The sequence below is a fragment of the Dicentrarchus labrax genome, unplaced genomic scaffold (assembly GCF_905237075.1).
Source record: "Dicentrarchus labrax unplaced genomic scaffold, dlabrax2021, whole genome shotgun sequence".
Lineage (NCBI taxonomy): Eukaryota > Metazoa > Chordata > Actinopteri > Moronidae > Dicentrarchus > Dicentrarchus labrax.
The window spans coordinates 12,524,279-12,668,457 of record NW_026136723.1 but is presented as its reverse complement, the minus strand read 5'-3'; the positions used below and the strand labels follow the sequence as shown (position 1 = coordinate 12,668,457).

Below are 144,179 nucleotides of genomic sequence, written 5' to 3'. Positions count from 1 at the left end.
AGCCTGGTATTGACCTGCACTTATTGAATACCGCATCTCTTTCTTCTACATCCACTCGATCCATTTCTCTCAGTTTTCCCATTTTATTTTCTCAATTATTCCCCCCCCATCTCTTAGTCTTGTTAATGTTTTGCTGATGTGCTAAGGGAAGCCAGCACTAAATCAGCATAAGGATGTGTGGTAGTAGTCAACCTTTTGGGAATGTCCTGCGTCTGCTGGGATACGTGCTGTCTCTCAGGTGAGGTAAGGGCTGACTGAAGAGGCAGTCACCCAGGATTTCCAGAGGTTTCCGGAGTGTGTGTTTTGTGTCTGGTCAGTGGAAAGAGCGGAGGTGACAGCAGGATGGACAGCTCTCTTTGAGAAGAGAATGCAGTGAGTCAGCAAACAAGTGTGTTCATGCTAAAAAATGCCAGACAGACTGAATAATGTTCCCGGGCAGTGAAGCGGTGGGAAGAAGTGGTTGATTTAATGAGCGTGTCTCTGGTGCGCACCTGAAAGAGATGCTCACATGAACGTGAGAGTTTACATTATTCACAGGCTACACGAAAACACACCCTGTTGTTCTTGGTGAAAGTGTGATGTTAGCGGTTTGAGGGGATGTTCGTGGGATTTATGGGCATAAACACCTCAGTAAATAAATGTGGATGTGGTTATGAGAGGTAATTATGAGTTGATTTGTTATTCAGTCACAGTATGTACCCACTGAAATCTGCTGCAGCATCTGCAAGCCATTTGGAATATGAATCATCACCCACTTCCAGACAAACTGTTGAGCACTTCCTATAAATCTAATAACTCATGCTTCGCTCAGCCATTTAGCATGGACCGTACATCCATCTGAAAGTGAGAACGTTTTCAGGCCTTTCGAAAGGTATGTATGGGTCATCAAGAGTGTTGGCAGGAAGGGTGAAATGAGAACCAAAACTAGTGAAACACATCTCTTCTAGCTCAAAAATAAAAGCTTGGATCAGATCCAGCTAACACGCACAATAAAATCCTGGATCACCAGTGTCACCAGGGATTCGTGTTAACAAAGAAAACATCTTCTCAGCAGGAAGACATGTCAGGTTGAAATTGGTACAAAGCAGGGTCTCTTTTTTGTATCAGCAGTGACCTGGCTGGTTCCACGATGGTTTCAGCCCGAGCCCTGGACGCTGCCGAGCCATTTAATGCCTTGTTTTTAGTTTTTCCCCTTCCCTTTCTTCCAGGCTTTTTGGATGGGAGCTGCTAAGCTGCCTTCACTCTGCTTCCAATTTCCTCCTGCTCTTTTGTTCTTCCTCCTTTCTCCAGGATCTGATGAAGAGGAGTTTTTCGACGTTCCTGATGATACAGGTTTTACCCGTTCCAGATCCTCTTTATCTTTGTGCCTCATTTTCCCACAATACACTCAATTTTTGTCTTGTTTTTCTCCCTCCTTTCTTCCCTTTTTCCTGACCCCGCAGCCGTTCGAGCTGGGGTTTATGTAACAGCGGCAGAACTTTCCAGCTTGGAACGGCCTCATTTGAAGATGGAGCGAGGAGAACGAGCGGGAGAGAAAGAAAAAAAAAAGTGTCATGTAATATTACACTAGCCCTGAGGGCAAACGACACCTCACCTTAGACTTCATTATTCCAGGGCCTTTCCCTCCAAATGCACATATGTAAGAATATATTTATATCAGTCTCCCAGGCAGTAACAAATACGTTAATTCCAATTGAAAAGCAGGAATGTGAAAGTCCTGGTTTGCCCTGGACTAAAATCAAACCAGGCTTCCCTCCCAGAGCACAGGGCTGCCTAGAGGCTGCACACCAGCTGCACTGGACGGGATATCACCACTCACCACTGCCAAGCATGAACCGACAGTGTGTGTGTGTGTGTGTGTCACATCAAAATCTTGGAGTGACAAAACACACACCATATATTGATTAGAGTGAAGTACTTCTGATGACGCATGTCTCCCAAGCAGGCCATCTATCTAACCTTTAAAGCATGATATCCGAGCTAATATCACAACATAAATCTAGACACCAGCTCAAAAGGCTTTATGTCTTCAGCAAGTCATTTATTATCCGCCCACTGCAAGAACCTATAACACTAGTCAATGTGATTGTAAGGGGTCTGGATGTCCTATTATGCAGGCTAGACATTTCATGTCTGTGAGTATGACTTTCCATATAAAACACCTCAAGCTGTCACACTGGAAAATGAGACCAACTGGAATTTGATGGGTGGACTGGGGTTTATGAGAAATTTCCTATGCGGGAGATGCGTGATGGTGCATTATTAGCTATATTTCCATTCAACTGTAAATTTTATGCAATCTTTGAAGTGCTTCCAAATAAAATGCAAAGTGTTTCCATTAAAGCCAATACCTTAACTTATATTAATTTCAATTACGCACGTTCATAATAGCAAAAAGACTGTTGAAGAAATTATATCAGGCAATTTGTTAGTGTTCATTACTAATGGCAAACATTTCATGCATTTAAAGATTAGAAGAATGCACTTAGAAATTTCAGTGCACCAAAAATGATGGTACAGCTATGGGTTCATGAGCTTTAGGGCTGTCCCTTTTCACAAAATTAAAGTTTTAAAAGAATGAGAACAACACGTTAATATTTTGAATTACTTTGAATGCAACTCTTGTAGCCTAATTCAAAAAGTTGTAAAATGCATGTTGTTTCGTTCATTCATGGTGCCCCTGCTGCCTCACTGGCAAGCTAGCAAGCTAACATGTGACTTGATTTGTTGTTGTGGTCACTTTACTGTAAAAATAAAAACATTTTTAAAAGTCAGCAAACAGCCTTACCTCATCCAGTTTTTGTTATGATTATCTATTCAGCATTCCTTGCTAGTTTCCTCCATTTTATGTTAGCGAAGGGACCAACATGTGTAACATGAGCTGTTATGCTTGTAAATTGTGAGTTTGGACAGATCATTATAAAGTCTCAATACTGAATTTTCTGGGACATTGTGGTGGTCATGTACTTAACAAACAACAGTCAAGGAAACGTGAAGCTGTTGGAACCGAAACATTTAGCCAGACCAGACATATCAAACATGTCACTATAAATATTAAACCTGTCACTTAATTCACCAAATGCTTTGTCTTTGCTAGTCATCGTGCAATTTACATTTCTCCACTGCAAGTGGAAACAAGACTATGCAGTCTGTGAGGCTGTACTTTGGCACAGTGCTGCCTTGAGAAAAATGCTAACATTAGGATGCTAACATGTTCACAATGACCATGTTAATATGCCAGTGTTTAGCAGATTATATTTACCATGGTCACTATCTTAGTGTAGTGTGCTAACATTTAGTTTATGTCAAAAAATTGGACAAAGTTACATTTTGAGCCAGTGGTCCTAAATGAAAAGTTAGGGGATAACTAAAGTTACTAGAATTAATCCTGTGGGAATGTGTTTCTGTACAGAAATTCATGGCAGTCTGTCTAATAGTTGTTCACTCAAAACCACAAATGGTTGGGGGACGACCAAAGTCGTTAGGATACATCATCTACGAACCATGAATATATGTAAAATATTTTGGGCCAATCCATGACAGGACATTTACTGGATAAGTGTAAACTTTGATCTGCTGGTGGTGCTAGAGGAAAAGTGTGGAGGGGAGAGGAATGTCAAAAACATATGACAAACCATCCAATAGCCTACTTTTCTAGATATTTTGAACCAAAGTAGTAGAGTGACTGACATTGCCATATCTAAAGTTCCATTGCTAGTGTGTACAATAGAAATAGTGAATTTGTCCTTGTAACTCAGCTACTGGAGGCACAATTCTATAATTTCCACCCTTTAACCTTTTATCATCAATTACAAGGCCAGATAGTTGTTCACATTGTCACTCTAGGTATTATTTTCATCAGGTGTAGTGTTTCTCCATCCCAATATTGCTGGACTCTGTGGTGGTGTGTCTGCCCAACTGCCTTCAAAGTCTTTATATTGTTGCCAAGTTCAAGACCTCTTGTTCACCTGCTGGGCAGAGATACAAAGGCCTCGGGGTGATGAGAGATTTATGTAATGGGCCATATTCATCAGATGGGCCAATATGCACTGTGCATGCCTCTTCACCGATCCATAATGAAAATCAGAGGTCAAATGAGATACAGTACATTGCCTGCGAAAGATCACACGTCTAGTACAGCAGGGGTGAATTTCTCTGCCATTTTATTGCCTGCCATGGAAGTCCTATGCCTCCAGGTATAGGAAACATGCAGCGTTGACAAAATGTAACAACAGTGTGATTTATGCTTACAATGTGGGTTTTTGAGTAGCCCATTAACACAATTTGGGATGTTTTTAATGTATCTGAGTGACATGTATACATGCGTGTATTTGTTGTCCTTCAAATACAAGCCATATATATATTTGGGATGCATAATGGGAGTGTGCTCTCATATGGCAATATTCATGCCAAACATGTGTAGCTGAATGTTCAACTTTTGCCTCTCCTGTTTCCTTGTTCATGTCATTCAGTAATGTGAGCACTGTGCCAAAAGTTTTTTTTTAATTTTATGGCCTTGAAAATGATGTTTGTGTCTTTGTGCATACATATTGCAGAGGATTTCTCCCAACACACGTGTACATGTGTGCATCTGCTTCACCTATGTGCCTCCCTGTGTGATTTCGTTACTCATTCAATGTAGAGGTGCTGAAAGCGCTCTCTGCGGGCCTCATAATGCACAAACCTTTTTTCAATTAGCTGGCCAGATTGGGCTCAGTGGTGCTTAGATCTACTGTAAATCTGACCCAGACAAAACACCCACTGGGTCCTGCTCCAAAGGGACAGATATAGGGAGGAAGAGGGAGGAAGCTGTCAAAAGCCGTGTAGCATTTTGTTGGATGGTTTCCGGGCCTCTCATGCTGCAGGTCAGTGTCTGGCCCTCTGACTGTCAGCATCCACATCAGTTAGCCAGTTAAAGGACAGTCATATGGTTTCATGCAGGAAAACTGATCTCTGTGGCCATGTTACAACCACACATGCCGTATGCAACCACAAACACCCCCCATGTAAATATCCAGTATTTTCTATCTGGACTTACTGGACCAGAAGCATGCCTCATGTCAGCAGAAGGGGCAGCTGATTGTCACCAAGTGCGATTCTCTTTGTGTTTGTTAGTCTTTCCAGCCTCTCAGTCATCTGAGCTCACTGTGGTTTATGTTTCACAGTAACTATGAACCGATTTTGTTGTTAATATGTTTCGAGACCATGTAATTATTTCCCATTTCCCCTTCTTTAATTCTATGAAAGCGTTTCTTTGATTCAGAAATTTAACCATAATCAGTTAAACCAAAATTGTATATGTAAGAAACAAAGGGAAGTGAAACATAATCACTGAAAACAATCTGTTTTCAGAATACCACATTTGGTTTCTTTTGCACTCGGTATGCAGCACACACTATGGAGACATTTTCAGTGGACATAAAAGCCAGAGGAGCTGAGTGAATGAGATGTCCTCGGAGATGTGCTTTGGAAGACAAAAGCGTGACTCAAACTGCATGGGAGCATCCAACAATCACTTTTTTTCCCTTCACTTTTATCTTTCCTTTGTCCTTCTCTGTTTTATCTACTTCTTGGCAGGTGTGAATACGTGCAAATAGATGATGCTGTGAGAAAAATGAAAACATGCTGTAGCCAAGATGAAAGTCATGACACGTACGTTTATCTGGCATGAGTAAAAATCAGAGCATGAAACACATGATTACTCTGTTTAAAAGTATGTCTAAAAGGCGTTTTATTAATTACTCTATGATGCATGAAAAATTCCCAATGCACATGTATTTTTGTCGACAACTATTCTTTCCCACTTAGTGTATCAGGATGAAGTATCAACATGTATTTTTGTTTATGACCAAATACCTGCTGAACTAATGAACTAATCAGCGTCAGTTGTACCTTGTGTTCACTGCTACGTAGAAAATGTTTGCATACTTACCATTGACAGTATATATTATGGACAGAGCTTTGGTCTGTAAAGTGAAGCCAATGTGGAAGTGTCTTGAAACTTGCATTCCATGTAAAGGCCGGCAGGGGGAGCTCCATTTGCACTCTAATGGAGAAATGACGCGACTTCTCACTTGATTTATTTGCTCACCAAACAGTTTTCCAATGGGTTTATGGTCTCAATCGCTAGTTTCAAGTCTTCTTCCATACATTATGATGTTCATTTAGTAAATTATGGTCTAATTTAGAGTAAAATAGATGATAAAGCCATATATGCTTTTGGCTGTGGCTACCGTATGATTGTCAAGTCACAAAACTCAAACTAGGTGGTGCTGATCAAATATGAAGAAAGATTCTGTTACTGCGTTGCCTACGTCTCACCTAAAATTGTTTCAGAACCACATTTTAGTGTACCGTTGAGCTGTAATACGAGATTGTGTGTGACTGAATGTTGGCATTGTCATTGTAAGCATGTTAGCATGCTGGCATTACCTTTTAGCTCAAAACACTACTGTTCCTAAGTACACTAGCCTGAGTCTTACTCTCATATCAAGGGCATATGTGAACTTAACACTTTTTATGTGTTAAAATTGATCGCCACAGCCTTTTCCTAGTAGACCTAATAAGTAAGTAAGGAATGGGATGTGATGCAACCACAATTCAGTTGAAACACTAAATATACTCTAACACCTGAGGCCAGAGGCACCAACCATCCTGATGGCGACACCTCTACCATGAATGCTTGATCTGCTAGGGTGGACCTGGTTATGGAATCTCAAAGAGTGGACTGTTCAGAGACACAACCCCCCATTCACACCCAGCTCCGGTGCTGCATGGTCTGGTTCAACTTTACGACATGAAGGGGAGTCTTAAAAACATGCCCTGTCACAACTCAACCTTCAAAACATTTTCCTGATTTGCACATACACACGGACAGCTGCCCATGGCTCACCAATCTTTGACACGTGCCGGGAGGAAGGTGGAGCCGCAGCTTTAGCAGGGTATTTATGATATCATGACATCATCAGGCCAGGTGATGGAGTGCTGTGTCATGCTTTGTTTGGTTTTCCAGCACTAACTGTATTAGCAATAACACCAGCTCTGGGAAAACATGTCAGTGGAGGATATAACTGAGATTGGCACACAACGGTGAGGGGAGGAAAAGAACATAAAATAATAACCCAGGGGGTGAATGTGTTCGGAAGAAATCCAGGTTGGAACATAAGTGTGTAATTATAACAAGGTGCCGTCAATCACAGTTTCAGCTCCTTCGACCAGTAATCCCCTCTCTTCCTTCACACCTCAGTGACCCCTGAACCCCCCCAACGCACACACCACAACACTAACATTGTGCTCCTTGTGAACACCTTCATACTCAACATACTGTGTGATGGTCACATATACTGTAGAGCCAAATACACACATGCACACCTCAAGGTTAATTTGCTTTACAGGACTGTACAGGGGTTTGGGATATTTTAGCCCATTTTTAATATAAACACAAATCACATATACTGTGTTATTTTGGATTGGTTTTCTCCCATTAACGCAGCCACTGGTTTCGGTAAATTTGCATATGCTACAACCTGAAAGGGTAATCTGTCACTGTGAACATTTGTCTTCTTTATTTGTTCAATTTTTTTAATGCAAAAACAATACGCTTTTGGCCAACTTTGCTCATTGTTTGTCCTCTGGCAAAATAATATTGGGTAAAATGGGTAAAGCTTCCATAAAGATGCTACCATGCAAATGTGAATAGGCCCCAAAGGTTTAAAATAAGGTGCCTTTGAAAAAGTTTAATTTAGAAAAACTAATATATTTATTATACGAGTTTAGTATCAGCAAGTCATTTTTATAATGTTCAGCAATTACAAACCATTGGCCACCTAAAAGGTAGAAATGTACAGGTTCGTAATTAATAGACTAGTACATCCAAAGTCACCAGTATGAATCATAGAAAGAGTTCAACAGGAAGGGGAGAAAGGCTGTTGTATCATAAAGTGATGGGTGAATGGATGAGTGGGTTGTCGAAGCGTAACCCAATGATCTTTTTAAGCCATTATATGATCACTTCTCTGCACAATAAAGACAAGTTAGAAACTGAGAGAGTGTGCGCGACCATGAAAATAACAGACTGTAGTCTATGGTGCAAGGTGTGGACACTTGAATCAGCAAGGAAAGAATGACATGCGTAGTGCAGGGTTCCATGAAAAGTGAGTCATTCATTAGCACCTCTTTATAGAGTTGTGTACCTCCTTTTGAAAAAGGTGCGCTGTACCTAAAAATAGGAGCGTGCTTGGAAAACTGAATCTGATATTTCCATTTTCACATTTTGGGCACTTACGTGAAGTGTGTGACGAGGTTAAAAACCAAAATGATGTTGGAGGGATGTGTTCAAAGACACATCACACCACCCGTAGACCCTCCCTTGCTACTGATGTTCTGAAGGCCAAGCAGGCCTGTAACACCAACCAGCAGCTGCAAGGAAATGCATAGTTATTTCCATTTCCTGAAAGGGCTGGAAACCATATTGTGTTTATTCATCAGTAATATGGATTCATTCAAGATTCAAATCCCTACATCTGCATAATTTGATGTATTGTAGCAAGCAAAAAACAGTCAACATTCTGTAATACAACAGAGACATGTACATGCTGGTAGTACAGTGGGATGGTAACAGTGTTTCCTGTCTAATGTTTCAGGGCACCTGGTGACTGAGGTGGGAGGAGTGTTGATGTCTGCCACAGATGACAGATGAGGTCACAGTAGGAAAAGGAAGCGGGATGCACTTGTTTGACCTGTCAACTGGGCGTAGGAAATGTGAATCGTCATCTGGGGCCAAGTCCGGCCAGGTCAGTCTGTCTGTGTCTTACAGTAGCCCCTGAGCACTGTTACTTGGTGACATACTGAAATGATGCACAGGGCTTTGTGCCCAGAGGTTTGCATAAACGTTAGATTTTATCAAAAGTAACAAATTTAAATTGTAGCACTGAGCAGGGACAACTTGTTATCTGTGTGTAGTTAGCGATGAGAAGGTTGGCTCTGTCACAGATAAACTTAAGACTGGGGTGTGCTCAAAAGTTGTTAGTGCTTTACTATTTTGAACGGCCACACTCAAAGCTAGCATGAAAAGCCTACCATCATAGATAATGTGCAAGATATGATCATTTTTCAAGTGGGGGTAACCCTATAAATGCAATGCCTTAAAGGCATTCATAGTGTTGCATTCACAAAAAAGTCATAGATTTGGGTAAAGCATACCGATGCCTTTACTGTTTTGCCATCAGGACGTGTTGCAAACCTCATTCAGCCGTTTTGCAGAGATGAAAATGTGATTTTAATACAGTGTGCCTTGCCAGGTTTATCAATCAAACTAATTGAGGGTCCTGATTGGTTTCTCTTGATAAGCTTTGGTGGGAACGGATCTGTAATGGAGACCTTGAAAAGTAATTATGAACTCAGTGGCCCGAGATAATTGGCTTCTATTATCTGTGTCTGGATGAGTGAGGGCAAACAAAGCTGTCCAGCAGAGGAGGGGAACAACGGTCATCCCACTGCCCATATTACCTAAGCCACTTTTGAGGTGAAACTAGAGAGAGACATCCCATGCTGTGGAAGAGTTTTGGCTAGCTCTGGGGATCAGATATGGGAGAAGAGATTAGAAGAGAAATCATTTTGCAAAATTGTTAAATAGAGGTGTCACACATGCCAGATAGAGGGTGGATTAGAGAGTTAAATTGGATGAGGTCTGGCCTCTGCACATGTAGAAAAACCACAGCAAACCATATATCCATTAAGTCATTCCTGAGCAGTTTTTGGCATAAACCACTGATTAATTTTCCTCTTTTCAGTGTCCCGCTCTATCCTCATCTCCTACTCACTCAGCTTCTCCTCTGCATCATTTTCTCTTCATGGTATTATGGTTTCAAATTGATAATTCCAATTTACCTTCATGCTTTTGACACACAGCATAAATCTCTTTCACTGGTCTTCAACATGGACTTAACACCGCATAGCAGGCCCAGCCCAAACACACTTTCCTTCATAAACCTCTCGAATCCTATTTCCCAGACTATTATGCTTGCATATTTCAATCGGCATGGAGCGCAAGTGAGGGGTGGAGGAGGAAGGGGGTGAAAGGGAGGGGGAAGAGGGAGGAATGAAAAACACAAGGAGGTCAGCGAGAGAGACATTTCTTTCTTTCACACCATGTGTTACTGTAAGATATTCATTTCCTCTGCGATTCCTCTCCCTCCCTTCAGCCCTTTGTTTTTCTTCTCCATCACTGTCAGCGTGCACTGGCTGAGGTAGTCCAGGTCGCATCAAGTCCACTGGATACCATCTCTATCTTGGATCCATCCCTCCAAATCGGTTTCCCAAATTGTGAACCGTGCAGAGTGCAGCTGTGGTAACCCGAGAGCTTTCTGTTGTAGTTCTGAGCTGCCAAAGCTCATTAAAAATGAGCATGTTTGACATCTGAGCCTGGTTTTGTGATTGAACTAAAGGGACAATCTTATTTATCAAATCGAATCTAGATAGAGATCTGTGACTTCCTGTGAGATTTCTAGTGAGGCTTGGATTGACTGTAAGGTAACATGGCAGCAACACAATCTACTAACAGGGCTTTCATTTGCAAGCCAGTAAAATGTTATTAATTTATGTCATACAGTAATTAATAGATTATTTAACAATCAAGGCAAATGGAAAAAACTAGGATCCCCTCCCACATTTCTGTCCCATTCGTCTTTTTTCTCTCCCCTGGCCTGTACTGCCCCTCCAGTAAGCCTGAAGGTATTATTTAACAGTGCAGTATGGCTCTGAGTTAAGACGTTCTCATCATAAAATCATAAAAACACGACTGTGGTTGTACTTCAAAATGCAAAGCATTCTGGCAGTCAGACACTGAATGTAAGTCATTCCATGTGGAGGCGATGGTTGCCGAGGCTGAAAGTGTCACATGCTTCTGTTGCAGCTCTTTGGTTCCCATGCACAGTAGCCAAGGATCCTGATTAAACGGGGTGTTTTCATTTAAGTCTTAATGTGCTGTTGTTAACTTATTACATCATAACCCATCAAAACAGGATGTTTTTGATATCCAGCCTGATCCAAATGTGATCCATTTTTGTACCACATGTATTGTGATAAGTAGATCAGACGTTAGACACAGGTGTTCTCAAACACCCTCATAATGGTTTGGTATGCTGACAGGAAGCTGAACTGTTCCTCAGGGTAACCATTAGACACCATACCCTCCTGTCCCGCTTACAAACTTTCTTTGAGGTCATTTGTGGATGCAGTCTTTTTGTGTGGTTGATGAGATTCGTTCCTAACTCAAAAGAACCCACCAGAGTCTTGGAGCTGTCCAAATAACCTCCATTGTTCAGGCTCCAATCAGTTAAAGTATTCAATTTCTCAGTCTTCTTTTAGAAATAGTCCAAAAATTTAGTTTTGAGGCTCAGTATTCACCCCTTGATGTCTATGTTTTTCCCTGTCTGTCCAAAATGGACACTACAAACTCCCAGTTGACCGTCTGCTAAACCCTTCTCCCAAACACAGATTGTCCAATCATAGCTTAGCAACTATAACAAGGCTGTAGTATTTCCCCACTGCACTGAAGCCGGTCAGTTTAGGCTAACTTTAACCTCTCTGTCCTGCTTTTTATCAAAGAAAATTTTAATGTTTTCGCAGTACATTTGCCAAACACATTTGTTAATCCTCATTGTCAAATCTTTTCTCTTAAACTTCAAATTGAAAACATACTGTTGGAAAATACCAATAAATGAGCTAAGCTGTCAGAGTTATGTCAGATTGAATAAACATCTGATGTTTATATTTTTATGATCATACTTACAATACTAGGATAATAAAGCTCTACAAAGCAGTACAAGGACAATGCAGTCATTACCTTGTACTGACTTTTCGCCTGTGACCTGTTAGCTTTAGCCTCTGTCTTTTAGCATCATATTCTGCACGTAGTACATAGTTTAAAAGTGTGAACTTCTTTCTTTGACATTTCAAAATTACAACAGTCGGTGTGTCAGTAAAGCCTGCAGGATCATCAGATACCCTAACCACTCCAAACAGCGTTCAGCAGACTGTTCCAACTGCTGCCGTCTGGCAAGCGGTACCGCAGCCTGAAGGTCTGGACCAGCATGCTCCGGGACTGTTTTTTTCCATCAGGCAACCAGGCTTGTGAACAATGAACACTATAACAGCCTGTTGCCTATCTGACTATGACACATACACATGCAAACATACAAATAACTACATGTACATTTGCACACGCACCTTTCACTCACTGCACATTATATTTATTATTATTATTATTATTATTATTATTGTATTTATATAAGTTTTACAGTTTTTTTTCATTTTGTATTTATCTTTATTGATGTTGCTGCAACCTGGCAAAACTTAAGAATTATCTCTCTTATTGTATAATGAGATGTAACAATAAAGTAATCTTGAATCATAGCTAGCCAGCTGGAAACATTAAGAGAGTCAGCTGGCGACCAACTCATGGAGCTAACATTAGCTTCATTACGAGCTACAGCTGATAAGCTGAGCTAGAAGTAACTTTTGTCTATATCTGTGTAAAATCAAGGACCCATTGATATAGTATATCTGTCACATTATCATTGTAAACTGCAGATGTGCTGTTCGAAGAAGCACAGTGAGCACATTGTTAATCACAACAGAGAATTTGTCATCAGACAATACAGTCGTGTTTTCTAAGAACGTCACCAAAGCATTGCTGGGAAAATATTTAGCCAGGTGCTGAATATGGATTGGGAGAGGTTTATAGAGCTGAGTGCTTTATGGAATCCATATCCCTCCTCAGCGGGGCCCTGTTTGGGATCAGAGCAGTAACACAGAGGCCTAGCCTGCACAATGTCCCCCAGAGAGAGACAGAAAGACAGAATGGGGAAGATGGAGTGAAGAGGAAAGAGCAAGACACAATGATGGAGAGAGCGGAAAGAAAGTGAATACCAGATATAGACAAAGACAAATACCCCTGTGTCTGATGGTGACAGTTGAATCCAGTACCCTGCCATGCTGCAAATCAGGCCCTGTACTCTTGCTATTTTTGAACAATTTGTAAGGGAGATAATTTTGGATCGAAAGAGCTCCATGCCGCAGTGAAGTAGAACTAAAGAGCTCTGCTAAATTCCTGCCTTTGGAATTTGGATTCCTGCGTTTGGAGACATATGCTTTATACACGAGCCTGGACTGGGCCCACGCACTGCTTTATTTTCTTAACCAGACACCCACTGTCTCTAACGTAACTGTGGTCAAAAACAGGGTGGGGCTTTAGCAGTGTCCAAACCCCACCCCTCCCACCGATGTCCATACACGGTGCCTCGCCCCACGCATGTTTAGCTCGCTTGTATGTGTCCATGACAGTGAGAGAGGCTCAGAGACTCAAGAAGGAGAATAGTAGGATTTGGGCCCTACCAGAGGGCCACCTCGGTGGCTAGGGTTACCTCTGCTCATTCTTCCCTCCCCTCTTCGCTCCTTTTTTCCACATGAACAGGAAAACCCTGGCTCTCCCTCCCTCTGAGTAGTGGTGTGTCTATGTGAGAGAGGTGGGTCAAGCTGGATCTGCTTGGCCTTGGGAAAACCACATACTGGAGTGTACCCAGCCTCCAACATGCTTCCCACAGAGAAACGCACATCAGGGACGTCCTGACGCCCTCCTCATAAAGTTTGCACCCCACTTTCATCTCCACTATGTCTTCCTTTCTCTTCCTTCCATTCTTTCTTTCTTGCTTTTCTTAGGTTTCACCAAGTTAAGCATTCTTTCGTTCCTTCTGTCTTTTTCAAACGTGCAAACATGTCAGTGGTAATTCATGTTGATAGCGGCCTTTAGTCCAAATATTTCCACTGTAACTTTAACCAAGAAATCAATGGTAAATCCTTTTAATCGAGCTGTTTGCTGAGGTGGCCACAAAGTCCTGCTTTCCTTGGCTAGTTGGCAACGACCTGTTTAAACATACGCCCGTTTCTCTGTTTAGAGTGGAGTTTTGGATTTAACCCCTCAGTCCGCCAGTCATCACACCTGATGGGAACAGATAGGCTGAATCTGCTTAAGCTGTCAGTCAGAGTTGGTCTTGGCTGCAAGTGCTACATGTGTGGGTGGTGTGTATGTGCAATGGATCTACAGTGTGTCAGTGTGTGTTTGTATTGTGCATATGGTTTTTGGGTACAGAACATATGCTAGGATTGTGTCGGTCATGGATGTATGGTTATGTGTGGTTATGCAGAGTGTGATGTATAGTGTGTGTGCAGTTAAGGTATGCTGTGTGAGTGTGTGCAGTGTGTAGATTTGTCGGCTTATTGATGGCAAATGGAATGGACTGCACTTATACACACTTATACAATGGTCTGGGTGAATACTTGATTCTGACTGGCTGCCAGGTGTCCATTAATACCTGATGTAGTTCCAGTGAAACTGTTATATTTACCGTCTGTTGGTCGTACGCATTGTTATTGATTCTGAATCTTGCTAGCATAATGTTAGTTCTCTGTCTTATAGCTAGTTGAGCCAAGCACTCTGTGAGCGAGGGAACTAGAAACATCTTCCATTGCCAAGTCATATCTATGTTTCGTCCAATTTACTGGAGTAGTGAACAATGTTTCTATTGCATTAGAACTTTAGGGGATGGTAATGATTTTTCCAGGTATTAGGAAGGACCTCATGGTGTTACTAGGGAAACGGAGTTATGGCTTGTAAAAAACCTTTGATTGAAAAATGCTTAAAAATAATCAAGATAATAATGACCTCACTTTGGCAAGTGACTATGGTTTAAGCGGGATTATGCCCTCCGCTGTGTGTCAGATGGTTCTGGTTTCCACGTCGTCCATTTATTCCTGATAATGGACACCTTGTCTTGCATTATCCCTTACATCACACATTCACAAAGTTACATTCACCCATTCACACACACATTCATATACCGATGGCACAGCAATCCGGGTTTCAGGATCTTGCTCAAGGACATGTAGCAAGAGGAACCGCCAACCTTCTGATTAGTGGACAACCAGCTCTACCTCTTCATTGACGTGTGTGTGTGAACTGTACACACCGACAGCATTTGAGGGGTGTCAAGACACCCACACATACTGTTCTCTATGTAAGTCTGCCCACCGGCAGCTCCTTGACCTTTGTCATCTTGAGTTTACACTCAGCAAAGCGTCAGTATAGTTCACTGTCCTATTTCCTTGCATTGATGAGTGCCAACGTGCAGTTTTATTATATTCACTTCCCAGGACTGCATTACCAACTACTGTACCTTGACTAACTATTCTCATTTGTATGGCGCAACTGGTGTTTACTGAGTGTCAACTGATGGGCATCAAATAACAGTCATTATGCGACACTGTCAATTTGAGTTTTCCCATGAGGCCTCATACCTAAACAAGAAAATCGTTATTAGTGCGCTCCAAAACAACCTGTATGACTGTTCTAGAAGAAACTTATACTGATGTTTTCTCATCTGCCACCTCTGTGGTTAATGTTTGGTTAGGTTTAAGTAATAATTAGGTGAATAAAGTATTTTGTTAAGGTTAGAAAAGCATTGTGATCATGGTAAAAGTTTGAGAAAGATTGCCTCCATGTTTAAAATGAAACTAGCACTGACTGCTGGAATGAGACATGATGCAAACCATGGTCTAGATCCTATTTTTTGTGTCATTTTATGTTGCCTTGTGTTTCTTTTAAATATTGTTGTGATGCCTTTATGTCTTATGTTAAGCTGTTTGAGTTGTCTTGTTGTCGAAAGGTGCTTTACAAAAATACTTGCCTTGCCTTACTGATTATTTGGCTGGGGTGATGATGCTCCAGACATGTCAATAAAGGGCATCATGGACACACACTGGAATGCATATTACAGAATTATTTTGCCTGCAAACAGACCTATACTTTCACCAATAACTGATGACTTTGGGATTTTAGGGAGTCAGAACAATACCACTAGATGGCAAACACACACACATATACCCACACACTGACACACACTAATACATAGTAATACTAGTAATTATGTGTCCACAGAAGGGCCTATACATGTCACACTTCCATGAACTTAAACACTGTTTGACATAAATCATAACCTACCCACCTATTCATTCAACCACACACAACCACAATCTCTCTTTCAGTGCACAGCCTCACACACACACACACACACACACACACACACACACACACACACACACACACACACACACACACACACACACACACACACACACAGAGCGCAATCTGTTCTCATCTGCAGGCTGTCCCAGCCCACAGATGTTCCCTCTCAGGGTGATCTCCAGGATTTGGGGAGCGTTTTGAAGCGTCAGTCCAATGACGCGCTCCAAAGCCCAGGAGATTTCAGTGGCGGGCCTAAAAGAGTATTTGCCCTACCTGCTGAACTCCACAGAGATGCCGAGCTGCAACTGAGCATGTTATCTGAAGGGACAAAAATGAGTGTGAGATGAGATGAGAGGAGAGATGATGTGTGTGTGTGTGTGTGTGTGTGTGTGTGTGTGTGTGTGTGTGTGTGTGTGTATTATGTGGTAAGACACATGAATTGTTACTTAAATTCTTTGGAAATATGTGTAGCTCAGTAGTTCTGTGAGCTTTCATTCTAGTCTGTGGACCTTTTTTATGTACCGATATTGATGACATGCCCTTTGATACATATGTACTCTGTTCCCTAATTGGAGGGACTCAAATTATTCTATTTACATCTTTTTTCCCCAAAAAGCTGGTTCGGCCTTTCAAATATAAGGGCCATTGGGTAATGTTCCCAAAAAACCATGTGTATACAAATCTGTGCCTCAAACTTCTTTTTTTGGTCTGCTGCACACTTTGAACGATTTTTTTCATATTTAAATATTTTTATGATAGTTTCCTTACCAGTTAGCATGACATATGGCAGTTTGTCCTTTTATTAAAACACTGGAATAGTAACAGGCAGTTCAGTTCGGTCTTATTTGTCATGCTTGCCCAGAGGGTGGTGGATGAAAACATTTAGCCAGCATAAATTGGCACCATATTACCATTTTGTTTTTTCTGACATCATGTCTACACATCCAAATTGTTTCGCTTTGATAGATACCACACATAAAAAGAATAAAACGATAAGAAAAAACATACAACCAGTGTAGACTCAACACACTGTCATAAACATTTCACTCCAAATTATTTTCTGAAAGGAAGTCTGTGAATGTGTTTATGATTCATTGCAACACATTCTTATTCTAATCGTATTCACCTCAGTCTTTGCTCATTTTAAATTATTTCATAGTCATTGCACGATGAGAGACCTGCTATGGCAACACGACTAAGAGTTAACAGCCATGCATAAAAGCCCCGTGAGATTGTAGTTGGACACAGTGATGATTTGAGTTAAATGTTAACGTCAGCATGCTAACATATTCACAGTGACAGTGCTAACATGCAGATGTTTGGCAGGCATAATGTTTATCACGCTTGCCATTTAGGTTTAGCATGTTAACTAACTAACAGCTAATTAGCACTAAACACAAAGTACAGCTAAGGCCGATGGGAATTTTATAAGTTTTGCAGGTATTTGGTCATAAACCTAATTATTGGACAAATTTGAACTTTGAGAAGAGAAGTTAAGGGATCCCCTAAATTATAATAATTAATTCTCACTAGAACACAAATATCTGTACCAAATTTCATGGCAGTCCATCCAGTAGTTGTTTCACTACAAAGTGTGAACGTAGACCATGAATACAATACTGTACAAAAATTACAGACAATCCTTCCAGTTGTTGAGATATTTTAGTGTTGGACCAACCAACAGATCATTCCTAGAGCTATGCAAGGCTAAAAATAGACAACGAGATCAACAGTGGTAACAAGATTTTTCGATTTTTCGATTAAATCCTTTGACTTTCCATTGATCTCCTGTTGAATGCAATATGGACTCCCATGATGGATGATGGCTTAAAAATGAGACATGTTTAGTGTCACTATGATCCTGCTGTATGGTAAAATAATTACTGCTCTGACTGTAAGGTTTGATTTTAATCAGAGGGAAGCAGAATATGCTTGTGTGCAGGCCCAATTTGGGGTTGCACAGTCTGTGGTCAATTTGGCTTCCTTCCCTTTTGAATTGAATTGTAAATACAGAGGACATTAATGATTTGATCATTTCCACCATTACCATGGGAAGGCAATAAGAAGTGTTTGCTGTCCAACTGTGGCTGCGGGTCCACAGAGCCAAACTGGCAGTGCAGGGCCTATTCCAGACTTGATTATACACTTTAAACTCCCTAAAAGGAGCAGAATATTAAGGCAGAGAATGGTATTTTCTGAAATGGAGAGCTCCAGAAATATGTAAACATTTTCTAACAAATGTGAAAGTTATAGAATACCTGTGCATTTTCATTTGCACTCGAAGCGAGGCTGTAACACAAGTGAGACGACCAGGGGCATTTTGTTGCCCTGAGCCTCTTGGTTTCGCAACTTTTGTTATGCAACTCTTTCTGATTCAGCAGTGCTCACTGCTGATGAAGAATGTACACAACTAAAAGAGAGCTGGATCTGTACCATGCTTTCAATATGTTTCCATTTTCATCCTCAGAACCCACACTGGAAACACAAGGCTCCGGCCAAGACCATTTTTGAAACAAGCGCATATGAGTGAATGTTACAACTTACAAACACGTTTTCCTTTTTGTAACATACAGAATGGAAAAGGAAAGAGCAGAGCACTTTAGGACTTACTATTAATGACTGAATTTAAATAGATCAACTCATAGGAGGGTCAGGCTTTGATTTCATGAAAACAACACTACTGGCCGTCAGACTACAGCACCGCTTTCTCAGTTTTTGTGTATTTTTGTCTACGATGTGAACAAAAATCCCTTCTGGGGTTCATCCATATTACCATAAAAACATGAATGAGGCCATTTTGCTTTGCATCACTGAGACTGTTATAGTCTTAGAGATATATTTCCAACGCTTTGTATTCCAAAGGAAAAACAATGAGTTGTCTTCACCAGTTTTATATGAGATAGTCAGTCCAGGAGACATCAGTTTTTGCTCAAAGTGTGAAGCTGATTAAGCTTATCCACCTCAGGATCAGGAGACTGACACATTGGTCTATGATTTAGTACAATTTTAGTTTATGAAACCTCTACATCAATAATGATTGTTAAAGGACCAATCGCTTGATATATCTGAGTTGTATTCCCTGATTCTACCAAATGCCTTTGTTTCTGTGGTTCTGAAATTTTCCACTGAGTCGACATAGAGTGTAACCATCTCTCCAGGCCATGGTGTGTGTGTGTCTGTGCACTTTTAAAGGATGAGGATGGGATTCATTGAGGTTTGAAATGGGAAACAGACTAGCAGAGACTCTTCCAGGGGTGATTATATCTGTGGGATAGTGGGGTCCATCCAAATGTGTGTGGCGTCTTTGTCTCTGCCTGGCTCCCTAATGCCCCTCAGGGGTGCAGAGCAGCGTGAGGTTGAGGGTGTCTTGCTTCATACCTGTGTCCCTTGTTATTTAGTCATAACTGTCCTCCATGACACTGGCTTTTTTCTTGGTATGGAAGGTTTTGTTATTCTGGTATGAACAGACCTAATATTTACAAAAACTGATTATTTGTAATTTACTATGCCAAGGAAAACAGTTAAAATACCAAGAGGCACTCCAACAGAAACCATGAAATCATGACTTCAGGATAGAGGTTATCTTAGTAAAATAAATGGGAATGTGACACTAAACATTTACATAATTGTGTTACCACAGGTGTGAGTTCCTGGGCATGTCCTTTATTCTGACACACACCAATAGTAACTTCCTGTCTGTTTGTCCACATGATGCTGGTGGTCCTTTTCTGGATGCTGGTGCCTCATTTTTGCTTGGAGTTCTGCAGATTTTTTTGTGTTTTGTTTTCTTGCAGATCAGAAACAGGCCCTGTAATAGCCCACATACACCCTGGCCCCTATTAGGAACAAATTCAGAGACTACTTTGCTTTGATTACTTCAAGATGAGAATTTGTGCCTAATCTCTGTTACCTGTTTATCAGTGGTGCATTAAGACCGCAGAAACAAAAACATAGAGCATTTGCTTAGGAAGAGGTGCGCCTAAGCCTTTATTCTTTTTCAAGTTTCAAAAACCATGAAAGCAACCTTTCCGTTGCCTAATTGACATGACTTGATTACTCTTGATTAGACGTTGAAACAATGAATAATTTCATGTTGTTTGGCGTATACTGTTTGCAGATGACAGCTGGCTTTTCTAAACAGTTTATTTAAAGTCAGATGCATGCTGACGTTGTGCAACACAATGGGGGAAGGACTGGACAACAGGGGAGTAAACAGGTTTTGTTTGAACATGTAAATGTTATTTGTTTCGGGCTGGTTCCCCACAGGAAACGTCCCTTCTCTTTAGAGGGCCGGACTGAGGCAGTGTGATGACTTGCTTAATAACTGAACCTGTGCACTCTTGTACCACTCCACCAGTGGTGCAGAATGCTTATGCCCCTTCAAATACCTTCAACCACACATTGCCAGTTTTCTTGGATCAACACACGGCTTCTCCCATTATGATGTTCATGGCATCGAGTAGTAATCTGAACCGCATGTTGGAGTCTTGGTTCCATTTGCTACCATCCTCATTCCTTTTCTCTTTCATTCCAACTTCCTCTTACTCTCTCTTCCTGACCCTGCAGCTGTTTTTGGGGAATATTTCCTTTGTTTCTTTCATTCTCTATTTGATCAGAGTGTCTTAATATATTACCTGGTTAAAGAGGGTATGTGATGCTTATCTCTCACCTTCTGAACCTTTACATTGTAACCTCCCCCACACTGGCTAGCGAAGGTGTGTATATGAATAAATGCACATGTGTATGTTGTGCACTAGGCCCATCCACTCTATTCAGCACATCTGCGCTGCAGCTGAACACTCCTCCGGGCAACGTCTGCACTGTTTGGTTTTCAACATCTTGTACGTGTGTGTGTGTGTGTGTGTGTGTGTGTAGGGATGTGTGTGTTTATGTGTGCTCTATAAGATAAGACGACCCTGAACAGGATAAGCGGTTTAGAAAAAGGATGGATGGATGCCTTTTATGTCTCGGCATGTACAGTTGCTTTTTTTTTCCAACTTTGCACAATCATAATTACAGTGTGTCTGTGTGTGCATACATCTTGCATACATATCCGTAGAACACAGGTGAATGTGTCACTCCTTTATGAACCCAGTTACCCCTGCTTTGATACAGCTTCCATACGCTTGCTGGGCCTTGCAGAGCTAATATTTTATTAGGTAACCAAACACAGCCAATATGGGGGAACTGTACATTGCAGTCTCTTTTATTTTTAGCTCCAGGATCAGACAGGGTTGATGGCTTTTAGAGAACAACTCATACATGCCGCAGCCTTAAGACTCTCATGCAAGCTTTGAGTCTTTGGCAGGCGTCAAGGCCTGTGCGGGCCGGGCCAGGTGATTGTCTTTATGCATGTGTATTTTCTCTGTATTCAGGTATAAATATTTATTAAATGGAGAAACAGAACAGAAGAGGCTGTTTGTGTTCACTATCTCAGCCCCCAGATGATTTGCTTTGTTCATGTGTTATGGATTTTGCTCGATAATTCGGATTTGTTAACATAACTTTAAAATCATGGTAGCAGTACAGAACAGGAGGCTTTGCTTTGTGTTTTCCCCCCAATGAAAAATCTGAACAATATAGTAACTCTTGGGCTGATTTGAGATTCAGTTTTGAAAATTTGGCTCGCTCATACAATCACACAAGTGCCTTGTTTGCTATGGTCGTTGTGGGATGTTCAGACTTCCTGGCTTAACCAGTGAAATGTTTTGCACATCAACCACCAATGCGTGATTTTCTGTGATTTGTCTCAATTTTCACACTTTTCTGTGCCTTGTGAACAAATGTCTGACTTCTCTGGCTTTGTTTCATTGCTTATGGTACAAGTGGGCAAACAAAACAAAGCTTTAGCAAGTATCCACAATGTTTGCAAATGTGGGTATTGTGGAAAAGTTTTCCACCACTACCAACACTTTTTCAGTGTAATCCCATGTGGTTCACTGGCCTGGTGGTTTTGAGTCTAACTTTAATCACCCAGTATTAATCTGACTGCATTTAAAATTCATTTTGAATCTTATTTACTTAAAACTATAGGTCCTAATTACCAAAACCATTCAATTTAACCCCTTACATTAATGTTCTCTACGTGTCGTAAAATGTTGGTTCTGACTGAGACTGAGACTGGGGGCTTACACTGTTAGCTGTTACTTACTATTATCTGTAATTTGAGCGGTCCCCACTTTACTCTGATACTAAGTCTTGATTTGAATCACTTAGTAATGTAAAGAGTAGTGCTGTTGCTGTGAATTATCACCACAACTGGACCCACGAAAAAGAGATAGCGAACGCCAGCTAGACCCCCGCCTTTGTATAATGTGGGACGGACACAATGCTGAGTGCGTGGGAGCTGCCAGTGACTCAGCAAAACTGTAATTTCTAATTAGTTAACCTTACTTTAAAAACATTCTCTTGTATTTTCTCATTTAGTGTAGTACACTGAAAACGGAAAAAACTGTATATAGAATACTTTATAATTTATTTCAGATGTACTTTTTACTTAGTATAGATGTAAAAGTAATTTGGGGAATTAGTCTTAACATAGTAAGCTAGGCAACTTGCTTCCACTCTCAGAGCAGATGCTAGTTAGCCTAGCTTGCTAGCCTCCACTTTCTGAGTGGATTACAAACATAATATAGCATCCACATAACCAACACTATGTGGACTTGTTTAAAAAGAAAAATGAATGCCTTATATCAATGTGTGTTGTCTTTTAGTATAACTCTATGCTGTTTCTACAAATGTGCCCAAAAACAGATTCATCTTTTAAAATATGCACAATAGCTGCAGTATCATTACAGTTGAAACAAAGTGAAGAGAGGTCAAATTTAAATAAAAAAAAATAACCTTCACAGTTTAGTGTTAACTTCTGAAGACCATTAACGACTGCAGTACAAGGAATGATGGGAAGAGCGACAAGCCAAACTGAGATAATAAAGACATTTTAAAACTCAGTTATGGAGAGGGGGCTGCGTACATGGCAGTGCATTAATAACCGAGTACACACTGGGCACATGTTTTCAATTTACAGTGCTGTGCGACCTGTCTTGTTTCTTACCAAGTCATGTAGACTGTTATTCCACAATCTAGCATTTCTTGCTCCTGTGGCAAAACAAACTGTGGAGCGACGGATGTGAGTGGAACGTAGATAGAGGAACAAGAGACAGAGGGGGAAAAAAACGCTGTGAATTTCCTGAAATGATCCTGTACGCTTTCTGCACATGATTCCAGTGATTAATGGGCAGGGAGCACAGTGATTTGGTGTAATTGAGGTGGCAGGGAACGGTGCTATATACATCCAAATTGAGATTAATGGAGAGGACTGTATGTACGTTGCTGAAAAGGTGCCCTGCACTACCTCATAGAGTGGGCGCACCGCTTGCCAAGATTCTGTATGAAATTAAGTCATGTGAATATGTGTAAATGTTGTATTTCAAGATGTATTGTCGACGCCAGCACACAATTCATCAGCTCATGCTTTTCATAAGTGAAATATTTGAATTTTACTCTTTTATTTTCACATTTGTTAAAATATATTGTGGCCACTCTCATTTACGTGAGTAAGTTGAAGTACTTTGACTCCCACGTTTATTTTTTAAATTTATTCTCATCTATAACCTAAACAGTATTTCTAAATGGTCCATTTCACAGATAGATGTTTGTACATTTTTCTCTTATCAACCATGTATTTGCTTAATCTTTTAAAAACTATGGGAAGCTGAAGATGAATGAATTAAATTATTGACCTCTGACAGCAAGGGAAGCTGCTGTATGAGGGAATAAGGCAGACGCACAATTTTTCCTTATCACTGTCTGTGTTTGTGTTGATAGCACTCTGCTGAGGTCAAGAAATACATCACTAAATTCTAAATAACACTAAATAAATCAGACCAAAATTTACGACCCAGTGGGTTTACTTTTGTCATATCAGTCAGTCCCAGGTGTCAGGCATTCATCACAATGAATGTCACAGTATCACACACACACACACGCACACAAAACTTTCAACGCAGCAAGTGGTAATAACACAGGAATGCAAAACCAAACGAAAAAGAGGAATTCTGGGAACAAAAGGGAAAACAAGCCAACAAAGAAAAACTGTAAATCAAGAGTGTGTTCTGACCACTGGATGATGGATGCTGGCTGCAGTGTTTGTGTTTACTAGGGTATCGAATGTTGTTTATGAGCGAGATGAGATCAGAGCACGGGGGTTACCATGGGAGCAGACAGACCATCCGGGGGTCGTGTGACGGAGGCCTGGGGCACTCTGTCATCACCAAGTGGAGCTCTCTGCTTTGATTTCCTTTATTAGCTCCCTTATGTTTGCCTCTGTGTCTGTGTGCATGTGTGCGTGTGTTGGTCGAGGGCCGATTCACTTCACGGGTGCTTGCGTCCTCGCTGATTAATTCAACAGTGGAATGTTATCCATAAAAGTTGAGTGACATGTTAGAGCGTTGTTATGTTTTTTTAAGCCTAGTCGCAGCCCTTTTGGTTACTTTAATCACACATTAAGTGTGTGACGGAGTGCAGAGCAGGCCACTCATGACACACACTGCAGACACACATTACACTGTGCACTGTGGTTAGTACAAAAAAAGGGCCAAAGTCTTTAACAAGCTCAGTATTTGCTGTTTTTGAGTTTGTGCATTTGTGTTGCCTGGTGCTGAAGGCCGGATCACACCAGACTTTGGAACAATTAGCTGATATGAATTAATTTCAAGGAAATTTCCACAAAAAAAATCAAATTTCAAACCTTCTTGACAGTCCTGACCAAAATAGAGGAAGCTATTATATCAGTTGTGTTGCATCATCCAGTTTTACTGTATATAAACCTACACTGCAAAATGAGATGAACTTTCCTTTTTGTATCCATTTTCCATTAACAATACTAGAGACAACCAATGGTAGCTACTGCATGAGTTGCATTTAGAAAGAAAATGAGTTTGTTCCTGAAAAGCTCAACAGGTGAGGATTCTTGTGTGGACTGGGATGATAACATTTTTTATTTCTAATCAGACGAACATGGGGAGGGCGTCCAAGCCCCAGTAAGTAATTTTAATTCAGAAATGAACTGAATGTAACCATGTACTGTATCTGTCAGTCACAGTGCCAAAAGACTGTGGGAAAATGTGAGATTGAAGCTCAGTGAACAGGAGAGCTGGCAAAGGTCGTGTCAGCAAATATTAAGAAATCTGAACTTTTTCTGCTACAGTAACTGAAGAAATAAGTATCTGACAACATGATTATGTAGTTTACTTAATTAACTTAAAATAGGGTTGCAAGGCTATTTTCCAAGATTATGAATTATATGGTTTTGAATGAAAGCAGAACATCTTCTTTTTTCTATTCTCTTCCATGTATTAATATCTTTCGCCAGCTACAAAATTTGTATCAAAAAGCTTCGACACTATGACTCCACCTGTTGGGTTGCATCTCAACCGAAAGATCCCTTTTGCTTCCAGAACAGTTTTGCCTCTGAGATGTTTGTATAACTAAATGTCCAATCTGCTGTTTGCGCCTGAGTGCAGACAGGATATTATGATAGGCCCACTTTCACAAACAGGAAGCATTTTAACCCAAGCGACAGTGCAGTTTATTTTGATTATGATTTGTTTAGGTCTGCACAACATTCCCCCCCAACAGTATTGTATGCAAATGTGTGATTTATTTTGATACACTTGCTTGCTTCTCCAAGTGATGAAATATGAATGCTGGATCCATTTAATGTGATGAAAGCTCTTTTTTTACCCAGTTTCTTTATCAGATGATGTTTGGGTTTAGTTGATACTGAATATGGAAACGTCCATTGTTTTGCCTTGTCAGTCAAGCCAGAGTGGAAATTAACACTGTTGGTTGTCCTTTTATCCCATGAAAACATGTATTTAAAATGTGTTTTTACAATGAAATTTTGACATTAAAATGTTGATCGTGATACAGTGCAGTTCACTGCTGAAAAACAATCTTTGAAAAATATTTGTTCTTACAAAGTCCATAATTTCACACGCAAAAAAAGTGACTTTTTGTACTACACTATATTACTCCGTCTTTTTTTTAAGTCATATCAGTGCAGTTTTATACTCAGCTCCCTAATTACTTAATTTCATGCTATTACACCCATGCATTTTGTCCATGTGCACGTTTGTGTTTCTGCTCTGCTTTGCACCATTGCAGCAAAATTGATTTCCTCAAATTGTCTCATCACACAGTGAGAGCAGGAAGCAGGAAGTGCTTGTTGCCATGGTGCAGCGTGAATGGTATGTTCTGACAAACATTGCCCAGTGACACTTGGCAAAGAGAGTTGTTTCTGTCTGGGCCGCCCTGCAAATGTGCAGACGCGCGTGCATGTGTCCGCGTCTGTGCTACTTTTCCTGCCCCCTTAATGCGTCGCTTCCTCCATCTATTTGTCTTCTCACAGACAGGCGGCTGACTTTGCACTGGGGGCTCATGGGAGATAAGCTTCAGAGGCCCATAAACCACTCTCCTCATTGACCAGGTCATCTAGCTCATATGTTTTCAAAACCTCTCTAGACCTCTATACATCACCAAACATAATTCTAGCTAAAATTAAATGAATACGGGCCAAATTACAGGAATAAATTAAATTGAACTAATTTCTGTCTTGGGGAAGCATCATAATTGATGCCAAATCAGTAGTAAGGACTTTTAAGACTGTCAAGAGAGATCTGTAATCTACAGCATTACACATCTGACTGGAGCTGGGTGGTGGAGGAGGCTGCTGTGGGGGGTTACGGGCGCACCAGGGAAGATGGATGAAGTGTGGGGCTCCGACCTCTGCCTCCCACCCTCTCCTCCTTATCCCCGAAAGTCACCCATAACAGAGGCCCTATTTGTTCAATTCACATTAGCTGTTTGTCAAAAAGAAAAAGGAATAATGGGATGAAGGACAGGACAGAGGCTGTGTGTGTGTATGTGTGTGTGTGTGTGTGTGTGTGAGAGAGAGTTATGTAACAAAAGCACTTTGATATCTGCACCCATGAGCCTAACATAAAGTGGTAGGCATGCCCGAAAACACATGCAGCAGACTGTCAAAAAGTGCCTTTGATTGCTGTAAGGCTGGCTAGTGTCATGTACCCCTACGCGGGCATATGTAAGGTCGACAGTCTAACTACCCACTGGGGAACAGAGACTTTATAACCGACCTGTAATCACCTGTCACCCCACAATCCACTAACTACCTCTGAGGTCACGAAAGCATGTGTGTGGTTTTTAGTCGGAGGCAAAAGGCAGACAGACACATGGGAAAAAAGAAATACTAAAGCTCATTTATCATCTAAGTTACAAGACAAATGCATGGAGAGAATTAGTATTAGCTTGTAATTTCTTGCGAGACAGCAGAGTGCAAAGTAAGTGAGAGTCTCTAAAAGCACTTGGAATGTATAACAAATGTTTTGGGCGCTGTTTTTCAGTGTTTTTACATTCCAGACGTACAGTGATGAGGGTCATTTGTCTTATGTGGTCATTTGTGTGAGTGCCTGCATGCGTGTGTGTGTGTGCAAATGAATGTGGGCAGAGCACACAGGATGGGAAACAAAGCCATTTTGACCAAGGGATTAGGTATAAATGGGTGTAATGCGAAAGACAGGAAAAACAAAGTGAAGATAGATAAAGTGAGAGGGTGGAGTGAGGCGGAAAAAATTAAAGGAAAATAAATGGGAGGGTAGACAGAGGCAAGAAGAAGTAGGGGAGTGGAATAGGGTGGAAAATAGTGGAAAAAATAAGGAGGGCAGGAGGGAGGGCTGAGGGCCTGAGGGAGTGGCAGCGAGGGTCGTTTGAGTTGGAGCGAGAGGAGAAGGGGCTTTGGGAGGGGAAAAGGAGAGAGGGACACTGTGAAATGTTGAAAAACCTCACAATTGATGGTGTTTGATTTCCACAGTAATTACCATTCCTCTGGCTCCGTGCATTCCCAATCTGGGCCTATCTTATATCCACGCCACATTCCGCAAATGATTAGCTGGCCCACTGCTTCTCCCTGCTGCCCACGGATTGAGTCTGTGAGAAAGACAGTGAGAGTTTGATTTTATATGTTTCTTTTTGAAACAAAAACAAGGAAAAAGTTGCAAAAAAACATTAGAAACAGTCAAATCTGTAATATGCACAGAAGCCCCTCACTTATTTTATATTCCCACTGCAGCCGTCAAACATTTATAACATCTTTTAGAGAAAAATGCTTATGCTTAATGCAAAAGGTGCAGAGACTATCCCCAACAGCGTTGCCGCAGGGTACATAAGATCCTTGCCCTTGTGTTGCGAAAACGAAAGAAAGGTGAAGGGAAAAGAAAGACAGTTGGGGAACACAAGAGTTGTGCTGCCAAGCTTCTTCAAGCTCCAACAGCAACCATGCTTAGCTGTTTGAAAAGAACTGGCTCCAGTCATTTAGAAAATGTCTGCTTCACTTTTCTATGTTGATAATTCTTCACAAAAGTAGAGGTGATGTACAAGGCCAGAATACATGCAGCCCATCACAATGAACTGCGGCTGGATCACAGACTTGTGCCTCTCCTGGTGCTGCAGCCTGGTGTAAATTGGTGTACTGAATGCGTGTTTGTGTCCACAAGCTCTGTCTGCTTGTGGTGTTTGTGTGCTTGTGTTTGGCCGCGTAATTTACAGTTAGTGTGTGAGAGATTTAATGCTGCCACATGCAGAGGGGCAGACTGTATATCAGCCAGCCCCCATAGACTCCAGAGCACCTGGAGGTCTCGGTGGTCCAGCCGCTATCCCATCAGCCTCGCCATCAATCACTGTCCAGTTACACAGTGGGAGGCTTCGCTGCATGTCCCTGAAGCCTGCAGAGCAATAAAGTCGCCCTCATATTTTCCAATATTGCACAAAGAAGCATGTGAACGGCTACATACTGTAAGTGGTAAAGCTTATGTGCACTGAGCAGAGTGAGGCTATTAAACAGACATAAAGACATACATACATACTGTATATGCAGACAGTAATGAAAACTTGCATCTCACATCGATATATCAACCAGGTGCAAACAGGATGACCTTCTCAGATAACTATGTTCTACACCCAGGGGTGATTCTACCCCATTGCGGTGTTGAAGGGTGTTTACTTATTTATTTATCGTCTAAGACTAGTGGGTCTTGGATTACAGGTCCATTCTGAGTGTGTGGCGAACACGTGGGCTAACTTCTGTTTATCTTGATGAACCAACTCTTAATAATTGCATAACGATAGTGGACGGAAGGAAGTTATCTCACCCCACAGCATTAGCCATTCTTGTTTCTTACTAAAAAATAAGTAAACAAAATAGACCTTATGAGGTGAACAGGTACTGACCTGATCTGAAAGCTAGCTTAAAAAGGAAAGCAGCTGATTTAGAACCTGTTCATATAATCAGATCTGGTGTTAAGCAATATGTCATGCTCTAAAAACACCTTTAACCCTTAACAAGTTTTATCCTTAATCAAACATTGCAAAGCTTTTAGCGTTGTTTCTAAGCCCAAATTGCTGGATTGCTGCAGTGCCTCTTATTTCATTAGGACCCTGTTACACTTTATTTTTTTATATCTTGTGAAATAACATTGAAGGCTTAGCACAGTTGTTAGCATTGTCTCCTCACAGCAGGAGGGCCATCAATTCAAATGATGGATGGAAATGAAAGTAGATGGATGGGGTGTGTGGACCTCAACTTAAAGGTACCCTGTGGAGTTTCTGACCACCAGTAGAGCCATGGAGCAATGTTTTTTTTGCTTGTTTTGTTTGTAATGAGCACACACAAAGCGACTCAAGCATTTGTTTTCATCAAGAGTGATGAGAATATATATTTTCTTGTCCGAGATATTTGAGCATTATTTTGTAGTTTGGAACAAACACCAGGCAAGGAGTTTGACAGAATAGTTGCTACAGTCTCCATAGTATTTCAGCTTACAATTTGACAGTGCTATTCAGTATTTTCCTTTTGCCAAAACTAAAGAAATCATTGTGGTAGGAAAATATTTTGCTTTGTTTGTCCTTGAAAGAAAAGCCATGTGAATTTCTGCATTAAATAACAATGGAAACACATTTCATGAATAAGTAATGGCACACCATTTATAGCAAAGTGTTTCCTGATGCAGCTAAGTTCGTTTTATCCTTTCTATTTTCTTTGCCAGTCAAAGCACACCTAACTCACGTTACATTGTTTTGTTACATGTTTATGTAAGATTGTCTGTACAGCTGGATGGAAACATGATTATAGATTACTTCTACCAAGCACCTTTAAACATTTCTGCAGTGGCTTTTGTGTTGTTGATAATTTCTGACCGAAAAAATGGCCAAATATGTTTATTTTACTTAAACGAATTGCACAATAGAACTTTCTTCAATGTGTTTAAACAGGCCCAGTTAAACCCATAGCTGTGGATTCCTGTATAAATGGGAAATGACGGATGAAAGAGATGGGGTTGCTGCTGTTGGAGGACTCTTGGGCAGATTATCAACATTTCTTCTCCCTCAGACATTGAATATTTGGAGAAGTGACAGTTGTGTATTTGGGTAAGGATGAGAAAATTCGTTTAAGCCAAAATAGAGGAGGGAAAATGAAAGTGAGAAAACAAACACTGAATTCAGTTGCACACTGTAGTTGTGCAATGATTGCAAATATGAAATACATTTTCCCTCTGTCGTTCAAGGACAAACTCGCGTTTCCCCCTGCCTCTTTCTTTTATTCCTCTTTTATAATCTTTTCTTCAACCCCGCAAAGCAAGTGTTTTTTCCACCTCCTCTGTGGGGAGCTAGGATAAATATTTAGTATTTCCCTGTTCCAAGCTGGTGTCCCACTGTATCACATGCTTTTCCCCCCGCAAGTGGTCACAGGTGTGTAGCCACGCTTTGGAAACATTTTTTCTCTACGAGGTTTGATCGATATATACGGAAGAAGCTCGAAGCGATGCCACGGTCTGGGATTGCACAGGATTTGGGAATTATTCGCTGATGGGTTGCAAAGGGTCTGGTGAAACGCTTCTCAGCAACAGGCTTTGATCAGGCATGCTGGGAGAGGACAGGAGCAGCACTGTCCATATATGTTTTGACTGGTCCAAGTGAAAAAAGGTTGGCATGGAGTGTTAGAACTGGCACAGCAAAGGAGAAAGTGTAAAACTGAGTTTGTCTGAGGAAGGTATGACAGCCTTAAAGGGACATTTTAGTTTCATTCATGCTGGGTTTTATTTTCATAGTTTTGGCCACCATTTTTGTCAAAATTAATAACATTGTACCAAGTTACTTGCTAAGAAACAAAGAGACAAAGTTAAAAACAAACAGATGGGGCGAGAAACACAAGCGGTCAAATGAAAAAGGCAGGTTTACCCAGGTTAGCCAAACTTATTTAAAAAAGGAAACAAAACCAGACAGTAGAATTATTACACAAACTGTCCATTGTAAACATCAATTGCAGTTTACTGTTTAGTTCAAATTTGACTTACTGTACTTGCAGTAGTTGTGCGGCCATATTTTTTCTGTGCACTGATGGATTATTCGCAGCATTTAGGTTATGCTCGGTTTTGATTTAACCTCTACAAGAAGTGGTTTAGATAATCTGGCTAAAGTTACGGCGTTGTGTATGACGTGTCTGATTATCTGACCGCTCATGTTTCTTACCAGATCTCAGCGAAGTAGCTGCTGGGATCTGGTAAGAAACATAAATACCCAGAGTTAGTGATGTTTTATGCAGCACAAAAAAAGTTACATTTAGCTCTATCGTGTTGCGATCGCAGCAGAGTTTTAAGGCAGGCAGGTGTCTCAAAACCCTGGAATGTAAAACTGAAAATATCTGCATAGCTGGATACCACCAAAATATGTCTTTTAGTAATTCTGGTGACATGAGCCCTTTAACTAGTGTATAATAAGGAATCTTCATTACAAGGTTTGCAAACAAAATCTTGGTTGCGTTTTGTGGTATAGAAGGGGTTTCTATATATTCTCGATAAATAAGCTCTACTTGTAAAGCAGGTGTGCTCACTGAGATCCACTGTATGTCCTTACTCACAAACATGAAACAAATTGGCTAAAATTCTCTGTCTCACTGTCTCACTCCCAGCATGCAGTAGCGGTTCCCTTAAGGAAACTGAAATGTCATTACTGCAGTGATAAGCTGTGTATTGCTCTCTTAGGAAAGGTTCATCATGGAACTAGACAATGATGAAGCAAAAAACCCTCTCTTTTCTAGACAAATCAAGGCTGATGAATACGTTTATTTTATCAGGCAGACGCTGCATTCTTCTGTCTCTCTTTACACCTGTCTATTCACCTCATAATCCTATCTTTTACAAAAACTATCCATCATAGTCTTTCGGATTTCTTTCCTCCATTGTGAACTATGGCAAAAATGTGCCTGTGTGTTCCCTTTTTAGGAACTGGAAGGAATGCTCCCATCACTCGCTCCCTCCTCTTTCTTTCCACCTCCTTTCATTTACAAAAGAATCAGCAGTGACGAGTTGCATGTCTAGACTTCTGTGCAGAGATAGTAGTCAAAATAAATCCAAGGGAGATGCACTGGAATAGACCAAGTGGAAAGGTACGGTGCTGATTGACTATGAATTGCTCTGTTGTGAAGGAAATGGGCAGTGAGGTGGCTGGAATTGTTGGCATTGTTGACAGCATGGCCAGACCTCAGGGGATTCTGGGAAGATAAAATAATTCCCCAAGCCACCATTCATCTGTTTGCTTTTTCTCTGGCAAATAATGTCGTCATCTAAACTGGACCTGTCATCCCCCCAAGACTGGACTGGTTAAGCAATGATTTGCAACTGACTTCTTTGTTATTTTTCTGTTTCCCATCAGGCCAGGAAAACAATGGCCTGAACTGCTTAAAAGAGAGAATTAAAATAAAAAATGTAAAGAATGAGAAAACATAAGAGTCAGGGAGAGGACTTTAGATGAAAAGGATTCACATGCGTGCTATCTGTTCATTTATTTAGCTCAGGCAAGGAAACAGAGAGGGAAAGCTGTCCAGGGAGCAATGTGTGTATTTGTTTTAACTGCCAGGTCAAATACAGGCCAAGGGTCAGATGTATTTTAGTAGCTTCAGGCTGTTTTCAGTGAAGTGGGAGAGAGATTTGAGCGGGGTGTAACAGCACCTCCAGTGATCTTTTATTACTGGATCCTTCGCCAAAATGTTCAACCTGCAGCCTTCAATCAGGGACTCTCATAGGTAGTCCAGAGGACACACAGATGGAGAGAGGAGGGGGAGATTGAGAGGGTCAGTTGAAGTGAGCAACTTTCCACAGCTGTACCCTGTTCTAAAGTTATATAAATAAAGATGCAATGTTCACCCTCATGCTGATATACTGTATGTACAGTAACTGCCCTTCCTATCTGAGTTACATTAAGTATACTTCTCCACTGCGCTTCGAGCAAGATGCTATCAATGGCAACAAATTCCAGTCTCACCCCCTGCACTCTCTGATCCAATCTTAGCAATTCCTCCACATTTTCAGCATTCTTTGCCCACACTGGCATACCTCATGAAACTTGTCCCTTTGACACAGACAGTGAGCGGTCACCCAAAGTTGGGAAAGACAAGCACAATATTCAACAGAAGCAGACTGTCTGAACGTTACAACATAATGGCATGTTAAAATGCAGGTTATACTAGACCCCTGATGTGCAAGCTCAGACGTATAAGCCACAAACCTCAAATAAAAAGTATAAAAATATGGACATTGTTTCAAAATGATCTAATGCCTAACATGTAATTTTCTGCCTCTGAGCAGGTAGGTATTTGCCATAGAAAGGTTCACAGCTTTTATAAGCTATAAGGGCCTATAAAATGTGGCCTGAGTTGTATTATACCTCCTGAGTGGATACACCTGGCTAGGCATTTGCATGTGTGCATGCCAGTGTGTGAGATGTGCATAGTACAGTTAATATGTTTTTTGCATTTCTTCATTTTGGTTGTGTTTGAGCTGCTAGTTGTATGGCTAATTCAAAGACGCGGTGTCAGTTTAGTCTCAGTTTTGACATTGTGACATTAAAACTAATCACCTCTTACTGAGACCAGGCTCCTAGCCACACTTCATTAAAAGAGCATTAAAGCAATAGCTAGTCAAAACTCCACAGAAGTTCACAGGGCTCTCTACTTCCAACCCTTTTCAATGGTGCAATGTTAAAAGCTCCTAAAGGATAAAATGTCACATCTTTTTCTCAGAATCTCACTTAAAGGCACACAATTGCAGGTCACATGGCATGATTGGACCCAAAACAACTTCTTCCAGTCTCTCATTCCCACACAGTCATTATGAAAAAAAATCTTGAGCATCCCAAACACAAAATCTCACCTTCATAGAACTTGGAACTTTGTAGTCACAAGATAACAACAACAGTGGTTGTATATGGGAAGAGATTGTTAACCCTGTCTGTGTTAAAATGGTCTTTGGGGTTGGAAGCGAATGGCATTTATCTATTTTCACCAATAACTGACCCTGTGATCGATGACTTTGACCAAGATCAGAAAATAAACCTTTAAACACAACTCCAACATTAGTACTTGTTTTATGAAAAGTTATGCCATTCAGTCCACTGAACATTACAAAGGCCTAAAGACCTAAGGCATATGCTTGGATGTGCCCAGCAACTTTCCTTAGAATAACTCGGGCGCCATCTTGAAACTTAACTCTTAATAATATGAATCCAACCCTAAAAGTATGTTCTTGGTGTGAAATTGTCAAAATAACCCACTTACTAATGATTGTTGACTGTCAAACGCTGCTGAACCAATTCTAAGTATCTTCAAGGGAAACTTATATTTATATTTCCAAGAAGTCGATAAAACATAAAATTAAATTAACAAGGGTTTCCAGCGGTCTACTTTAACTAAACTAAACAGCCCTCTAAATGACCTAGCAATTTTTGACTCCCAAGACTATCAGGTCCACCCAAACTCTTTCCTATCTCCTACAGAGATTACCTGTTTCTGAGGTTGAGGTGGTGATATGTGTGTCAGTAAAATCTGACATGCTTGGAAATGTTTTCTCTCGCTCTCCCAAGAGCTGCAGTTTGATGAGCTTCCAGCTCCTTCTCATGTTCGGAGGCAGTGATACACTGCAATGGCGAATGTTTTCATTCAGGATTGGCCTTTTGCAGCGACCTGACAAGCATGAAAATAAGGATAGGATTGGGAGTTTTACTTTGGACTCTGATTTTTAAATGTAATTTGAAGATATATTGTTGTTCCACTTTTCTAATGAAAGACATGTACGGAAAGAGGAAGGAGGATGTATGATGAGAATCCCATTTTCCTTTATTGGGACTTGGCTTCCGAAGGATCAACAATGCTGCTTTTGGAGTCTTTTGCATTATGTTGAGTTCAAGTCGGTTTCTGGCTGATCCAGACAAGCTCCGCTGTCACACATATGACTTTTATTTTCTTCTGAGAAAGGGAACTCGCCCAACGTGCAGAATAACACCTAAACCAATGCGTCTTTGGCAATGAGACTGTTTCCTGTTATATTCAAATTCAATGTTGATAGCTTTTTCTCACCTTGCAGAGCCTGACAGTGGGAAGTGCTTTGCAGTGTGTCATGTGCAAATAGTGTTTTTTTTTTCCATCCCTGAAAAGACATGACGAGATGTAAGCAGAGGACCTACACCACAACAAAGAATCAAGCCCAAAACTGTGGGCTTCTAACTCAAATTATGTTGTCAAATGTCCTCTGTATGGCTTTTGATCAGGGCCATTAGGTTATACTTTCAGCTCCTCTTTTTGCAAATTCCAGTTGTGTGACTCTACCCACGGTGTCTCCTTTAATATTTCCATGCACATACTCTCTGAAACACACTTAGACTATTAAAGAAACGTTAGCAGACACGTTTGGTTTTAAATTTTCATCAGTTTAGTGTTGCTTTTATTCATTTTACTGCTAATCAGAACTGATCCATAAATCACACATAGAGGAAAATCTTGCCACTTTGGTGTGAAATGAAATGAAAATGAAAAAAAAAGGCCTGAAGCCTGTGTAGCTTTGGTGGCACACATCCAAATAAACAAGCCATGTTTTTCGACACATCTTCATCATGAACATTTGACGTCTTCTTTGTGATTTCACCTCATGGGAACCCATGAAACACCTGGAACATTCCTCAGAAACTATGCATACACAGAAGACATGAAGAAAATATGAAGGTAAATGTAAGTGCCTGCTGCAGCTGCAGGCTGTTTCTCCTGCTGAAATACTGCACAGTTCCTCGTGTTCCACCCACCGTGTCTTTCCTCATGTAACCATACACCAATCCTGCTAATGAGCTGGCTGAAGACGGCATGATGGGATGGAAGCTGTTCGAGAAAAATCAGTTTTGAAGCAGCATAAACTTGAGTGGGGCATTCCCTATTTTGATTCACATAATACATAATATAATGTATGTGCACTTTTGGCTCTATGTTTTAGTGGGATTCATTCATTTTAATTTTTAGGTTTGCAGTTGGGTTCTTTGAGTTATGGACTTTATGTGTTCTTCTGCATGTGGCTCTGCACAAATTTAGAAATGTCTCAGTGTTCGTGTGTGGTCCATCCAAAGCACAACATGTGGCCGTGGTTTCAAAAGTGGATTATTTCAGTTGTTCAAAAATCTGAAAATGTCTTCATCCCCCCCTCTCCTTGTCACCTCTGCAGAAAACAAATGGAGTCTAATGGCATTCTTTGAATTCTTGGTGCTCAGAGCCGCTGTTTCCGTATTTCACGGATCTGAATGGTGTGGCCCAGGCAGTCTGGAATTCCTGGCTGGGAGATCAGAGGCCTTGATTTATCAGGATGTACTCTCTGTAAGGTGTGTGCAAGGTAAGGGAAACTCAGATAACACTACACGCACACCTGCACTTACACAATTAAGTGAAGCTCCATTACACAAGTGTACAGAGCAAAGCCGCTGTCACTGATTCAGGAAGTGTCAGTCTTTTTTGGCATCAGTGTGGTCACTAACTGGAAAGCATTTGGCAAGATTTGTCACACCTCAAGTGTCTTGTATACTGGATGTTGTCATTAATTGACACCGGTTGTCTTTTCTCACCCATGCAGGTGTTGCCCCAACAATCTAGACCTTAAATACTTTGGGAAAATTATGTCAATCTTGACCCTACTGCTGAATTATAAGTGACACTCCTCATAGTGTTCTTCTCCTCCCAAGTCATCAAAATGGAACAGTTGCAGGTGAGGAAAAACGCCCATTGATCAAGAACATGCCATATCCACATGGCATTAGAGGCCTGCATCTTTGACTTTGTATACTGTATAGGGTGCAGTAGTCTGTACATGTCTCCCACTTGCTTACTGGCATCAAACCAAAGACCACTTTCAGAAAGAAAAATGCTGCCCTCTCATTCATTTGAGTGGGACCAACGCAGACACTGGATTTCTAGCAAAAAAGCTGAATCTACTTTCTAATGCCATAGTTCTACTTACCTGATAATATTGCAAAGATAGATCAAATAGATTGCTGCCTTGATAACTTAGCAGAGATGTAAACCTTTTAAGATTATAAACCAGTGTGCTGTATTTTTGGGGTCTAATGCAGGGGACACACAGGAGGTAGATGGGCCACACACAAAGTGCTGCGAAGCACCCCAAAGCACTGCCCGCCTTCTTTTTGCGCCCATGGTAACCAATTAGCTTAAGGTTTCACACTGCAGAGCTCCTCAGTGGCTTGTGTTCACTATCTGTTCTACACTATGTGTTCTATTTTTCCCATGAGCCGTGAACCTCATGGATCTATTACTCAAACAGGACTAGATTGTATTTCTCAGTGGTGCAACCCTGGTATTGTCTTAACTCAGAGCTGAAAAACCACATACGTGGTGATGGAGAGACATGAACCTGTCAGTAACAACTGTGTTTAGATGTGTCTGTGCATTAGGTATAAGTTGCTATTTGCCATGAGTTTCTACCATAACTGTCTTATTCTACTTTTTCTACTTACTCTATAACACTTAAGTGATGGTCTAACATATCCCTCTCTTCACATAGCTGGTTGCTTCATTTGCAACACTGTAGCCTTTGTGGATTTACAGTAGAATTTTGTTCAGGTGTAAGCATTGGTCCACCCAAAAATACAGCACATGAGCCAATCACTGTGGCTCATGTGCTTGAGGACAAATTACCTAACATGTTACAAAATACTGATAAAAATAATCATGCCTTCAGGCCTTTGACTGGCCATTTTACTCTCTACTATAGATCGATTCATAAACATACAGTATATGCAGGGTAACGACATGTGATTTTAGCTGATTATTTCTTTAGATTAGTTCTGCCAGATGAAGTTAATTTGAGGTAAGTGCTTCCAGAAGCATGCTCGCTTTGAGATGTATGTTCAAAGGCTTGATCCGGAATTAGGTAATAGTGCCACATTTTGTGCCAAGATCGCCCAACTAATGATGATTTCTTTTTGTGAGTGTGGGTAGTTTCAAACTGACAGACTGACCATGTGAAGATTAGTTTACACACTGTCACACATGTTTCATTGCTTTATATCAAAAGTGTGTATCTTTTGAAAACATTAAAGAGTGTTTGGGAAATTAAGCTCTGACAGAAAGAGATGTCAGGAATAGAATTAAGAGATCGTAAATTGGAGATTTAAGTAGTAGCTTTTTGCAATGTTAGTGAACTACCAGTGCAACCAAAGGATACAGCGACCCCAATTTAGCTCATGGCCCGAATAAAGCACCCAGCCTCTCCCGTGTCAGACCCATTTCACTGAAGAAATGCTTTCAGTATTGTCTTGGCAATTTGCTGAGGAGGGCATGTCAGAAAACTCTTGTTGCAGTGCGAATGTCAAACCATTCATTTAGACCAGGCCAGCTTGGATATGTGTCCCCACAGGGCGAATACAATCAACACAGTTATGATGCTGGGGGCAAAATTAATCACCAAGTTTTCCATACAGGAAGTCTTTTCATTCATACCAGTCATGAGGTAAATGTTGCAAAGGTTCTGGCTGGATATTTTGGGAAAGAACAAGCTCTTAACCTTTGAGGTTTGACGTAGAAGAAAATGATGAGGGTAGCAACTGCGTGCTTTACAGAGATGTTATTTTGAAAAACAGCAACATTAGGGAGAAGTGGCTTGAGCTTAGAGTCATAAGTGGTGTCTGCAAAAATTTGCTTGAATTTGCTCTTACTGTCAATAACAGCTTTGACTGTTGAACACATGCCCTATTCGACAGTTTCATCATGGTTAGTGTTTGTTTTTCTGCCTCCAGAGTAAAAGCCATGTAGGTGTAGAGTGCTGAGTCATGGCTTCAAGGTGGCTGAAGCTCTGTAAAAATCACTTGTTCACCTGTGGCAACTGGGTCCCAAACCCAGCACTTTTACTCAATCACAACCAGCTGTCCACATGTCTGGAAGCACCCACTAAGCCACAAAAGTTTGTTAAAATAAAGAGTGAACCTGCTTTAAAAGCCCCAGATGTATAGTGGCATTCTGTTTATGCTGAGGACTGGAGCCACTCCTGAAACACCTGCAGCTTTCAGGAGAGAGTGCTCCTCTGAGGCCTTTTAGTACGCTCTTAGATGGTGCCCGTTTGCACATTTAAGTGGCTGTAAAGAAAAATGTAAGTATCGCTTCTAATCGTATTATTTACGTGTTAAATGTATAAAATGTAAAAACAGCAAGGTTTCAAAGTTTTATCAATCTAACAAATTCTAGCCTTTTTTATCCATGCGGAAGAAATTGGCGAGGTTGAAGCCATTGCTTTATGTTGGAGAACAGCCTGATTAACAGCATCATTTCATTAACTTCTCTTGTAGCTGCCTTCAAACAAAACAGTTTTAGTCCTTTTCAGCCTGAGCCCAAACACTTCCCGGTCGAGCTGCACTCCAACGTGTGTTTCTATTGCAACCGCTGGGCCAGCACAAATAAATATATGTATTTACTGGATGCACAAACAGAAACATCATCACATTATTTAAACTGAGTGAATAAATCAAAAGGAGGCAGTGGCCATTTTATACCGAATAGCTTCTATGAACTATAGCATACCCGCTAATAGGGTTGAGGCTGCAGTAGGAAGCCCTGATGTGTGTTGACACTGGCAGTGGCGTATTCTAACATGTTGCGTTGCATTTTTTAGTTTACCAAAGTTAAATTTTACTCTTTTCTTTAGTGGAGCTAACGTGGAAATCCTATACATCACACAGCCGACTAATCAAAATCAAGGATGTGTGCACTAACAAAACCAGTGGGATTGATACAGGGCTCCTGAAAGCATCATACACATACTAAAATAGAAGTGATGTGGATTGTGGACTCCACTCCGACATCAAGCGAAGAACAATCAGGGCTTCTGTACATTAATTCGTCAGTTTGGAACCTGTTAGCTGAAATGTTTCTCTTGACCTTTAGCCAGACTGTTGTCAGTTCCATCTGAGGATTTGTAATAACCACATGGACTACACTATGTACAGTGAACCAGCTCTTTAGCTGAGGTCATAGTCATATACTACTCATATAAATGAATCCTAAACAGATTTTTGAATATGGCCACTGGCAGAACACACACATGCATAAGCACAAGAGAAATCCAGACAGAGGGTCTCATAGAAATCATGCTAACACACACATACACAGCACACATTATACAAGTTACACTTACTAGCTAACTCAATAATGACCTTTAAAAAGTGTTCTCATTATCTCTAAAGCAAATGGGCATCCCTGCCAGAAAGGTTCAATGAGATTTTGTAAAGTCAAAGTATTTTGTGGCCTTTTATTGGATCCACATGCCAGGGGTAATTTAGGGGAGAGCACACTTCTACATGTGTATCCATATGACTTTTTGATTGTTTTAATTACATGTGCATGGCTCTTGTTAAGGCTTCTGACCGTTTATGGTTTCCGGCTGAGTACACAGGTTCAAATATTTTCTTCCTCATTTAAAGTGAACATTAAAGACCGCCTCTGAGGCCTTGCCGCAGATGGTCCGAGTGATTTGCATGCTGAGGACCCCACACTGGAATATTTGTACCCTTAGCCTTTTTTCTCTCCTTCCCTCTCTTGCTCCTTCTCTGTATTTTGTCATTTCTCCTGCCAACCAGCAAAGCTGCGCTCCCTGAAAGCTATAAAACGAGTGTTTTAACAAAAAACACTGGCATGCCTTCGCAGTGCTTCAAAGGGGACTTTTCTGGCATTGGAGACAGCATAGAGACTCCGCTGATGTCTCGTTGGATGTTCTCAGACACATTCTCAATCGACAAACACAGAAGGGTAGGATATTCGCATGGCAAGCCCAAACATTGCCACAAACTTAAGACACATGGCACATGGAGACAAAAGACAATAGCGACAAGCCATTACAGGAAAAAATAACATCTCATAACTTTGTACCTGAGATGGCCTTGAGAGTGAGCGTTCCCAGGGTTCTGACGAGTGCCGCGTTCTGGCGCTGCGGTTCCCAGTAGGTTGCGCGCTCCAATCTCTCTAATGAGAGAACCTTCCAGGCTAGACATTGTGGGCTCTGGCTTCAGCCTTCAGCCCATGCTGTTCTCACCACAAAGAAAGAAGCCAAGTTATTCACTGATTCCTCTCTGACATCCCTGGCCAAAATGTCTCTAATCCCATCCTCCTACTGCCACCAGTCTTGACTTTCTCTCTACTGCTTTCCCTCATCCTTCTCTTTCTGTTCTTTTTCTCAAAAATTTCCTCTTATTTTCTCTCCTTAACTGTGGTCGAAGTTGTTGTCATGACTCAGGGAACGCATACTCCTCTATTAACAAGGGTATGAGGCACACAAATAGAAAATGTAAGGGCACAAATCCTACATGGGCAACACTTAGGAAAACTGACGCACACATTCAAACTCATAGAGGCGCGCTGCTGTGCTTGGCATGTTCAGCGAGCGTCAGTGTTTACACAGCATGTGATAGCTCAGGCTAACGGGAGGGAGGAAATAGCATTGACAAAAAGGGTGGCCAATTTTGAAGGAGGAGGTCCATCTGTGCAAACAGCACCTAGTTAGTGGAGTTATTAATTACCGCGGGTCACTGGCCAAACTTTTGGCCCGGCACAAGAACAGGAGCGCATAGGGGGAGAGAGGTGATGTTAAATAACAAAGAGATAGCAGACAGAAGCAGACGGAAGCAGCGGAAGTAGGGGTGAGGGTAGTTGATGATGTTCAAATATTCTCAAATAGCAGCTGCAACAATTGAAAATTGAAAAGACCTTAGACCTTATTGGGTTATTTTACTCATATAAGAATCTGTGTTCATGGGGTCATTTGCACCTTGTTTGCACCACAACAACACACAACGAAGCAAGTTTTTTTTTCACATGCCCTCCTCTCTCCTTCCACACTTTCTACTCATAAATTTTAGCGAGTGGGGTCAATGGCTGTTTTTTTACCCCTCTTTTCTGCTTTCAAGAATGTCTGCAATGCTTCCCAGGAATCCTGCCTTGTTGACTTTGGTTTGGGATAAAAGGTACAGCCTCCTCTGTTCTCCATGCTGATCTGAAAGGTGATTAGGCTGGCCTCAACATGAGCCCATCCATAGCCCAGCACACTGGCCCAGACAGATTACCCTACGTTCCTGTGTGCTCCTGTTATTCAGGGGGACCAAGGTGAAGAGATAGATGAGACGGGAGAAATTAAGAGAAAAATGTTGGTAGCTTGGTGGTGGTAGAGAGGACATATGAAGTTCAGATGCTTATTGAAGTGTTTTATCTGAAGATCATTCTGTTGTGCTTCATGGCTTTTCTCTTAGTAATGCTTGTGATTCTGCCAGATTAAAAAGAAAACTGAGTCCAGATTCAGATTCGTTCACAGAGTGAGAATCTTTGTGCGTTAAAGGCTCAGTGTTTCATATTTAGGAGGATCTACTGGCAGAAATGTAACATAATATTTATATTAAAAAAATGGCTTGTTTCTTATTTCCCTCTGCAGTACACCAGTTGATTTTGGAAATGCCTTTTTTGTTCCCTTGCTGCTTTAACATTATATTCCTCCCTACACTGTGATTACCCTCCCCCAAAAACTACCATCAGGAAGCTGTAAGTAAAACTGGTGTTTTGAAATAAGGACTATTTCCACATGCACCATACTCTGATGCATGGGTGAGAGAAAATCATGATTGGCTTGCATGGGCCAACAATAATATTGTGTTTAATCTAGATATCATTACATGCAAAATGAGCAGGAGAAATTCAAGGGCACCATTGTTTCCCTCGGCCAGTTTTTCAGGGGTCCAATGATGGAGTGTTTCCTTTAGAAACCCAAACCAGGAGAGATGTGGAGGTGCCACTTATAGTGTTTCAGCAAAATGAAGGGAGAGACCTAGAATCAGAAAGACAGGAAGGAGAGGGTGAGACAGAAAAGGTGAACACATTGAATTGAAACAATTATCAATTGCCCTCTACTCTTTCATACAAGTGGTGACAGCATGTATGTGTGTGTTAGTCTACATGACAAGTTAATCATTACTATTTTTGCCCCATGCTGTTCAGAACTAATGTCAGAATAACGCTCAGCCTAGATTACAGCCTGCCATAAAGGGAATACTCCGGCCTTTTGGGAAATACTCTTGCTGGGAATTAGATGAGGTCATTGGGCTAATTAACCAATGGAGAATACTGGCATCTCAAAAGCGTTTGCTCTGCCACCAAAATATGTCACGTAAACTTACGTTATAAATGACCTACAACTAATAAAATCCACAAGTGGCAGTTGTCATTTCAGCCAGCACTTTCAAAAACTGTCAGCAAAAAGTGAGCTTAGGCCTGATTTTTCTCTATTATGGGATTTCAGCTACCAAAGGTCAGGAGAGGGAACGTGAAGTGGAAAACCCACTGCTTCTACTTGGCACTGGTTTGTCCTCCTGGATGAAGCACTGGGACAGAGGCAATCCTCTGCTGCCCCGTTTCTCATCGCCTCTATCCAAGAGAACGAATCAGGGCCAAGTGCAGCAGTGGAGAAACAGAAGGAGGAAACAGAGGCAAGGACATCTGTAGGTTCTCCAAACTTTGCCAGAAAGACTGACGAAGACTTGTTGGAGCTTATTAAGGAGGACACATAGCTCCAGAGGAAGACAGAGACAGAAGTAAAGCATGTAGAGGAAAGCAGGGCGAGGACCAAATGCCCAATCACCCTTTTGAATACTAACAATTAAAAAGCTATGCCAAATTTGGAAAATAGATTTTTGTTTTCATTTGTAAAAGTTGCAAAATCCAGTATCTAAAGCTGCAGCTGTTACCTCTGTGTATGTGCCAACTCATCAAGAGAGAAATTCTTACAGGATTGTACCGTAATCTTTCCTATTTGGCTGTTGTGTGTAGAATAAGAAAATATCTGACTTTGGTGATTCCCATTGGTAGTATCCAAAACGATACCCTGGCAGACAGCACTGCACAATGTTTACAACACTCCCAAAAACAAAACATAGACTGCACATATTTTAGCTGGGATTGTCTCACTTTTCTACAAACAAGCCATTGATTCGGACAATGGTTTAACAGTAGTCCATACTTGGATAACACGTAACTTGTGCTTACACAATAGTAGTCGGCTTTGCAGGAGAAGTATCTAATAATGTGAGGCACACAGTCCAAACCATATACCGCTTTGGTAAAAAGACTAAAAGAGTGGAAACCATGCTAGCACTGGCTCTGGCTCAGCTACCTGTATAAATGACTTGACCCTGATTTTGTCATACCGGTTCATCAAGAGACTCCAATCTTTACTGATGTTTCCTTGCTTCCAGCTAAATATCTTTCCCTTAAAGCAGTATTGGTTGATTTTTGGCCACTTGGGGGCGGTGAAACAAACACAACAATGACATATCACACTGTAATTATGCCAAACATGCTATCAATTACACGTCCAGCAGACACGGAGCAACATTATCATTCGTTGAAGTTTCATGTTTCTAGCCAGCTAGCTAGATCTGTAAGTTAGCTCTGTTTTGGTCTCTACCAGCTCCTGAGGGACATATCTGGTTCTTTAGCTGCTAAATGCTCCACTATGTTCACCACCACTAATTTGCCAGCTTGACATTGTGACATCAACAAACAAACATTAGATGAAAATGATATTTTGGACACCTGAATAGTATTAATCACATATGCACTTGTTTTAAGGGATGATGTGTTTTCACTTAATGTTGTACTCGTTTACAGTGCAGAAAACTGTAATGCATTGCAGAGAGTCGGCCAACCTTGATTAATCAAACGTTAACCATAGCCTGTTGAACATGCCAATATATCCCTGTTGTTGAGAGAAATTTTAGGTGTTTGTTATAGCAACTGCAAAACAAAACAACGCAACAGCCTGTCACATGCACGTAATCCATAACATTTTATCTATTTATTTATTTATGGAAATATAAAACACTTCTTCTCAAGGATTGGAGGCAGAGGATCAGATAAGCCAGAATATTTGCCAACCACCAGAACCTGATCCGCTCGATTTCCACAAGTGATTTACACCCTTATATTACACAGGAAGAAAAAAGATAGGATCAGCTAATGCTCTCGGCCTCCCCATCCCCTTCTTAATAACTCCTCAGAGAGGACGAGAGGAAGAGGAAGGAGGAAGAGGGAGCTCAGAGAGGGTGAGAGTGCCACGGGATGTGATTAGGCTGGACCTCCCGTTTATGATTTCTGTATTACAGACGCTTGGTGCCAGACATTCCCTCCATGGAAGGAATGTCTTCCTAACCAGTTCCATGTGAATGGTTTAAGACAGAACCACAGCCCACTGGTTGGGTTGAGGGCTCAGGCTTTAAAACACACACCAAGGAAGAAATATGTAGAGGATGGAGGGCAAGAGGCTGGAGAGGAGAACAAGAGAATAGACAAATGAGATAAGGTCAGAAAAGTGTGAAGTGATCTAACTTGCTGTATACTACATGTACATATGTACTTCTATGTATATACAGGGTTCAGTCCACTTTGTCCTTAGCTTTTTTCTCACAAACTGCTATCTACTCCAGCTGCTATGGACATAAATTAACATGGAATGTAGAGTTACACAATATTAAGTGGTAGTGGGGATTCGAATAAAGTTCTTGATGTAGCTTTAGGTTTCATACAAAACACAGGCTAACATGTTTTCCAGGATAGCATGACTTCAGCTTTATAAGGCAAAATGCGGAGGAGAAAGAGAGGTTAGCCCCAAGCAAAGAAAAGAAAGGACATTTAAATAAAAGTGTGTCGGCTTTTTATAGTCGAAATCATAGAATATTCTGCAGCATCTGTATAAATCGGATCTTAAGGTCATGCCATACATATGCAGATATTTTGTTGGATTTTTTCATTATTATGGCCTTCTGTCACATCGACATCTAGACACTAAAACGTACTCAGACATTAAACGACACCATAAAAGCCCAGCATGCTGTCTGTTTTTCAATGTGAAACTTCATAAATTCCATTGACTGCATTTGTGACAATTTTACTCAATTGAACTGTAATTGAAACACTAACAAATCATTAATATGTTTTTCAAAACGTTCTAGCTCGGCTATTCACATTCTGCTTTCTCTTCCCACGAGAAATTGGCCTGGAGAGAACACAAACCCAACTCCGTCTGTCTGCAAGTTATCTGCGTTTTACAGCCCAAGAGTAGCACGATGTTGGATGCAAAGTGTGAACGTTTGTTTATCCTGGAATTTTTACTGGACTGGATTACTCTCCTGGTGATTTTGGCCACGTGTAACAAAATGATAACAGTGGTTTTGTTGGGGAGGGCTGCAGCCTCTGAGCATGCTGTGCAAGAAATGGCCACAGTTAGCAGCAGGAAAAAGCCTTGCTGAGAAAAACTGTTGTAAAGAACATTTATTTGGCAACTTAAATGAACAATTATGTGCTATAAAATCAACCTCAGATGCAACTTTAGAGGCACTGCTAATAATATATGTAATGTCTAATATTATGTCTAATTATGTGTCTCTTATATTTCCTCTCACTTATTTTCTACTTTCTCTCACCCACTCCATTTGTGTCTTTTTTGAACACACACATACACACATGCCCGACTGACAGAAGTCACGACCTTGTCCTATACAGGCTACTGGCCTTAGCTCCAACAATAATGTTTATTCATCTGTCTCAGGAAAGAAAAGACACGCCTTCCGCTAGCAGCTAGTCAAAGCAGGAAATCTATGAGAGAAAATGTAGATGTCCTGCACATGTCCAAGCTTATGTCTCTTGCACATAAACACACATAGGTGTGTAAACGCACAGACACAGACGTGCAGAGAAGACAGCCTGTTGCCCCAGGCCTGCAGCAGGCGGTAGCTATAATTGAGGAAGATGCTAATTGGTTAAGTGATGGTGAGTTGCTGGGCCCCATGTGGAGGATTTGGAGTCATGTTAGGATACTAAAAAAAGACTGCGGAGGATAAAGACCTTTTCCATGTCTCAGCTTCAATATGCAAAACTATTGAGCAGTTGCCAACTTTTTAATAATTCCTTCTTTCTTTAATAGCTACAAATGGCGGCTATGGTATGACTAAGTTTAGGCGAAGATTGTTTGTATGGCAAATTAACTTGTTGGTTTGGGTTTGTCAACTAAAACACTGGGTTAGGGTTAGGCAAAGGTTGTGGTTACAGTTAATAAAAGCAAACAATAGTCACAGGTCCCTGAGAGAACTGCAGCCCCCTGCTTGATGTTTGGATGGACTACACACCCATGCAACACCTAAACCTCCACACCCTCGCTACACAAAGGGGCACACTTCCTCCTGCAATAACACTGAACGTTGGACGTAAATTGTGAGGTGCAGAATCATTCAAGGTGAACGTAATTCCTATGGATACTGGGTTGCATTAAAACAAGGCCACATCTCCATTTACTCCCTTTTCTGTCCTCCTTATTTCTCATGTAAGAGTTTATGCGACACATCTGTCTCTTACTCTTTATCCATCCATGCATGTCATGCTCTTTATCTAGTAGCACCGTGATCCAAGAAGCTGGTTTTGGTCTTAGTTGCCACCTCCATGGGTGGTCCTTGCTGCAGTTTTTCTGCTGTGGTGTTTGTACAGTTCAGAGGTCTTTGTTTTTCTGGCATGTCTCTCCATGCTAACCAAAGCCGGAGGCATGCTGCCTGTTTTCTTTCGCATAGCTACACATCTGCAGGCTTTCGAGGAGAAACTGGGCAAAAAGCAGAAAAACAGAAGGAGGGTGGAGAAGCAGGAAGGCAGAGAAACACGAATGCCTTTTAAAACCGATTTGCCACTTTCTCCCCGTAGGTGTATTTGGGAGTTAGTGTTAGCCCCACTCCCCTGACATAAACTGTGGTTTGTTGGCAAAGGCCTGGCACACATGTTGACAGCCTCATTATTTATACTCCATTTTGACAGCTTGTTTTGTGTAATATACACACGTATTTCCATCCTTGCGCCGCCCTGTCTTCTGAGTTTCACAGGAATAAGTCAACTTAATGAATTTTGTATGAAAAAAAAAACAGTGTTTCCCCAAAGGGTGTGTTATGGATCAAACAGCCACTCAGTCACCAGTGCTTTATGGCTAATTCCCCTCACTCCGAACAAGGTCATATTGTTCCGTATTTATACTCCCAGAATGATCAAAGGCGAAAAATGATCCCTTCCGACAGTTAATATTTCTAAATGTCTCTCTGAGAGCCAATTTTCTGTTATTCAAACTGTTCTCCCAGATGCATTTGCTACCCATTCAGGATTTGAAATTCATGATGTGATATCCACAGATTGTGTGTGAGCTGAGCTCTGACACAATGACTACGGTGCAATTTCTCCGTTTCCTTATGTTTGGAGGATGGTGGGTGGTGGGATACGTGGAAACAGCTGTTTAGGGAGGAGGTTCCTGTGAGCGTCAAGGTCAGGACACATTCACAAAGCTAGACAGGAAGCCAGGTGGGACAGAGCACCAATATACTGTATGTGTATGTGAGCGTGTGTGCACTTAGCAGGATGCATGTGTGTATGTGCACGTGCCATTTCACAGACAGCACTACCGACAGCTTTATGGAGGACAGCCTCGCAGTGGGGATATTGGGCTATAACACAAAACAAACAACACTAGAAAGTTCTCCAGGGTCAGCAAGTGGTCAAGTGAGTAAATTAGTTTGTTATAATAGGGCTAAACTTACACTAGCAGGTTTGAGAGAACTGCTGTGACCTTCCAAGACATTTGCAGTGGGAACACAGAAGCTACTTAGTGTGAACACAGAGGGTAAAGGTCAGGGAAAGGATTGCTGCCACTCCAGAGGTCACAACCCAGGTTGTTGTAGCGCCTGGGAGAGCAAGACCTACAAACATAATACTGCTGGGAGGCTTGTTGTCTAAGTGGGGTGCAACCTGGAATCAAATGTGCTTGTAAAATCTGAATAATTTTATATTTCGTTTTGACATTTCTAAATGAACTCAGTTGAAGTCTGTACTTGTCTATCTGTGTTTATCTGAGAGGACAACATTACAGTTTGCTTTATTTTTCTCATTCGTCAAATACAGATGCTTTGGGTTTGTGGTTTGAAGATAGTTGATTGTTAAGTCCCATTCCCAGCAACCCAAAGCGTTGGTATTTGACAACCTGGGAATGAGACTCAACAATCAACGATCTTTCTTGGCTCTGATTGGGTGTTTTTGTTCTGTCGCTGTGGATGCTTGCAAATGCCATTAGGAGCACTAGGAGGAGCATAAAGATCTTTTTTTTTTACAGATTAGCTGTCTCATGTACTACTGTCAGCAAATATGATTTTTCTTTAAAAAAATTAGCCAGAGCTCATACCAATCGCCCCTGGCAACATTTAGTTTTTTCAACAGATGATAGCAATAGTCAATAGTGGGTAAAAAATAGAAGACTGCATCCTTCTGTACGTTGCTGTTTTCTATTGAAAAGCAAATAGGAGCACCCTGGTAGCTTACCTGGTGGAGCTGGCACTCAACATACAAAGGCTGAGTCCTAGCTACAGCGGCTTTGGGTTCGAGTCCGAGTCCTCTCTCCCTCATTCCTGTCGATCTTTAGTTGTCCTATCCAATAAAAAAAACCACCAACCTTCCTGTTTTCTTATATCAAGATGATGAGATAAGTAAGTCATGATTATGAGAGAACTGTTTGCTATGTCAAGAATGAGTGAGATCATTAACATGGGATCTAGAGATAAAGGTCCTCAACACATTGTGAGCCAAACTTGCTGCTCTGGGCTTCAGTATATTTGACCTTAAATGATAAACATCCTGTTTCAGCAAAATCCTTGCAATTTTTTGAGGGTTAAGACATCCATGAATGAACTTTGCACATCTTTGGACCACAGTGCCAGCCCCTCATATCTAACTGGGGTGGAGTTTTTGGATGGGCTGCTGAGATCTCTAAACTCAGGCAGTTGACTTTATTTATTCTAACCTGATTGTTTGGGTTTGGGGATTCTGTTGCTCCTGCCGTGAAGGAAATTGCTCTCTTGCCTGCTGAAACGGAAAATGGTTTTAAAAACTGTAACAAAACAAACCCAAACATTTCTTTGTCTGTCTTTGTGTACACGAAGGATGGTCGTTCCCATTGCCCTGTCGGGGCCGGCTAACCAAGACAAGTCTGTCAACGAGAAGAAGAAGAAGAAAAATAGAGTTTTAAATTGTTGAATAGCTGGTAGAGTGATGAGCTTATCAGTTGAGTACAGATTTCTGGGTGTGTTGTTGTTTTACTGTTTGTGTGCAATTGTGGTTGTCTTAACAAAAGATTGGCACGATATTGGTTGAGTTAGTGGCCAGGGAACTTACAGTTGCAAAATGTGTCTGTCTTTTTATGCACCTTTTGAGATTGTAAATTAAACACAAAGAGGAATAATGATCTTGGTTTCTAGGGCTCACTAAAAACTCACATTAGCCTCTTAATCTGGTATCTTGGCTTTAAATCGATGCGTTGGCGCTCCTTTCGGATTCCCATTGCTGGGTGTTCTGCTCCTGCATGTATATCCCATAACCTTTACTTGCGGTACAGTACGTAGATGTGTGTTTGCGTACTCACACTGCAATGAAAGTTCGTCTGTTTGAGATATAGCAGCACTGTTGCACTCTGGAAACAATTACCAGGCAATAATCTTCACATTCTTTCATCCCACCACCAGCTCAGCTGATTAGGATATCCACTGGTACGCAAGGCTAACCTCAAACACGCTCACATACACTTGTACATTTACTCTTTCTTCCATACAGCACAGTACGGTAGGTGCTCTCACTCCCTCTTTGGTTACTGACCAACCCCTCTTCTCTTTCTCACACACACCTGACATCTGATTCCCGACTGATGATTAATGACCCTCGAAGTCTTTCAGCAGGGACCACCCAGAGGCAAAATAACCTGCCACAAATACAGAAGCAGTAAAATACCATTCAGTCGCCACTCTTCTATTTACACATGCTGCAGCATCTTGCAAGTGTGTCCGTGCACTTAGGTGTGCGTGTGCCAGAGCAAGAAAGGTAGACTAGTTACTGTGGAAACACTTAAAATGTGCAACCCCTCCTCCTTTTTACTTTAAGCATTTGTGCATGCGTGTGTGTGTGTGTGTGTGTGTGTGTGTGTGTGTGTGTAAGTTACTCTTCTAACACCTTTCAAAATGCACCATCTTCCTTTTATTCCTTTCTGCAACTCTACCTCAGTTCCTCCCTTTCTTCCTCTCCGTTTTCTCCAGTCCCCTCTTGCTCTTCGGTCCAACAGATGGAAGAATTACTCCGGCTGTCCTCTAATCTCTCCGGAGAGCTTTTTCCCAGGGTGGAAACACTGCCATCCTTTTTCTCTCCACTGTCCCCCCTTCCCCCTTTTATCAGTGTCAAATGATTACCTGGGGGGGAAACTGAGCTCGGCAACAATATGCGTCAGGTTAGCCAGGGGGAGTCCGGCCAAAAACATCTTCTCCTCTACCTGCTCCCTCCATCCATCCAACTCCCCTCCCCTCTCATGCCCTCCCATCACCCCTGCCCACACTCTCCTCCCCTGTGCCTGCCGAGGGCGGTGGCAGAGCTATAAGCCCATCTCAGAGGAATTTCCCTGTTGAAATTTATATCAGTTTCAGAGGCCTCAAGTTTTATCCACAGCGTGTGAAAAAAACGAAACTCTCCTCTGTCTCTAGCATTGAATGCTTGAGCATAGCACTTTCCACTCTTGTCTGCCTGCTGCCTTCTTTAAATCTTTCTCTCTTTCCCTTTCTCCGACGGTCCTCTCCACATCATTCCCTCTTTTTAATCTGTTTTCTTCACTCCTGTCCTGCCTCTCAACTATTTATCTCTCTAACTTCAGCTGCGCTTTCCCCTTCTCCTTTCCCTTCTTCCATCGCCACCTTTTTTTTTTTCCACTCTCCTTAACGGCCCTGTGTAGGCACAGCCTGGTGAATGCCAGGCATTCCTTTGTAAGGTTAGAACAGACAAAGGTGGACCACATCACCTGAAAGAAAACGGCCTTTTTGAATCGTCGCCCGAGGGAAAGAGAGACTGATAGCGAAGAAAAGAGGGAGTATAAAAGCAGGGGAGAAAAGCAAGAGATGGAAGAGAGGAACACCTGTCCTCTGCTGTCCTTGTGTGAACCTTCAACTCTGCCCTTTGTCACTTGATATCAATGCCTTGTTTGAATAAGAGGGGCTTAACTGAAGCAAAGTGCATTAGGTGTAGGTGCAAACATTCAATCCAGTATTGAAAAGAGGCTTTTTGTGCATCAGAGTAATGAGATTTAACACTGTCTAAACCATATTAGTAGTTTATGCTATCAACTCAATTACCACCATACACTACTTTACTCAGAGAGGGACCTCTGATTCGAATAAACAAGGTCATATTACAACCCAAAAGTTAATTCCAATGAAGCTCACAAACACAAACAACTCCACCCTTAAACACACTCCAACCATTCAAACCCACTCAAGGAACATACATGCTCAATGAACCCCCAAACAAACTCACCCCACCCTAAACACACCACCTTTGAGTAGAACAGACCACCATACGTTAACGCATAGTGGGTCTATGTTTGGTGACGCTGGGTGTGGTGTAGGGTGGAGTTGTATCGGTGACGCCAACCTGCCCTTCAAGGCTTATTTTTGGGGTTTTGACGAACATCAAGGGCAAAGCAGGTCTGCGTGATGCAATGCAACGGTTTTCCAGTGAGTTAACGGCCGCTGTTTGTTTTTACTCTTACTAATGGAATGGAGCGAAGGGGAAAAGTGGAGTGAAGAAAGAGAAACTTATGACCACCAGGTGTTTTTTCCCTCTTCTCTGGGAATGTTTCACCTTGTAAAAGCAAGTGAGTGGGAGGGGACTTGTGTACTGTGCTGAAGAAATGAATGGTTTGGGGATTTTTCAAGGGGTGTGTGCTGACCAAAGGGTATAAGTGAGAATGAATGTGTGTTGTGTGAGAGTATTAGAGGGTGAGCTGAGATTTTTGAGGAGCTGGAGGCTGAAATTCTTCAGTGGAACCGTAGCATGACTGGATGAGGCGGGGGGCTTTCTCGGGTTTGTGTGAGAGCCTCCACTGACCATTTTTTGGCCTCATTGAGCTACAGAAAGCTATTTCTTTTGTGGTAGGGTGTGATCAGCAACACACGCATGCTCACGCACAAACACACACCTGGTAGGGTGAGGTGGGGTGAGGTGATGAATGAATGGCAGGCCTGACTACCACACAGGGCTCCTATTGATGACATCATTGCTGGGCATCTGGTCACTCCACCCTTTCCGTGTTTCAGAGAACCATTCAGTGGGCTTCAACTGCACCATGGCTCTTTCACAGACATGACGCCTATTGCTTATTTTTTAGTGATTATTCAATTTAGCCGGCTCCAGCCATGAACAAAATACTTCTCTTTTTACTCTGGTGTCACAATCAACAATTGGCCAGTTTATGACCTTCCATGAGTACAGTACAAGCCTCTCTGAATAGAAAGAACTTCAGTCAGTTCTCCCATTCCATGTTTAATCACTTTGCTATCTTGATATTGATGGGATTTGCCAAAATAGAGCAAACAAAACACATAAAACCCCATCTGCATCGTAAATTTTGCCATAATGACACTCTTCAAACAGCGGGTCCCATTTAATATAATAAACATTATCCAAATATGCCCTTGTTGAAAGGTTGCCTATAATTCTCATGCAAGGAAATGCTGACATTGATTCTAATGGTTGGTAGATTACACAGTCTGGGGACGTTTATTACTCTTCATGAGCAAAAAATGAATGAGAGACGTGCAGCAGGACTGCCAGCTTTTGATAACTAGCTGGAATTTAAACAGTGATTGAAGTAATGAATCAGCAGATGCTGCTGAAATGATAGGCCTTTTAATAAATCAGTCCCAACTGGCACAAACGTAATGATGAATAAAAACCACAAAAAAGTTGGACAAATTTTTAACATAGCTTTTTCAGAATTCTCTCTACCTCTCTCTCTCTCTCTCCTCTCGCTGGAGTGTTTCAAGATCTACAGTCTCTATCTGATCTTTAACTCAGCCCATGGCTTAGTCCCAGTCGGTCTTTCAGGAAAAGGCTAGGCCAGCTTTCCTCTGGCTCGTCCAATCACGGAGCACGGAGCAGCTTTCTCTTCAAGGTCCACTACCATAGCACAGGGCCAGCTAACACAGTGCCAATTAAACACTGAATGCTAAGCCTGTACTTGTCTTAGTAAACCTCTGCTTTGTTGGAAGTTACCTGGTGAACAATAAGGAGCGTCTGTAGTTCATCCAGGTTGTTAGCTAGCATCCAAACATGATTTCCAATTACCCATGTTGATGAGAATTTATGCATTCTCCCGGCTAATGCTTGGCACGTTTTAAATGTAAGGTCTATTTGATACTTGTAATACATCTTGTAGCAATGAATAGCTGGGCTGTAGTAGCGAAATGTGAACCGATGTCATTTACTGCTGTGCTTTGGTGATTAACCCCAAGAGAGTGCTATCATGTAACGATTATACACAAATGGCAGCAGTTTTTAGGCAACAACACAATGCCCCTTTATGTATTACACTTATCCAGTGTTATGTCATGCATAGAGATTATTAATTGGCCATTGGAACTACAAGGCAAGAAAAGAGAGTTTTTGTCGGAGACTTTGGGATTAAAATCTCTGGCTTATTTCACTCCAGTATCTACACGTCAAGCTTGATTTGATAATTTGATTTGTGTGTTTGTGAGCATGTTTGAATAGCAAAAGGATAAAGAGCAGAGCTAATTCTTGGAAGGTAAGTATGGGAAGGAGAATGGAGGGAGGCAGAACATGAGCAAGCGACGCCTCCGAATTCCCCTCTTCTCCTCTCTTTTTCATTCCCTTCCCTCCTCTTCATCCTACCCCACCCCTCTCTGCGTGCCTGCTACCCCACCCCATCCTGCTCACTCCCCTCCTTCCTCAGTGTGGCCAGCAACAGACACTTGCTTTTTGTATGAAGGGGTTTAACCCAATGAACAATCCTGTCTGTCTTTCCCAAAATAAGCCAGTGGGAGAGGGATCGCCGAGTGAGCCAGGGAGATTGGAGGAACGAGGTGCACAGCCCCTGGTTATAAGTCCTGGGAGTGGGAGCTCAGCCTGCTTGGACCCACAGCCTTTAGCTCAATATACACTGCCTTGCTGCCTGCCTGACTGCCTGACTGACTTGACTGACTGACTGAATCTCACTCCACTGTTACTCCCTCTCTCTCCCTCTCTGTCCTGCTCCCTCGCTCCTTCCCTCCTACTTTCCACCCTGGAGAGCGAGTGTGCACAGATTGGGAAGGTGCTCCTCAGACCTGCGTCTGGACAGCTTGAAGACGGCACAGAGGAGATTTTTCACTCTCCCCTCACTTGCTCTTTCATCCTTTCTCTTGCTTTCGTAATCTCTGCCAAAAAGCACATGGATGGACTTTTGCTGGAGGCAGAAGAATAACAGTTAAACAGACTTTTTTTCTTCAGTTTTTACACTTTGGTTGTGTATTTTTTCCTGCACTTGTGAGCAGCACTGGACCAATTCAGGGTGCCAGCTCTTTGCCCAGGAGGACACCTCTCCTCTTTTTTGGCTGCATGTTCATTGAATATCTGATGCCATCGCATCTCATGGGAGACACGCGTGGCTGAACCAAGGAGGGAGGTAGAAGAGAGACCCACCTGACGCTCACACCTACCGCTGCCCTTACCCAGTGCGCGCCCCCCCCTCCCTCCTCCCGCCCCTCAACGCTCTGTGGAGAGAAAGGTAAGCCCTACCTGCCCTCTCGTTTCTCTGGCTCTGTTAACGTCCTCATGTCCTGTCATCTCTTGTCTTTTCACTTTTATCACATGTGGCTGCAGAGGCAGAGGCCAAAACAAACAGGAGGAGAGAACAGGAAGGGAGAAAAAATAAAAATAAAAAACAGACGGTGCAATATCTTAGTCATGGGACCAGCATAATTCTCCTCAGTCCTAAGCTAGTGCACAGAGTAATGGCTTGCAGATTAAGAAGAACCAGTACAGTTGTTCACCAAGCTCCAGCCCAGGCATACATACTGCATGGACACTGATTACAATATTGAAGTTTTAGCTGTGGACCCTATACTGATCTACTCTGAAGGTCCAGACTTTCTTTGTAGTGGAAATTTTCTGTGGTTTTGCCCTGATGAGTTTGAGATGGTATTGATCATGGATTCAGCCTTGTGTATGTGAATCTTCAGGTGTAGGGCTAAGACATTGTTGATGCATCCCTGTATACGTCTGGAACTTTTGCTGATGATGTCGAGGTGGGCGTGGTGTGTAGTTGGAGTGTGTATAGGGGTGGGGCAGTGTGGTAGTGGGATATGTACAATGGGTTTGGCTCAGAAACACATATTCTGATTATCGTCCTCCATGTGGATAGATCTTGTGTTTGTATATGTGGATGTAGTTGATACCCTGTTCTTTTGCCATGGACTGCATCTTGTTTGCTAGTTTTTTTTAATAGATTTATTAATCTAAGAGTTTATTAAAGTTTATTGTGAGTGGAATGTACCTTGGTAAAGGAATACTGCAAATGGACACATGGTCCTATCATTTTTCCTTTTTCTCTTTTCTTCGTCCCCCTGTTGCTTCACTCTGTCCATCCACTGTGACGCCTCTGGCAAGCGACGTTGCATTCCATTGTAACGACATCCCTCCATCGCAAAAGAGAAAGGGGAGAAATAGTCCTCAGGTATCCCGCATGACAAACTAACAGAGAGCCAGAGAGATAGAAAGAGATGAGCAAAAATGAAAAGGGAGAAGACCAAGAGGAACACATTAGTGAAGCTTATAAAACATGTGCAAAAACAAAGAGAAGATTCCAAACTGCATGCTTTGCTGAGGAGATACATTTTTCGATCACATGTGTTTCAGTGCATCAACAGCAGGCTTTCTTAGCAAAGGAAGGAGGGAGACGCAGAGAGAGAGAGGTGTAGAGTGAGAGAAAGAGAAAGAGGGGGGGAGAGTCTGGAAAAGACAGTGTTCTGGAGTTCTGAAATCCAAAAACATTTGGCAGCATCCCTCTTTTTCACTGGCTTACGGCGAGAAAAGTCAACTGGATATGTACCTATGTGTGTGCGTGTTGGTGCACGTGCGGCCACACATGCATGCTCCTAGGTGACTGAATCTGTGTGAGTGTCAAAGTGTGTTACACAATCTTCAAGGGGAGTGGGTGAATAGATGCACACTAAAGCGTGAACTCTCCCCCCTGGCACTGAGGTACAACAGGAGTTCTCAGGTCTGCAAAGCTGCTGGTTTGCAGCAGCGCGTCTGCTTTACTGTTCAAAGTAGTATTTGCTCATAAAGTTCATGGCCTCTCCTATAGATTTACTGGTTTCCAGTCAGTCTTCCCACCCTCTCTTGGTTTCTATTAAAATACCTATAGGTCGGGAGATTTATGCCCCTCTCTGCTTTTACCGGCAACACTGGTCTTTTCCTTGGCATGTTTTTCCGTGCTTGGCACATACATGATGGCAACATTGTGCTGTAACCATGGCAACCCCATGCCACTGACTGGGATTCTCTGTTCTCCAGTGGGCGGTGACTGGTCACTTACTTTGTCACTGGTGGTTACAAGCGATTTCAAGTGTGTTTGTGTGTGCGGTGCATTATTTAACCACAACCAAAAGCCTCCAACCAGCCGCCCATTCAGGCTTTTGATACAAAGTGCCGAAGCGTGACCAACCATACACAAACAACAGTCACACTGAATGCACAGCAGCACACACTGCATACTTTATGCCCCGTGCAATACAAACACCTACATGGATTTAACACTCCTCACATGCACACATTTCAAACAGATGAACACATTCTCGCTGTCCGTTGCCAAACCGCCTGCTCATATAGCGCTCAGACTCTCATGCCCCACTGCAGTTACTTTATTGGCCAGAACGTGTTGAAGTTGGGACTCCTAAGACTTTTTTTTAAATCTCTGAGGATAATTCCTGTTCTGATGTCAAGGTGAAAGAACAAGTTCTTCTCTGAAGATCTGTAAGAATTTTGGTGAGATTAAAGCAGCACAACAGAGAGACAGAGTGAAAAGGAGTACTTGAACGCCTTAGGTGTGAGGCATTATAAATGTCTCCTTTCCCAGTCAGGCGCCTAACTGTACTACTGATTCTGAGCTCAGTATTTCCCTCAGAATCTCTCACTCTTGCTTCATCAAAGACACACAGGTAGAATGGATACATACTCTCATCTGGGCAAAAAAGAAGTGAAGGGTTTTATTGAAGCTGTCTCTGCCTTGATGCCCTCTCTGTTCCTCAACCCTCTTTGGCTTGTAAAATAGTCCACACTTTGTTGCCACAAGGGGGCAGAATACCAGTGTCGCACAAACACATGGCACCTTGTAGTGAAGAGAAAGCGTTTATCTGTATTTATGAATAATTATGACTCTTCATCTCACAGATCTAAATCTCTACATTAAATATCAAATAATATATCATTATTAATATTCAAAGTACTTTCTTATTCCTCTTCCTACTGTTGATCATGATTTAGATAAATCTCTCAATTCACCATCTACAAGTTGTCACAGCACATTTCAAGTGAACTTTCAAAGATCTCTATGTCATTATCAGTCTCATCCTGTCTGTAGTCTTCCTTAAGAATGCAAAATCACTTTCAAAATGTCCTCAGACCTTTCACGGGTTACTTGCACGTGTGTGATATTTGTATCTTTGTACTCCCTAATAGTCCTTTAGTGCACGTTTGCATATGCTTCTGCATGTGTGTTTATGTGTGTATTAGAGTGCACATGGGCTTCTGTTACTCTTAGTCTTACGCCGTGCTAGCAGGAAATGAAGGAGAATGCCACTCATTCTCAAGAAAAAGTAAACGCCCACTTATTCCTTTACTTCCCTGGAACCCAAACACCTTCAAATCTCTCACACACACACACACACACACACACACACACACACACACACACACACACACACAATTTCCACCCATCTGTGCCTTTTGTTTCATAGGTACTTTCGCATAAAGAGGAAAGAGTGTGAAAACAGGCCACTCCTTTAATGGCTTCACCAACAAAGAGCGTGTTTTCTTAAAGTGCTCTTTTCAGCCAGATTGCCATGTCTGTAATTACAGCCATACACACACACACATACTGTACGTGCACAGATTATAAGGCATGCTAACTGGTGCCGCTGATATACTGAATGAAGAATTGCAGTGAAGGGCGGTGGAAACAGAATACAGGCCCTGGTCTTAATCAGAGCCTGGACCATAACATTCAAGATTAATAGGCTGGATTTGTTTTTCAGCAGAAAGGGGGAGATGAAAAAGACAGAGACAGTAAAAGACAGAAACATATTTTTGCGTGCAGATGCATAAAGATTTGCATCTCGTCTCCCTTTACTTTCCTTTGCCTTGTGTGTTTATACCCTCTAAACTTGTTTGCACATCACCAGTAGTCATCTTGGCCTGGACACACAGCTGATATATGTGGAAGTCAGTCAGCTATATGGCAGATAGTGAATCTGCACAAACATATGGCCCTCCAGAGTGGACAGAGCAGCACGTTATTAATCAGGCCCTTGTATTGAAGGACATTGTTTTGGCTCTCAGCTCTGTAAAAGCCCTGAAAAAACAGAGCAGAGGACAGACGGAGGAGGAGGAAAACAAAAAAACAGTATTCTATTATTCTAATTCTGTTTGTATGTGTATTCAAATGTTGGCAACTTAACTTATTTATTTTTCCCTCTCTGTCACTCTCTAATTCACTTGTCTGTCTGCCTTGATCTGTGTTTATCCGTCTCCCACTTGCTCTTTCGTTCTCTCATAACTGTGTCTGGACCAGAGGGAGTTTTTCCACTGGGCTGGCAGCAACAGGGGGACAGAGAAAGAGAGACGGGGAGAGCAAGCAGTGGGGAGGCTTGGCAGACGCCCCTTGTTATTTTTCCTCCGCCTCCCATTGACTCTGTCAGCAGTGGCTCGGTCTTAGCAGGGTCTCTGAGCTCAGAGGGGCTTGACAACATGCCCTCTTCAGCTATCAGAGGGAACTTATCACAGGCTTGCTTAGGGGACAGGAGCAGGAGGAAGTGACTTTCATCGCTTCATTGCCACTTTTTCCCCTTTTAACATTCCCCTTTCTTCTTGACTTTGTTCCAGTTGTCCCTGCTTCTTTCCATCTTTTCCATCATTTTTTTACTGGTGTAGACTACAAATCCTTTTGAATCAAACCCAGACTCTTTACTGGGCTTAAAGTAAAGCCCCTGTGGTAAAGCAACCTTGTTCTCCAACGTCAGATATTGCTTTTAGTCAGTGAGGCCTGAACAAGGCGCAGTAACCAAGCCACGGACAAAACACGTATTGAGCAATGCTTCCTGGAGTCAAATCTATATTTTTCCAATGGTGTGCCGGAGTGTTTTTGGGACGGCAGCTCGTGTTTTCAAAGAGAATCCAACAGGAACAAATAGGAATGAGAGCCTCGGTGCTCATCCAGCAACAGTGCTGTTCCTAGTTAATGGGATGTGACATTTTGTATTCTGCCGGTGTGGTTTTTCGCTGGTTCAACGCTTAAAACGAGGAAGCAAGAGTTTCCCCGGTGATGTGTGAGATCTCCCTACTCACCAGTCTCAGTTCAGCTAAGCCAAATGAAGATTGTTCGATGTTTGTTTGGTTCAGGTAACGGTACGAATGAACAGGTGTGTACAGTACATGTAGGTAGGGTTTCTTTTTTGCTTTTGGGTTTTGACTCTGCTTCCTCTCATTCATTGCCCCTCAGTTCACCGTCTGGCAAAACGTTTGTTTGGGGCTTCCAAAAGCAGGACGTTGGGCCAACTGTTAACAGGGGTCAACTCCTCAGTATAAAACTCACATTATCCCTCTTTTCATCTTGTTACAGACGTACTTCCCTAGCCAACTGTTTATTTTTATTATTTCACTTCAGATGCCGGATGGATATATCTCTCTCTGATGGGTCAATATTGAGTAAGGGATTGGAAACAGCTCTTCTGAGACCATTTGAAAAGCTCCAGACTTTGTTATTGTTCAGTCTGAGCTTGATTTAGACGTGTGCGTAGGTGTTCGTAAAAAGAGAAAAGAGACTGGGGTTATTGTGGTGTTATGGTTCCCTCGGAGCAGGATAATAAAAAGCATTTTATTTCACAGAGACAGATTTTCTGGAATAGGAAATGGATGCTTACTAAGTGACATATGTATTGTACCGTATGCTCACACACAGTGGAGGTTTTTTTTTTCTCTAAATCTTCAGTAGCAGACAGCAACCTGATATCTACCATATATCAACAACTTTTGTTCCACCAATTACCTCATAGGTAAACTTGCAGCTGTTAAAGGAATAGTTCGACATTTTGAGAAATACGCATAGTCACTTTCTTTCCGAGAGTGAGATGAAAAGATCTACCAGAACCTCTAAATATCACCGATAAATTCGATAGAATAGTCCAGCAAATAATGCGGCGTAAAACCACCACGAACGACCTCTCTCTCACATAAGTAATCATGCGATCCATTGTTAATATAAAAATATTGACTCGTACTATACTGTGGTGCAGTCACAAGGACCTAATCCAAGATATGCTTTAAACGATTAAAGAACAGTGGAAGGTTATAAAACAAACAAAAACATTATACAGGCAACAGTTTCCATGTTTCGAGAGAGTTTTAGCATTCTGTTATTACAATAATGTAAATGCTGCTGAGCACGATATGAAATAAACATTAAGCCTGTTCATGTTTCTGACGTCCTTTCATATATAAATCACTCTGCAGTCTTTCAATAGCAGGTGACTACAGGTGCTCACCACATGGCCACAAATGTCTGTGAGCCCTTTTTCTTCCAGCCTTAAACAAACTGACACAGTTGCCAGTTTCTGCCCAGATAAACACCTGAAATTTAGCTTGGCACACAGTGTTCCTCAAAGAGACAGATTTAAGACGACTTAGTCCCTACAGTGGACCGCCCCGGGCTTTTCAGTTGTTTCTTTTGACTTTTTCTTTTTTGTCACACTGTATTATGTATCTCAAGAGCACAAATGACACCTCCAGTTGTTCATACAATCTTTTTTTTACCAGACTTATTTACCATGGCTCCAATCCCACGTGAAGACAACAAATCAGAAACACAAATCAGACATAACACACATTTTGTTGGAGCCATTACAGTATCCCATGATTGTTGGATGCAGGCTGCTGGTTCTCTCAGACTTTATGTTTAAATGGCCTTGGCTTTGAGACATAATCCCTTCTGTACAGACTTTGAGCCCATTGAGCAACATGTGTTTCATAATGCAGTGCTCAGAGGCATTATGCAGCCTACAACATTACCAGTCCTTCAAGGCTTTTGTCCTAATCATTTCCTGTAATCAGCAGCAAAGTAGTGAAACGATAAAATGGAAAAGCGACTTTGTGCTCATTCCAGCTCGTTTGAGGTGAACGTTTTGTGAGCATTGCATTACTGAATGCGCTCTACATTGTGTGTGCAGTAAAGACCATGTAGCCTTAACTGCAGTTCTCTTGTTTCTGTTTATCCCTACAATATATGTAATGCTTCCTGGAGTTACACAGAAGAAGCAATGCAGTTTGGCAGCACCCCTTAAAGTGCTTAAAGAAGCTGTTGAAGAGGAATTATTTTGTTTCATGCTTGCAAGACAGGAAAGGTTATTGCAATTTTGCAGGGATACAAGTGGAGTAAAGTTTCATGGAGAACATTTGAGATGCTGGACAGTGAAGACTAAGATAAACAAACACAAGGCTAATTGGATGACAGCCTCACTGTTTGCCTCTCCATCACACATTTACTCGGTTTTGTCTGTCAATGTGAGCTTAAGGAAGTAATATAAGTAAGCATGCAAGCGAGTGCGGAAAGATTTTCTTTATAAAAACTGGCATTTCAGTAAGTGGGCCCCATGACGAAACTGTAAAACAGCAGTATACATGTGCAGTGATGACATAAAATACATTTCTGCAGATCGCATAAAATATTCAGTGCGTACTAATTCACCCATATGGGTGCAAATGTCACCCTTTTCCATGTCTGAGAACAAGATTGGAGAGATTAAGGAGCTGCTGCTGGCTGTAGGAACGCAGCTGTAGTTGCATAAAGCAACACAGAAGTGAATGATCTTACTTAAAACCGAAGAAGGTCAAAGATTTAAATGGCCTGACCTCGACCCTGGATGTTCCATAGATGATAGATTGCAGAATATGCTAACGGAAAAAGAAAAACATCCACCTGATCTTAACCATGCAAGTCTGTGATGGTTTGGGCAGTGAACGCTACAGAAGTACAACCACTTCTGGGAGGATGTTCTTTGGCCAACCAACCAAATACTTAATTAGAGAGGACTTTGAATCAATTACCACTCACTTTCATGTGGTTTGCAGATGGCTGTGTACTCTCTCTCCCCACTTTTCCTGCTCTTTCCTCTGTGAGCCGCCAGCAAAAAGCCCTGTTGCGTTGCCTCATAGCTAATTTGAACCAGAGAAGTGGTCATTTCCTAACAGTGGGCCCCGGTCTGCTCCGCAAGCCGAACCAACAACCAGCCCAATGGAGCCTGAGCTGGACTGCTCCCAAAGCTGGGCAGAAACCACACAAACCCAAGTCTTCCTGACATGTGGTGAAAGTGTGATAGGGATATGGGAAACATCAAGAAGGGTTATGAAAGAGGGGTGGCGATGGATCCATTTGGAAAAGAAAGAAAGATCGAAGTAGGACATGATGAAAATGGGGATAGGAGAAAGTCGAAGGGGTGGTATTTGCGGGAAAGAGGCAAGAAGAGGTGAAAGAACAGGAAAAGATTTGAAGGTAGAAGAAGCAGAAAAGAGAAAATAAGCTTGGTCTGAGGAGCACTCAGTTTGTAGCAACCATGTGGCGTCTTTGATCTGGCCGAGGATTTGAACCAGTGTCAACAGAAACATGCAGGGGCCGTCTGTTTGCTCCCAGACACAGATCATTCCTCCATGAATTACTCTGCTTCAGTTCGCCACAACCTCTTTACTACTCCAATGTTTGTTTACCCTGTCGGGAACACCCGGCCCATTCCTCAAGTTGAGCAACAAGCTCAGTAATACCCCAGAACTCCTGCAATCAGCTAAACTTTCTATGCCGTTAATCTCTAGAGGGAAGCCGAAATCTGGGTAGTTTTTAAGATTTAAAAGATGCATTTGAGTCAAACAGTGCTGCCTTTATATTCTGTAGTTTATTCAGTAACAGAGTCATTTTTCATTTAGTCCCATAACAGAATCCATTCATTCTATTCCAGTCACTGTCTTCCATCATAGGGATGAGGCATGTTCTGTATCCTTCGTAGTCTGGAAGGAAGAGGGAGGGCTAACAAGGAGGCGGCGAAGGAAGATGAGGATGCAGACATGTCCGCCAGATCGTTACAGTGAGAGGATGTGTCCAGAATGTTTTGTCCTTGCCATATGACAGCCTGCTAATTCAAACCTCATGTTGGGAGCAGAGAGACAGTGAAAAGACAGTTGAGTTAGAGGCTTGTTCATAGTTAGATTGCAAAAAAAATGTCCATCTACAGAATGGTTTCAGTATTATATGTATGTCAAGAAGTAATTTTTTTTATTAAAGCTGCACTTATCAATACTTTAACATGAACAATGTGTCAAATTACTGGGTGTGAAAAGGGTCACTCGTAGTGACTCTCACCATTCTCATCTGCGACGATTTCAGGCAGAGCAGCTGATTTCCCTGAGAAAGCTCAAATAAACCCACCGTACAATATCTGCCCTGCACCAAGCAGCAGACAGACAAAGTTAGCAACTAGCTGGTGAACACAATGGAGAGCATTAGTTAAGATGTTTTTCTCAGCAGCTGGTGGAAACTAAAACAGGGCTAAAGCTAGAGTGGATATTGGATCGCAAAAATAAATTGTAATGTTACTCTGTATCTTCTGCATGTGTAAATAGCTAAGCAGTTCTTAACTGGTAATTTTGTTGTGATGTTTTCAAAAGTATCATCTTTGTTTTGAAGAGAACTTTTCCTAGTGATTTCATCAGAGTCATCTTGGTTTAATCTTGAAGACTGCACATTTTTAACAGATGTGGCCATTTATCTTTTACCAGCCAGGAGGAGTCTAACAAATAGATGCTCTTGAGTTAAATGATCTGAAATGTAGGATCCATCATTTTTTTTGTTTGAGCCATACCAGGACACTAAAAGCCTTGGCCTCTGCAGCACTGATTTTTACTATTCCTTTTTTAATAAGTCTTTTGCAATATCCATAGAAGTGCAATCATAAATCTCAGGAGAACTACATTGACATAGAAAGTCTCCAACATTAGATCTGTGATTTGCAGTTTGTTTACTACTAAAAAAGGACAACAAAAACAACAACAAAAGAAACACCCATATTGAAAAATATGTTACTTACTTTTTTTGAATGACCTCTTATTATGGGCATTATTCAGTGAAACCAACTAGCAGAACAGCATGCAGATATGCAGAAATTCAATTTTAAGTGTTTGAGCCTTGTCATTGGTTCTAGGATGTTCTTCATTTTCAGTATAAAAACAAACATCTGCATTATGTGGAAATGGTTAAAATATCACAAACATAAGGAGAACCATAGATATGTGTGCTTAGTCCCTCTCTGGGAGTGGATCAGCCAGGACAGCTCGTCTCCAGGGATTCTGGGGAAGGCCAGCTGAGATGAGACAGGCGTAACGTAGCAGGGAAATGCACAAAAAGCCATCCACTCTCACTTGGAGACAATGACAAATCCAGACTCCATCAACACTTGTGGGGAATGTGCAGAGACCCCCTCCAAGTCAGCACAGTACACACTAACAGTGCCCTAATGAATTGAATTGAGGGCCTTTCCCTCGTGGGCTGTATACATGTATGATCCGAAAACCAGGTTCCTGACATTTCTCTCTGTTTTGTGTCTCTTTCTGTTCCCATGCATAATTCTGATGATCACAAATGTCTTGCTGTTTCCTCTGGAGTTTTGCGTGTTGAAAGGAATCTCCCAGTGAGCGGAGAGTGATGATAGTCAAATAGTCTGAACGCAGGGCTCTTCCCACAGTCGGATAATGCTCCTGTTGTGCGACATGCTACTAGTGCGGTCCAGTTGCTCCTGATGGTGAAGGAGAAAAATCATAGCTATATTGGCATCTAAATGTACCTACAGTATCTTAAGACCCATATCTCAGATCCATCTACCTGCACAGAGTTTGTTAACTCCAACCAGAAGTGATCCATAGTGACAAAGAACAAGTGTAAAATGAGAGAAATACATTATATTTTTCTTTGCCACACTTTAGATAAGTTATAATAATATAAAGTATTACACTATTAGGTTACAATATGTTGGAAACATATTATCCTTTCCAGAATGCTTTTCAAACCAGGATGGTTTTTGCTGTTTTGAGATTTTTTTGTGTATAGGATCACAGGAACAATGTTGAGAAAAAATAGCCAGTATCTTAACCATATTTCCACAACCACCTTACCATATTACCAAATTGTAGGTGCCAGCAGATGTTCTAGAAAATGACATTTAATATGAATGTTGAAAATAAGGCAACAATATCCATTGCCCCCTAAACGCAATACTATTAAACACACATTCCTATATATACACATATATACACTGGTTGGCAAGGGACTACTGTGCGGGGGGAATTTGGGGACCAAAACTCCACACAAGAGAAGCTGAACTGTGGGGTTTCTCACTGCTGCTTTCTTTCTTGATCAGTCATACGTATTAAACAAATGTTGAGGAATGCACCGCAGGGAGTCTGCATCGATTAATCTGCACAGAATCTGCAAATCTCCTCCATGTGATGCTTCTCCTGCCTTCGTCTCTACCCATTACACTGCTCTCAATACGATTATTCAGAGAGGAGGGGAAAAAGAAAAGCATTAGTTGTAATGCTGCCAGGGTCCAAAATTGTCCAAATAGTTCTCAGCCCTGCCAGACACAACAGCATATTCAGAGTCTCGGCCTGTCGGTGAATTCGATTCAGTCTGGCACATTTTGATTCTGTCTTCTGCTGTGTCCTTTTGCAATTTTGGCATTTTGCTAAGATACTGCCTACATGTCTTTTCTGTCTATTGTCAGGAGATGGAATGGCAGCACTATTGTGCTAGTCAATCGTCTGCAAAACACATATAAGCTCTGTTCTCCAGGCAGAAGCTGAAACTTTGTCTCCTTTCTCCTCTATATATTCTAAGCTCCAGGGAGGAAGAAGTGCTGTCATGCCTCATCTGTAACCTCAGATGCACTTCATCCTATGTCCTCCCTGTATTGTCTTTCTCTACGTTTCTCCACTGGTTCATCATTCACTCCATAGAGGGCGTCTGGAATGTGTCTGTAATCACTTTCAGTGCATTTTTCTGCAACAAGAGGAGAGCTCAGACAGAAACACAAAGTGTCTACGGTGGGTGGGAGCATATGCAGAGATACAGACAGGCAGACAAAGTAATAGATGGTGATGTTAGCTGAGGAAATCATCTGATCTACAGATATAGAAATTAAGACTGGCCAGGACTGGACCGTTTCCTCAGAAATTTTTCAGAACAAAAAACATCTTTGTTCTGTTGACTCATGATGCTTTTGGAAAATCCACTTTTAAACCCAGATGGAAGGGTTTTGTCTACACTATCAGTCTAGACTATTTGTTTTCACATCTGTGCTTGTGCGATAAGCAAATTGTAGCTATTACCTTATGAGTGTGAGAGGGCAATTGTGTTTTTCCCCATGGTGTGGATAAAGAAGCAGAGGCAGAAAAGGAGGAGGCGGGGGGGAAGAAATACACACAAGCAAAAATGAGTGTGACCACTGTGGGAGATGTGGTGAACATCAAGAAGTGAGGGTGGAGGTGGAGAGCTAGGGTTGGGTGGGTGGGTGGGTGAAAGAAATTTGGCATTGCTGATGGAAACGGGGGTCTGGAGCCGCACACATTCATGCATAAACACATACATACACACACATGCAGAAGACAGACACCAGCACTCATCATTCAAACGGCATTTTAAGGGCCATTTAAGTCATTCCAATAAAAACTGCAGCCGTTATAATACATTGTCCAGGGGAGACAGAAGGAGAGAAAGTTATGACACAGGCAGGCTAAGGGGTAGTAGAAAAAAAAATGCAGGGAAAGTAAGTCAGACATTGTTTGTTTTCAAGTCTGCACTTTGAATCTTTTTCATGTCACTCTCCCTCCCTACTTTTCTCTGGGAGAGGTAGGTGGGTTTTCCAGTCTAGGAAAATGTAGTGATAGCAGGGACTTGTGAAGGGTTTATATTTCTGCCAGTATTATTAGCAATCAAATGAGCTCTTCTCTTAGCTAAACTGATATTTCCCACTGGTGTCGTTCTCTAGGCTCGAAGGCAGTGATGCAATTTTGTCCACAGTTCCCAAATGTTGGCAACTTGTTGCCAGGAAACATTTCATGGGATTTCGCTAGTGCTAACACCAATCTATTTACCCTCATGTATCACCCATCACCTATGTGCTACTGTTGATTGATTCTGTGCACTCTTAACCACTAAGACCCTAGACTACCCTCAGACAACAACCTCCTCCGAAAACGTGACCGACCAGACCAACGTGTAACAGGAAAGGGGGAGGGGGTTATCTGTCTGCTTCACAACCTTAAATCTCCATCCAAGGCCAACAACCGCATATGCAGCGTTGCATTCCGACGACTGTTATTTCGGCATTATGTCTATTTGCACTGTTCTCAACTGAGGGGCTGTGAAAAGCCATCTAAACACAGCTCTTTCATACCACGCGATCCTGGCCAGTGTTAGCATCACCGAGTGAGTGCCAATATGGAGCAGGCCAATGGAGATGTCTGATAACTGTCCTTTTTAGTATCTTCCTACTTTTTCTTCCAACTCTTTTTATATCCACCCCACCAGTGAGCCTCTGAAGCATGCAAATCCTCATACCTCTTTGCCCAGGTTATAAAAAACATTTTCTTACTTATCTCTCATGGTATCTAGCCATGTCGTTTTTTTTCTGTCTCCACTCTAATACAGTGCTGGCGAAAATAATTTTAACTAAACATTATCATAAAACTGTCTTTATAGCTAGAAACAAGTGAGTTTTGTCATTTGTATTTGCTATACAGCTATACACTGAGGTTGTACTGTATTACAAAGGACTCCTTAATACTCTTTGCACCCTTTAGCAACAGTTTTGCCCACCATCTAGTTGCTCTACCATTATTCTTCCCCTCCATTTTCACGTCTCACACAAATCTGCATGATGCATATATATGTGCATGCACAAACCTACACGCACGTACGCGCTCCCACCCTTCCTCAGAACATTATAACTGAGCATTCAAAAGCCATTACCTTTGGTTTACAGAACACGCATTACCTTGTTCTCCTTTACACCCACCTACCACGACATGCACCACCTCCACCTCCAACACATGCAAAGTTTTCTTAAACTGGAGACACTGCCATGCTCAAACCATGAGCATGGCAGTGTCTCCTGTCCCCATCTCGTTTTATTTTTGTGCACACACATTAAGAGTGTTGGGGTTTTCACTCCTACCTCTCCAAACCTAAGTAAACACGCTGGCTTCCAAACCATACAGAGTCGCGCTAAGGAGACGCGTCAGACGGGGCCTGGGGTTATGCTTTCTCAGCAGCGGATGAGTGATTTGAAAGGAAAGAGAGGTTTTGTGGGCAATTTACATACGTGGGACTTTGAGTCATTTTGGGGTCGTTTGTGGGCTGCAGGCAGCCTTTTCTTTGGCTGTGGATGGACCATCATATCTCTGCTTGAGGACCTTCATTTACACATGTTCTTTAAGTGAACCTTTAGCATAATCTCACACTCAGAGGGGGACAATAAGAGAAAGATGTTTGTATCTGCAAGGGGAGACAAAGAATAGACATACATGGTGTTGCTCAACTGGAAAACAATGGCAGAAGTCATCCATCTGGTTACAGTTTGTATCGTGTGCCAGTTTGAGTTGGAGTGATCCAGAGACCTCCAAGGGGCTTAAAACAACAACAGCTCACAGTCGAGAGGACTAGTTGCATATTTTCAGCTACTGTAGTAATAAACACACTCACACACTGACACATGTTGATACACAGAGAAACCCAAGTGTGCAACTATTAAACTGATATAATTCTGAAATCTGGTGACTGATTACATTCAGGGGAATGGTAGAATAGACAAGTATTGAAAAGACATTAAAATTATTATAAATTGTACAGTGAGACAGAGAGAGAGAGAGAGAGAGAGAGAGTATGACATGTATTGGGCCCATGACAAGTGCAGTGGTGGAATGTCCTGGGGTGTTTTAATGGAGTTTGTCTCTCCACACCTGGGGAACTAATAGCGAGCCACTGAAGTCAGATGTCCTATGAAAATATTTGCTGGAATGAGGGGGGGGGTCCGAAGGTTCATACCTAAAGACAGGCGTGTAGCTTGGCTAACGCATTGGATTTCCATTAAACGGCAGGTTTGAGGAACAAGATAATTGCTCTAACAGAGACTCCAGCCTGAACCCCATCTCCTTCTCTGTCCCTGTTTTTCATAGACACACTCTGGCCCATGTGCTGCACAATCTCTTGGAAAAAATACAGGCTGTGTGCATGCTATTGTTGTTTTAAATGTGCAAAAATGTTAATAAATACTTAAATAGATACTTAATGCTGTCATTCTCAAAGTGAATGTGTGTTGTGGAAACCACATCAGTGGTCATTTAGATATGAGCATTATTGTCACTGTTCAACAAAGGCTTTAATATTCAAATGAACATTTGTATACTTTAAATAAAATTGAAGAGTTCAAAGGACTTTTGTGGACTGAGCAACATGTGTCCTCAGGGTGCATGAAACTGTGTTTTTATAGCCAATTAAATTGCTTAAAACGCTTTCAAGCTTCAAACACATTTTTTCTTCTTTTTGTTTTCACCCGACAACTGTGATATGCTGACAAAGGTTTTATGAGGTCAGTGAGGATAAGAAGCCAGAATGTGGTATGGAAATGGTCCTGGTAGCATTAGAGGATTGGTTGAGGCTTTCCACTGATGCAAACACTCCCCCTGTTGCTCTCTTCTTCTTTGTTTGAAGTCAGTGATTGCATTAGTTATCACAAATAAGGAAGTTCCCAAATCTGGGATTGAGTATTTTACAGTGTAAAATATGCCTGTTATTTATTGGTTACTTATTTTTCGAAATATCTACCAATGGGATGAGATATTTTTATCTGCAATTTAGAAAACTTATTTTGAAGAAAGTTGAAAGTTGAAAGATGTCATGTCATTTTATTGAAGCCAGTAATGTTGGATAGCCTTTAAAGCCATGCTTGCAATATTGGCAGTATGGATGACATGGTAGGTCAGACCACCGCTTTGGTCCAGACTTAAGTATTTGTGAAATATCCATGATGCCCAGAAGTTGAATCCTCATGTCTTTGGTGCTGACTTTTCCTCTAGCGCCACTAACGGGTTGAACTTTTCACCTATCCAGTGAAATATTTCAACATCTGCTTGATGGATTAGCAAAAAAACTTTATACAGACATTCATGGTTCCTAGACAGTGTATTCTAAAGACTTGGGTGAACCCGTCTAGCACCACCATTAATACAGCTTCACAGAGCTGCTAGCATGGCTATAGACTTATATAATCTTGATCAAGTGCAAATATACTTGTTTTGAGTAATATTCCTTGATCACATAATTTTATTAAAGCCTGTGATGTTGGAAATTTGCGTTTTTTCAAGATATCCAAACTGTTTCTTCAACAAATTATGAAACTGCATTCAGAAGAATTATTAAACCTACTGCAATTTATGCATGAGATAATAAAGGCTGAAGATTTGTTGCCGTTTAGAACATTTTCTCAGTTTGTATGGATTTGCCCTTTTGCATCTTCAAGCCCTTGCATTGAGGAAAAGCTACAGTAAAAATGTGAAGAAAACAAAAAATGTGCTCACTGTGAGAAGAAATATGACATTGACAGATTTTCTACCATAATGTACAACCATTAGGGCATGTTAGTGTATCTTCTGGGTGTCTGCTTTAAGGAGTGGTGGTATGTTAATGAGCCCGCTTTTAAAATTCCTTTGCCCAATTAGGGTAAGGCCACTGAAAACATACCATAAATGGAAATGCTGTCTACATCATTTTTTGGTGACAGAAATCCTCAAATCATATGACCCAGAAAAGCCGCATCCCTCACTTAAGGTCAAAAAAAGGGCAATCTTGATGTTTAGATGGTCTGACCTAAGGGGACTCAAGATCTTGACTTATAAAATATGCTTAAACACTAAAAAAAACTACTCTAATATATATATATATATACATACAATCCTCTTGCCACACAGGTCCTAATGTAAATACCACCCTCTTTGTGTGTGGTTAAGAACCTGCATAGACCAACTGAGTGACAAGGGTAACAAACATGATCCTTGAAAGTGATTGACATGGGATTTGACCCTCTGACTTTTCCAACTGCCTCATAAATGGGGACATTTCCTAGGTCACTGGGGGTCACAGGGCATGCTCAGTTGCAAGCGAGAAGGTGACGATGCTCTGGTGGGTTTTGATTGACAGGTGCTTAGCTGGTGGGCAGAAGCCGGGTCATAAATGTAAAAACTACGAGCAGACTTGAGATTCAAAGAGAGGCTTAGCCATTGCTTGCTTCTACAGTGCTATAGGGTCACATTCCTTCCAGACACAGACTTTTAAAATCCTCCTGGAGATGCTAAAGCAAGAGGTATGAATGGATAATGGAGGATTTCACTCGAGTGATTATGTCTCGAGTGGAAAAGCGATGTGGAGAAGTCATGTCGTGTTGAAAATGTCAGCTTGGATGAGAGGAAACAAAAGCCCTCCTTCATTTCCCAGCCATCTTCGGTCACTAGAACAGAGCTAACAGTGGGCAGACAGAGGGCGAATAACTCCGTGGATCAAGTCCCATCTAAAGCTGTGGCAAAGTGCCGAGCTGCCCCATACCACACAACTCTTCCCCTCACCCAGACTTTAATCTTCATCTCACTTTGATATCAAAGACCAAATCGCTAATGTGGGAGGAATGGAAGGAAGGAGGGAGAGAGGTAGAAAGGGGAGGGGTGGGTGGGTAATGGGGGAATAATTGGGGAATATGGTTTCCAAAGCTGTGTTATTTTTTTATGAAGCTGAGAGACGTATTCAAGTCTGGAGATCAAACGATGTGGTGCTTTTTATGTTCTCAGACCACAGTGAATGAAGGAGCTGAGGTTTCCCGCAGCGGCCTGCTCTGTGTCATCCAAGGAACTCAAACAGCTTTCCCTCTCTCAGTCCACCTCTCTTTCTGTCTTTCTCTCTGCTGTCTCTCTCTCTGCTGTCTCTCTCTCTGCTGTCTCTCCTGTTCTTGCCATTAATCTGCTGCGTCAGTTGTTGGAAGTCGGTCTGGACTTTGCTTGGTTCAATGGAAGCCGTTCAAGTCCCTTAATCAGTCTGCAGATGATATCTTTTGCTCTGACAGTTAAAATAGCACACTGTTAAACCTGCCTGCCATGTAGGTCTGCACTACTACCTTTTATTTCAGAATAGGCTAAAAAGACTGCCTCGAGAACACATCAGATAAATCACTGAAAAACTGACCGAGCCATATTCTGTAGCTGTTAAAGTATCAGGTGTTTAACAGAACATAAAGTCTGCTCTGTGTACAATTTGACAGATCATTAACAAGGGTGTGCCCCAGAGGAAATGACACATTTTTTCATCGATGAGCTCACTCACACACATGCACCTAGATTGGAGGCATCTGCCTGGGCAGGGCAATACCACATAGTCGACCTGACCTGAGTCACTGTTCTTGAGACGCGTTATTCCAACCGCGCTTGGCCCGATGTCCCCTCGTTCCACTTTGCACTTATTTGCCAACTGGCAACTTGTAAACAGACTTGGTGAAAGAGGTCACTCAACACCCACTTCTCTCTCAAATTCCCTCTTCATCCCTGTCATTCCTTATTTTGGTGGGTCGGCCATTTAGGTTTGTTTGGAGTAATAACACAGCAGAGACTCCCACCCTTGGAGAGTTTTAGCTCACTGGAACGACTGAATATGACTTCATGAAGGTATACCTTTCACTCTGTCTTCTTTGTTAATGTTCAGTATAAGACCCTTTATGTACTTGTGCTGGGATGAATGTATAGTTATTAAACTTTTTGTGACTTCCTAAAGTCGCTTTATCTATTATCCATTCCATATTTTTGGTCTCCAGAAATCCCTGAGGGATAGCTGGCTGTTTAGCTGCTAAATGCTACACTATTTACACCTGCTAGTTGCTAACTTACAGGGGCAGATCTAGTGACGTGGCTGGTAACCCATGCTATGCACACATTTTAGACTAAGTGACAGACTTAAGTTCTATAAAAAAAGACATGTATTTGGAAAATTGTCTTAAGATATGGAAATTAAAACTATTTATTGATTTCTAATGCTACCTTTAGATAGTTCTTTTCAGTTAATCAGTACTGTGCTACAATAATGTTGTGTTTTTAAGTTCAGATATCTTTAATTGGAATATTTCTCTAGATCCACCCCTGGGTAATGTACAGGTAGTGTTTTTGAGCTTTTTTGCAGAAATTAGCTACAGGCCTGAAAACCACATCAATGAGATGAAAGTCACTATAAAACTCTATAGAACTGAAGGTGACTCCAGAGATGGGTCATTATTCTCCGTGGGTTCATCAGTACCAACAAACCCTTTCACATACCACAAATAATGTGACTTGTTATTGATATAAAAATAGTGACTACAGCAGCTTTAAATAGGAAAAGCTGTTCAGACAGAACAACACCCAGATGTTTTAAAGGTCAAAGCTATTTTTTGAAGAACACGTGCACCTTGTGCTGCCTGTACAGACAACAGCACCAGTCTGTGTCTGTTTTGATTTATTTGCTCTGGATAGGCTCTGTTTAAGGAGCCTGGCCTCTGCTGCCTCCCAGCGATGCTCCATCCTCCCCCACTGCTCCTCCTGTGTCCAAGGATGTGTCTCATTCTCATGTCTGTGGTGTAAGTTTTATTCCTCTCTAACTCTCATATTCCTCCCACCAATCCTCCCGTCCTCTCCAGCTGCCAAGAGGAGACAAAGAAGCTGCTTCAGCCCTCCTTTGGTCTGGTGATTATCTAAGCGAGGGCCCATCAATCTAAACTAACTCCAGACTCTCAAGAATGTCCCCTTCTTCTGGCTGCCAGGTTGGAGATAAACACATATCTGATCTTGACAATCAGCCCTTAATGAGCCATTAGATGCATGCAGACTGATGTAGCCTCCCTCAGTCATAACCTCCCAAACGGTGCTCCGTCATGCTGATATAGACTGATATGATCTGATTAAAGCGTAGAGCACAGATCCCAACATTCGGAAACAGAGAAATACTTCTTTAGTGTTTCTTTATTTCCACTTAATTTCACCCATTTACTATATAATGCATAATGAGAAGGTTATTATTGCGTCTAGCCTTGCAGCGGTTGAATGTGCCGTTTTATTGGCTCTTGGCAGCACTGCAGGAATTCCATGAGGCAGGTGAACAAGGAAATGGAGTTCATTCAACACTACACAATTATCTGAATGTTTGTTGTCATTAAAAGCTCTTTTGTTTCCCTCCCCCTCCTTCCTGATGAACAGCGCTCAAACTCGACATTTTGGGGAGCAGACCAAACACTTTACAGCCCATTAACCATAAATTTGTTCTGATTTCTTGTGTTTACAGCAGTAAAACACGTGCAAATGATTCCTTTTCACTAAATTAACCCATACTTATTATAGATAGTCTTCCATACAGGCATCCAGACATTTCAGAGGACTTTAAAAGTCACATTCAGATTATATAAATTTGTAGCACTGTTATGCAGCCAACTTTCGGTCCCGCTAAACTGTCCCAGACTGACAATGTCGACTCACGCTGCCTTTGATCTTTGTCGTTATATCTTGTCTCGTAGCAACTGGAACATTCCATTGTGTGTCTCTGATCACCTCCTGATGACTGGGATGTGGAGATAAGGGAGAGAGAATGAGGAGATCTGGTTTTAATTTAAAGAGGAGCCCTGATGAAATCAATCACACTAAAGGGAACTGAACAGGGAGTCACCCCAATCGCGATTAGTGTCAAGAGAGTGGAGGGGTGTTGACAGGACGAGAGGGAAGGTCAGAGGGAGAAACAGTGTCAGAGAGGGAGACGGAGAGATAAAGGGAAAAGGGACATCCTCTTTCCCATCTGCGTCGTAAGTTTTTAGGGAGGAAATATTGACTTAACCCCTGTATCTACGAGGCACGTTTCGCCCGTCCTGCTCCAAGCTTGGACTGATTTATTCCTCCTCTCTTTCCCTTTCTCTTTCTCCGTCTCACCTCCCACTCACCATGGTCCACTTCGTCTTCAGTCTCTCACTCACCTTGGTTTGGTTTAACAGAGCAGAGCAGGGACAGCCAAGACAGTTGCAGTGGCAAAGTAGATATAACATAAAAACGAGCAAGCAAACTGAAAATGTATTATTATGGCCTGTGTTTGCCAATGTGAGTTGTATCGCTGCTTTTATTTTTGCAACAGTGAGTGCATTATATTGGCTGTAGTCTTTCTGTTGTCTTGGCCAGGCTGCAGACCTGCAGCATCTCATTTAGCCACTTTTTGTTTCCTCCTCTTCAGTATGATTATTGAAACAAGACGCAGTGCTTTTGGCAAACCATCACGTCTCTGTCTCCTTTCCTTCCTTGATATTTAACAAACATGCCTGTAGAGCCGTACTGGATCACAAGCAAATTAGCAAACAGCACGCCCAACTTGTCTTCTGTCTAAAATCAAGAATATCTCAACTAATGACTATAAATAATCCAAATATGATTTCAGATATTTTAATGAATATGTTGGCTGTGGCTAGCGTCTTTGTATTTTCTATTGGAAGTTTATTGCCATGATATTGCCAAGTTTATATGTCTGCCTGTTTCTAATTGACTGACCTGGAGAACACTATGTACTTCCACAAGGAAATGTCTGTATTATTTCTGTTTTTTTAGTGTTTAGACATTACTGAATGAGCCAGATACATCAAACTCTTTGTTATTCTTGTTATTATTATTTTTGTTTTTAATATAATTTATTTAATTTATTGTATTTATCATTGGGTATTTCATGTGTTACAAACTACAATAACACATCATAAGTTAGGGCTGTTAGGTATGAATCATTAGCTTAAAGGATAAGTCTGGAAACATTTTATATTGTCAGTGAATCCCATCAAAATACCAAAACCAACAATGAATTGATCCTACTAACAGTGAAGCTTTTTATTGAGTAATCCAGAATTATTACATGTATTCATTCTCTTTAGCATATCAATACAGTGGAATAGATATATTCAGTGCAATGAATGGTTACACTACTACTTACAGTATGTGTCTGCTGTTTGCATGTGTTAAACGTACAGTACAGTTGTGTGTGTGTGTGTTTGTGTGTGTGTGTGTGTGTGTGTGTGTGTGTGTGTGTGTGTGTGTGTGTGTGTGACTTGCAGCCACTCTTACTTGAGGCTGTATCTCTGTGTGAAATCACAAACTAAATCAGACATTCAGTAATATGCAGTAGTGTGAAATAGGACTGGGCATGATCCCAGCCCTCCACTTGTCATCCTCCCCTCCCGAGTATCTGACACTTCCCAGAGCTCCTAATACCGTCTGGTTTGACCTGTGCTGCTCTCTGGTGGCTCTTATAGCCTTCATAAGGTCTGGCGTAGGCCCACTGTACTACTCCAATGGGACGCATCACTTGGTTTTCTCACAGTTTTTACATGGCCCCATGGGTGCACGTCAGCAGCCACATAGCTTCTTTTATGTGTTTCATATAAGAAAAGCAGACTGATTATGACTGTGCAGATGTAGCCACAGTAAAAGCCACACTTATCACATGCTTCGTGCTCTGTTGTTTCAACAGCTCTGCAAAAAACTGTTCGGAAAGTCGTGAAAAAGTAATCCATTATATAAGAGGGTTGACTGTCCAGTACATCAAGTCTGGCTGTTACACCTTACTTTATACATCTTCATCTGATGCCTATCTCGCTTTTCATTTCTCTTTTTTGTTCCTTTGAATCTTACAGCTTCACACCATCTTTACAACTATATCGACACACACACACACACACTCATACACACCCTCACAGATCCATGTTTATACAGCTCAGCAGTGGATTTTGGGAGGTGTGAGGCCAGCACTGGCAGGGTCCTCTTACACAGCCAGCGCTCTTAGCCAGCAGCTAATAAAGACCTGCATTGATCCTGATGGGTGGGGTGGGTTTTCAGCGAGGACCACAGTCAGAGGGGGCTATGCGCTGTATGCTGGTGGTCTGGTTAATATGCATGAATGTGTGTGTGTGTGTGTGTGTGTGTGTGTGTGTGTGTGTGTGTGTGTGTGTGTGTGTGTGTGTGTGTGTGTGTGTGTGTGTGTGTGTGTGTGTATGAGGTGCTTTGTGGGCTTTTTTCAGCTGGCTAGGTCTGGAGACAGAAACACCCAGCTGGGGTCAGCAGCATTTTAAGTGAGTGATCAATCAAACAGAGGCCAGTGAACAATTAATGGCTCTCAACTGGGATTCAAACCATCCAATGAAGTTCCATTTAAAACATAGTGTGAGGTGGAGGGGGGGGCAATGGATTTCTGAGCCGAGACTTCCTGTGTAACCTGATATCATCGACTGTGTTAGGTGTTACATAAAGACACAAACACACTATACACACTACAATAACCCAATCTTCCGCACACTATTGAAAAGACAGCAAAGCTGTAGCACAATCATTTCGATGGTGTCCAAGACCTCACAGCACATCACTCTGTCATCCCATCCTACCTCCTCATGATCCTCTGGTGGGCCTGCGTCACACTGTCTGAGTCCTCAAGCAACAACAGTTCACTCGCTAGCTCATTTCCTGCTGATGCATTTAGTCAATCCCTTTTATTGTAGACTGTCAAGAGGAGCTTGTATCCTCTTGACATAAGCTGCAGGCTTCACATTGACCTGAGAGCAATTGAAGAACCCGTCGTTGCTCAATTGCATACACTCACGGGCTTGTTACAGCCTTACTTCTGGTCTGACCAGTATGGTGGCTGATGTTAATGATAACAGATATTTCTGTGTTACTGGCATTATCTCAATGATTTTATCATAAAATTAAAAGTAGTAAATACCACCAGGAGCCATGTTTGTTATTTCCTTCTTGTGCTGCAGTATTGACGTTTGATTTTAATGATTCGAGAAAGTGTGGAGTTTGATATTATCCTGTTAATGCCACTGACTTATGGCTATAGTGGCATATTTTCAGCAAAAGCTACATAGTCTCGACAAGTGCCAGTTTTACACTACAGCTCTGTTTTTGTACTGCACTTCCCAGAGTTAACTAGTCAGGTCAGCAGTAGTGTTGTGATGTCATTTCTCTTTTATGTGCTGCTATAAACAACCATTTTTACATGTTTTTACATAATAAAAAAAAACCTAAAGAATTTTGTATAGGAAGGTTTTCATGTACAAGGTTAGAGCTAAGTATCAAACGTCAACATGTTTTTACTACTGAGCAAAATATGTCCATATTGAAAACTTTGAATGTCAAGTCAATTTAATACCACTTTAGTTTGGCCAATGTATTGTATGGCACAATGACCAAAATAAGTTTTTTTGTATGAGTCCTGAAACTCAGGTATCGTATGACTTCAGTATAGAACTATTTCCATCAAAACACAATCCTAGACAAGATAAAAAATGAACTGTGTTACATAAACAAGTAAAAGAGAGTAAAAAAAGAGTTTGGGCAATAAGCCTTATTCACTTACATTCTAACCCCAAAATTCATTAGCGTGGATCCAACAGAAATCACACAGATGATGTTATGGATTTACAAATTGCTGGTTCAATATTTTATACAGGAATATGCCTCCAAACCATGGTATAGTGGGATTTCTCTCTTCCTGATCTATTGCTTTTTTGGTAGTCTGCCCTGCTGCCTGTGCCAAAGAAGCCCATTCAGATGGAGCCCAGTCAGTCTGTAGTCCAGTAGCCTCCAGCACGGAGGCATTTCAGCTCCTTCAGGGGGATTTGACCAAGATTTCCTGCCCCTTATTAAATTATAATCTCCCTTCTACCTCTCTTTCTTTCTCCCCTTCTCTCCATTTTGGACAGAAAAATAGGCCTCCCTCTCTGTTTTGCTGCCAACTGATGTGTGTGTTTGTGTGCGTGTGATGCGTGCATGTACGTGTGAAGCTGTCTCGGCTGCCAGCGGAAGGAGTGTGTGAGATGATTGGCGGGGCACGCATCTGAAGTGGGTCAACAGGGAGATCAAGAGCTAAAGCTTTTACTTTCTGCTCCCTTTCATTTTCCTCCTCCATCTCCCTGTTTTTCTTTTTGCCTGTCGTAATGACTTCATGTCTCCTTCATGGCTTCTTGCTTTCTCCTCCCCTTCTGTTGCTTCAATTTCGTTTACGGCCATAAGGCGCTTTCCTCTTTTTCTTCCTCTTCTCCCCGTCCCTTGACACAAGTTTCCATCTCCCGCCATCACCACCAGTGGTAGCCTTTGACAATGTGATCTGTATTAGCTTAGTGTTTTCATGGAGTGTCAAACTGTGGAATCCTTTGATAGAAACAGACTACAAGAGGACTTTTCTGGGCTTCTCCCTCCTGGAAGTTTGCCTCAGCTACGTGCAGCTTGGGACTTTTTCCAGTCCTGGCAAAAAAGAATGGAACAATTGATGGTGTGCGATTGTTCTGGGTTTAGTTGCCTTATTTCAGTGCTCCAGAGCATTTCTCACCTTCAGAGGGCTGAATCGTAAATAGACCCATGCACACACTCTCCACATGGGCTTGCCACAGCCAGCTTTGCCTTTGGATGAACTGCCACCATGAATATTTTGACACACTGTTAGGAAATAACGAAGGGTTGTTATGAGAAAGCTGACTGCAAAACTTGTTCTCAAGAAAGTTATGATTCATTGCGCGGTGGCTTGTTTTGAGCTCTTTTCTTTGTCTCACTTTTGTCCGTTTACTGTGTGTTCCCTGGCCTGTGTGTCTACTACACATTTCAGAGGCCCCATTCTGGCAGAAGCAAAGCCACCCACCCAGTGAAGGGAACAAGGTAACAGCTACTTCGAGACTTGGAGACATGGCACAGAAACACAAGACATAACACAGGCTAAGCCCTACCAGTCCATTAGAGCCCTACAGAGTCCTTCATCCAATCACTTGACACCCTCCAGCTACTGAGCAACTGACTATTTGCTAAACTCTGTCCCTGAACAGTGATTGTCCAGTCATAGCTTTGCAGCTGTATCTAGGCCAATCAAGTTTTGCATAGGTCAAAATGTCTTTGTTTTTGCCTGTACCAATCAAAAATACCAGTGTAATGATGGTGCAACAAAAAGTTGATTCAACCATTACTAAGCTAGTTAGCATGCCCAGCTACCTACAGTTGGGAAATGTTATTACCTAACGAGTTACATATTAGAGGGGAATTACAGATTACTTTAGAAAAATCCCAGTTAGGGACTAGAATATCCACTGTGCTGGACTCAAGATGCTAATTTAAAGTAATGGTAGTATCACGCTGCTCTTTATTCGGTTTGGGGTATAATACACTTAATGCCTTTCAAAGTCCCTGTACTATTCACTCTAGATAACTGTCTGTCCTGTAATCAGGAGTCGGGAAGTTGTTGTGGTTTTTTACACTATGTGACTGAGGGGCAACAGGGGGGTCACACACTACAAGATCTATCACAAGGTGTCCGTCTGGTCTCCAAACTACGTCATCAAGAGTCATTTATAACACCATTAATAACAAGAACATCATGTCTTATTAGGAATGTAGTTTAAAAACATGCACAAAGGGCTCAAGGGCGTCATATGTCTTCTTGTCAATTTGTACTTTTTGTCTCCTCAGCACACTCAGCCTCAGTGAGAAAAGACAGTGGGAATGAGAGGTAGATCATTAAAAAAAATTACATTTTCCATTTAAATAAGAGCTGGTTGGTGGATCAGATACATGCAGAACTAAAGACTGACTCATAACACTGTTAATTCACTGTCCATTATATGTGTTTTTTGGGCTGTTACCAAAGTAATTACATGGTTCACTGCTTCCTGTCAGGTGCCGGAGAGAGAGCTTAACCCTGTCTGCTCTCATTGGTTGTAGCTTGTTGCATGGTTCCCCAACACGACCAGCTATTTGGCCTGTTAGATATTTTCCACGTTGATTTGTCGCTGATCTGGTGGCATTTGTCTCCAAAGACTATCGGCGAGTGGAAAATCGGGGCTAAAAATGATGTACTGTAATCGGAACTTGGCATTAGCGACCCCAGTCAAACTTGCGTTAGATACCTTTACAGTTCTGTTACTAATACTATACCATACTAATGATAACTGGTTCTACCTAGTTATCAAAAGAAAAAAACAATGCTGCAATTATTTCCATGTCTTTTGCATGGATCACCGACTGGTGAATATGCTAGCCTCTTGTCTGGAACATGTTAGCTTTATCGGCAGTATTTTAGCCTGATGTCATGTACTGTATGTAGCCATAATGTGCATATTGAAGACCTTTTTGCAGGGTTCTCGATTTAGGAAACATTAAAAGTCAACTGAAGATGGGCTTTGGTAGACAGGAAACTGAAGCATCAGTTTTACTTCCTGTTGCCTTTGCTGTCCCCGTTCACTCTTCCTTTCTCCCATTTTTTCTTTTCTGTACTCCTCCCTAGACACTTACTGTTATGTTAATTAAGAATAACAGAGACTTGAGTGTATGTCAGTACCAGTGGACTTAAAGGGGGAAAAAACCCTACCTTGCTTGGTCAGGCCTTGGCAGCACACAATAAAAGTATTCACACCAGCAATGAGCGGTGCAGAGAACGTGAGGCTTAAGGAGGAATAGGAGAGGGAGAGAAAAGAGCTGAGGTTGCCAGTCGAGACCTACGAGGCAGGGAGTGATCATTCTGATTTACAGGAGATTATATTACTGGGTGTCCTCAGAAGTTTTCCTCTGAGGTGAGGTCATCTCCACAGTGCCCTCTAACACACAATTCCCTTTATGATTATATATTCCAATCCATAAATCTCTGTCTTTGTATTCCTTTCTCATTTTTCACTTGATGAGGAAACGATACAAAGCCAGTAATGTCGGGTTTTGAGAGTGCCGATGTGTGCTTTCAGTAACCTGTCTTGCTGCATTGAAAGGCAGAACATTTATTGCTCTGGAAAGGTGGAAGCAGATTGCCCTTCATGGGATTATTTTTTCTACTCCTTCCTCTCGATTACCTAATCAGACGCTCATATTAGGTTTAGGGTGCACCAACAGGTCAGCCAGAAAGGTATAGCTGTGTCTATCTGCCTTTTGCTTTCTCTCGTTCTCAGCTCCCCCATACTGCAACCGGTTTCTTGGCAGGTTAGTCTAGATGTTTTGCAGACTTTCAGTCCATCTACCTCGGCCATATCCTGATCTTAAATGCTTCACAGAAAGATTCGGTGATAGAGCATGAATCTGTAAAGCAACAGGAAGCCAGACAGGCAGAAGGCTAAAATATTGTAATTAATGCCTTTTCATTGGCCCGAAACTGTTCCTGCTAGGGGCGGAAGAGCAAATGAACTCACTTATTAAAACTCACATGCAACTGTACACATGTGAGGTCCTACAGGTTAATAATTCTGTGACTAATTAGCCTTTACCCTTTGTCCACATACATGAACCCTCATATGCACAATACATCACCCCCTATTTTATGATTAGCACGTCTGCTTCTGCACTTAGATAAGTGCCCTGGGGTATTAACGTGTTCTTCTGAATGAAGTCATCAAGAAATGCAAACCCTCTGTCTGACCTGCTCACTCATTTCCCCTTCCCCATGTTTTCTTCACAACCTGTCTGGCTTCTCACGTCACCTACACCCTCCATTTCCTTTGCCTCTCACTCGTTCCCTCTTAAACCACTCCATCAGCGTAAATTCACCTCTCTCTGACCGTCTCTCAGCCCTTTTCTCACCCGCTTCAACCTTCAGGGATGTTAGGCAAACACAGCCCTGCTCCACAGGTGCCATTTCCTGAACTGATGAGGTTCCTCTCTTTTACTTCATCTCCATGTTTTATGAGGGTTTTTTTTTTTTCTCTCCCAAAGTGAGGCCTTTTTTCAATCCCCTTTAGTTCAAGCCTGGTAAATTTGTTTGACTGTCATCTTCTATTTTTCTTCTTCCCATAAGTCATCAGTCAGGCTGTTGTGAGTGAATCCTCAGTTGCAACAGCAGACAACAAGCAAGACAGATGACAGACACAAGCAATGCGTGACAGATTCACAAAAAACAAGGATGTGACTGAACGTGCATGCACCTGAGCAGGCAAGCGTTGCATGTGTAAAATCAAAGAGTGCCCTTGGTGTCATCTGCAGCTCAGATATCTATCATGATTATCACAAACCAGAGAGAGAAAGATGGATGATGTCTGTGTGTCAATGGCTTCCTGAGAGCGAGCTGAAAAGACTCTTTCTCGTTGACCCTCCATCATTTTCTGTCTCTCCTCAACAGTTTTCACAAGTCAGCTGTCTTACCACATAAATACCTATATCGTATGGTAATATAAATGGAATGGCCAAAAGTATGTGGACACACAAAAATTGAACACATATGTATTCATATATGCTTCAGTAATGGGCTCTTACCTTCTGCTTGGGCTTCCATAAGATTGTGGAACCTGGCTCTAGGGATTTGCTCCTATTAGTGAGGTTGGAAACTGATGCTAGTTGATGATAAGGCCTGGCTCACGGCCATCCATTTAATCACAAAGGTGTTAGATAGGGTTGAGGTAAGGGCTCTGTGTAAGGCCAGTGAAGCTCTTCCACACTAAACTCAGTAAACTGTTTGTGGACCTGGCACTTACATCGTAGTCTAAGGTAACTAAATATCTTGATCGGTCAGTAGCGGCTGACTGGCTATAAATTTTTTCTTTATGAGCTATTGTGACAAATATACATTATTGATTAAATTATAGATAATTTAACTAAATGAATATCACCTAAATATCAGAAAGAAGCATATTATGCATGCAACAACTGTATCAATGGCACCCCTGTTGGTATGTGAGTAAACGTGCACTCACATGTACATGTCAACATGGTGCAGCAGAAATGTAAACAGCATAAATCAAGTCTCAACATTAAAAATAATAATATTTCTAATGACTGTTCTGTAATTTACCAATGATTCAGTGGAAACACTAATGAGAGAACATAGGAGCTTTTATTGTGGCGGTGCAGATTTTTTTCCTGAGACGCAACCAAAACAAAACCGTCACTACACTTTCCAGCTGGTGGCAACTGAAGTAACAGATGTTAATGTCTCATCATATATGAATAAGGTTTGTGGACGCTCTTATATGCACAAATGCACACGTTATGTGAACAGCCAAACTGTTTCCCCAGTGCTTATTTGCACAGTGTTGAGTAATACAGGGTGCGTTCAAAGCTACCAAAAACCATGACCACTACTCAAATATTACGCACTGAGCTGACACCGGAGGGGCGTAATGACCCAAGTGCCACTCAGGCTGAAGGAGGGATTACCTCATTCAAAAGAAGGTGATGCTCTAAATAAAACCCCACACGCTCAATTTCCTCTCACCCTCACATACACACACACACCATCAGACTCAGTAAGAGCTGTGTGGTTCTGGCGGTCAGCATGTTGTGCAACTGCTGTGCTCACTTTCTCCCTCCTCTGTCCTTCCCTCAATCTCTTACGAAGGTGGAGAACAAGGTGTACACACAGGTCAACGGTCAATGGAGCTCTGTGTTGTCTGGAAGTGATACCTTAGCAATGTTCGGGTCTGTTTGTGTAAGTTTTAAGAGTTTGCTTAATGTTTGCAAGTGCATGTCTTTTTACTGCAAATCTGTAAAATCCGTTAATACTCATATGTCTAGACGACAGATTGAATAATAAACCACAGATGTATAAATTTAGTTTATTTTTAGTGTGACTTTCTTCCTCTCGAGTGCTGGGAAATCATTCTTGCTGTAAAAGGGAAGTTTCCAACATTTGCTTGCTGAATTTACAAGACGAGAGTTTGGTAAAGGAAGATGGCTGCGGTTGAATAACAGCTGACCACCCATGTGGGTTCATGGTAAGAGTCAAGAATGATTATGGTTGTGGCCTTGTCGGAATTGGATGAATCAGCTAAAATATGTGGTACGGTTTTAATCTGTGGTTGTAACCAAACTATCTCACGACCATGGACCTCGGTTGTTGTTGAACCATTTGGTGTTACTGGCATTATGCTGTGATGTTCAGGTGATGATTCCTTCACTCAAGTAGCAGCTCAAATTTTCACCACAAAAACAATCGCCTCCTCTTTCCCTCCATGATACAGAATCCTCACACTTGGTGTACCTATAATCTCTCTGTGGCACGTGGTTTAGGAAATGCCTGGCAGTCTGGATCCACACATGTACTGCTTAAGGGAAGTGGAGGCAGAGCACCTTCAACCTCACCTCCCCAGTGCTGTTGATTTCATTAGTGGGTAGACGCAGTTAAGGAAGTGTGTGCTTGGCTTGCACTCAGCCGTGGTGTCTGTGTCTCTTCTGCCTGTCTGAGCAGGCCACTTGAGATGCTGCTGAGTTTGGGTTTGGAGGTTGTTGAGTCTGCTTTGGCGGGCCCGAAGGCTTCGCAGATTAACATTTAGGCTCTGTTCGAATGGCATCCAACACATGTCCGAGAAAGACTGTAAGCTCCGGTTTGGTTTGTGTCTCAGATTACCAGGTGGTTTGGAGATAGATCTTTAAGGTGTACAGTGCGTGGGAAAGTGGGATGTCTGTTTATGTTCATTATGTGCAATTGCCAACATGAGTCTCTGTGTTTCATGTGGGCTTGGATGGATTTCTAAACGGGCGTACTGTTGGAGGGCCCCTGAGCCAGAGCCTCTGTTTGAAGTGACTGTTACCATTTCTTGTTGGGAAGTCTTGGAGGTGTCCTGGTTGTTCTTTTGTTGTTGTCTTTTTGCTCCTCAGACTTATCACCTTTTAATATAGAGTATCTGCAAAACAAATACAATTCTATATTTGTTTTGTTTTTTCTTCCTATGCAGTTGAACAGCATATTGAGGCTACATTAAAATATAGTTAAATCAGTTAGACAGAAAAGCAGTTGTCCTTGAAGTAGAAACTTCATCTTAGGTTGTATTGTTCCTAAAATATTTTGCAGTGTGCTGTAGTATTTTGTATCATATGTGTGCAGAGAGAGCGTCATTAGGGCTCAAGAGTCAGACAGCTACTCAGTGGGAACAAAATACTGGACCAGCAGCAGTACTTGGTCCACCAGAGAGTATGGTCCACCTGCAGAATGTCACTGAAAGAGACTCAAAATGACTACAAAGAGACATAAAATGACTTCAAAGTGACACAAAACTACAATGACCCCAGAGAGAAAGAAATTCACCAAAGAGAGACACAAAATGACTTCAAAGACACACAAACCGACCAAAGAGCTGCCTAATGATTACAATGAGGTGCAAACCAACTGCAGAGACACACAACAACTACAAACAGACACAAAATGACTACAAGGTGATGTAAAATGACCCAAAAGAGACGTAAAAAACCAACCAAAAATAGACACAAAGCGGCTATATATCTGGATGTTTTGCTTCTGTGTAGAAAGGGTGGGTGGCCTTTTACATGTCTGTGCCCAGGGGCCCATTTTCTCATAATATGTCCATGGATGTGGTCATCAGACATTGCACTCAGTTATTTGACAGCTGTTTGGATTGAGAACAGCAAAGGGACTACATATCACAAAGGAGTTGGCTGTGCCCTTTTACAGCCAAGGGTCAGACTCTCCCCTATTTCCTCATTAACGCTACTTTTCTGTCCTGCTGTTTCTTTCTTTGTGTATTTTTGGATCTGTTACTGTACTGTGTGTGGTGATTTCTTTTTTCAGCTAAATCTGTTTTATATAAAGTGTCACACTGCCTGCCAGACAAGGCTCTTTTGCTGTAACTTTGGATGCCGCTCATGTTTAATGACTGAGAGAGGCTTTGATTCACCATCAGCTCTTCTCTCTCCCCTCATAACCAGAGTTTGTTATGGTTTGTTTTGAATGGACTGATTTCATGGGAGGAAAATTGGGGTTAAGTTAATGAGTTTGAGTATTTTCAAGACACCCTGCGAAACCACTTACCAGGGGTATATTGTGTTCTCATGCATACCGAGAGTGTGTGTTTTGCTACGTGCGTGTTTTCGTGTTTGAGAGCGTGTACAAGTCCCGGTTCAGCAGTGGCTCATGGTGGACAGCCAGAGAGGATTGCGTGAGATTTTTTAACAACGTCTGCTGAGCTTTTCAACAAAAACATTTGATAAACAGATTGTGGAGGTCTATAAACCACCCGTCTGTGTCTGATCCCTGTTCTTGCACAGCCTCTGTGTTTGAGTGTGTCGCTCCGGGTCTTCAGAGAGTTTGACGCCAGCGGAATGGTGGGCATCCAGAGCCGCCTGTTAAATTACATCTGCACCAAAACCACAGACCTCCATACCAGACGAGCTTCCCTTCCAGCCAGCCAGAAAGTCGACCAACGACCAAACACTGCCCAACCAATACTGCTCACTTTCTCTCCTGTTTGTTTCTTTTAACATTGTCTTTACTTTCTTCGTTATAATTGGATTGAGCTTTGAGAGGTGAGCTTTGATTCTTCCTGGCAAAGACTCCGACAACTCATGGCACCATAAACAAGCATAAACAGATACGGCAGACAAACATACACTTATGACTAATCACAATGATTAGAAAAATAGCACAGAAAGTTTGAGAAACACTTTGGTAAATGGTTGTAAAACAAGAATTTGACTGCCTAGCTATGTGGTTGCTAAACAGTCACAGACGACGGCAAAGCTATAAAACAGACCTGATCTCTGCACACATGGTGGCAATGAACGCACCTTTTTCTAAGTACTTGTGAGTTGAAGTCTGCTGTGAACTCCCAGATTACTCCCAATCCCTGCTCCCAATTAACTGCAGTGTATCATTCGGTGTACATTTCAAATTAGAAAATGTCACCTCATGTTTGTGTAACTTCTGTGCATCATTGTAAACTCTCCTTTCACTGTCGCAATCCACACTGGAGTCCATACCTGCAGAGACTAGCAAACCTGTCACATGCACACACACACACACACACACACACACACACACACACACACACACACACACACACACACACACACACACAATGACAAAATGAGTATGATATGAAGCAGAGGGGGTGATGAAAGGTGTCATTTGGGTGGCCAAATGTCACGTATTAGTGGCTTTTGTTGTATGGTATTGTCAGGTTAATGGAGAGAAACTTTTTTACAGCTATGTGCAATTTTCTCTCCTCCTTACACAATCTTCATGCCTAATACAAGGGTGACAGTGTTGGCATTTAAACAGGAGCAAGCTGAATGTGAGATTACATTTGGCAATCCCACATGATCACAAAATAACTCCTGACAGTCATCAGTCTAAAGAGAACTGGCGAAAAACAGCTCAGGGGAGAGTTGGGGTGGAAATTTGTGCAATTTTCACACATCATTTCAGCAGTTGAAGGCAGTCCTGGACACCTACAGTTGCTCACTTATGATAAACAAACATGCTAACTATCCTCTGGTGGTTTCCTCTTCGCACCTGACCATGGCTGTGAAAATATTTGGCAGCAGGCGATGTGGTCATTTCTTCCTGAAGCAAATTAAAGTCAACAGATCTGCCTGTCACAGTTTCTGAGAGCCATCTATAAGCCAAACACTGACCTGACCAAATGCTTACCACACAGCAGCAGCAGAGGAGCAGGGAAATTCATAAGCAATATGTGTGTTTGCAACTCATGTTTGGACATATAAAGATTTATGGGACTGTTTTAGTGTAACTTGTCCTGTAGCAGTGCTGGAGATTGTATTCGTCTTTAAAACATATATTTGGGTCACTTCTAAGCAAGAAACATTTTCTTGGCTTTCTTGGTTTTCTTTGGCCAAAATGTTTGTAGATGAGGTAGAGACAATGTAAAAAAACATTTCTCCTTCACAGCAGAAGAGATTTTATATCAGTTCATCACTTCAAATAGTTTGTAGTAGATTAATTCACTAGTTTTAGCAGTAAATGCATGTTTCACATGGGTAGTTTTCTCACAAGTGTGTGGTATTGTGTGTAGTGTTTCTCATAGTAGCCTGAGATGAACAAATGCACAATGTCAAGATTTCAAACTGTGCATGTAAATACCAAGCCTGCTTTATCCCATGTGCTGCTGCTGGCCATTGATTTCAGAGAGCTAAAAAAATTTATACTGCTATTTCTCCTCATTGTGAACTCCAGTCTAAGATTACAAAAATAAAGCCCAGTCAATTGCATATTAACCAATAGCTTATCTCTCTCTCCTTGTGTTTATACCTCCAGTTCTTTGTGTGACATCCGAAGCCTGGGATGCTGGTGACCATGCTGTTGGCTCCTGTCTGTGTGCTGCTGATGCTGGGGGCGCGAGCTCTTGCTGGAGGCTACCCCCCCATACCCCACATGAAATACATGCAGCCCATGATGAAAGGGCCTATTGGACCCCCATTCAGGGAGGGCAAGGGACATTACGTTGGTGAGTAATCCCTGTGGGTGTAGTATATGGGTGTCTCTTTTATTTTTATGTCTCACTCTGCCCTGTGTGGGGCCCACAGGTCCACTCACTCTCACTGGTTCAGTGGAAGCACTGGTAACTTCAGTATGGTTTATCCCAATTTTAATTAATACTCTTCTCGGTAAGGGCATTTTAAATATGGGAAACTGCAAATTAGCAACAACATAAAAGACTATTTGACAATTCTCTGTGTCAGTTGTTCCACTTTACTTCCTTTACAGTATCTTTGTTTTTTCAAATATCTGAACAAACATGGGCTTAATGTGAATAATATGCACAAGTCCAAAGCTACACAGAGAAAATACACTCAAAAACAACTTTTTATGAACAATGTCTCCAGCATCGCAGTTTAATATGTGATCAATATGGAGACCCTCCCAGAAACTAGGACAGACATGTGCGCTAAAGCCATTGGGTTTCTGCAGGCAGTTAAAGGGCTCACCAAAGTGTCTCCCTGCCCTGTGGGTCCAGCTGCATTTGGCAGGTCCTCAGTTGGGGCCTAATGGAGGCCTGATTACCCACTGTTTGCTGAGCTCCACTGGGCCAGTTGTTCCTTCTGCCATCTGGATGCTGTTACCCCACTGTTTATCACATATTCCTCAGCTGTGGGATGAAGTGTGAAGAAAATAAAAATAGATTAAATAAAAGGCTCAGCCAAGGGAACTGGGAAAGGGAGGGGGTGATAATCATCCTGAAAAAATGTGCATGCTGTCATCATTATCAAATTTGACTCAAGTTCTGGGTCATATGAGATGTGCCTTGTCTTATCAGAGGCCCCTTCTTCAAAGCAAATTTTATGTTTGACAAAGAAAGACTCCAAAAAGTTGGATTCAGAGCAAATTTAGTGTTGAAATTTTGCATTTAAATCCCGCACAGAAACATCAAAGATTTGCTAAAAGAAGTTATGCTTTCTCTAAATGGGATTTCAAAGTGTGGTTGAAACAAGATTGCAATTTGAAGGAGTAAAACTAATGCCTCCACTGACTCACATGAATACAAGGCCTCTACTGCCTCTCAGTGGGCATATGTCCACATTGCATCACATTTGAATAATTTATCAATTATTAATTAACCATATACATTGTCATAAGATCTACTGTATCATCGGTAGAATTATAATTTATAAACACAGTCATCTTTAGGAAATAATTTAAAGCATTTGTATAGTGCTTAACATATCAAACAAACAGACCACAGCTACAGAATCTCACAACTTTGCATATGGAGTCCTTCTGTCTAGGTCAGTGAGGAGAATGTGGTCATGTGATTAATAATAGATGTTCAGGAGAAAAGACTTTATAATGAAAAATGTTATCAAATGTTTCAGTTCAATATGTTTAATGTACAAAAGGCAAACAGTCATGTATACAAATCTGCTGCTTTTTCTCTTACTTTACTCATTGTACTTCAAATTCAAGCTTACTAGAGCAGATTTCAATATATTTTTTGACTGGAACTGTCAGTTCAAATGTGTTTGAAAGAACAATTTACGTCTTTGAATCCCGGAGAGCACTGCAACACGTAATGAAGAAGCTATTATATCCTCTCATGTGTGAAGCACCTTATTTCTACTCTCTGGGTGATGTATTAAGGTGGTCCACAGCTCCAACGCAGACCACAGCTAAACAAACAAAACTGAGGCTATGATGCTCATTATCCGCCTGAACACATTGGTGAATGTATGGAAAACAAAGAAATAGTCTTGCTATTCCTAGAAAGTGCAGTTTGGGCTGCGGGTGGTACCCTTACTGACAAACCTCAAGTATAAATATATTATTTAAACCACTTATTTGGGGGTGAAACCTAAAGTGAGCACATCTGAAATCTCTCTACTGAACAAAACTCTGTACAGTACGGTAAATAGGTCAAAGTTAAAGCTGAAAGTCAGCCAGTGAGCAAAATGGGTATTCATTTTAAAACTTATTTTCCCTTACATAAAAGTGTATTAAAACTTGGTTTAACAACTTGGTCGTCTGACTGCTTGTGTTCACCCTATTGGGCTTTTCTAGTGTTGCTGCATCCACAGGTTTTTGTAATAAAGTTGGTGGGTTAGATGTTAGCATAAACAATAGGCTCCAACCACAAAAATAAAATGCTCATTGTTAAAACTGGCCTTTTACTTTAAGTCAATGTCAGTTTTGCACACATCTCTTGACTGACCTCATGGTAATGGTCCTAAATCTGTCACATCACATTTAAACCCCGTGCAGAAGTTATAATGATTTTCAGGACAAATCTTTAACTTTGTATAAAATGTGTGTCTTCTTGAGCTTCATTGTAAATTATCAGTGATTTTGGGCTATATGAATACAATTTGACTTGACTTGACTACAATAACCCATATGCCATTTAGCATCATTGAGCTTTTCTCATCATTGTTTTTGATTTCAAATGGTGTTGAAACGGCTTCATTCTCATTAACTGCCAGTAGGGGGAAGTAGTGGCCTATGGTAGCATTAAAGAATGTAAAAGGAGTTTGAATTCAAATTACCTGGCATCCTTGTTATAAGGAAAGGGAATAAGTATGTTTTACCCCTATCTCATTTATTGCTACTCTTGAATAATCTACCTGAGGCATTTCAGTGATCACAGTAGTATAACACTGCAGGTGTATTGGCCGTTCCCAGGTTTCTGAGGCCATGCATCACGCTTGTATATAGTTTTAAAGCTTTGAGTAGGCTGGCTGGAGCAGCGGCTGGTTCTTTGATACATTGCAATTTCATTTGAGATCCAAACAGACATACATTCATATACATTTTGAAACATCAATACTTGTCATGAATGCTTTTTTTTAATAAAAAAGATTACACAGTGACCATCTGACCCACCAAGAAGAGTAACAAACAGGCAAGTTGTTGCTGAGATGAGGCAGTGAAGCTGCATAGACCAGCTGAAATTGGCTAGAGGTGCTTGGAGTATTCTGCAGACCAAGCTTGTATTTGTGCTCTTTTGGCCTGGCTGTGTTTGAATTCACTCTGCTAGGAAAGAATAATGAGACAGTGTATGACATGTGGCATATTTCTTCAGTCTTGTTCCCTCGCTGTTACACAATCGAAGAATTTGCATTTTACAGACACTGTCAAACTCAATAAGACCCCTACATCAGTCAGCTGGAAAACAGAAAAGTTAACTCCATCCAATTTCAATATTACATAACAACTGCTGAATCCAGGAGCATATAGAGCACTGTTTTATGCAGATTGTCAAGAATGTACCCTGCCTTTTGCTGTGCTGGGAGCAAAAAATTACCATGCCTTTCATAGAAAAGGCCATCAGGTCATAAAAACATGTAAAAGTAAATTCAGAGATCTCTTTCTACACTAAATGTCTTTCGAAAATAAACTTGTCAGCAATTTCCAGGTTTTATTTTGACATGATTGAAGTTTGAATTTTCATTTCCCTGATAATGGTGTTATGATGTCATGTGTTTCTTGCTACTTAATTCATGACTTCTTATCTTCTTTCTTGGACAATGGACATGTACCGAGACACCCACAGTGTTATATCTACTTTATCTTCTCTCTTTAGTGCCTTAGCAGCTGCTACATTTACTGTCAGCACAAAAACCCTAATTTTTAGGATCTAATCTGTCATTTGTCTATTTTGCGCGTGCTCCACTGCAACAACACATTAATCAAATTGGTTGACCAAGACATTTCATACTTTTTACTGTATGGATTGGTCAAGTAAAGCCAACACATGACTAACTTGTTGCTGGAGCTAACTTTTAAGGACTGATTTATTTATAATTAACTTTGGAAACTAAATTGATGAACAATTTGAGACATTTTTGTTGGTTAAAAAGAAGCCAGAAAATGTGTCTGGATCTCTGAAATCTTACACACCTTTCTCTGCTGTTTTCGTTTTAAAGTAGAATGTGCGTAAATTCATTCATTTGATTATGACAACGCTGAGGCTGAAGAAGACACCCTCCTGTCATTCATTATTAACCAGTTACCAAGGAAGCTGGAGCTAAAACGATGGTTATGTGAGCTCCTAGCAGTCAAGGAAAATGAAGCATTGTTTGCAAAAGTCTTTTTTTCTTTTTTAAAGGGGACCTTTGTGTTTAATTCCAGCTCTTAGTCTGAGACTCCACTAGAGTAGTTTTGCATGATTCACACTTAAAAAACATCCTTATTTCTTTTACATTGTCGGGTCTTTTTCCCTGATATAATGCTGTGCTTCTGCTTACAGTGATTCGCAGTGTTTGTTGCTTCATTTATGTTAGCAGTTAGCTACTTTAGCTGCTAACAGGTACCTGCTGTTAGCTGGTTAGCCATGCAGCTAGTTTAGCTGCCTTATTAAGTGACTCTGTCTGAACAGAGAGCTCAGAGCACGGTGGAAAGTGTCTGCGTTTAATGTTACATTACTAGTACAGCAGCTTCGGAGCTCCGGTGCCTTGAGCTCCCAGTCAGTTAGCGGTTAGCTAATACTTAAAGGTTAGCTAATAGCAACAAGTAAAGCTATTTTGTCCATCTTGGAGCAGAAAGGCTGCAGGGAAAACCAGGAAATATGTAGCCTAACTTTTCTTGACAACCGAAAAAACACTTTCTGCAAGAAAAACCCTGTCCTACTTGGGCATGCTCAGTCATGCTGTACCTTGATCAGTAAAGTAGAAAAGACAATGAAAATATTGCACAGCAGAAATTTTAGCTTTTTGCTCACAGGGATTACTTTGACATATGTAGACCTTATTATTTGACACTTTGGCCATGTTTAATATCAACATCCGACATTGTAACATTGTAACCCTTTTAAAAGCCAGACAGCCTTACCACTAAGAGGCAGTAATGTGTTAAGTCCAGTGTTCCAACCATTTTTAATTTTTAAGAAATTATGAAACAGTGTTGCCTTTTGAGTAGAAACTAGGAATCACATCCTCTGTTTTTTTTTTTTTTAATCTCTTTGACCTACAGCAATTTTGAATGTGTAGTTTTTGTTTTGCTCAATGTGCATTCATAACACTACACACCTACATATTTATATGATCTGTTTTCTACCTCTTTTTAAAAAAAAATACATTATTATTCACACGATCATCTTCTGTTTTTCTAGATATGCCCCCCATGGTGGAGGTGAAGGGGGAACCAGGCCCCCAAGGGAAACCTGGATCAAGAGGCCCCCCTGGGCCACCAGGACTTCCAGGAAAACCTGGACTGGGCAAGCCAGGTCTCAATGGCCCACCAGGCCCCCAGGGGCCTTCTGGCTTTCCAGGGATTGGTAAGCCTGGACTTCCAGGTCTCCCAGGAAAGATTGGGCCAAAGGGGGTGCCAGGGCTTAATGGCGAAGTTGGTCCTCGTGGTGAACCAGGCCCCAGAGGTCCTTCAGGGCAGCCCGGTCTTCCTGGCCCAGCTGGCCTATCTCTAAACGGGAAACCTGGACTTCCAGGCATCAAAGGTCCCTCTGGGTCTCGTGGTGAACCAGGAATAAAGGGTGCTCCTGGGCCACCAGGTGAGCGTGGGTTTAAGGGCGAGAATGGAAATGGGAAGCCAGGGCCTACAGGTATAAGGGGTCTGCCTGGGATTAAAGGTAGTACAGGCCTACCTGGTCATCCAGGTATAGGCAAACCAGGACTAAAAGGTTTGCCTGGACTGCCTGGTCTTAAAGGTGATCATGGACTCCCAGGGGATCGGGGAGAACCAGGAGAGGCTGGGTCTCCAGGTCTACAAGGTCTGCCAGGGCCAGTTGGGTTAGGGAAGCCTGGGCTGGATGGACTGCCTGGAGGACCCGGTCCTATAGGTCCAAAAGGTGAGTCAGGGCCCAGGGGTTCTCCTGGATTTCCTGGGACTCCTGGCTATGGAAAACCTGGTCTAAGTGGACCAAAAGGAGAAAAGGGCCATGGTGGGTTGCCTGGTCTTCCAGGGGACAAAGGAGAGCAAGGAATGGTGGGCCAAATTGGGGAACCAGGACTTGATGGACAGTCAGGACCACCAGGACTTCAAGGCCCAATGGGACTCCCAGGGAAACATGGAATGCCAGGACTGAAGGGAGAGATTGGGCCCCAGGGCCCTCCAGGACTGCCTGGCCTCAGAGGTGACCAAGGCCCCAGTGGACCCTTTGGAAAACCTGGCATTCCTGGGGAAAAAGGCGGCCCTGGGCCTAATGGCCCAATTGGAAAACCTGGACCCAAAGGTGAGGCAGGGCATATTGGCCTTCCTGGGAATCCAGGACTTACAGGTACTCCAGGGCCTAAAGGTGAGACAGGGTTTATAGGGACTCCAGGCCCCAGGGGCCAGTCAGGCATTCCTGGTCTCCAGGGGCCCATGGGTCCCATGGGGCCACAGGGTGTACCTGGCCCGAAGGGTGAACCTGGACTTACAGGGCCACCAGGATTGGGTAAGTTTGGAGAGAAGGGAGCAATGGGTCCCCAAGGTCCTCCAGGGAAACCAGGCCCTGTTGGACTTAATGGTAACCCCGGCCTCCCTGGGCCTCCAGGGCCCCCTGGTCCTCCAGGAAATGGCCAAACAGTTGTTGCAGGGCCAACAGATTCACAGTTGGAAGGGGATGAAGTACCAGGGGACCGGAAGGGGCCTGCATACAGTCAAGTACCACTCTCTGCTTCTGTGGCACCAGCCTTCACAGCCATCCTCTCCACACCTTTCCCTCCCTCTGCCATGCCAATCAAATTTGACAGGACCCTGTACAACGGGCAAAATGCCTACAGCTCTGCTACCGGCATGTTCACTGCTCCTTTATCTGGTGTCTACTACTTTGCATACCACATGCATGTAAAGGGAACTAGCTTGTGGGTGGCACTGTACAAGAACAATGTACCAGCCACTTACACCTATGATGAATACAAGAAAGGCTACATGGACCAGGCGTCCGGTAGTGCTGTCCTAGAGCTGAAGGAGGGTGACCAGGTATGGGTCCAGATGCCCTCGGATCAGGCAAATGGCCTCTATTCTACCGAGTACATCCACTCCTCCTTCTCAGGATTCCTCCTCTGTCCCACATAACCCTGTCCTTCCATTCAAACATATTCCTGTATTGGCACCTCAGAGCAGCCCTAAACCTAAAATACCTGCAGCCATAATAGAAACACAAAACCCATAGGATTCTCAATATTATTGCCATCATCTTTATCTGTCTCACCCTCAACATCTTCAGCGAAAGAAAAAAAACTAACTTTGTGAATGAAATATGGAAAGTTTTTAAAGGCAGGGGAAGGAATTTCATACTGTGTTCTTTGTTTCATTGTCATTCAAATGTGTGTTTTGGGTTGTATTTTATGTTGGTGTTTTTTAGCTTATATTATTTTAATTATTATATTGTCATAATTTTATTGTTATTATTTGGTCCTTGTCATCATTGTTGTTGTTGTTTATTGGATTCAGACTATTAAGTGCCTTACTTTGTAATGTGCTAGTAACAGACCTTCCCATGTGACTGCACATCCTGCCCTCATGCTCTGACATCATAAGGACAACATCACCAGACCCTGGGGGGGTGATTGGTTCCTCACGTCCCCCTCGTGTTCTTATTTAAACGAATTAAATGAATTTAAATGAATGGCAATACTGACATAAAGAGCAACAATACAACGTAGAACATACATACAAACAATAGCAAAACAAGGCATTTGGTGCTGTAATACCATCTTTTTTAACGTTTCTTTTGGTTGACCTTTTTGGTACTCAACAATTGCTACTTTGAAATTATTAATAGAATTAAATCTTTGTGTTTAGAGTGAGATATATATTTTGACAGTTATTTGGCCCAAACATCTGTTGGGTGCTTATTTCTCTGCTTCTCGGTGAATTTAGTAGCTGATCATTTAAAAGTGACGGATCTTTCTTCTAATTTATTGAACTGTACAGAAATGCAGTCAAAGAAATACAATCCAAGAATTAATTAAATATGACCTCACAGTATTAGAATTATTAAATTTAAACTGCCCCTTTAAAGAGTATCAACAACATCATGCAAGAACAATGTCTTTTCTTAAATTTCAGGACGATACTAATTGAGGACGATATGTATGCATACAGTCAATGTTTACATGCCATAGAATATATACTGAGAGAAACTGCAAAATGGACAGTACACTACCATAGCTGGATCGATGGCCCGTTTCCTTGTATCGATCTGATTTTCCCATTTGCTCTGCAAATCCCATCACCAGGTCGCAGGCATCCTCTTCAGATGCTCTGACCATGACATCACTGCTTTCTAATGGTATACTACCTATTAATAAATCAGTATCATATTAACATTCCTAGTGAGCAATCTGTAATGGCATACTATAAAACCCCCGTTCTGACCACATATCTGTGAAGATGCTGTGAGCTCATTTATGTTTTGGAAAAATTAACTAAAATTATTGATTAGTTAAAATAAATCCATGTGTTACTTTAATGCCAGCTTCTGTGTGACTTGTTGCAGGACAAATGAGAGCAATTTGGAGTTATTTGTAGTTGAGAATGACAAGACATTCTACTAATTCCCAAACCATTATGTCAAAAATAGCAGAATTATTGTTTATTTTTGTGGAACATCCATGTTTTCAAGGCCAAGATGTTTCAGAACCGAATAATTTTAAAGTATATAGCTGGAAATGAGAATCGATCTGCATTTACTCCATGAATAAGTAAAGGGACTGACTGAGGCCCACAGGTTGTGAAATACAGGTTGTGTAACATTTAACAAGCCCCTGCCAAAGGGAGAGGTGGTGGGCCAGAGGTGAGTGAACGTGTATTTACTAATTTCTGTTGGATGAGGCATTAAAGATACATGCTGTGTGTCTGTGTGTATGCATGTGCTTGTATGTTCTAGTAGGTGTACGCTTCTGTCTGTCACTGTGTCAATATTTGTGTGTGTGTGTGTGTGTGTGTGTGTGTGTGTGTGTGTGTAGCTGTGTAGCTGTGTCACATTGTTCCCCTTGCATTCCGGTCATGAGCACTTCAGCAAAGGTAATAACAAACTTGTTGAAGTTATAAAACCTTAGTGAGAGCTTACAGTCCTGTCAATGTTCCACATGAAATCTGACTTCAAAACGTATCAGCCTCCTTTTGGGTTCATTTCACACTCTCTAATGGTGCCTTTGCAAAGTAAGGGAAGAAAATGATAAAATAGGTGAATGATGAATGTAATAAATGGATCACGTGAGACAGAGAAACCTGAAGTTAAACCGCCATAATGAGATCAGAAGACAACATTTGCTAGACATGAATTACTGGTTAACACTGAACATTTTTTGATATGACCATTTTGCATATTGGTCCAATGAGTGGCATTATGGTGTGCAATAATTTTTGTGTTGTACCAAGTCATGAACAAAAAAAAAGACATTCTGGTGACATGTGCAAGATCTTTTATCAGTGGTTGCAGTTACAGATGGGAAGAGATAAAGAGGTTTGGGCAAAACTGAGAAACGCTGGTGTTTATATTACCGACTATGTGCCTTTACATTGCCTCGGCTCAGACAGGATTCAAATCTTAACACTATCATTACACTGAAGTTAGGACTACCTTACACCTTGATGGAGGAATGTCAATGTACAAGAAGATTGTGCCAAATATTGAGCTTTACTGTCAGAATGAATGTATGCTGACTGATTTACAATAGTTCCTATAAATTGTCTACCATAACTAGGGATGGAAATTGATAAGACTGCTCATTAGATTGATTCTTTGTTGATTCCCTTATTGATTCCTGATCTGAAAAAAAAAAAACACACAGGTTAAATGTTTTATTATTTCTGAGTCTGAACACAGTGTAGAAAAAGAGCAGGGTTATAGTGATTCAACTTTCTTTGTGAAATGAGGCCATGCTTTGGAGCACTTCTTCCTCTCCGCCATTACTCCTTCTTTTTGCAAGTTTCAAGCAGTGTAGACACTTGAGTTTGACATCATTGTTTTGCAATGCCTAAGTGTAAAAAAAAACATGCTGGCATTGATAAAAGGAACTGACAAGCTTGGCGGCATTCAACTCAAATGGATTGGACTATTTGGAACTGGTTCTTGATTCCCATCCCTGAGCATAACAGATAACACATACAAACAGTAACTCTTGAAGTTGCTTTAGAAAAGCAGTGCTAGGATAAGGCCTAATCAGTATTTTATATATGTAATGCAAACAATGCACTTGGTCTTGCCCTTTCTGTCTAATAATTACATTTTCATAACACACCTACAACTGCTATCTATCATTATTGTTATGTGAGTCTACAAGGCAGTCCGAGGCTCGTTATGTACTGTATGTTGCCTTTTTTTTTTTTTTGTCGCCTTCTATTTTTGGACATATGAAACGATGATGTGAGTTACATGTGGCCATTACTCTCTGTCCTTATGTTTTCATAGACAATGTCACTTGCTTGCAGAGTTTGCCCTGTGTGCAAATCATTTAACAAGTGTCAGTAAGATCCATGTACCGTCTCAATCACAAATTACTTTGAAGTGTTTTTTCTGTTTTTCTTTAAAAAAACAAAACAAACAAAAAAAATATATGATTTTTTAAAAAGCCTTGCTTCGGTTCTTAAGGGATATTTGTTTGTTTTAGTTTCAATAAATACAAACGGCCATTCCCATTTGCACATGAAATTAATGAAGATGTATTTATACATTTATGATAATTTAATAGGGATGCCAAAACCGACCACCGAAGCCTAGAACGTATAAATGGTATTTAACAGCATTGATGAGTTAAGAGCATTTACAACATGTAGTTAGCATTCTAGCGTTGTTTGTGAAGGATTATTTGTGGACTTTTACTTTCTATTTGTGTAATGTTCAATGTATCAACTTATAGGATTTTTGTCATACAAGGCTATTGCGTGCACTCTATGCAATAGAATTTGGGTATAAAATGCACTCTTTTTGATTGAAAATGTTTGTCTGCTTATACAAAATCTACAGTACTTGATTGTATTGATACCACATCAATAAAAAAAACTTTCTTGTATGCTGGTGTCAGGCTCCCATTTCTGTCTACTGTGTCTACATGTGGTCATTGTAAAGAAAATGTAAAATCACTGTAATCCTCACTACCACAGCTCCCAATTTTGTATTATTAGTAGTAGTATTAGCTATATTAGTAGCCCCTGAGTAGTTGTAGTAAATCATTTTCTATGAGATCTTCATGGCACATTTGGAGTAGTAAGGTAGAAGGAAGTAGAAGGAATGAACACTAGAGGGAGATATACAGTTGTTGTGAACAGTATTTCAGGCCTCTACATTTTGAAAGAGCCTTGTCTGATCTGCTGCAAGCAAGCTAAGAGTTGCATTGACAGGCTTTTGTTTGCAAGTTCATATCACTTTGATAGCAAATGTGTCAGACACTTGCAATGTTCAGTCATTATAGGTTCATATCCCAAAAGGTGTTAACTTAAAATGAATATACATATAATATCAATCTTTGTATTGGTTTGCCATGTTGCGTCTATGCCATCCTAAGAGAAAAACACTCAAATAGTCCTTGTAGCAAATCATGTGTAACTTAATGGTGCTAGATAGCGATGGTATGATGATGAAGTTTTGCTGATACTGGCATCCATCTAAAACATGTGGTTTGAACATAGATGTATCTGATATAGCCTATATATAAATATATATAGCCTATTTGTAAATACATACACACAAACACATTCTTAAAGATAATAAATTAAATGTTAGATTAATATAAGTAGACCCACAATGCCTATAACATGCATGACCTCTAGTGTCCATTAACGCTGCTAGAAATGTGATTGGATCAACACAATAGATAAAGTCTGTGTTGTAGAGCAACCCATGAGCGGAGGGATAATATCGTGCGGTTATTTTCTGGAACTGTCGTCACCATGGTGAGCTGTCATCGTGCACCCGGATTCTTCTTACGTCGTATTGACGCCAGACCCTCCGTGCTGCATTCGGGTGATCCCGCTAAACTTCTACATCTAGCTCGAGTACTTGAAAAGCGTCTGCTCTTGTAACGGCGTTTAACAGCTGCCGGTATAATTGGCCTATTCTTATAATTAAATTAATTAAGCGAGAATTGAGCCATAGTGTGTTACAGCAGGGGAGCAAATAGAGAAGCGCTCATCAAACAAATGTTGCCACGTTTTAACCACATAACTCTTACAAAGACCATGTGGTTGGAAACGTCTGGAGAATGTTTATTTACTTGTTTGATTTAACATAAACTGTTCATTAGTCTGCACCTCGCAGTGGGGGGCTTTCTCAAAATTACAAAAGCACATGTACACTCGACTCGTATGCTGTAGAGATTTCCCCGTTGTTTCTCACTCTGTGGACCCGATGTTAACTTGGACTGCCTAGTAAGTCGAATATCCGACGGTCCCTGAAGGTATCCACGCCGAGGAGGCTCCTCCCCAACAACAGTTCCCGACCTCCGACGAGAATTCAAGCTGCCACATTGAAGAGGAACAAAAAGGCGACCTAGCAGCGGTTTCTACACTCCCTCCACTTTCTCCGGGGTAGTCACGGGATTTCAATGTTCAGCCTGCTCTTTGTAAGTAGATAATAACCTAATTAACTAAAAACTGTCCTTTTGGAACTTGTCTCTGATGTGACGGTACACGATTGCAACACCACACATCCGCAAGAGCCTGGTTAAAAGTTGGGCTGCATATTGTTAGACGATTAGAGAGACACAAGGGAGCTAAAGTAAGTTACATGAGTGGCTGTCTGAGTAGACGAGCCAGTGTGTTGCTACATTAACGTTAGCTCGCAGAGCAAAGCTTGGACGGCTATAACGTGGGCTAACGTACAATGTTGAAAATTGTGTTAACGTGTGTTAATACCAACCCTCATTGTTTTGCCAATCGATGTAACCCAAGTGAGTTGTTGCCGTATCTCTGCACTAGTTGCTAAACGTTGCTGGGAAATGCAAAGTGACGGAGCTGAGGTAGCTTGCTAGCTAATGTAGCTACGCTAGCTTGCTATCAGGGCTAAAGCTATTTCTTTGGGTAACGTTAATTAAAAAGAAAAAGCGGTGACTAACGTTACAACCAGCTGTATCGCTATGCGGCCACTGGCTTTAATTTTTGTTTTGACGCACGGCACATTACACGACGTGTTATTGAACAGACTGTCGTCCGCAATCTCCTGAACTAAGAGCTAACGTTACCCTGGGCTATACAATGAGCGCTCGGTGTGTCAGTGAAGATAGCATTTCTCATGGACAACATCTAGCTGTACGTTCACGACGCGTTGGTTAACGTTTTAACTTGCTGTTGTGGCTACTGGTCACTACTGTTGCACCGTTTGACTGTTTATAAATTATAACCGGTGTTTGTGAGCTGCAGTCATTTTCCAGCTTCTTTTGGTTGTTTTAACGGTGGTCTCGGACCTCGGTAGTATTGAGAAGCTGTGCTAGAGATAGATGGCGACTGAGCTAGCTAGCTGCCTTCCGCCCTTTGTGACAAATCTTGACCCAGAGTGTGGTTGACCTATTTATTTGAAGCCATAAGCCAAGCTAACATTTTAATAACAAATCCAAAGTGGTCGGCAACCCGATATTTCCTGTCTGTCGGTTGTCGTGTCTTAGGTGCTCGTTTTGGATTGTCCAACTACAGTCATTATTGTTAACCAGCCGGGTTGACTCAGTAAATTCGTCAGCCTTCCATGTATAAATGTAGCTAACACTGGGGTTAGGTGGGGTCTATAATTTAGCCGTGTCTGGTTTCCTAAAAGAGAAAGCACCCAAGCATTTAGCCATGTTGGATAAAGTGAAATGAGGAAATGCACTTGGGGAGGAAGTTGAGTAGAGCAGCTGTGACACTAAAGGCCGCAGCACATTCCCATGCCTCTCAGTTTTCAATTTATGACCTTCCAGTGGTTTCAGTCTCCTCACTGATAATACATTCTAGTGGGCAGTTAATACAAATGAATAGCTTTTGAACACTCCTACCAACATGGGTGGATGAGTCAATGAGTAACTGGTGTAACAGGTAAGCTAATTATACATTCCTGCTTATGAGTCACTGCAAGGTGACCTAATTTGCCTGCAGCAAGACGATGGGATGAGTTAATACAATAAGTTATCAAAACAAACAGAGAACATAGGAATGTATAGTGGAAGTAACATGAGAGATTCTTGGGTGTAGCTAATTCTTATGTTTTCTTCTATGAACATCTCTTAATTGTGCAGCAAGGGTTGGCTCAAATTGTACCACTTTGGGGTTATGCTAGCAACAATGACACGCACTTGCTTCTTAAACAGACTAGGATTTTCACAACTCTTACAGAATAGCACTGAGAGTCTTTATGCTCTATTTGCATTTTATTGTGAAAGTAGGTCACTCATACTGGTGACCTGCTTTATATTATAGCTAATTGACACATGATGCACAGCCCAATCTAGAAATAGCATAGCTCCTCTCAGTCCACTTAGAGCAGAGCCTGCAGCCAAAGGCAGGCCTATACAGTGGAAAGCCCTCATTCATCAGATTCCACAGGACAAGTCAAACTTGTGCTTGCTGTGAGTCCAGCCTTTATGAGCAGTGGTCCTTTTTTCATTTTGCTGCTTTTTGTTTTGTACTTGAACAAGAAAAATTCTTAATTTCTGTCTGTAATGCCTCAGTAAAAAGTTGCAGAACTTGGATATATATTTGTGTGAAGGAAATCATAGCTGAAATATGATCCACAGTAAGTAAGTAATATTGTTGTGTTTTGGGAAGAGGTAGTACTAGAACCATTTTAAAAGTGTGACTGACTGGCATCGTCTTTAAATTTGCATCGCCTGTTCTGCTTAATGATGACACATAACATTAGTGTATGTTAAGACTGAAGTGTGCGATAGAAGGTGTAAACCCAGCACTATGCTGAAATGATATTTTACACCAGCAAAAGGGTGGTTCCGCTATCCACAGGCAGTATTAAAAAAGCCAATGTGACAAGGGAAGTTCTCAGCCTTGGTTACCGTAACTGTGAAAGGCGAGCCCAGTGTAGAGTAACATGACGCCAATTTACCAAGGAGGTTACTGGGGGAGAAGAACACCTATGTTGTAGCCTGCTGGCATTCAGCCCATCTAGCCACAGGGTGGCTGTGAGTGTTGAAAGGTGGGGTTGAAGAGGTCCGTTCCTCAGTGACTGGCTTAACAGATTTGGCCAATTTAAAATCTAGTTTTGCCCCTGGGTGTCTGGCTGTGGTGAGAATGGAACATAAGCTTTGGTTTTTACTATGTTTTCACTTGCTAAGATCCCTGGCTGCAGGGCAATTTTGTTGTGTTGAGATCGTCCCAAAGTGGAAAAGCTAGGATTAGATGCCCGCACTTTTCTCTTCTTATTTCACATGAAAAGCCATAAACAGTTATGTATCAGTAGCCATGGGCACCTTGTGTTTCTTGTGCTGTGTATTGGTTAATGAATCATGCCCCGGTCGGCACGGTGTTCGTTTACTGTTGTTGCCACAGCGCTGGGATAAAGCAAAGGCACAGGCTTATGAGCACTGGCAGTGTCTGACAGATTGACACCTCTTCTAGATGCTGCTGCAATGCTCCCTACTGAAACTATAGCAACAGGTAGGAATAGGATCTTGCTTTGTTATTTGTGTTTACAGCTACCTTGTCAAGCTACAGCTGCCAGAGCTGCAGTTAGCAGGGGAAACACTGTCCATTTCCAAACATGCTATAGTAAAAGGTGTTGGTATTGTTATTAGAGCTGTTGTTTGTAGGTGTGTGTAGCTGCTCACTCTTACTGATCCAGAAAGTGTTCTAGTTTTCGAAGCAGCTATGGTACAGAAAATGCTGGGTTATTGCATATAAAAACAAGCGTGCTGTGTTTTCCTATTGCCTCGGCAGTGTTTTGTTTCTCAGTGGAGCTTGGCTTTTTCTTAATTTCCTTAAGCAGCTTATTAAACACATGAAATGTGTGAGTACCTCTCACAGCATGACCTTAAACTAATGTGTTCATTGTGACCATAATCTTTAAAAAGATGGATTTGCTACCAAAAGCTGATCTATGATCAAAGGGTATATGATATGCCTCTGGTAAGGAAGTTGGATTTCATAGGTTAAAAAGTGCCTGGATCAGTGTACGTGGGCAGCCATCTACTCTGAACCCTGACCCTCTTTTAAGCTGCACCCCCTACTGCGTCTTCTGCTTTTTCCCTGTGAATGTTTAAAGACAGCACCATTGCTCTTCTCTGATGTCTTCACAAGGGACACCAAAATTCCCTACAGGAGGACTTGTTGCTACTGCTGAGATAATTGTTGGTATGGCAACAGGCATCCCCCGATGCTGCTGTCAGAAGGCCGAGTTGGTTTCCAAATGTCAGAAGAATTGATGTCGCAGTGGGACTCTGCACCTCTCGGCAAAAATGTGAGCAGACATTCTCCCGTCTGCGTCTGTCTGTTGCTGAGTGTCAGGCTCCTGTACTGAAACTTATTTTTATTCTAGACAGTCATGGAAACAGATTTTTTTCCCCCAGGTTGATTTCAGTCATAAAAATAAGGGCCTAAATTGACTCTAGTACATATTTCTGACATCTGAATAATTAGATGAACCCACAATCTAGTCGGACATACACACAATAACCATTTTTGATTCTGTAAAAACTAGTTCAGCTCCACAGGAAGTGCCTGTCAGTTATTTGCCAGGCTGGAGGTAATTGTGAACTGGGCTGTAAAGGAACACCTTGGTTGGTTTTAGTACTTACTATCCATGCTTAATTGATGTGTTGGCAAACAGGCAGAGGAGTGGCTCACTGCCATGATGTATGTGTCCGTCTCGGCTGGGAGAAGTTGTCCTGGAGCCCATTTGAGGATTGTGACATGAGATTATGACTTATCAAAGGAGCTCACAGATGGCTGAATATAGTCCCTCGACCCATTTTACATATCGGAGTAGAAAACTGTCTCTGGAGTTTTTCAAAGCAATCGTGATACATACAGACACCTTTTGTTAGTAGCGCAGTAAACATTATTGATAAAGGTACATGTGATCATTTCGAACCCTTGTAGGCTGGTGAAAAGCCATACTTTCACAATCTGTATCGTCCTCCTGTCTGATGATTTATCTTAAACTGTGACTTAATTGCGACATCATATCCTTGGTTGTTCTGAATGGATGAGTTTCAGCAGCCATTTAGTGATCCATTCAAACATTAGGAAAACAACTGACACTCAAACAGGTTATCTTTCAGTCATTTGGGCTCTAGGGACGTCCCAGTGAAGTTTCTTCTTTTTCATGTGTAATAGTTCCATACTAGATCAATTTTATAGGCTTGAAATACTATACAATAATTGGCTCCCTCCTAGTGCTGGGTAATATACCTGATGAAGCGGTATACTGGTTTTAGTTTTGAGTATGATAGGAATTTCTCATATAAAGCCGTACTGTTGCATAGCCAACACAACTCCTGTAACTCATTTATTTTTTTATATTATCTCTTTGAATACTTAAATACTTATTTTGTGTCAGTTTATAGTCTTTATTGCTATCTTAAGATATTTTGTTTTGAAAAGGAAGCCGTGTTAATGTTGTTGCCATTTATTTTTTGTTCTTAAGTTCTGTTATTGTACAAAATAGTTTTCATTCTGCAACTGTTGCATGCATTCTGATTTCTTCATATTGTATCATTCTGCGGGGCCAAGAAAGCCCGATAGTAATCAAATCATTAAGTATATACATGATGACATTATGTTTTTATATTCTGTGTACTCCGGGCAGTACAAGAATACACTATAAACCTATATAAAGGTTCTGTCATGGAAAAAAAAACAGATACTGTAAAACGGCCAGAAGCTTAAAAAAAAATACTGTGATAGAACTTTTTGGTCACACCGCCCTGCACTGTTTCCTCCACATCCCAGTGCAAACTTTTTGTCTGTCAGTTGTTTGCCGATTGTCATTAATGGGCACAATTTCCAGGCTACTCCTGAACAGGTGGTGTTAGTCTGCAATTGTGAGGAGAGACTACAGCAGCAACTGGTCCTGTTTTCCAGGAGCTCAGGATTACATTAAAGCAGTTCAAAAACATATTGAAATACTTTGTATGTACAAACCTGTTACAAAAATATTGTTAACATTTGATATTTTGTCCAGCCTTTGTTAGCCTGTTTTTTGGCAGGAACACTTGTTTGTGTTTTTGTGTTGAGGGCCTATGTTACCTGCTTTGGCTCCTTTGTCAGGAGGGAATTTGTTTCCCTCTGTGTACTTACTCTTAATCCATATTCAAATGATTATCAAATGTCAGTGTTATGGCTGACCTTGTTTCTCTTTCAAATGTAATTGTTCAGATACCAGTGTTAAATTTTGTGTTAAGTGTAATTAAAAGTGCAACTAGGCCAGAGTGAGCACAGAACTGGCCTTTTGTTTGGATATGTTTTCCTCTTTTCATTCCCATTTCTAAGGTACTGAGCCCTGGTCTCTTTCAGTCCTTTCCAGAGACGGATCAGTCCTTGCCCCGCACCCCCCTTGAATCCCCCAAAGCGCTATCAGACGCCTTTGATCGTCACACTGTTTATCTGTGCTCACTCAGAGGTTGCAAAGCAGTGTGATAAGTGGGCTTTGCCATGTGCGAGTGCATGCATAGGGGGTGTTCGTCTGTTCATGGAAAAGCGGGGGGGTTACGTATTCTCTCACCTCTGAGCCACGTTTACACAGACACAAGAAGCCAGAACAACAAGTACTCTGCAGGAAGATTAGCTCCTGTCCTCTGGGGGCAGAGAGAGGTAACCTGTTGTACCGAATATGGGAGAGGATGAGGAGGTCCATTTACCAAAATGTCACCAACATTTAGATGAGCAGTAAAACAGCTGCCTCTGTAATCTTGTTCATCGCTGTAAACTTACTGTAAACAATTTGTTTCTCTAAAATTTGTACCTAAATGTGCACTACAAATAGTCTAACGACATAATAATTATGTGCTTGGCACACCCATTTACAACAACATAACATACTGAGCTACTGTTGACGAAGAATACAGTAAGTGATAAGTGGAACTTATCAAGAAGAAGTGCATATCACAACAGCGTTTCACAGCCTATATCGTGTAGTCTTGTTTTGCTGTCTCACTTAGGACAAACCACAGAGCAAAACTTAAAACATGCAGATGACATGTTTAGAGACAAATGCAAGAGTCTTGGTGGTATCGGCATACAATTAACTGGCTTAGCGAAGTTGCTGATCTCAATTTATCTCTAATATACATATCCCCTCTGCCTGTTCATTTGTTAGGCAGTAGAATTAGTTATTAAAAGCATTTCATTGAGCCACCTCCTGAAACATGGGGACATGGGAGACTTCCAGTTTAGTAATATGATTTTTTTTTTTTTTTTTTTTTTTTTTTGCTGCAACCATGCCTGGTTTGAGAGCTTGCTTTTGATGGGAGGGAAGGGCCCTTGTCAGAGCAATGAAATACTGCCAAACTGCGGTCTGGCTGCATGTTTATTTTATATTGTTTGGAAAACCAATTAAATAGTCACACAAATTACCTTTTCCTGGAAAGTGTGATAATGATCCTTCAGTAGTACCACATCTATCACACAGGGAGGACACTGACTCAAATATATAGTTTAGTTTTGGAGTAGTCTGTGTAAGACTCAGTTGAATTCCTCTATATGTGGTATTGATAGAACAGCGCTGTGTACCGCCAACAAGCCTTCATTCCAGAGTTCATCTGACACTAGAATGCCCCATTCTTCAGCTCAGGCCTCCCTGAGATGAATGCCATTTGCTGGTATCATTAAAGCTGTGCCGAAGAGAGGAAAAGGTCTACTAAAAGTGAGATCCCTCACAGCCCAGTAATAATGCGTGAATACAGGAAGCCAAACGCCACCCCTATTCAGATTGTTTTGTAAGTAGAGCTGCAAGACAGACAAAACCGATTTTTACAGTTGTAATCACCTGGTCCGTTTGTTGATTGATAATTTGACACCTGAACGATGAACACTGAAGGAATCCTGACCGAGAGACAACAACTCCATACACCATCCATTTGTGCCCTACAGACTCACCCACACCTCAGTTAGCTTTTGATTTTTCTCCCCCTTTTATTATCTACTCCTTTTTTCCTCTCTACCAACTTTCACTTTGTTTTGAACAGATTAAAAACGTGTTAGCAAGGCTAGGTTAGACTTGGCGAATCTATAAACCCTTCAGATAGGTCTGTCGTGGCAGGAGGGATCTAACTTGTAGCCAGCCCTGAGGACTTTTTCTGCCTCTGTTGAGTTGGAGTGTTGCATTTATGGAGGGTCATTCTGTACACACACACCCCCACCTATTTCTAGCCTTGATCAAACAGTCCACCCACATACAGGCTATATCAGGAGGGGTGTTTTATAGTCTTTTACAAACAACAAAAGAAAAAATCGTAGTGTTGCCATTTTGATTTCAGTTTGTCATCAACACAAGATCTTTGTGTTAATTGTCATAATCTGACACTTACCTTTGAAATCTGTAAGCCAAAGGGATATTTCCCAAGCACACTGACTGTGTGACAGACCACATTTGAATTTTGGACTTGGAGTACTATTCTGTCTTTTCCCAAGGAGACGTCTTGCCCTGTGGTTTTCTTTTGAGTCCATTTCAAAGTACTACGACCCAAAGCGGGGAGCCTGTTTATCTTAGGGGTCTGTGGTAATAGCCCTGTGAAAAACACAGGTTTATTATATTTCAAACTGAGACGGCCGCAAGCCTGAGTCAGACTGTCTGTGCATGGTTCCACCTTGACGCAGGTGAACACAGACATGACCAGTTGTGACTCATGTCCCAATTAAAGGCTCTTATTAGGTGACTGGGCCCAAAGGGTAGGGAACCTGTTATTTTTGCCCATATTCACTGATTTTTTTGATGTTCTGCTTTTTGTCCGTCCATACATGTAGTCTTACTGCTACAACTGCAGTAAGAGCCTCTAAGCTAGCCAGAACCTTTGTTAGAAAATTACTATATACAGCACTTGTTTTGAAATTACACACCACAATACATTTCTAGTGAATATTTGAATGCGACACATATGAAAATAAATTATATCTAAATCTAGGCCATGTATTGCTGGTTGCAGCTGTATATTTTTTATTTTCTTACGCTTTAAGAAGAGAGCAATGTGTTGCAACATCCAGCTGTTTGTCACTGGACAGACAGTATTCTGGAGTCTGAGGTCTGGTCAAGAAGGGTTGCCACCACTAGCATGTTGGTAGTGGTGACAACGCTTCCCACACTGCTATAATTAAACTTTACCACGCAGCCCTTCCCTACCCTCATGGCAGGTGAAGTAAAGGTGCAGTTCTCAGAAAAATTTCCAACACACGTGTACCCAGTCTTCCCAGATCTGTGGATGCATTCTAAGAAACCCACAGGTTGGCAAGTTATCAGAATTCAACAAAACACGAGGCTACACAGAATCCACTGACTAAAGGTATATCTTTCAGCCCGAGACTCCTGTTTGCAAACCCCAGGAGTGTGCAGCTCATGGTTTAGGGTCTCTGTTGGAGTTCAGGTTTGCATATCTCTCTATGCTGTCTTGTCCCAACCTGCCTGGAGATTTTAGTGTCTTGGTTATTACACTAGATAAACTGGTAAGGCTCAGAAAAAGGATTAGAAACTTAACTAGTGTAGCTTATTGTGTGTGTGTGTCTGTCTGTGTGTGTGTTTTGGTTTCTTGCTTGTCTGTCTTTCTGTGTTTTCAAGCCTGACTGATGGCAAGGGAGAGTTGTGCACACTACTTCCTTTATGTGTGTACTGTTTGCTGAATGGTGTGGTGACCTGTTACCGTAACCCACATTGACAGGCCCCTTCAGTCTTGGACTGTGTCCCGAGATACCACAGCATGCTTTTGTCTTTATTGAGCATTAAGTTAAGTCTCTTATCTTATGACCTACTAAGGGCTTTGAATGTTACACCAAGAGCATTTTCAGACTTTTCAGACCAAATACTTTTTTTTTGTTTTTTTTTCAACCAAAATGTGTGGGAGATGTTACTGAGGGTGTGCTTTCATGCACTAGACTCCTGACCTGTGGATTTATTGTGTAACAGGTATTCATTGCAACAAAGAATGCCATCTACGTCACACTTGCAAACATTGACAACTTAAGACGCTTTCCATTTTTATATTGTTACTCGGGTGTCGCTGAAATGCAAAAAGAGATGAAAATCAGTCATGCCTGTGTATGTGGCAGCTGTGTCTTCACACTAGGCTGATTTCTTGTTTTTCACAACAGCGCAGACCTTCGCATGTGTGTTGTGCTGTGAAAATAATAGTAGTATTCCGAAATAGTCTGATGCTGTATCCAGCATTCTACGACTGTAATGTGACACTTCCATGTCATGTTAATTAGCTTTCCAGTGTAGCTCGCTGTGGTTGACCCCAGACCACTGTTTTTTTAGGCAGACCAGAAGTTGCTTCTCTGACCCACACCCAAGTTTGACATCGACTTTCATACTTTTTTTTCATACAAAATGTACCAAGGTCTGCGAAAATGCCCTCGGGTCCAGAACAACTTCTTCAATTGGCGAAAGTCTGAAAAACGCCCTAAAAGTAGGCGTATGTGTCTGTCATTAAGGCTGTTTGTATAAAGTTGGCCTCTGCTCAACTTTTCTGTTACTGAGATCCCAACCTGCCATTGCTTTTTCTCCTTGTATCCCAACACTCATTTGAAATGAATGAATAGTGGTTTCTTTATCCCTTGTTGGCACGGTTGGTGTGAGCACACAGTTAGGCTAAGGAGAACTCAATTTGAGGTGAGAGCCACCCACCCAGCCTATCCACAGCATTGACGTCACTGCAAGGAACCAGCTGGACCATTGGGCAGGTGTGATCCTCTGTTTTATCTCAGCCGTAGTCACTGCCAAACTCGCTCGTCTACTTTTTTTGCTTTCTTATTCTCGCTTGTTTTAATGTTATCTGTTTATTATGTCCTCTTGAAGATTTTTCTTCACATCTTACCGATTTTTCTTAATGTTACTATTCCTTTGTCCCTGGTCCCCGTCCTCCTTGACATTTCCAAGCATATTGGTTATCTTTTATTTGGCATTCACAAAGGCCACAAGAATGAAGACATGCCTCTGTGACACATGGCCCCATTTCTATTCCCACTGATTCATGGTTTCTGTCATTTTGATTGAGACTCAGTGGTTCTCCTCTGATTCTTCCTGCAAATTTCAGATCAATGCTAGCTTTATCAGAGAGTTAAATGGAGAATGCAATATCTCCCTGCCACCTTGTATTTATGCACGTGTGTATGTGTCTGAAGTAAATCGTCACTAAAAGGAGAAGTGTGTGCACTGGGCGTAGCACGCCGGTGGGTGTGCGGCAACAGGGCCGGGGCCTCGAGCCTCTTATCTTTCTCGTGCCGTCCATGCCCCCCTTGCTCTGAGGAGAAACGGGGCTTTCTCCCTGCTAGGGGTGGGCGATATGAGCAAAAAATAATATTTTGTTATTTTGGGGGATTTTCATTTTATTTTGAGCCGATATCCTTTCAAATGTGATTGGAATTGTCTGAGTTAGGACTTGTGTCCACCAAACGTGTTTTTCGCTCTTTTTCGGCAAAGTAATTTAAATACTCGATAATGGAAATTTGCACATCGTCAAAACAACAATGACGATATTATCGCAAACGATATATATTGCCCACCGCTACCCCCTCCTGCACCCTCCTCCCTCCCTCCTCCCCTCGCTGTCCATCCCGCCATAGATGACAGGCGCCCCCACCCTCGCTCCTTGACTCGGCTCCCACACAGCAAAGTAGCCTCTCCAGCTGCTTCAAGGCAGTACAGTGTGATCATGCCCAGTTTGGCTCCAGACAAAACATGAGCGAGACTCAGGCACAACCTCAGACCACCAGACAGGGTTGCATGTAATACTAACATCCTTCACAAGGGGTGACTAGGATGGATTCAGACATTCCACATTTTGTGTGAAATTCTGACGTTTTGCCACAATGCCCTTCCAGTCTGTATATCCAGTGTCCAGACACACATTTGCTTGTCTGAGTGTATGTGTTTTTTCTTTCTTATTTTAGAACAACCCCCTCGCCCCTTGTGGCAAATGTATTGCCCAAGCCAGCTTGTGACTGTCCCCATGCTTATGTACTTGGTGTACATAGCGGTATGTACTGTATATAGTGACGGTGGTGCGACACGGATATCAGATGTCAACAAGAGCTGCCCATGGTCGTAGCTCTTTAATTATAAAGTCCCATGGCAGAAAAATCCTTAACAATGTGCAAGCCTTTCAATTAGCACTCCCACTCTAGCAGTTTCCTCTGTCTCCATGCACTTTAGCTGTAATAACTTTACAACTTTCACTATCAGTGCTCCAATGTATTGCTGATATTACGGACTTTGTCAATGGAAAATATTAAATCGTGTAATCTGGTACCGTATAAACATGATAATGAACAGCAGCCTCATCTTACACTTTAATAACACTACACTTAAGTATGTGTTTCATTCAAGTTCCTAATCTGACATGGCTTTATATTTTCCCAGACAGATGAATCATCCTAAAATGATGAGTTAGCAGTTGCAGGATACCCATGCCCCGATTCCCATTATTCTGCAACCTAATCACCTGTTTAGGTTTGTGTGTCCTTTCCTGTTCTGAGATAGCGTGGCCCTTTTATCAGCTGGTGCTGCTACTCCATGCTCTCTCACACTTCCCATCGTACTCCCCCTCCTTCTGTTCTTTCTCCTTAGTCACTATAGGAGATTTCTGGGATAGGCCAGCTGATTTGGGAAGTTCTCCCTATCACCCACCCCCCCTCGCAGCACTACTCCAACAGCAGAACATGTGACATGGAACAGGGCACCATGGGAGCCTTCTCTGGGCCACTGCGTGGGCCTCTGCCTTTACTCTGTGACCTTTCTCCCAGTTTAGTATATATATTTTCTGCATAGAGACATATGCGCAAAAGGCCGGATGTAATCCAAATATACTTGAACTACTAGAAATTCATCAGTGTTTCTTTAAAACTTGTTTGATCTAGATGTACCTGCCACAGCTGGTTAATGAATCCCACAGCAAGAGAAATTGGCCTGTTACCCGGTTTGCTGGGTTTCTGAGTCCTCTGTTGTAGTCAACTGACTATGTTATGGACAAAACAAGCAATTAAAAAAAAAAAGTAAACTTTGGGAAATTGTGTGCAGCATTATTCTTTATACATTTAAGACCAACTCATTAATCTATAATGAGAATAATCGTTAGTTGCAGCCAGTTAAAAGGACTACAGGATTTGGCACACACTGTTCATGTTAAATGAACACAGTAAAGTAATGGCATATCACCCATTCATGTTTCTTGTTGCTGGCTTGTTTTCAGTCTATAGTTTCAAGCTTTGTGTATACATTGCTTCTTGTTTCCTGTGTGGTTAAACATGTTTTTGCTTCTACAAACAGATTTGCTGTGCATGTGTGTTTGTGTTGTTCTTCCTGCGTCTATGCAGAGGGTAACGGCAGAACCTGTTTGCAAATTTCAGAATGATTTGCATGCGTTCCCAGGCACTGGCAGGCAGCTGGCAGGCCTGATATTACTACAGTTTACTTACTTCTCTATTGACAAGCCCTGTCAAGACTGAGGCCTAGGGTTCAGTTGTTTATTATAGATGAATCACATAACCTCAGTCTATCTGCTTATGCAGGTTTATAAAAAGTTGCCTAGTAAGCTTGACATACGTATTGGCACATGTTTTGTTTCCGCTGTCTCCTTCAGATCAGTGCAGGGGAAGTATATTGGACAGTTGGTAATGTTTCTTAATGGCTGCTCATGCTTCCCACCTAGCCCAGATGTTTTTCAGTTCATGTATTCCAGTGTGTTAGCTTTGAAATGGTGTTTTGGTCTGCCTTTTTTTCCTCCTTGGTAAACCTACTGTTGGCTGCATTTAAAACGGACTGGATGAAGTCACTTTGTGCATCTGGGCAACTATCCACAATCCAGTTGCTTTTCATCTTTTAGCATAAGCTGTCATTGTGGTGTCCTTGGTGTGTCCGTTGGCTCTTTTGTTCTTCAGTGTTTTCGTCCATGTTCCACTGTTTCTTAATCGTCTGCTCTCCTTTCTGCAGTCAAGTTTCACAGGTGAAAAGCACCCCATCCATGCTTGTCATTTCTGTAGGATAAGAAGCTTAAAAAAACCCCAAAAACCTTTAAAGTCAGGTTACCCTTTTTAACTTCAGTTGTCTCCTTGCTGCAATGCCACATTGTGCTCCGTACTGCTCAGAGGCGGTAATTAAAGGCGTCACAGAGGATCTCGGCCATCACAAGAAGAAAAAAAATCAAGGCTGTTTTTAGTGCCCTTGTGGCTGTTGCCAAGTATAAAAGATGGAGAGGAGAAATTTATAGCGAGTGGGTTGATACATCCCTTTGACAGTGGCTCTGAGGTTGGCAGTTAACTGAGAGGATAAGTGACAGTGGGGTAGTGGGTGGGAGCAAGAGAGAAAGAGCAGAGAGTCGGTGGAGTGGACTTTTGTTGCAAAACAATTAAGTGTCTCAACTAGTTTTCTTTTTCAAACTGTACTAGAAATCAAGTGAGTTGGATTGAGAGGCAAGATAAAACTGTTTACAGTTCACTCTCCTGAGTAAAAAAGGAACAGAGGGAGAGTCAGAGAGCATAGAGAATCTTGTGTCAGTCTCAAGGAGGTGAAAAGAGGGAGCATGGGACTGAAATGCTGGGGATGTTTGAAGCTTTGCCCACCCTGCAATCCTCACCTTGTGACTACCGCCGGTGACACGGTGCTGAAGTCCAAGCCTTTTCTCTCCGTTTCCCTCCCACTGCTTTGTGTACGTAGTCAGTGTAGCGATAGCCAGCTCTCGCCCTCCCCTTCTATGTTGCTCTGAGACGGTTCCAGCCAGTTTGTGGCGGCTGGGTTTAGACTGTCAAGGACTTACTTGGCACAGCACTTGCCATGGACTGACTGACTGCTCCCTGGCTAGCTACAGACCAGACATTACCTGTTCTGTTAGACACCCTTGTGAAGCGTGTGTGTGTGTGCACTCCATGCTGTGCATATTTATTAGTTTCCATTTTGGTGACAAGTGGTGAATTGACAGTGATGTAATCCAAAGGGGTCAGACTCCTAATTAAGGCTGGCAGGCAGATTTGGTTATGATGGTACTTTTTCTGAGTTTCTGGAAACTGGTCTACATTATACAGAAAGCTGAAATTTCAGAAGTGCAGAGGATTAAATACATTTTTTAATTTAAGGTCTGACTGTCTTCTCCCATTGTAACAAAGCTTGAGCATGCTGCAGATTACACGCCAGTTAATCAAGACAGCCGGACAGGTTGCCACAAGGATTGTCGAATCAGATTATGCTGTAGAAGTTCTTTTTAGACCTGAAGTAATTGGAAAATGTCTCATTATGGTTTTTTTTTTAACCGATATTCCGATTGAAATAATTTGTTGTCATAGATTTTTTTTTTTTTTTTTAAATAAACTCCAGGCCGGTATTTGTTGCCTTTCAAACAATATATTATTGTGCTAAGCATAATCAGACTTCCCTTGTTTCCACATTAATAGAATCATATTAAATAATCCAGCTGCACATTTTTGTTGTTCTTGTAGTTCAGTCAGACAAAAATCAACTTCTAAATAAACTTCACAAATGCTCTGTAGTAAAATGTACATATTGTAGCCCATAGTTATTAAGATATTACATTTATACTTTAATATGCCTTGATAATCAAATATAATCATGATAAAATTATATTAATAAACAGCTGCATATTTGACCCAGGTATGGCAATAATGACAATCTGCTGGTATGTCACATGACTTGATACTGGACTGATGAAACCTAATGCTACTGTTATCAGCTCTGTACTGTAACTACTTAAGTAAATGATGGAGCTTAAAGGTTTGTCAGGTAGTTCAGAGAGCTCTGTTCACCATTTTGTATACAAACACTTAAAGGCTTTCCACTCTGTTGGTCTTTTCTAAACAGCAAAAAGACATGGCTCAGTCAAAATTATACAGATTGTTGTTTCAGCTTTAACAAAAAGATCTATGGCCATTTGTAAATATATAGACATCAGCGTATTAACCAACAACCAAGATTTTTTTGTCTAATTACCAATGCACAGAACAAATGTTAATGAACTACCGCTGTGTAAATTCACTTGCGACAGTTGCCAGTGAAATAAATGGCTTAAACTCGCCTGCTATGGCTTGTTAGGACACTGGTCCTAAATTTAAAGTTAAACTAAATCACGTAACCTCACTCTCGTCTTTCTCCTCTCTCGACAGGGTTTCTGTGTTGACTTGAGCCGCACCTATATGGCGTGTGTGAGCGGAGAATTCTGCCAGGCACAGCACCTCACCTCCGTGGAGAAGTGAATCGGCCGCCCCCCGAGGGACTACGCTACCCAAAAACCCCCCTGACTGCCAGCACGCTAGGAACTGCTGACTCTTCCAAAGGCCCCCTGGGATATTGCGTAGTCCTTGGCCAGACTGCCCTGCCCTGTCCCAACCAATACGAAAAACCTTTGCTTTCCACTTTCTCCTCGAACAGCCAATCACAAACAGCTCTCCTGAATGGGGTAAACTGATTGGATGACTCCTGGATAGTCTCTCCATCTTTTTTTTTTTTTTTCTTTTTTTTTATTCTTTTAAATTTTTTGGTTTTGTGTTTAATTAAATTTTTTTTTACATCCCGGAGTACTGTGGACTAGTTCCTTTCTTTCGTTACCTATCTCTGTGTACATCATCCCATAGTTGAACACCTGTTGTTGACCCATCCTTCTCCCACGTGTTGTCATTTTTATTTATTCTATCCTTTCCTGAATACATAAATCTCCTAGCAGTCTTTGCTGACTTCTGAGCCAAAAGTCGCTTTTGTTTTGTAAGAGTATTGTATTGTAATTGTTTTTTAAGCCGTCTCGCCAACATGAACCGCCCCGCTGCAGTCGAGATTGCCTACGAGTGCATGAGGTTCCTCATCACCCACAACCCCACCAATGCCACGCTCAACAAGTTCACTGAGGTATTCCCACGTCTGTCTTTATTTATCTGTGTGCTTCAGTTTGCAAGTCCTGTGTCTAAAATCCTTTTTTTTTTTTTTTTTTTTTTTTTCAGGAGCTGAAGAAGTTTCATGTGAACACACTGGTGAGAGTTTGTGATGCCACCTATGATAAGGCTCCAGTAGAGAAGGAGGGGATACACGTTGTGGTAAGTGCCGACACGCACACATTTTATGGCAGCCTTTCTCACTGTATGTGTATCCAACTTCCACGCTCACACACTCTTCTTTTGTCTCCTCCAGGACTGGCCCTTCGATGATGGCGCCCCTCCTCCCACCCAGATTGTGGACGATTGGCTCAAGCTGCTCAACACCAAGTTTCGAGAGGAACCTGGCTGTTGCATCGCTGTGCACTGTGTGGCAGGGCTTGGCCGGTGAGTGGCTAGCTGCAATGTTTTCACTCGAGACAATAACTCAGTGGAGGCAGTGCTGGTTGTCTAGATTGTTGTATGGTCAACCTTTTGAACGGCTAGGTTAGTAGCAGAAGTTTGAGTCCTGGAGCATAAACTGTGATATGGATCAGCTAGTAACATTAAATTCCTTGCTTGGATACAACAACTCCAGTTAGAAGATATGTCAGGTGTGTGGATGTTTTATCCAGAGATTCTCCGTCCTTCTATTTCCTGCTGCTGATCTGGGGCCGAGGCATGTCATTAGCAGGCTAGCCCAGACATTGTTCTTCCCAGCTACATCCTTCTGCTGCTCCTGTGGGATCCTGAAGGTGTTTTCACACCAAGTGGAATATGTAATCCCTTCAGTTGGATGTGCATGGAATACCTCCACAAGAGGAGCTCTAGCGGTGCTGGAGTCACCTTAACTGGCTCCTTTTTTTACCCTTAAAGTAACTTCACACCATATTCAGTTTTTTAAGTTGTTGAATTATATGTTATACGTCATATAATGTATAATCAAATATATTACCGTAATTTCCGGACTATAAGCCGCTACTTTTTCCACATGCTTTGAACCCTGCGGCTTAAACAATGATGGGGCTAATCTATAGATTTTTACGGACTAACATCCTCCAGGGGGCACTCTAGCAGGAAGCGCAAGAATGAGACAGACAGGTGGAAGAGATAATGCGCCGAGGAAGACGCAAGTTTGATTGTGTTTTGAATTCATTCAATCATTTTGCGCATCATGCACACACCCTCATCATGGAAAACACAAGAAGAAATGCACATGATGCAGCCTATAAGTTAAAGGCAATCGATCTGGCTGTCGAAGAAGAGCTGCTGCACGTAAGCTAGGCATCAGTGAACCGATGGTGAGACGTTGGAGACGGCAGCATTTATTTAATTAAAAATTAAAAAAATCTTTCTATGTACCATCTTTCTGTGTAAATATCTCATGTTACAACTTGGACACCTGCGGCTTATAGACAAGTGCGGCCTATATATGTAAAAAAAAATATATATATATTTTTAAATTTAGTTGGTGCGGCTTATATTCAGGTGCGCTCAATAGTCCGGAAATTACGGTATGTCCAATGTAGCCATATTTGATTTAATGAGTCTGAGGTCAGAAACACGAATTGGAAGGCAGCAACACAAGCAGCAGACAGAGAGGGTGTTTCATGGTCCTGGCTGTTCCCTGGTGTAATACCACCCATTTGACCTAATTTCTCATTTTCTGTTTCCCCCCTTCCTGTTAGTATTATCTGTTTAGTGTGATGCTGTTGTTTGGGTGCTTAGACCAGGGTTCATTTAATCTCCCCTGCATCAAAGTGACTCTCGAGAGATGTAGGCCACCTGTTAGAGTCGGCACAGGGCCACAGAAAGCATTAATGAAATGCTACAAGTGTCTAAATAATTCTATTTTTCTCCTAATGTTGCCATATCCCAGCCTTCCCCTCAACTTTTACCACTTGTTGCTCCTGCTGCGCTGTACCTGTGCATCCTGTTTTATTGCGTCTCATCTTGAATACACACTGGCAGTTGAGTCAGTATGTTGAATAGTTGTCCCCTCTTCCTGCTCCTGTTAATGCTCTGTAAATAGACAATCAGCTGGGTAAGTTATCTGTCATCTGTGGCAACAGTCTGTTGCTGTTGCTTCTGCAGACTTGAAAAAGGGAAGGCAATTACATTTGCATGTGATCTATCTGTTGGTCATGAGGTTGCACAGTCGATATGCAGATACGCACAGTCATATCCACAGACCAGTGTGACAGTGAATTATGGACGAGTTAAGCTGAATAACAACACAAGTGTGAAAACAAAGAAGGCAGAAGCACATGACGTGGGCGAGTTGGTGTGAAAATGTCTTTCCTGACCACAAACGCACAGTAAGCCAATGATTTCTCACTGGCTTCCAGCGTTCTGCATTGCTGTGGCATTCCAGAGGTTTTATAATTACCAGTAATGGTTAGACTAGCATTTCAGAATTCATCTCTTCTTCTTTCCTGTCCTGGGTTTACTGCAGTCATCTGGGGTTTCCAAAGCTTTACTGTCTGATCTGCTTTACATCAGCCAACATTCTCTTAAGGCCCTTCCTTAAAAGTGTGGGAGGCTGCAGCTATGTGCCTTGTTGTTGTTGTTGTTGTTGTCGTCGTCCATTCTTTAACAGTATTCTAACCCCTCCATCCACACTAAGGCACTTATTTTTTTCATTTTCTTTCAATCCCTCCTTTCTCACATACTATCCCTTGTGAATTTAGTGTGAGAAAAAAGGCCACTCAAGGAAATGCCCTGTCAGCACTGAGATTTGACCCGCCAAGTGGTACAGACAGTTTTTATATTTATTTATTTTTTCCCACTATATCTCATCTGCTGAGAAAGGAGATGGTTGTCTTGCTGTAACTTATCACAGTTTTGTGTGTGTGTGTCTCAGGGTGTGCGCACAGTGCCCCAGCAGGGAAACAGAGAACTTGTGCACCCCTGTTGATTTCCCAGGCCTGTTTCCCAGGTTTAAACCCCCTCCCTCTTCCTTCACCATATTACTATAGAACCATGTGAATCTTGGCATTTAATCTTCTTCTTCCCTTCTTCTTTGATTCTCTCACTGTCTCCTTGAACTGGTCCGCTGGATTTCCTTTCCTCTCAGAGCTCCAGTCTTGGTGGCCTTAGCCCTCATTGAGAGTGGGATGAAGTACGAGGATGCTGTGCAGTTCATAAGGCAGTGAGTACCCTCTCTCTGTTTGAACTTTAAAGGTTTGTAAATACAAACAGGGTGCATGTGAAAAAGCCACAGTACCTTGTGGTTATAAGCTAAAATGTGATGTCTTCTTGTTTCTTTGGTTTGTTGATGTAGACAAATACCAAAAGTCATACACTGTCTGCAAATACTAGGAATTGGTAATTGTAGTTCTAGAGTCCGGTACCACCACTGGATACAACGCGGTTCCCTGCAAGATGTCAAGGAAAAGTTGTCAAGGAAGATGTCAAGGAAAAGTTACACATTCTGTGAAATGCATGTATTGCCTCCTGGCTGGCTGAGACTCTAGGAAGTTACTGCTCCCAGCAAATAAACTAAACCTAAAATGGCAAATAGTTTTTTTTTTTTAAACAAACAAGATATAACCTGTTCATTATTGAGCTTTTTGCTGGCTGGCAGATGTTGCCTTTTAGACAGAGCCGGAGTAGCTGTTTCCCCCTGTTGCCAGTGTTTCTTCTAAGCTAACCGGCTATTAACTGTACCCTTATATTTAACAGACAGATGAGTGGTATTGATTTTCTCATCCAACTCTGAAAGAAAGCGCAAGTGCATTTCCCAAAATGTCAAACAATTCCTATGATCACTACAGTAATGATTGTAGTGTTATACTACTATAGTATGCTTTTTGTTCTCTTAGGTGGATATTATTGTTTTAATCTTCAGCCCACATTTTTTTCCCTCTGTTTTTCATAGGAAGAGACGTGGAGCCTTCAACTCCAAACAGCTTCTTTACCTCGAGAAATACAGACCCAAAATGCGTCTGCGGTTCAAGGATACCAACGGCCACAACTGCTGTGTGCAGTAGGCTGCCTGTCAATGCATCTTTCTTATGCGCATCTAGTGGGCAATCTTCCAACAAGGGGAGATTAAAAAAAAAAAATGAAGAGAGTGCTATCAGTAATTATTGTGATGATTTGTTAACACTGAGTCATTGTTAATTGATCAGAGAGCAAGCGAGTGATCGAATGAAATGAATGAATCCAAATCTGGGGATCCACCAGCCGAACCAATGAATGGAAGGTCAAAGCACACAGATAGGCCCGCCTCCCGGTTACACTGTTCAACCACGGGCCAGAATTTTTCCAACTTGAGTCCATCCTGTTTTGTTTTTTTTTTTTCCTTTCAGTTGTCATCATGGGATAACATTTTCCATTTTGTGAATTTTTATTTTTACACAAGCAATGGTGATGCGAAGATGTAATGTTAAACGATATATTCAGATTTTTATTTCCACTAATTATTGATATGATTAGGCCAGAATAATGTACCTTTTTAAAACATTTTTAAACTTTGAACACATTTTGCGACTGTCCAGTTTGGTATTGGGGTGTTATTTTTTTGTTTTGGTTTTTTTTGCACAAAAACTCAAAAGTTCACCTAAAAATGCAGTAATGTTTTCCTTTTACCCTTCACTTGCTTCAAGTCACTTTCAGTTTAGGGGTTCACTGAGTTTGAATATGTCTGCAATATTTATTCACAAGATATGATATGTGTGGCAGTTATGAGTTTGGCTGGGGCAAGGACACCTTTTGTTATCCAATAGTTTTGTTGTTGTTTTATTTTTAATCCTTCCAGAGCCATGTCTTTTTTTTTTTTAAATCTTGTTGGAGTGCAATAATCAGTCCACCTCAGATAAGCCCACCAAACCCTGCTGAGCATCACACACACATTCACATATACACTTCAGACACTCATCCAGACAGTTAAACAGGAAAACACTCAACAACTCAAACAGGTACTTCTCCTGCATTCAGTCGTAATGGGCTACAATAGGACTTCCCTAAATATGCATATTTAAACTCACACACACAGAGCCTATGATCCAATCTGAAAGACAACGTGGAGAAGAATGAAAATGGTCAGTTTTTTATCATTGTACCCATTTTGAAAACATCCCCAATTCGTATTGGTTCTTTAAAGATAAATAAATTGAAATAAAAAGCATACGTGTCTTTTTTTTTCCTGTCTCGTCCCTGACTTTGCAAGTTATTCTCTGAAGCAGGTGGTAGTGCAGCTGGAGGTAACATTGACATTAATATTACTGCTTACTATTGCTGTATATGTGGCAGCTCTGTATTAAAGTAGAAGTGTGTTGGTCTCCCTATTCAGCCCTTCAATCAATATTCCTAATTAATAAAAATCTAAGTTAAGTGCAGGAGTATGTTGTAGGCCTACAAGTCCAGTTTTTTTTTTTTTATTATCCTGTTTTAAATAATGAGTGACAATGCTGTCATCCTGCACTTGGTGATAAACAGACTCGGTGTTCCCCAGACAATGTGTGCTCATTAGGGACGTCAGTCAAAGCCTTCCTTACATGTCCTGTCTGTGACTCAGCACCACGTGGAAGGCACAGGACACCGTGGTACTGAGAAATGACTCACCGCCACTACTGGTAATCACGACTTCAGCCAATACCTGAACCAATTCAAAGTGCCCCCTCTGCTGGTCAAGGCCTGACATGGCTGAAGCCTGTGCATGAAATAAAGTCAGGGAAATGTGCAAATAATGTAACAAACAGCATAATTAAGTAGAATCAGGCATAGCAATTGCATCTAGAAGAAATGTCTAACCACATTATTTCTTTGGTATTTAACTTTTGTATTAACAATTGACCCATTTAGAGTATTTAATGAAATGATAATCATGGGATTGATGTTAGTTATAGTCACTGCATACAGCACTGCAGCAGAACCACAAACAAATTAGCTTATGCTACCAGTTCAGTGTAGCATAACCTGCTTTGAATAATATGAATCTCATCGACAGTGAAATATGACAAACCTCCTGATATAAATCTATCTCTGTAGTCATTATTCCAGTTAAAAAGCTGTATTCATTGTAGTGTGATGGACTGAATAACAGCAGTGACGGTACAAAAGTGCACGGAGCAGATCATTTACATTCTTGAGAAACAGATTGTACAACAGGTCATATTAACTTACGTTACAGAACGGTAGTACCAGCTAGTCAGAGACAACAAACTACCTATTTGGGTAACAAAGGCAATGTGTGTATGCTCCCCACCAACAGATGTCGCTAAGAACTAATAGGAGCTGAGTGGTGCTGTAACTGATATAGCCCAGGAGATAAATGACTCAGTAGGTTGTGATTGATGGGAAATTTGTCCTGGGGCCAATCGGGTTCACAATCATTCCTATCTGAGGTCTTAGAGAAAGCACTTCAATTTCACAAATAAATAAATAAATAAATAAATAAATAAATACATATACACAATGAGAACAAGAATCATGATAAAAGGATAAACACATAAATTTTGACATGTCACTGAAGGAAAGGCACAAGTGTAATTAATGGTATTTGCATTTCATTAAATTCAATTCATCACTTTCCTTCTTGAGGCCCTATGTTATCGCGTTGTTTTTACATATGTAAATTGCAATAATAGTTAAACATCTACTTTAAAGTATCAGCAGGGCAAGAAACCCTGCAGCTGGATAATACTGAGGCCTACAGTTATGTTTAATACCATTTTAAAGCCAAATGAGACTGTAAAGACAAGAATTGTAAACCAATTAAAGATGGCAACCATAAGTCTCAGTCTTCAGGAAAACATGAACATGTTGCCATATGCCTTACTATTAAGATTAATATGGATACATGAGCATGCTAATAAAAACATTTTGGCTTGGGCCAACCTAGCCGGATATAAGAAGACATTTTTGTAACATTGGTTTTTATCTTAAAATGATTTTGTAAATTAAAACTTTACAAGTGTTGGAACTTTATCTATAAGTAGGCTATCTATGCTTCCCTACCTCAAATCAAAAGCAGAGCCGCTGGCAGCAGCAGTCACTTACTGCCTTCTTAACAGGACAGTGGCCTGTTGAGTTGCTAGCACAGAAATAAAGTCAACTGAAAAATAAAAGGAAATAGACGTTTTGATAATAAGACCCACAGCTCTGTCGGACCTGTCGCCTGGACTGACTCTGCTTCAGGAGTATGGTGGGATATTCCACAGCAGCCATTTTGGCATGAAATTGTAGGGTAAACACAGGTGCAACAATGATGCTAATGAGGGCTCCGCACGTTCAGGTTGGCTCATTGGGAAGACTGTGCTACACTAACTGGAACAGGACCTCAATCAGTGTGATTGGTAACACCTGTGTTACTGAGTCATGTGAAAATGGCTGCTGTGGGAAAGGCCTACACATTGAGTTTTTCTTTTCTTTTTCTTTTCTGTAGTTTGGCCCGATTTAGACAGTCTTGAGATTGACAGCAAATATCGTTTGAATGAAAGTCGGATACCGAGACCTGTGAAGTGGACATTTTCAACATGAAAACATATCGGGAAGGTTTGACAGACAGCTCTGGACAAAAACAGGCCTTTTAAGGGGACGAGAAGTAGCTTCAACTACAGCTTCAAAGAGACGGAGAGCCTCCAAAGGACAGTAAGTGCAAATAATTTTTGTTTGCAGTGTTGTGTTTTCTGTGTGGTGTCATGGCCGCCGTGCCAGCAAATGCCTGCTGATATGTTTTTATGTATTTGTAGCTGGCTTTTAGCTGTTCTGTCAGCCATACTGCGGTGCCTGGGAGGTCTGTTGAACCTTCATACTGTTTGTGTCGGTAAGTGAGCATCTGGACTTGTGTTGGTTTGTCTTTGTGTTGTTGGAGCTGCATTGCCTTCTGTCTATGTGACTGGCATACAATCTGTTGTTTGGTCCAATAGTTATGACAGTGTTTCATATCTATGGTATCAGTGTTAGTGTCAGTCAGTGTTAGGTAATAGGAGTATTTTCTGAACCAGCAGCAGCTTTGACCTTAAAAACCTAAAACTAATATACCCCACTCAGTTGGCAGTGTATTACGTTAAGAGAAAACTAATGCCAGCTTTCAATCAACCTTTATTAGAGCTATTGTCCAATTCATGGTTATTTTCATTATTGATCGGTCTGCCAATTGTATTTTGTAGTTTGCGGTGCTGTTGTATTGGGTTATACTGACAGGTTTGTAAGCCATTTTTTATATAAATGGGGAGGACAAAATGGTAGGAACAAAAACTGAATGTATTGGCTATAGACGGACTCTGCAAACTACCAACTGAGTGTAGATCCACTGTGTAACAAGCACTTCTTATGTTATTACACTTGCATCACTGCCTCCTACCCCATGCCACTGTGAACAAGAAACAAGTTTGAGAAGTACAGCACATTCCCTAATAATCACTGCAGAAAATTCCCTAAAGGCAACCTCGAAATTGCAATTGTGCTGGGTGTATATTCTAAACTTACTCTGCAAATTAATTGGGCCAAAGCCTCCTCAACTCTCTTAAAGCTGTGTGAATTGTTTTTTTCTGGACATTGAGGGCCCCAAGGACTACTTTTATGTTTGCTATAAAGAATATAGGGGAGAAAAGGCCAAGAGTTTTAGATTCTTTTACAAGAAGTCCTTGATCTCCTGCAACACTCAGCCATCTGCATAGCTGATCTAGGCCACACTACTGAGCAGCCAACTCTGCGATACCCCATTGTGAATCGTGGCCCTTTAAAAATGCATGCTCGCTCTTGGCTCTGTATCTTTAATGAGGTGTGTCTGAAATATTTGATAGCCTTGTGCTCATTTGAAAAACAAATACGTTTATTTTCATTAATATTTGATACGGAAATGAATATATGTAAAACACATACATTAATTAGTCTGTTTTGATCAATTGTCTCTGTCTAATGCAGACCGAGTATTTCCGCACAGTAACTCCCCACAGGCTACACTGGTGCATATCATTCTCTGGTGCTTCAGAGCAAAGCCATTTAATTTTCAAAGTGGGATTTAGCATCTTTTAAGACTATGCACACTCAAAAAGATTATCCATTTTCACTCAGCATTGAGGCACATTTGTAAAATGGATGTTTGTCACATTAGAATGTGTTGCTTCAAGGATGAATTAATAGGGATGTAAAAATCACAAATGTTGCATTGCACATAGTAACTCTGACAACTGAGAACTGATTCTGCCTTAGAGGTCCACAACCAAGGCTGTAGAGTCAGCTGAGGTCACAGAGGCCGGGAAATTTGTTGTCTTCAGCAACTGGGGGTGTTGCAACAGTTATTTCATAGTGTGTGTGTGTGTGTGTGTGTGTGATGTTTAGGCTAACAAATACTAATATCAATGACAATAAAAGATTTGTATGGCAGTGAGGAGAAAGCTTTGAAAAAGCAGTTAGACCTTCATATTTGAAAAAACTATATCCATGCTATAATTTGTCAAATAATTGAAATTCATTCATATACTGTGAACAGACAGGAACGTGAAATAATTAGTGTGCTCGCTTTTAAGCAATGCAAACTCTTGCACCCCCTTTGAACTACAACCAAAAACCTTTTTCAGTTCTTCTAACTCCAACAAACACCAGTGCTCATTCACAGCAGTCAGCTGCCTTCAGCAGCACTGAGAACAGGACGGTTAATTGACATGTTTTTTTTCCTTCTGTTTGAGCACTTCAACTTGATGAATTGAGCTGCAAGTACATGCACTTAAACTCCTTCCACTGCTTGAACTTGAGTCTTCAACTCCTTTCAGCAGTTTAATTTAAAACTGCTAATTCAACTTTCTTCAGTGTTTATACTTTGCCACTTCAGCTACAACTTTTCAGTATTTCAACTATTTCACATGATTCAGTTTGTGGTTCACATTTTTGCTAGCAAGCACACACAGATTTAGAAAATGTAGCCCTTTCTAGTCGTATAACATTTACGATTCTTACACTCTGTGATTCTGAATTGCTTCAAATTCCAAAGATTGCTTAAAGGAATTGCTTTAAGTAATGTTGATGGACTGGAAAGGTTAAGTCAACTGTATAAAAGCACAGTGCAGCACCATCTAGTGAGTTATCTTGTAGTTCATTTTCAAAAAAGGCAAACATTTGGGTGCATTTTAGATTTAATACAAAGATGATGTTTTGAGGATACTCTGTACCTCATTACCCAGAGATGTTGGCGTGGAGCACTCGAGCATTAAAGAGGAGCTGAATTACTCACATTAGAACACATAACCAAACACCCGACCAAATCTTACTGCATTACTGCATTGTGCTATCAAATGAATGCAGATAACTTTTTTTTTAAATAAATAAAAAGCTCGATACTCACACACTTTTGTATTTTCCTGCTCCTTCAGGAAGTGACTGTCATCAATACCTGTTAGCCCAAAGATTACCACCCCATTTACTAGTTTCATGTAATTAATGTGCATCGTTCCTTTCCAATCCAGTTAATTTTAGTCTTTTAATGTCAACTGATATAAAACTGTGAATTCATAGATTTTCTCGTCACTGCTGACACATGTGCACATCCTTCATCAAAAGCATAATTGCAGTGTCAGTGGGTGTAGAGACACCACCTCAGTTTCCACAGTAAGGCACACAAGGGCTTGAAGACAAAAATGTAATGTGTCCCCTCCCCACCAGATGGTGACGGTGACCTGTATGAACAGTGCAGTAATGCATGTCATGACCACTAGAGAGCAGTGCTAATACACCAGTCCCTCAGATGCTACTTGTGGGCTGCAGTGTTGAGAAGTGTGATGTATTCTCTCTGGCAGCACCTTGGACAGCGCCAATCTGGTGAGTCATACTGACACTGTATTCGGGATGTTTGGATTCAGCAGCAGTGGCCATGCGGTAATTAATAGCCACATATTTACTGTTTGTGGAACAAGGACAGGGGTGGAAAATGGAGGTTGTTTAACTTCTGTCAATCACCCTTTCCTAACTCAGTGAGGGGAGACTGCAACAAGGAAACTGTTTGATACAACAGAAGCAGATTTCAGGTTGACTACAGTATGCATTTTTATTTTTATTTTTTTTCCAACTTTTATAATAACTATTGTCAGCCCATTTCTCTTCAGTCTTTCCCCGAGATGACGGGGAATTTAATGCTCATATCAGAAATGCAGCTCTCAGATGTCGCGCCAGGATAACATGGCTGTTTGTTGAAAAAGAGCCGGGGACGGGGAATCGCACATTTTAAAAGCTCCTTTTTATGCAGCACAGTCATTTGGCATAGAGCAGCTTTATGTGGGTGAGTCTTATTGTGCAGTGCTGCTTTCTGCCCTTGGCTCCATCGCAGGGAGCCGAGCCAGTGTTGATGAGTGTGAGTGGATGGTGAATGACAGGCCGAGACACTGCCAGTCAATCAGCAGGGTTGTCTGGCCTCTCTCCTTCACTCTCCGGGGGATAAGATATGTGTCATCCTCCCATGAGGCATCTCACCGTGGTGCTGCCTCCATCCTCCCTCTACTGTGCCAAGTCTTCCCCGCCCTACTCTGCTTCTCCTAGTTTGTCTACACTATTCATTCCTTCTATCTCTATGCCAGTCACTACTCTTCCCTCTTCCTTTCCCATCTTTATTCACCTGTTTGCTTATCAGCCTCTCATCTTCAACTCCAGCTGCGTCTTTCCATCTTCCCCTTTTCCTGTGGATTTTGCTGCGCTGCAGTATCTCACAGTTTCACCCTCTAACGCCATCTATCTCTCATTCACTGTTTAATTTCTCCCCCCTCTTTGTTCTTTCCCTCTTTCTCTCAAAGCTGGTAAAATACAAGAAGCGAAGCAGCAAGTAAACAGCAGATGAGTGGTGTGTGGCTGCTGTTAAGCCGACTGACCTTCATTTATTTGCTTGCAGAGAATGAAATGGTTATCCAGAGCAGAATGCCACAGTAGAGAAAGGGGGCTTGGTTACGACTCGTTCAAACTGTCAGTCTGACATGTTGGAATGACTTTCTTTTTATTATGGCACCCATATTAACAGACTAGAGCAGTCACACTGAGTCACGAGTCAGTGTCAGTCATATTGACATTATACCAGTAACATACACCTTTTCACTGCAGTTTCAATGTCTGTAGCTATAGGAAACATACATTTACTCAACACCTCCTGTATCTGTTTCAGATTAAATGCTCTCTGCACATAATCCATTCATATGTTAACAAGGCTTTTGTTGTATGGTATTTGTCAAAGGCAAACTCAGTATAGAAAGATAGTGCTGGCAGCCACCGCATGCGTGCCAGACGCAGCTGTTCAGCACCATAGCCGCCACACGCCGCTCAGGTAGCTAGTGTGAACCAAGTCTTAGGCTCAAAGCATTTTTCCTCTCTTATTGCACTCGTCAGCAGCCATATCAATAGCCCCAAAGCAGCCATGAAAGGCCAATCCATCCTGACACAGCATGCGTTAAGTGGTCGCTTTAACAAGCACATCTACTAATTGGCTGTGTATGAGTCCTCTATTCATTAGCAGTTAGGGTCACGCCATTGGAGTAGACAGGTGTCTGCTTTCCTTTTTGTTTTTAATCTTTGTTGTATCTCTGTCTTTTCCTGTCTGACTTTAGCTCTGTTGCTTAGCTCTGTGATTAGCAGAAGATGTCCTGTGCCGCCTGAGTATTTCCTCCACTTCAGCACGTATCTGATTAGCTTTGGAAACCAACAGTGTGTCATGTGACCACAGACACACACCCTACATGTGCTACTTAATTAGCAGCCGTTCCTTGTTCCTTTCCTACCCGTGAAGAAATAAGATGTGGGGAAATGCAGGTTTGATTTCTTGAAACAAGTATGCGCTCACATCCATGCCTCCAGTATGCAGGTAACATACATTATGTATTAATTCAAACGTGAGTTGTGTGAAGTATTTCTAATGGAGGGGGACTGTTTCTAGGGTTTTTAGATCCACCTACAACCAACCATTAACCGTCTTTATTTGCTAAATAGACCTTTTGTGTTTATGAAGTAAATTAATATCTAATATGTACACACATTAATTCATATGTACGTTAATGTTAATGTCTGAGAATGTAATTAGTTTGTTACCACAAACTCTGAATCACCTCCAGGATTTAATGTCAGTGCTCAGTAAATGTTCAAGGGGGCGGTGTTCCAGGCTTCACTCCTATTGGATGCATCTATATGCAATCCTCACACTTCAACCAATGTTAAACCCAATATGTATGAACTCTGCACCTCGGTGGTACGCTGGTGTTTCCATGAGGGATCGCTTTTTCGGGGTCAGCTGTCAAAACACTCTCCGGAGATGGCGTCAGTATCCCAGGTGTAATCTGTTCTGGCAGACAGCTGATCCCCGCTGAGTGAAACGACTGCCAAGGAATCCGGTCTGAATGCCAACGCTCCCCTCCAGTCTCTCGCTGACAATGAGCAAGCCAAGACCATCTCTGGGGTCAAACTGCTAATCAAAACAAAGGCATTAGCTATTATTATGTAGCATACTACAAACACTCCACCCACTGACTTACAACCTTGCTTCACAAGAGCATGTCTCCGGGATGGTCCTTGTTTAGACTCAGCACTAAATCATGTAATGCAAGTAATGCTAATCTCACAGTAATGGTCAAATCATTGACTCAATGGTTTCTTTTCAGTGCTGCCCTTTCCTGCTATTGACTCTTGGTACAAAGCTTTGCTCATTGACTACTGCCAGAGTGATATTCCAGGGAGTGGATGAGAGGGGGTTGGAGAGGTGATCTCACCATTATCCCTAAGCTACTCTTCTATTGTGGGCAGATCAAAGTGGTATTTATGCTAGGCCTGTGGATATATGCATCTGACATTGCTGTGGAGAAGTATACTCAAATGTAGTATGAAAGCCTCTCCATTAATGGATGAAAGGTTGTTGGCCCAGATCGTCAGGTGGAAGTTCAGAACGGGCTATACAGGCCCTGAGTAATCTAATGAAATGTTATTGACTATAGAAACATGTATAAGGCTGTTCTGAATGAATGAATGAATGAAAGGAACAGTCTGATATTTTAAACTTATTTCCCAGATGACAAAATTGCTACCATGCTCATGTCTGTGCAGTAATGTCGCTGCAGCCAGCAGCTGGTTTGCTTACCTTTTTTTTTTTTTTTTTAGAATACAGAGTAGAAACAGGAGAGCTTGCTTGCTCTCTCCAAAGGTTTTGACTATTGAGATTTTGAAATTTTCCTTCTGGCCACCATCAGTCCAACAATTGACGATTGCTGATATATTTGTGCATGAATGTGTGCTGCGCCAGCAATCACTGCCCCATTAAATTAAGCTGGGAGATGAGCGGTGAGTTTGCTACATGCTACAACCTCTCATAGCTTTAACAAAAAATCACCAAATGTCAAGAAAGTTAAAGAAAAATACTTATTTTACAGTAAAAATACAACTGTACACCTTTTTAAACTCAAGATTCTCTATTGTAACGCTCTTAGGACCTTGTTAAGCAATCTTAAAACACACCTGATTCAAACTCTATAGAAACAACATAACTAACCAGAACGGTCTATCACCAACTCTGGTGGTATTGGGGCTCTATGCTACCATCTTCCCTGGAGTTGGTGTGGAGCTGCTGTGAAATCACCTTGTAACTGTATTCTGTTGTCAAACTAGTCAAAATAAACCTTAATTGTACTGCGCCGCTGAACATCTGTCACTGAGCGGCTCTTTCTTCTGAAAAAATAACTCAATAATTCATCCCAAAAAATAACTACCGGCGATGGACTTGAGGTACTTGATAGCCGATATATTTGTCCAATCACCCAACCCTATTGGCTACCCTCTACAGCTCACTAATCAATACATTACATCTTGTTTGTTATGTGCCGGACTATTTCCAGGCGCATTAACTTCCTGGAGTGTCCACCGGTGGCCTGGCAGCCTCTGAATGATGACAAGAATCAACGTAATTAAACACAGCCGTCTGTGTAAGTTGTAGTTTGTTTGGACAGGGTCAGGTTAGCTGTTTACCCCAGTTTCCAGTCTTTATGCTAAGCTAACAGCTCCTGGTCATACATGACATAAGAGTTCAGTCTTCTCAACTAAAAAAGAAGGGAAACGTATGCATCTCCCCAAATGTCCAATTATTACTTTAAGACCAAAGTTTGCCTCCACAAATATGTATCACAAGAATTTTCTTTTTCAGCATAAAATCTTGGATCTTGGTGTACATGTATGAGTTGTCAAATGAGGAATTGAAATTCACTGCTTTTGCATACTTTTTTTCTTTGTGATTCATTCACTGCATGTGTTTCTCATAAAAAGCAAAGTACTCTAACCTACTCAGCTGTGCAGCTTTATTTACAAGCAGGCTCGTCTGTAGCTGCCACAGTTTGAGGTATGTTGAGCTCATCACTGTGTGAGGATGAGGCTGTAGGTGCTCTGCAGCTTCTCAGGGTAGCTGTGATCAAGTGTTTTAAACTGAACTTGCCAAACAATATTAGAATCTACCGTTCATGATTGCTGACTACCTGTAAGTTAAGCAGTAAGTGTTTCATAGGTCATTTAAAAATGTAAAGATGAGACTTGCATGTTCCTGTGGTACAGATTCAATGTTGTGTATTGAGACAATGAGGTAACTGGAGGCTTTCTTTCCTTCATCTGATTTGCACAACGACAGTTGTCAGTGTAATTGCATACCTCCATGTCTGCGCTCGACATTCAGTCCTCTTTTTCCTACTCTACTTTTCCCCTCAGTCAGTGTTCACTTTCCTGTCTGTTTGCATGTGTTAGGATTTTTATTTTTTTATCCTGTCTGTAGGAAAAAGGCAAGAGATGGTGGCATTTGCTGATTGCTGATAGCGAATGCACTGCATGCAGCAGGGCTTGCATACTTAATGCCGGAAGGCTGGAACTCGGATTGCAATCAGGGGGACTGAGCGAGGGGGTGGAAGGGAACAAACAATAATAATACATCCAAATTCAACAAGTGCAGTTGACAGAGGGCACCAGAGACAGGGAGAGGAGTGGGTGAATAGGAGGCCAGCGTAATTGACAGCTGATTCTACATAGCAGACCTCTGACCCTTGCTGCTTAGTTTTTTCCTCTCCACGCACGTGTGCGTGTGCTTTACTAAATAAAGCTCCCACAGTATTCACTGATTATTCTGCGGCCAGGCACCTAAGACTTTGTCTTCAGCAGCGAAAGGAGGAAGACAGGAAAAGGTCTGCTGAGGGCTTGGCCTCTTGTAGCCCATCAGACCCTCTCTCCAGTCCACTTCCCCATTCGAGGCCTTTGTCTGTAGTCAGATTGAGGTAAAGACTTGTTAGGACATAAACTCCTGGTGACAGACTGTCTCGTTACCCTAGGCAAGTGCACATGGAGGGTTTGCATAGTTCGCAAGCACTGCACTCAGTCATGCTGAAAGGCAACAGTATAACCAGTTTTTTTTTTTTTTTTTAACTGTCACGCAACCTTTTCTTGTTTACCTACTTTTTTATGCCATTCCTAACTCTTACTGCAAAGGCTACATTTTCCATTCCCTCTACCCATCTTTCTCCCTGAGGAGTGCAGTCTATCCTCCTGCCTCATCACTAGTGAAGCTAGAGTGGCATAGATTAATCTTAAGTGACAGGATTCAGAGGCCTTATGTCCTGAAATGCCCTTTGCAGAACCTCCACAAAGGCTTGGCATATAGTGTGGATGTTGACTTGATTGAGTGACTCTAACAACTGTAATTATTTGGTGACAAGGTGCAAATCAGTGGCTTTAAGGGACTTTTCAGGAGAATGTTCAATTCAAGCTTCCAATATGATTGCAGTATTAAATTTATTCACTGAACGCGTAGAGCGCGTTGTGTTTCCGGGTATCGCATGAGGGCTATCTTTGTTCGAAGCTGTGTAAAAGTCCAATCAAATACAAGTTTGAAATTGTGGAAACACAAAGCATTAGTTTCCTTTGCTCTGCCACTAAGTACTGCTTGCACAAACGCTGCAGTCAATAAATATCTAAGACAATCTCCCCCTTCCACCCTTATATCAGGCAGACTCTAAATCCAGTCTGGGATGCATTCACTGCTATCTGATCCCTGCTGTCACATTCCCTGCAAAACACACACACACACACACACACACACACACACACACACACACACACACACACACACACACACACACACACACTTACTTCACTGCAACAGCACAGCACCTACCCAGCTTGCATGGTTGCCTCTATATTTCATATTGCGTCATGTACCAGTGTGAGATATGGTCCCTGATTTCATTTATGTGGAGCAATGGTGGCTCTCTTATCTGTGCTGGAGTGAAATAACTGTGGATCAATGTCGTTAATATGTCAGTCTCAAACGGATGGCGTGTTGCTGTAGAGGGTTACAGTGGAGCATTTTAGAAGCTGTGCCGATACTGGAAAGTTCAGATTAATGTAGGCCTTTGAGTTTTCCACGCTAATGTTCACTCTGAATTCCATTTTGACCGTAATTCTTCATTCAGTGTGAGGCTTTGACTGCTGGTCAAAGTCCACGTCCTCCTTGACTTACCTAACCTTTGTGGTGTGTTGACTTTGTGTTCACAAATGTGTGATGATAAAAGTGAAAGAAGTTTGTTTGAAAAGATCTCAATCTTCAAATCAAATTTCCAAAGGTTAGACTTCCTAATAAAGCAAAGAATTTCACTCCGCTTGTAAAGACCCTTAACATTTGGTATATTTTAATTCATGTTTTTAGTTCCAGATTAATCAGCCGTAAACACTTCTGTTTACAACTTTTTCAACCTCCTCAACCCAGTTTGTAATTTCCTTGATTAAAGTTATGTCCAACGCGTTCACGGAAACAAAATGATCTTCTGCTCTAGCTATGAGTAAGAGTCTCTTTTTTTTTTTTTTCAGGTCTTCAGACTGCTGCAAATCACACACAAATGAAATGGGATGAGATGGAAAGCAATCAGCAGATATTTTTTAATCAAAATACCTCATGAGCCAATTCCACTATCTTAGAGTTCCCTTTTCTTTCTTATAAAAATCATATTATTTATTTCCATCTGTTATTGAATGCTGTGGGTTTTTGTGCTGCTGTGGGCTTTGTGCTCAGTAATTGAATCTGATGGTCTGGTCCAGATGGAAACTTTGTATTCTGAGGAACAACAAGCTGATCCGTTGACTTACCGAAATGCCGAAAAGAAAGCACAGACATCTAGCCAGCCATCCCAACCCCACAAGCATAACTAATCATCGCACAGCGTACTGCCTCTCATCAAAGCAGCAGAAACATGTAGGGATTTTTAAATCGACTGTACTTGAAGTGTTACTCTGTGGGATGTGCAAGCAAATTCCCAAATATAGACCGGTGCTGCGCATACCTGCGCTGAATCAGTCAGCTAAAATTTCCGTTCCAGCCTGAGCTGTGGCGTCATGTTGTGACTATAAACATCTGGGCATGTGTTATCTGTCAGGATCAGCGATAAGCTCGCAACTAGATCAAAATCTTTTTATAGTTTGAAATATGACAAAATGGCAATGTGTATTGTTGAGCTTGAGATCACTACTGCTTCACAACTCTCCGTCATAGCTCAACTTAAAAGACCTCTCGCAGCTGCTTCTTGGTTTCTTGGCATTATAAACTCCCCTCCATTCACTAGTTGTCGTCTTTGTTCTACATAAGCAGTCCACTCATTCCCTAAGGTTCAAGCAAACTGTATAATAATGACTCTGAATACCAGATATGGAGTTTTAACATTTGAAATGATTCCATAATTTCTGACTAATGCGTGACTAATAGCTTTCTTGCTCTTTCCGTCTTCTAGCCTATCTCGTCCCCTCCTTCCTCCCTCACTTGGCTCTTAGTTTCTAATAGCCTGCTTTCACTGCTTCTTTCCTGCAGTTTGTTAAGAGATGTGGCGAGAAAACATTTGGAAAGCGAGGGATAAAAAGCTGCCACTTTGCCAAAGGAAGTTTTAATTGGGGCCCAGGGGAAAAGAGCTCCTCCTGTTTTTGCAAATTCTCTCTGCTCTTTATGGAAGAGATGAGCAGCAATGCGATGCCCAATAGGGAAATGGGATAGAGTTGCATTCACAAAAAAAATCAAAAAAAGGATGCCGCTGCGCACGTTCATAAGGCGCCTGCATGTGTTTGTATTTATAAAACAGCAGGGCTTTCTTTCGCTCCCTAAATGATGCAGTGCTTTTGAAATCAGCCATGGTGTTCCACTGTCACTCAAAATTTCATCATGCAGGTTGAGATGTCTCGGAGGACTTGGACGGGGCTAACTGTGGAATAATATGTTATGCATGTAAATAGAAATTAAAAGACATTGGCATGAATAAACCATGGCTGGGTTTCACTACAACCCCAGAACAAAGATTATTCATCAAGTTTTTGGGAGTCATTTTTAAAAATCTCTCTCTTCCTCTGTGTCACTTCTAAAGCCGTTTTCTCCCTCCCTCACCCTCCATTGCATTCTTTCCTCCTCCTTCCATCTCTTTCTCCAAGTTCATCCATACAAGTACTGGCCCATATTGAGTTTCTGTCCAGGCGCCGCCACAAACTGCCAGCAACACTCGGCCTAAACTAAAGAAATGTCTATCAAAAGTCAGGCGAGCGGGAGGAGCAGCACATAACAACAATGGCGGCGGGAGTGACCTCTTGACAGAGTGACATCACCAAGAGTAATTGCCTGTCATGTGCCGTACTGTTTCACATTTCACATAAAGGCGCCCTCCGTTATTCATTTTAAAGTTAAGCCGGGGCGGCCAAGGTCGCCACACTCGTCCTGTAAAGAGAGGGATAATTGAACACCACACCTTCTCTCCCGCCTGCCACAGGACGGAGTGACAGCAGTGTCGAGAATGACTGGAGGTTAAGAAGAGAGGCATTTAAATATGAATACAGCTTGTTGGTGTTGCTGGAGTGTTTACACAGTTGTGCGTGGGTTTGGGTGACTTTTTATCCTGCTTGTCATTTTCTCTAACTCTCCCTCTCAGCCTCTCATTGTCTTCCCCTTTCCATCCAGTCCTGCCAACGGGGTGAAAACAAAGCAAGTTAGGGATTTTTTTTACCCTCTCCTCCTACAACTTTAACAGAGAAATATTAAGGGAAATCACCATATTTCTGTTTCTTCTATAGGCCAATTCCGCTCCTAACCAGTTCATCATATTTCTTCTTTATTTTTTTTTATTTTAAGCTCATTTTCAAGCCGTATCAGATGCTCATGATGCACACCTGCATCACCTGTCTGTCACAGGAGTTGCATCAATTGTCTTTGTCTCTGAGCTTTATCACGTGTTGCATTGATTGTATAGTATATCTCTGTGAACTCACAGCTAGGCTTATTTTTTATTCATCTCTTCCACCTAAACATGACAGACATCAAAATACGGTGTGAAATACCTTGTGTATTGTGCATTAAAATGTAACTACTTGACATTCAGTATGCCTTAGATGCATACCTGCACAAACTGCTTTAGAACTGTGAATACAAATAAAATCTTCAAGGAATATGTGTATTTCATATTCTAATGCCAATATGTTGCTGTGGATGTTTTATCATTATGAGAGTTATGTATGACAGGGGACTGTATAGGGTATCGATTGCATGCACAACAGATCTACACTGATACTTTCTCCACAGATATTATACAAAACAATATAGGATATTTCAAACATGTTACAGCAAATAATCTAAGGGCTGTGATGGTGGCTAAATTTTCTTATTCCAGGGCTTTTTAGCTGTCAAAAATATTTAAACAGCCTAAATCGACTTCTGGCTTGCACTTTGCTGCAGCAGCTTTGGTCCTGCATCATTGTCCACACAGGATTTATTTAGCCAGAACACGTCTGTGGGTTCAGAAGTACAAATATACTTAAGACTCTTTGTTTGATGGATACACGCATGAAGCACGAGTGAAATGAGCTTTTGTGTGGCAAATTTACATTTGTATTGATTTTTAAAATAAAATCTGCTTCATACATGAACCAAAACTGAGAAATGCGGCTGAAAATCCTACATTGTGTAAGGGTGTACACTACAGTTGTAGTATTAATGAAAAAATAAGCAAAAAGTATTTATTTATACCATTTCAAAATGATGGGGACAATGCAAATTAATAGTTTAAGTAGCCATTTTGACATGAAATAGTAGGATAATCATAGGTGTTGCCAATTATACTAATTAAAGTCCCGTTCTGTTTCATGTAGCAGAGCCTTTCCAGTGAACATGCACAATAGCAGCACCCTTGGTATCACTAAACACCTGTTTTTGCCCTTCTATTTCATGTCAGAATAACTGTGTAGCGGGTTTGACCAGATGTAATGTAATGTAATGTAAAGTGCCAGTCAGAGTCAAGTCTGACAAAGTAAAATAAAACAGAACAAAAATAGTTTTGTTAACCCACACAAAATAACCAGGCAGATCAAACACAGAAATAAACCACAAAAGCAATCAAACAAACCAGCAATGCGATTTCCAATATACATATTTTAACAATTATTATCCACAGCGCAAAAAAGAAGGAATGCACTGGTGACTTGCACTCATCATAATGCCCTTCCTGGAGGACGGATTCAAACTGCGCGGGGATCGGTGGATTATTTCCATTGGAGTAGGAGATGAATGTGGGTGGATGACAGAGGAAGCCATGAATGGAGGTGTGTTTTAATGGAAAGGTGTGTAGCAATGTGATTCTGACTTCGCGGGCGCTACAACTGCTTTGAAAAAGGTCTGTTGGTTCACTGTTGCTGTCTGTGTCGTATTTAATCGTAGGGAAAGTTTGAATGTTTCATCCTAATTTAGTCATCTTTACACCTGATATTAACATGTGATCTGTGACTGGATATCCTCTCTGGATAAAGGGTAAACCTGCATGGTACTACAAGGTGTATATACTGCAGAATGCATTGTGAAACATATGGTCTGGCTCGCATTGTGATCAAATCTCAGCTAGGTTTAAATGCAATTGACCACAGTGTCTACATTCTTCAGAAAACTCTCCGCCCAGCAAGTTGACAGGTCACTTAATTCTCCCTGCTAATGAGAGCTGCCAAGGAAAAGCTACACGTAGTTGCTGTAGCTAGCAAGTGTTCCCTTGCAAAAAGTGATGCATTTGCATATTAACATCACAATCACAACAGGCAGGGCTGAGGCAACATGAATGCTGGCTCAGAGTTCAAATGGTTGGTAGAGGCTGATCTTGACAGTGGTTTTGGTGTTTTATGGAAATGATACTATTAACTTGTCATTAATATGGTAATTATTTATTAATGTTAATGTTTTCTAATGTTCCACCTTTTTTATTTTTCTTTTATGGTTATTTTTGCAGTATGATGATGAGGAAGCAGAAAGGGGGAAGGGCAGAGTGCGGAGCAACGGTTGCAGAGGTGATGTGATAAAAGATTCATAGAGCAGCAGTGCCCTGGTCAGCTGGGGCCTCTGCAGCTTCTCTATATTGCCAACAGCAGCTTACCCAACTCTATGTGCAGAGGCAGGGAATTTGTGTGTGTGTGCGCGTGTGCGTGTGTGTGTGTGTGTGTGTGTGTGTGTGTCAGAAAAATATAGACTGACAGAGATGGAGACAGATACTAAGATAGATATTGTCTGAGAGTCTGTTTATGCCTGCAGCTAGATGGTTCGATTAGACTTGGTCAATTCAGTCATAATAACTTGAATGTTTGCATCTGAGCCTGCATTGGAAAAAAATAAAAAAAATAAATCAATATTGTTTGAATATACAAGTGAAATATCAACACCTCTGTGACCTGAAAGCCCCTGTGTGAACATCCCATACAGCGCTCTGTGTCTGTTGTATGGAAATGCCAGAAGTTGCACATGGGGCTACACAGATAAGAGTATGAGGCAACACTCACCACCTTTAGCCCATAAAGCTAGTGTGTCTGACAGTGCCAATGAATATGTTACCAAGTCTGTGAGATTAAGAGAGACAGGCAGAGCGTTCCATATCAAATCAGGTAGAAGCCATTTCCACCTCTGCCATACATTTATCATCCCATGTCAGGAGTCCTCCGCCCCCACCCCCCTGGTTCTCTCCCGCTCCCTCTCACTGTCAAAACAACACCTTTGGCATCTATTGGATTTCATGTATATTACTACTTTTTCACTCTCCAGAGAGAAGCACAGAATCATAGTAGGCAGAGAAATGAGTGATCTGGTGATGAACTAGGTATGATTTCTAATGAGGTGTTCCAGTGCAAAGTGCAAAAAGAAGTTTCATTATTCTACCTTTTTTTTTTTTCCCCCAGCGTTTCTGTAATGATGATGTATCGTCTGCATTACTTCCCCGCTCTGATTTGAACCTGGCACAAGTAACCATATTGAATATTGTTTTCAGGTCCTTTTCCTGGTGGTAGAGATGGGAGAAAATGTGCTTTACCGCCGGTGAATTCTCCACGCCGAGGCATTATTTTTAGGCCGACAAAGGCTCGATGGCAGGCAGGAGAAAATGTCACAGGGTTTTTTTTTGCTGCTATTTTCCAGGAAGAAGAATACAACTGCAGGCTTTCTCACATCGCAGCAGAGCATGGAGAAAAGTTAAGTTTGACATATTTTGATTAGAGGGAGATGGAATACTGCTGACACTGTGTAAAAATGTGTATCAAAATGTTTCAAAATGCACCTGGAGTTTTTTCTTTCTTTTTCTTTTTTTTCAAACCCATCCTCACTTTTTTGTGGGTATTGTTGTGGATAACTCCGAACCAGAAATAGAATTTATGGCAAATCAACACTTTCTGAAGTATATTGCATAAAGTGTTTGTATGCACACATGCACCTTCATGTATTTGTAAACGCAAATTCCTATGTGTGCATGTGTGTGTGTTCCTGTGAGCGTGTGCATATTTGCATCTCAGGCCACGATCAAATATCCATAATGCTGAAGTTGTGCTGTCACTTTTGATTATGTTGAGAGCTCCTAACGTTGCCTGAAGCCTTGTGTTTTCACCATCGCTCTGGTTCCTCTGTTGCCTGCTCCCACTCAGTCTTTCTCTTCATTACTTTGCAAATGGTAGGCATTTCTCAGTGGATCTGACTTTGCTCATGTTATTCCAATCTTGCTCGCTGGTGTAAGAGGGAAGGGTAAAAGATGGAGAGAAGTTGTAGAGAAGAGAACTTTGTGTCCTCTTTTGGAGGAGGGCAAGATTTTAATGTTGAGGATGAGGGAGACATTACCACACAAACACAGCCAGACAGTGTTTAATCATCCCGTTACCATCGGCTGTATATAGTTCTGGTACAGGCTTTTAAAAGGATTGCTTCTGTAGACACCAGACGGCCAGACAGCCAAATGATGGAGTATATACACAGTCACACACAGGCTCACAAGACAATGTTTTTGAATTAAAGCAAGGGGGCAGTTCACTGATGA

At 41.5% G+C, this 144,179-nt stretch overlaps 2 protein-coding genes across 4 annotated transcripts; both read left to right on the top strand.

The window, feature by feature from the left end:
• The first annotated feature begins 37,208 nt into the window (after positions 1-37,208).
• On the top strand, positions 37,209-101,942 carry col8a2 (collagen, type VIII, alpha 2). 2 transcript variants are annotated; one of them, XM_051390104.1, is made up of 3 exons: positions 37,209-37,227; positions 90,811-91,000; positions 96,095-101,942. In XM_051390104.1, the coding sequence occupies exons 2-3, from the start codon at positions 90,838-90,840 to the stop codon at positions 97,996-97,998; spliced, it is 2,067 nt and encodes a 688-aa protein (XP_051246064.1). In that variant the 5' UTR covers positions 37,209-37,227; positions 90,811-90,837; the 3' UTR covers positions 97,999-101,942. The 2 variants fall into 2 exon arrangements, with proteins under 2 accessions (XP_051246064.1, XP_051246063.1); XM_051390103.1 differs by lacking the exon at positions 37,209-37,227 and adding an exon at positions 55,377-56,178.
• Positions 101,943-103,321: 1,379 nt separating this feature from the next.
• On the top strand, positions 103,322-125,029 carry ptp4a2b (protein tyrosine phosphatase 4A2b). 2 transcript variants are annotated; one of them, XM_051390116.1, is made up of 7 exons: positions 103,322-103,490; positions 119,161-119,453; positions 119,788-119,896; positions 119,989-120,081; positions 120,176-120,306; positions 122,975-123,049; positions 123,779-125,029. In XM_051390116.1, the coding sequence occupies exons 2-7, from the start codon at positions 119,449-119,451 to the stop codon at positions 123,888-123,890; spliced, it is 525 nt and encodes a 174-aa protein (XP_051246076.1). In that variant the 5' UTR covers positions 103,322-103,490; positions 119,161-119,448; the 3' UTR covers positions 123,891-125,029. The 2 variants fall into 2 exon arrangements, with proteins under 2 accessions (XP_051246076.1, XP_051246077.1); XM_051390117.1 differs by lacking the exon at positions 103,322-103,490 and adding an exon at positions 106,400-106,503.
• The last annotated feature ends 19,150 nt before the right edge of the window (positions 125,030-144,179 follow it).

Excerpts from the sequence above, each read along its gene's own strand:
- col8a2 (XM_051390104.1), top strand. The coding sequence starts at position 90,838 with ATGCTGGTGACCATGCTGTTGGCTCCTGTCTGTGTGCTGCTGATGCTG. Across the intron at positions 91,001-96,094 it reads GGGCAAGGGACATTACGTTG|ATATGCCCCCCATGGTGGAG; the intron begins GTGAGTAATCCC and ends CTGTTTTTCTAG.
- ptp4a2b (XM_051390116.1), top strand. Across the intron at positions 119,897-119,988 it reads CGCTCAACAAGTTCACTGAG|GAGCTGAAGAAGTTTCATGT; the intron begins GTATTCCCACGT and ends TTTTTTTTTCAG. Across the intron at positions 123,050-123,778 it reads GCTGTGCAGTTCATAAGGCA|GAAGAGACGTGGAGCCTTCA; the intron begins GTGAGTACCCTC and ends TGTTTTTCATAG.